General features: G+C 44.3%; 4 protein-coding genes across 13 annotated transcripts; all 4 read right to left on the bottom strand.

Annotated features, from left to right (window-relative positions):
• Positions 1-2,838: 2,838 nt before the first annotated feature.
• LOC125709645 (interleukin-1 receptor-like 1) lies at positions 2,839-12,445 on the bottom strand. 2 transcript variants are annotated; one of them, XM_048978305.1, is made up of 12 exons: positions 12,208-12,445; positions 11,967-12,057; positions 11,576-11,621; positions 10,564-10,759; positions 9,267-9,447; positions 8,768-8,918; positions 8,110-8,181; positions 7,806-7,950; positions 7,472-7,617; positions 6,679-6,816; positions 4,291-4,455; positions 2,839-3,990 (listed from the first exon to the last, which is right to left on the bottom strand). In XM_048978305.1, the coding sequence occupies exons 3-12, from the start codon at positions 11,616-11,618 to the stop codon at positions 3,596-3,598; spliced, it is 1,632 nt and encodes a 543-aa protein (XP_048834262.1). In that variant the 5' UTR covers positions 11,619-11,621; positions 11,967-12,057; positions 12,208-12,445; the 3' UTR covers positions 2,839-3,595. The 2 variants fall into 2 exon arrangements, with proteins under 2 accessions (XP_048834262.1, XP_048834263.1); XM_048978306.1 differs by having other exon boundaries at positions 10,612-10,759.
• Positions 12,446-19,362: 6,917 nt separating this feature from the next.
• On the bottom strand, positions 19,363-40,080 carry LOC125709771 (interleukin-1 receptor type 1-like). Of its 6 annotated transcripts, XM_048978582.1 has the most exons (14): positions 39,957-40,080; positions 38,059-38,105; positions 36,109-36,281; positions 35,467-35,556; positions 32,873-33,003; positions 31,610-31,847; positions 31,205-31,382; positions 29,764-29,932; positions 28,545-28,607; positions 25,791-25,920; positions 23,183-23,328; positions 22,741-22,884; positions 22,236-22,418; positions 19,363-21,655 (listed from the first exon to the last, which is right to left on the bottom strand). In XM_048978582.1, the coding sequence occupies exons 5-14, from the start codon at positions 32,952-32,954 to the stop codon at positions 21,279-21,281; spliced, it is 1,710 nt and encodes a 569-aa protein (XP_048834539.1). In that variant the 5' UTR covers positions 32,955-33,003; positions 35,467-35,556; positions 36,109-36,281; positions 38,059-38,105; positions 39,957-40,080; the 3' UTR covers positions 19,363-21,278. The 6 variants fall into 6 exon arrangements, with proteins under 6 accessions (XP_048834539.1, XP_048834542.1, XP_048834540.1 ...); XM_048978585.1 differs by lacking the exon at positions 35,467-35,556; XM_048978583.1 differs by lacking the exon at positions 39,957-40,080 and having other exon boundaries at positions 38,059-38,539.
• A 2,357-nt stretch (positions 40,081-42,437) lies between these two features.
• LOC125709773 (interleukin-1 receptor type 2) lies at positions 42,438-48,759 on the bottom strand. The gene is made up of 10 exons (XM_048978588.1): positions 48,657-48,759; positions 47,791-47,875; positions 46,509-46,764; positions 45,531-45,702; positions 44,998-45,175; positions 44,518-44,574; positions 44,287-44,349; positions 43,346-43,478; positions 43,090-43,223; positions 42,438-42,788 (listed from the first exon to the last, which is right to left on the bottom strand). The coding sequence occupies exons 1-10, from the start codon at positions 48,672-48,674 to the stop codon at positions 42,655-42,657; spliced, it is 1,230 nt and encodes a 409-aa protein (XP_048834545.1). The 5' UTR covers positions 48,675-48,759; the 3' UTR covers positions 42,438-42,654.
• Positions 48,760-53,358: 4,599 nt separating this feature from the next.
• Positions 53,359-118,868, bottom strand: LOC125709775 (mitogen-activated protein kinase kinase kinase kinase 4). Of its 4 annotated transcripts, XM_048978594.1 has the most exons (31): positions 118,255-118,853; positions 117,835-117,900; positions 87,595-87,651; positions 83,042-83,167; positions 82,617-82,727; positions 82,317-82,407; positions 81,989-82,119; positions 81,828-81,882; positions 81,374-81,452; positions 79,953-80,128; positions 79,251-79,323; positions 78,284-78,494; positions 77,402-77,563; positions 77,139-77,225; positions 75,596-75,835; positions 73,097-73,231; positions 70,356-70,462; positions 70,094-70,233; positions 69,543-69,640; positions 67,480-67,655; positions 66,411-66,528; positions 64,480-64,671; positions 62,802-62,919; positions 62,226-62,378; positions 61,696-61,839; positions 60,491-60,625; positions 59,896-59,996; positions 59,512-59,661; positions 58,449-58,608; positions 57,027-57,166; positions 53,359-56,588 (listed from the first exon to the last, which is right to left on the bottom strand). In XM_048978594.1, exons 1-31 carry the CDS (start codon positions 118,309-118,311, stop codon positions 56,505-56,507), a joined length of 3,873 nt encoding a protein of 1,290 aa, XP_048834551.1. In that variant the 5' UTR covers positions 118,312-118,853; the 3' UTR covers positions 53,359-56,504. The 4 variants fall into 4 exon arrangements, with proteins under 4 accessions (XP_048834551.1, XP_048834552.1, XP_048834554.1 ...); XM_048978595.1 differs by lacking the exon at positions 64,480-64,671 and having other exon boundaries at positions 118,255-118,854; XM_048978597.1 differs by lacking the exon at positions 75,596-75,835 and having other exon boundaries at positions 118,255-118,848.
• Positions 118,869-134,669: the final 15,801 nt, after the last annotated feature.

The raw sequence follows: 134,669 nt of genomic DNA, 5'->3' as shown, positions 1-134,669 counted from the left end.
CATTATATCTTGATATGTAAAAGCATAGCACTGCAAACGTTTCAGCATTATGATTACGATATCAAGATTATGAATAATAACAATGATGTGGTGGTTATGGGTGATTTTAATTTACCTGGGATTCAGTGGGACATGGCCTTTGGCTCTTCTGTAAATGAACTTGAGATGGTGGAATTTGTATGGGATTGTTTTTTACTCAGTTTGTTAATACCCCTACCAGGGGAGAAGCCCTTCTTGAACGTGTTTTCTCTAATAACCAGGATAGGATTAGAAAATTAGAGGTTTTAGAACCATTGGACGGTAGTGATCATAACATGGTTAAATATGATGTTAATATTAGTGACTGAAGAGCAAAGTCTAAAACAAAAGTATACAATGTTAGGAAGGCGAACTTTAATGGTATGAGACTGAAACTAGAAACTGTAAACTGGATGGAGTTAAACAGCAAAACGGTTAAAGAGGCATGGGAGTTTTTTAAAAGTACATTGTTGCAAGTGCAAGAGGAAACTGTGGCGAAGGTGGGTTACTACGGAGATTAAGAATAAAGTCGGGAGGAAAAGGGCTCTCTTCCACAAATGGAAATTAACTAATTATTTCAAAATAAACCAGGTGTATCTAAGTCTACAGGTTGAGTTAAAAAATAACTCTCCAAGAGAAATGTAGAAAGGAAGATTGCATTGGAGGCTAAGGATGACATTAAAAGGTTCTTCCAATATTTTAACTCCAAAAGAGCTCTAAAAGCTGAAATCACTAATTTGCAGGATAGTAAGGGCCATATAACTAAAAATGAAATTGATATAGTAAATGAGTTTAATGATTATTTTACACGCGTGTTCACAGTAGAGAACACGAGTAACTTACCACCATTTAGTATGAATACAGCGTCGTCTATGACCAATATATGTATAACTGAGACTGATGTGGTACTAAGCCTAGCTAAGCTCAAAATAAATAAATCACAGGGCCCTGATGGCATCTTACCTGTAGTTTTAAAAGAGATGAGTGATATTATTAGCCAACCTTTAACTTTAATATTCTAGAAATCGTTACCTTAAGGTGTGGTACCTTCTGATTGGAAGCATGCTAATATGACGCCCATATTCAAGAAAGGGGATAGAAGTAATACAGGAAACTATAGGCCAATCAGTTTAACTAGCATTACTGGAAAAAATAATGGAAGCTATAATCCAAGTGAAAATGGTAGATTACCTGGATTCAAATAACATTCTGAGGGATAGCCGACACGGATTTAAAAAGAAAGGTCTACGATGTGATCTACTTAGCTTTCCAGAAGGCCTTTGTTGTCCCCCACAAACGGCTCTTGCTTAAGCTCAAAGCTGCAGGGATTTTAGGAACTGTAGCAGCTTGGATCAAAAACTGGTTAACAGACAGGAAGCAGCGGGTAGTTATTAGAATCACAATGTCACAGTGGGCCTGCGTTCATAGTGGGGTACAGCACTAGGACCACTATTAGACCTAATTTACATTAACGATATTGACACTAAAATATACAGTAAACTGGTTAAATTTACAGATGACACCAAGGTGGGTGGTGTAGCAGATACTGAACTAGCAGCGGTGAGGCTACAATGGGATCTTGATTTAATTAGTGACTGGGCTGATACTGGCGGCATGGTGGTGCAGTGGTTAGCACTGTCGCCTCACACCTCTGGGACCCGGGTTCGAGTCTCCGCCTGGGTCACATGTGTGCGGAGTTTGCATGTTCTCCCCGTGTCGTCGTGGGGTTTCCTCCGGGTACTCCGGTTTCCCCCCACAGTCCAAAAACATGCTGAGGCTAATTGGAGTTGCTGAATTGCCCGTAGGTGTGCATGTGTGAGTGAATGGTGTGTGAGTGTGCCCTGCGATGGGCTGGCCCCCCATCCTGGGTTGTTCCCTGCCTCGTGCCCATTGATTCCGGGATAGGCTCCGGACCCCCCGCGACCCAATAGGATAAGCGGTTTGGAAAATGGATGGATGGATGGATGGGCTGATACTTGGCAGTTGAAATTTAACATAGATAAATGTAAGGTAATCCATGCACGGAGCAGAAAAATAAAGTACAGATATTTTATGGGTTCCACTGAAATAAAGGTAGCTGATTACGCGAAAGACCTCAGTGTGTATGTTGATGCTTCCATGTCCCATTCTCGCCAGTGTGGGGACGCAATAAAAAAGGCTAATAGGATAGGATTTTGGGTTACATCTCTAGGTGTGTGGAGTTTAAGTCAAGGGAGGTGATGCTACAATTATATAATTCCTTGGTAAGAATATTGTGTGCAGGTTTGGTCACCATACCTTAAGAAGGACATTGCTGCCTTGGAAAAGGTGCAATGTAGGGCTATGAGAATGATTGCTGGTCTTATGAGGAGAGGTTAGCTGAGCTGAATCTGTTTTGCCCATTACAAGACACTAAGGGGGGACATGATCCAGGTATATAAGATTCTAACAGGTCTGGATGCTGTTCAGCCAAATAGCTATTTCAATATTAGTTTAAACTAATTATATACTACTGGCCATAAGTGGAACATTTTAAAATGAATTTAAGAAAGCACTTCTTTACACAGTGTGTAGTTAGAGTATGGAATAGTCTTCCTGTTAGTGTAGCGCAAGCTAAAACCCTGGGTTCCTTTAAATCAGAGCTAGATAAGATGTTAACAACTCTGAGCTATTTTAACAACTCTGAGCTATTAGTTTAGTTCTCCCCAAACGAGCTTGATGGATCGAATGGCCTCTTCTCGTTTGTAAATTTCTTATGTTCTTACTCCTTTTTTTGCACATGACTGTAAGCGTGCAACTGCATTTAGCCACGCCAATTTAAGACAATGATGTTCAACTGCATTCTGGACAATAGGAATTTAATGTGAAATGATGAATAATTCTGACAACTGAAACATGCTACAGTGAAAGCACATACAGGGATAACTGATCCATAGCATACAGTATATACAGCGTTACGAGCTCCAGTCTAGGTTTGGAGTGTAACAGCATTAAAGGGAAAGGGGAATTGGATAAAAGGACAAACAGGGTAAGGGGAACAAGGGATTTTTTGTATTTTTATATTTTATTCACACACACAAAACTGATATTGAACAAATAACCTGGTGCAAAGGGGAATGACCATGGTTAAATTAACAAACAAAAATCCTCAACTGCCAAGCAACCCACAGCCAATCTCCGCTCAGTGAAAAAGAAAAGGAAATCAAAAGACAAACCCTACAATTGACTCCCTAACCAAATAAACACAATCAAACACACACTCGCAAAACAAAATGGCCGTCACTCCCTACGCACCAATACCATCACACACGCAGAACAGGCACACAAGTCGAAGCGAGTGTCCGAGGGGGGCGAGCGAAGACATAAACCAAAGAAAATGGAGCGGGGAGATTGAACATCAACCACAGCGAAGGTACAAAAAGAGCGAGACGGGAATCAAAAACCAGAAAACAAGGCGGAGCTGAAGCGAAAACACGAGCACAGCCATGGGAAACTTACGGCCCGTAACAACAGGTGTGTGTGTGTGTGTGTGTGTGTGTATCTATATATATGAATTTGCTGTGGCCTGAAGAGAGCTCATCATCACACCCTTAAACATTCAGTGGTAAATGTTCAGTGGTGTTTGAATCTCTGGCTGTAGTTTCCTCATGCAGGAATCATATGACAGGTGGATGGGTGCTGGAGGCATCTGGTACCTCACACGCTTCCAGAACATTCCGGAGCTGCAGCCAGTTTCCTCCCAACGCAGAGGTGTGGTTTTGCGGGCGAGGTGCTGCAGGGCTTGGGGCAAGTGGCAGTATCCGTCCATCCTCTCCAACTCGATCAGGATGATCTTCAGCTCCTCCTGGACTAGTGCCTGATGCAGAGCTAACTGGAAGGTAGCATCTTCGGCCACTGGTGCAGATGTGCCATCTGGACCAGTGCAGGCTGGGGTTAGGACCACCACCAGCCTCCGGCTCAGCTTCACACGGCTCTGCACCATCTCCACACAATCTGGTGGATCAAAAAACTGGAAGTTTTATTGTTAAGGTACCAGGCTTTAAATAAATAAGCCTATGATATTTGCTGATATTTTTCACCCCAGCAGCACAAAGAGGCTACAAATTTAAATAATTAGTACACTGAATATTTGCTGAGGCAATTTCAACCATTTCTCAAGGATAAAACTCAAATTCTTGTACTTGGATCAAAAGCTCCTTGGCCCCTTGGTACCTCGTACATATGGTCAATAAAGACAGATGTCCAACAAATACATTTAAACTCTGTGTCTACAGAAGCTTGTTTTGTCTGTACCTTCTCCTGGCAGGTCGTCCCTTCCACAGATGAATAGGCTGTAACCGTACTTTCGCTCAAGTACATCAGGCAGAACATTGGAAACAAAATGAGCGATTCTCTCCTCAGTTCTCCTTTCCATGTTGTGTGTCTGATACATGACAAAGGCGTCATACACCTTTCCGTCTGAAAGCAACATTCAGGCAAGTCAAGACAGTAACAGGTTAGACTTTGCTAATTATATCTTGAATGAATGAATGAATGAATGAGGGAGTTTTCATGCTCTCCCCGTGTTTGTGTGGGTTTCCGCCTGCCCATGGTTGGTTCCTGCAATGCGTCCATTGTTCCTGGGATAGGCTCCCCTGAGACCCCGGTTGGGATTAAGCAGTTACTGTGATGGATGGATGGATGGATGAATGAGTGAATGAAAGCATCCATACCACCTGCAGTTCAGACTAGGTCGGGGTGGGCAGTGTTATCCGCAAAGGGTTGGTGTATATGTAGCTTTTTGGGAAAATCTTTAGGTTAGCTGTTCGAACCCATGTGTGAGGCCCCTGTAGCCAATCAGTCCTTTAAATAGTAATCTAATTTGGGAGTTGCAGCAAAACCCACACACACAACACCCTTTTTGGATAAGATTGCCCACCCCTGGGCTAGGTAATCCGCCTGAAGCTAAGCAGGTTTGGGTCTGGTCAGTACTTGGATGGGAGATCAATTAGGAAAGCTGGGTTGCTGCTGGATGAGGTGTTGGTGTGGCTAACAGGTTATGTCATCCTGTGATCTGTGTGGATCCCAATGCCCCTGTGCAGTGACAGGGAAGCCCATCCTGTGGTCTGTGTGGATCCCAATGCCCCAGTGCAGTGACAGGGAAGCCCATCCTGTGGTCTGTGTGGATTCCAATGCTCCAATGCAGTGACAGGGTAGCCCATCCTGTGGTCTGTGTGGATGCCAATGCCCCAGTGCAGTGACAGGGAAGCCCATCCTGTGGTCTGTGTGGATCCCAATGCCCCAGTGCAGTGACAGAGTAGTCCATCCTGTGGTCTGTGTGGATCCCAATGCTCCAGTGCAGTGACAGGGAAGCCATGCTTCTTCACCACCTTAGGTACTGCGTGGGAGGCATACTCGTGCAGAATGGCTGCCGTTGCATCATCCAGGTGGGTGCTACACAGTGGTCGTGGCTCCCCATTGATTCAGCAAAGGGCTTTGGGTGTCTTGAAAAGTGCTATATAAGTGTAATGTTCATTCATTCATATCTTCAGGTTCAACAATCACTCATATGCTTTTACTTTAAAAGATTATAGATATGTTTTTATTTTGATGATGGTACAATTTGTTTGATAAACTTCTTAATTTTGCTTGGTAAATTTTGTATATTTAAAAATAAATTCTGTGGGTCTCTGCCTACTTTCCAACCTCCTCATTTGGAAAAATTGATTTTTAAATCTTTACATTGTCTAAAAAGCCAAAAAAATTATCTGCTGTTGTTTCACATCTCTGAGATTACTGAGGAAGTTTACAAACATTTCTGAAAGAATAGTCTGCTCTGAAGTGCTCTGAATTCAAGCATAGGATGCCACCTTTTCATTAAGTCAGTTTCTGAAATTTCTTTCCTGGTAGATATTCCACATGCAATTGTAAGTGGTATTATTGCAAAGTTTAGGGACAACAGAAATTCAGCCATGAAGTGCCAGACCATGTAAAGTAGCAGAGCAGGGGTGTCAAGTGCTGGGGCTGACCAATGACTCTCAGATGCAGTGGTGTAAAGCACGCCGCTACTGCACTCTGGAGCAGCGGAACTGTGTTCTGTGGCTGGATGAATCACACTTCTCTGTCTGGCAGTCTGAGTCTGGGTTTGGCGGTTGGCTTGGGTTTGGGCTAGGCCCCTTAGTTCCAGTGAAAGGAACTCTTAATGCTTCAGCATACTAAGACATTTTGGACAATTCTATGCTTCCAACTTTGTAGAAACAGTTTGGGGAAGGTCCTTTTCTCTTCCAGCATGACTGTGCACAAAGCAAAGTCTGTAAAGACATGGTTTGGCGAGTTTGGTGTGGAAGAACCTGACTTAGCTTGGAAGTCTTCCATGGTCACTTTACAGACGGTCAAAACCGCCTTGTAAATATTCATGTTGTTTTCTCTTTCCCTTAAAGCAAATAACACAGAATGGAATACAGAGCCCTGACCTCAACCCCATCCTTTGGAATGAACTAAAACAGAGGTTGTGAACCAGGCCTTCACATCCAACATCAGTGCCTGACCTCACAAATGCTCTTTTGGATAAATGGGCAAATGTTCCCACAGAGGCACTCCAAAATCTTGCAGCAAGCCATCCCAGAAGAGTGGCAGGTGTTATAGCTGCAAAGGGGGCACTGTCTGTTATACTTGAATGTTTGAATGTCATTTCATACTGACCTTTTATACTGCTATGCATCTTAAAAACATCTCGAAAAATAAGAGCCAAATCTATCATGAAGACCCTGAAAGCTGCAGTAGTCAGGACCAGGACCGCCATAACACTCAGGTGTACTATCAGGTCTTTATACGCTGTCTCTGTAAGACAAAACACAGGCGTATGCTGTAATGCCAGTCAGAACCATTGGCTAACAAAGTGCCATATATGAGCACTGAAGGATACAGCATTTGCTAGATTCTACCATCAGTGCCTCGGATATTCAGGATGTATCTGAGTATAATTAGGGCAGAGACGGTTGTGTATATGTATATTACAAGGTTAGCTGGGTATGACTATGTGAGAAAAATGGAGCGACAGAGCATGTACTGATTCATGTTTCTTTGTCTTTCCCCAGGCCAGTAAATAAACCACATGTTCAGTTAACAGTTGTCAGTTGCAGTGATTGTAATGTCCCAACTCTTATGGGGACATATAAAATTCTCCACATGACAACTAAGCCAGCAATTATGGAGCAAATTAGTTAGTAATGTAGCTTGGCACCACTCATCACAAGACCTATAAAGACTGAAATGAGAACTGAAAACCACTGTTCACTGCAGCAGCTACTTAAAATCAATTTTGCTAGTTCAGCTTTATGAGGAGAAATAACATTTACAGGCTTGTCATTAGGCCTGTATTGAGTGCATTCTAGTCCCAAAACTCTCATTCCTGTTCTTGCTCTCCCCACTGATGTCAGATACAGTAGGCAGTTACAGTAGGTATGAGAATGCTGGTGTGTAGCTATCATCTCACCGCTTCTTGTCAAGGAGACCGTCACAAAGTCCCATCGGTTAAGTGTCATCGCGACACACCTAAACTTGGAAGCTTGGAAGTCTTCCATGGTCACTTTACAGATGGTCAAAACCGCCTTGTAAATATTCATGTTGTTTTCTTTCTCCCTTAAAGCAAATAACACAGAATGAAAAACAGAGCCCTGACCTCAACCCCATCCTAATAATCTCTCTGGTCTTCAGCGATGGAAGATGATGTAAAACCGGCACACAAGAACAAAAATACTCTCTTCTTCATACCCATTCTACCTGCTAGTCACATTTATGTTTTGAATGTACACATTAATTTGACCTACCTGCTTGTTTCCATAAAGAACCTGCTGTTCGTACAGTTGGCAGTTTTGTCCTTCTGAGGATCAGTCCCACGTATCTCCCACCAAACCTCACAGTGTTCCTGGCAGTACCCAAAGGAAACTTTACAGACCATCTCCTTTAGAGAACCTGGATAGTGAACAGACATTAGATTCATAGTTTCACAATTTAGAAGTAAAATGCCATTTCAGCTCAGTTAATCCCTGAATTGTTACTGAATTGATCCACTAGGCAAGACTCTGTTTAACCCGATTGCTAACATGGATGGATTACTGTAACCACACTTACCTAACTCTCCAGTCTCGACTGTGCCATTGGCGGGAAATCTGAAAGATGGAGGATAGGTGACAGGACTTGGGCCTGGGTAAACCCAAGTGCAAAACAAGAGATGGTTACAGGTAAAATAGGGAGTATTTATGGACTGGCCATTATCAGATACATTGGATTTTTGAAATTGGCTTTATTTCAATGACAGTTCAACTTGTCTCTCTCTTGTGTCGGGAAATGTGCTTGCAGTTAAATGTTTCCTCATTTTTATTTGTTTTTCAATTACAAGTGCACTTGTAATTGAAAGATTGTGGGTTCAAATCCCCGACCAGCAAGGCACCACTGAGGTACCCTGAGCAAAGTTCCGCCCCCAAACACTGCTCCCCAGGTGCTGAATTAGCTGCTATGTCACGAAAGTCACATATGGGTTAAATGCAGAGGACACATTTCGTTGTTGTGCACTGTGTGCTGTGGTGTGTCAACAATGACCACTGATCACTGAATAATTTAATTATTATTAATTACTTGGCATGGGATTGTCAACCAAAAGCTGACACTCCCAGCTCCCTGCTGCTGAACCTCTGAGAAATACAAATTAATAAAACACATGCTTGCTGGCTACTGTAGCCTCTCTGAATAAATATGTAATTTGGGAAAATCGGCGAGAACAAAACCACACCTATAATTTTGAATTCCCTGGATGCGGATGTAATGAATGTCTTATTCATGTGCATCCATGTGCACCTGCAGGTATAAATCCCTTCGTGCTCTTTAGATGCGTTAAAAATCCGAAAATAATCCTCTGACATCTTGGGTTTGTGTATAAAATCCTGAAAAGGCAAAAGATGTGTGAAGGTGTCTGTGATGGAGCTGGACTGGAGCAGCTCTTTACAGTTAATGAAGGCGGAGAAGATGTCATGTGCAAGCTTAACTTTGGAGACAATGAACTTTCAGGGGACATTACTGATTATGTAGTGAAATTAAATAGTCAAAGATTTGGACTTGTGACCCAAAGGTTACCAATATGAAGTAGAATCTCACAACTCTACCCTTGTACAATTAAGAATTTAAAAATGTATGATTGTCAAAATTATTTTCCAAAAGGTGAATAAGTTACCCTAAATTAATGTTTTCTAAAAAGATAAGCACTGCCGAATATGATTGATCTTTGCACATACCTTATACCATGTGACACTTCCTCTTACATCCTGACATAACATCCATACTCCATGAGGGCACGAGACCCTGGGATTAGTGGCAGGTGACCCAAGTACACAATTATACAGGAGGGTTCGATTGAAAGGTTCCGCATCGTAGACCTGGACTGCTAGGTCTGATTGACCTTGCTTGGTTGTTAGCCTCAAATAGCAAAAACAGGCTTATTTTAGCAATCTGATATCATTTAATGTCAATGTTTTCTATAGAAATAACACAGTAATAAAAGTGAATTGCACTCACATACACCCATCAAACAAGTTGTCCTGTTTTATTTCAAATGCATTTTTATGAAGAGAAATACTAAACCATAATATTTACACTGGTGAAGTGAGCCTACTGGCCTGTAACCATTACGTTCCATGGGGTGTTTTTCTATGGTTTCCTTTGCTGTCACCTGTCATTTTTTTGGCAACCACTAGGGTGACTGGATTATCTGTGGGAGGACAGGTCCCAGGTGGAGGGGTGGAATTTATTTTGGAGGGAAAAGAAAACAAGAATTTTTTTGGCTGTGTTTGGTGAGGAGGTAGGGCGGTGGTGTAAATGGAGCTGGGAAGGGGCTGCTTACAGGCCCAGTTCATTTTTGTGCACCGACTGAGGAAACAAGCCCAAAGGGATTTGGGAAATTGAATAACTGGAACTGCAATGTGATTCTGGATATGGACAGGAACTTATCTCTAGGGTTGCTAACAGGGATCCTGCATATCTTGTATTTTTTGGCCTTTTTGGGACTGGATTATGTTTCTCTGGACACAAGTTTTTCCCTTTTTGTATTGGATTTCATTCGATTTGGCATCAAATGGGCCTTGAGGGACAAAGGCTATAATTAGACACCTTACCCTCTGTATCAGTGATATTCTACATATGTTTGATAATGATTTTGAGTTCCAGTATCACTATTCTTGTGTTTAATGAAACCCACTAAAGCAACTATCTGAAGAAAAAACCTTTGTTTACCCTTTGTTGGTATAATAGACCCGCGAAATTGGAGAAAAGTAATGTTATAAGCCTTACAAAAGATTTTATTACTGTCACTAATGCCTCAGTTCGCAGTAGGAGCAGAAATCCACAGCAATGTCACTGCTAGTGGGAAATAAATTTACATTTGGAATAACTTGGTGCAGAAAACCAGCAGTGAAGCTGTAACTGTATAAATCCAGCCATCCGTTTCAAGCTGCCTCTCCTGGATTTAGCTAAATTATGTCATGAGAAGCTTCGCTAAGATGTACAAGGCTAAATGATGCGGCAGCGTCACATTACCGGTATACTCCAGAGTCATTATGAAGAACTGGCAGGAAGAAGAGATACCCTGCTTGGCAGAACACTCGCTGCTCTGCGTCGGAGCCGATCAGTGTTCCATTTCTGTGCCAGAAGCACTCTGTGTTTGTTAGAGGGTAAAGAGGCAGACGGACAGCCTCCCCCTTGATGACATTGTTGACTTCAAGAAATTCTGCAACTGAAAAAAACTGAGGGTCACGAAACAATACACTTAATCTGCAAATTCAGTGACTGCATTTAGGTATCATCAAACCATCATCCCACTGTACAGTAAGCATTGGTTGGCTGGCAGCAAAAGAATTGAGGCGGTAATACATTTTAGAATATCACAATAGGGAATTGTTCCATTCAAGTGAGAAAATGTGTTTTTAAAAGACAAGACAATTTTCCTGAGTTTCTTGTTTCATAATTTGATCTCAAAAAGAGAGGAGGGACTGACTACCATCTCTACGTCCGTGGACCAGTCACCTCGGTCCCTAACCCTAACATACTCCTACCATCATGGATGAGGCCTTTTGTTAATTACAATTCTTAACAAATTTAAGATTTAACATTTTTGGGCGACTTTTTACATTAACTGCACCTTTATAATGCATTCATTCTGCATTCATAGAACAGTAATAATGATAATAACAAACATTATAATCGTATAATTGTATAATGTTTAATGTTTATGTACATTAAAGCTGTTACGGTATGTTAAGGTATACTTATGTACATGCTGCTTATGAATGCATTATAAAGGCATTATGAAGGTGCAGTTAATTGTTAAAATGTTATCCATTTTTGCTGATTGCTAATGTAGCCACCTTGTCAATAGGACCTGATTTTCACCAATTCTCCAGTCAAATATTTTGCCCACACAATTATAAACCAGAAAAAGTTTAATGTGGACTGGGAATGTCATAAAAAATTAAAAAGTATTGACATATAAAGTACAGAAATTAAATGAAGCCTGTAACTGAATATAAAGTATTAAACTTCTCAAGATTACCCAGCGTAAAACTGAACAGAAGCATCAACTGTAACAGCTTCATCCTCTGAAAGGGGAAGGGAAAGCCGACACAAAACGTTACATGTTACAGTAAATACATTTTTAACAAAACTTTTGCCAAATACTGCATGTAATCTCCTGTTAGCCTTTTATCAGTCTTTTACTTGTTGTTAGTGCATTCATGAACATCATGATGAACAAAATTATCTGTTAGTGCATTCATTAAGAAATATATCATGAACAAATATAGGAATTGCATGAATTCTCTGTAATTAGCATTAGAAATACCGCAAGTACAATTAGCATTAGAAAAACTGACTGATAAAGATGTATTTTGAACTACCTGCAAACACACAATTCAGATCTAGTTCAGGAAAAAAGAAATACTTACATTAATGTTCTGTTGGGGATGAGAATATGTTTTATTATGCTGTAACCTATTTCTTGTGAAGTGATGTCTGGTAGGAGTAAGTAGACACCCACTGAAATGATGATAAACAGGAAAGAAGGCCAATCAATTTCAATCTACTGTGTGCTCCAGTCAGATACAGTCTTTGCACTAATACTCTCTCATAAGTACCACAGAGCTTTAACTCCTGTTTCACTGCCTCGTTTATTTGGTAGAATCTCACCTTTGACTGCTGGTCAATTCCCAGTATGATAGCACTGAAAGTCAGCTCACATTCTCTGAGCTGTGTGCTGTTTGGGCCATACTTTATTTCACATCACGTCCTGCCGGAGAGAGACGAGTTACTCAAATCCACCTGCAGCCTGGCAGACATCCAGCTGACGGTACCGCATTACTGAGCTGAGAGTGAGCTGGACAAATCTGTCTAGTCGACGTCATGCAGACTGAGCCTGATAGCTCTGAATTGCTCTGATTAGTGTGTGTCATAAAAGAAAAGGAGCAAGGACTGAGTCAGTCTGCTGCTTTATAGCAAGAGATTTAGGTGCAGAATTCATGTATGGTAGCACTTTATTTGAAGGGGCACGAGGAACTTAGTAAGTCAATTACTACTCAAGTATAAATCATGAACAAATATAGTAACTGCATGAAATACATGAACCATTATAACTGATTAACGATGAATGAACATTGGGTCAGCATGTAACTAACACTTAGTTTCTGGTTAATTAATGCATTAAGTGAGAGTGTACTGCTACATTATTTGTGCCCCCACAAGTAAAATATTACCATGCTGTACTGTGCAAAATGGGGAAGGCATGGATATTTCAGGGCAGAGGCAAGGTCCAGGAACCAACCTCTCTACTCACCTGCAATGAGGTGCAGTGTTTGTTGGAAGCGAAGCCGGAAGCAATGGGGTTTTGTAAGTTGCTTGCTTTGCCTTCCTAATAATTCACAGGATTAACAATGCTAAGTGGGGATGCTGTGTGGCTCAGTGGGTTAGGGTGAGTGACTTCCTGTATTAAGAGGGTCACTGCTTCAAGTGCCAGGGTTGGCAGAGTGACTTCACTGTTGGGCCGCTGAGCGTGACTCTTAACCCAGGATTATCAGACCCTGCTTTGTGAAACGTGTGGCACTTTGGATAAAACTGTCTGCTAAATCAACAGAAAGTAACACTGACATGTACATGTTTCTGTGTATCTGATGATGTAGCTGGATTATCTGTTGTTTTTTTCTTAACTGGATCCTGCTGTGATCAGATAAGCAAAGCTAAACCATCAGCCTACTCATCAGCAGCCCTGCAACTATGAAGTCAAGGCTGGGTCAAGCCACATGTTTGCAGAACCGACGGATCCACTTCACACCAGTGTAGAAGCAGAACATGCAGAAACACTGTACAGCTTCCTAGCTGGGCTGAGAAAAGAGCAGTTGACAGAATCTGCAAAGAATCTGAGATTGTATTGTCAGTAAGATATGCAAAGTGTTTTGTTTGCGTACTAAGCACCCCCCTGAGAATGAATACTGTGTTAGTATTTTTCTGCCTGAAACCACAGAAGAAGAACAATTTTGAATTATGGTGAATGGTTCCACTTGCTAGCTGCTATGTAAGTTGCATACTGCTTCTTTGCTAACAAGATCAAAGTTGATTGTCCAAGAGATTATGTTAGTGCTTTCATGTACTAGTGAAAGTGCTTTCATGTACTTTCATGTGCACAGTGAAAAAAAGGAATTCAGCTTTTATGTATATTGTACAGCCATTAGAAGCTGGGTACACTGTAGGCATGAATAGATGGACATGATCAGCAACAATACTCAAGTAGGCTGTGGCATTTAAACGATATTCGACACTTTGTCACCCAAAGTGTGCCAAGAAAACATCCCCCACACCCTTACACCACCAAAGAAATTTGAATCCTCACATAAAACAGTTATCAACAAGGTTTATCAATTGTGCACTTTTATTAGAAATCGGTGTATGCAACACGTGTTTTATGTTACCAGCCCATCCTGTTGAGTAACTTTCCACCATCCTGCTGGCCATACCCAGATTATCAGACAGCCATCTCAATTAGTTTACAGATAAGATTAGGCCAATAAAGGTCTAATAATACACAAAATTCACAGTTCAGTACAAACTTCAGCTTTGGGATCACAGTTCAGTGCAATTTTGGTACAGCAAGGAGAATAGGATTTAAAATTAATTATTATTAAAACTGCAAAAACAATTAGGAACAGTTGTAAAACGCAATGCGTCAGTCTCAATAACAAAACCCAAGAGACACTCATTTGCACACTATAAAAATAAATACGTAAAATACATAAAAATGTCAAAAATCACAACAATCCTAATGAACTAAAACTCGTGTTCTGTACAGCTAAGTATATTTGCATGTCTGTAGTTATAAACACCTCTACAGACGTTGTATTTTTCTTTCCTGGTATAGAAAAGGATAGACACAGGGAGACTAACTTGCATTATCTGCTTTGCTGCAGTTGTACACACTCGGATGTCATCAAAGTTAGAATGTCGGATGTGTTTCCAGCAACATATCCCAGTTCGGTATATCAGAACCAACAGAACCAACAGGTCTTTCTCTCTAGTGCTGGTGTCCTTTATTGAGAAACCGAATGTTACAAAACCACCGACTATTGCTGGCTGCAACCTGCATTAGCCATAACCACAGCTACAATGGGCATGTTTATCGTGAATATCCCTTTGTGAATTTAGTAGATTCCACTACTGTCAATAAATGTATTCATTTCTTTTCATTTTCGTTTATCACTAGCCAGCCCCCAGCAGTCATTGAAAATAGTAGGCGGCCTCTGACCATGTTAAACGTGGGACATACTGGGATTTTCATGCACAACCATCTCTAGGCTTTACAGAGAATGTGCTGAAAAAGAAAGAAAACATCCAGTAGCTTTAATGGTACCTGGTCAGATGAGTCCTGATTTCTGCTGCAACATTCATATGGTACAGTCAGGATTTGGCATAACCAACATTAAAATATGAATCCATCCTGCCTTGTATCAACAATTTAGGCTGGTGATGGTGGTGTAAGGGTGTGGGGGATATTTTCTTGGCACACTTTGGGTGCCAAAGTGTCGAGTATCGTTTAAATGCCACAGCCTACTTGAGTATTGTTGCTGATCATGTGCATCTCTTCATGAACACAGTGTACCCAGCTTCTAATGGCTACTTCCTGCAGGATAACATATCATATCACAAGGTTCATATCATCTCAGATGGGTATCTTGAACATTACAAGGAGGTCACTGTATTCAAAAAGCCTCCACAGTCACTAGATCTCAATCGAGTACAGCTGCGGGATGTGGTGGAACGGGAGACTTGCATCATGAAGATGCAACCGACAAATCTGCAGCAACTGCATGATGCTATCATATTAACATGGACCAAAGTCTCTGATGAATGTTTCAGGTTGGTTGAATCTATGCCACAAATAAATAAGGCAGTTCTGAAATCAAAAGGGAGCCAAAACCCAGTACCAACGAGGGGTACCTAACAGTGGCCAGTGGGCGGCTGCCATAGGAGCTCGTCCAAAATACTTTACCACAGAAAATTAAGCTGTTTTCATTTTAGACAGGAAGGGTAATCGGTGCCTCCTATGACCCCTAACTAACAAAGGTGGCTCATCCTCTTTCTGAACCTCGACTGGCACGTTGAGCGCCAAAGAAGAATGAATCAGAAGCAAGTGAATGGGAGCAGAGATGAAACTGATCTGCAGTGTCGGGCCCTACTGGCGGAGCCTCGGGAGCGAATAAACCCACAGTGAATATAACCGATCAAAGAAAGAAGAGGACGACAGCTGACTTTGTCATAAGCTGTGTTTCCATTACATTTCTGTGCAAATTGTAAGCAAATTTTCTATAAGCCGACAAAATGAAATTACAAATAGGATGTTTCCATTAAAGGATGTCGTGAGAAAAATGGCTGCCATCCATCACCCCATGAGATAAATTCATGTTCATACTTTAACACACAGGGGGCTTATTTGGCTAAACTACTTAAACTCAAAGCGACTGGTATTTTAGGTACCGTAGCGACCTGGATTGATAACTGGTTAACAGATAGGAAACAGCGAGTAGTTATAAGAGGCACAATGTCACAGTGGGCCTGCGTTCATAGTGGGGTACCGCAGGGTTCGATTTTAGGACCACTATTGTTCCTAATTTACATAAATGATATGGATACCAATATATACAGTAAACTGGTGAAATTTGCAGATGACACCAAGGTGGGTGGTGTAGCAGATACTGAATTAGTGGCTCAGCAGCTACAGCGGGATCTTGATTTAATTAGTGACTGGGCCGATACCTGGCAGATGAAATTTAACGTCGATAAATGTAAGGTACTCCATCTAGGGAGCAGAAATATAAAGTACAGGTATTTCATGGGTGTCACTGAAATAAAGGTAGCTGATCATGAGAAAGACCTTGGTGTGTATGTTGATGCTTCCATGTCCCATTCTCGCCAGTGTGGGGAAGCAATAAAAAAGGCCAATAGGATGTTGGGGTATATCTCCAGGTGTGTGGAGTTTAAGTCAAGGGAGGTAATGCTAAGATTATACAATTCCTTGGTGAGACCTCACCTAGAATATTGTGTGCAGGTTTGGTCACCATATCTTAAAAAGGACATTGTGGCCTTAGAAAAGGTGCAGCGTAGGGCCACAAAAATGATTTCTGGTCTTAGAGGAATGTCATACGAGGAACGGTTACTTGAGCTAAATCTGTTCAGTCTCAAGCAAAGGAGATTGAGGGGGGACATGATCCAGGTATATAAGATTCTAACAGGTTTGGATGCTGTTCAACCAAATAGTTACTTCAGCATTAGTTTAAATACACGAACTCGTGGCCATAGGTGGAAATTAGCGGGAGAACATTTCAAGCTGGATTTAAGGAAGCACTTCTTTACGCAGCGTGTAGTCAGAGTATGGAATAGCCTTCCTGATAATGTAGTGCAAGCTGAATCCTTGGGTTCCTTTAAATCAGAGCTAGATAAGATTTTAACGACTCTGAGCTATTAGTTTAGTTCTCCCCAAGCGAGCTTGATGGGCCGAATGGCCTCCTCTCGTTTGTATAGTTCTTATGTTCTTAAAGCATGTCCCATTGTTGTGTCCCAAGTTATAGGATATGATATGAGAGGTGGGGTTGCTTCAGTGTGCATTGGTGCTAAATGAATGGAACTCTTGTGAATAAAGAGCCATTTACTCAGCTCAGAAGGTAACAGCTGTAGGCCTATGCATAGTAAACACATCATATTTGTATGCCAATAAATAATGTCCCATGAATAATGTAAATTGTTGTCACTGTTTTACTATAGCATACTGCACACAATTTAACTCTCTACTAATATGTGAAATTCTGTTTCCATTGCAGTTTGTGAATTACTTCTTTCAACCTCCCACAGAACTCACCTCAAGTAAACATGAAAACTTTTTTCCCAGTCTTTGAGGATTTTCCATTAACGGTTTTTCAGTTTGCATGATCAAGTGGGGGCGGCTAAAAAGCGCTCCAGAGGGTACTGTGACTGTGACTGCATAACCCGTGTATTTCCACTCATTGAATCACAGCCTCCTTAAACGGCCACCCCCAGATAAACATGTTCTCGATATGAACCATCAAGAGAACAGCAAGCTGTCCAGGTTCAGAAGCAATGATATGGTGACTGATAGAGAGATCTTAGAAATCTCTTTTTGATAAATACCTCAACAGGAAAAACAGTTCAATCAGCTGATACCATATCAAAGTTCACCTCAAAATGTGTCAACTGATATAATAAACAAACAAAGCTACCGGGACAACTGGCAAATATACCTACAAGAACTTTTATGACATTCCATTCTAAATCCATAGATTGTCCCCCTTGTGCAGCTGTAACAGCTGCCAATCTTCTGGGAAGGTTTTCTACAAGATTTTGGAGTGTATCTGTGGGATTTTTTCCCCATTCATCCAGAAGACCATTTATGAGGTCAGGCACTGATGTTGGATGTGACGGTCTGGCTTGCAGTCTCTGATCTGTTCATCCCAAAGGTATTTGATGGAGTTGAGGTCAGGACTCAGTCAAGTTCTAACACAAAACTCATCCAACCACGACTTTATGTATCATGCCCTGTGCACTGGGGCACAGTCAGGCTGGAACAAAAAAGAACCTTCAACAAACTTTTCCCATGAAGTTGGAAGCATAGAATTGTCCAAAATGCCTTGGTTTGCTGAAGCATTAAGAGTTCCCTTCACTGGAGCTAAGGGCCCTAGACCAACTCCTGAAAAACAGGCCCATACCATTATCCCTCCTCCACTAAACAACAAACAAATACATTTTTGTATAGCGCATTATCACACCATTACATCGTCTCAAAGCGCTTTACAGCATCCCACCCAAAGCCCCCAGTGAGTAAGCCATAGGCGACAGTGGCAAGGAAAAACTCCCTAGAAGGAAGAAACCTTGGGAGGGACCAGACTCAAAGGGGGAGCCCATCCTCCAGGGGTCGGCCACCAAACATTTCAGTTGGCACAATGAAGTCAGGCAGGTAACGTTCTCCTGGCATCCACCAAACCCAGAGTTATCTATCAGATTGACGGAGAAGCATGATTCATCAGTTCACGCCACCACTCCATCCAACGCTTGGCATTGTACTTGATGTGAGGCTTACGTGCAGCTGCTCAGCCATGGAAGCCCATTCCATGAAGCTCCCAGTGCAGTTTTTATGTTGGGCTCAATGCCAGAGGAAGTATGGTCTCTGCAGTTACTGAGTCAACAGAGCGCTGGCAGCTTTTGCACCATGCGCCTCAGCAATCGGCAAACTAGTGAACCTGATTGCATGGCTAGATGCTTGATTTTATACACCGGTGGCAATGAGTCTGAACAAAACACCTGATTATGAGATGTGTCCCAATACTTTCCATATGGTGTATGTCCAGTTTTTTGTGTTTTTACTGTAAAAGCAATTACTTAAATCACTTCCTTCCTTTCAAAAACCGCCATTAGTAATAAAAAAATTATAATAAAAATAATACAAAAGCAACCAATATGGGCTGTGGTGCAGTGGTTAGCATTGTTGACTCACACCTATGGGAACAAGGTTTGAGTCCCTGCCCTGACCCTGTGCGTGTGTGTGTGTGTGCGCATATCTCATCAGGGGATTTCCTCAGGGTGCTCTGCAATCCACCTCAACTTTCAAAAATATGTTGATGTTAACTGGAGTTCCCAAGCTGCCAGTAGGTTTGAGTGAATGGTGTGTGTGTGCCCCACCTGTGTTGGTCCCTGCCTAGCACCTGTGGCCTCCAGGATAGGCTCAGGACCCCCCCCCCCCCCACCTGGAATAGGACAGGCAGTTACAGAAGATGGATAGTGGCAAAAGCATATGGCAATACTGTTTATTCTGAACAATGAGAGTAATATTTCAGGAAATAGCGATCTTAAGCACAAAAGACTTAAGCATATTTGCTTTTCACAGAAAATGCTTCTATTTCATAGATATTTTCTTATTTAAACCAGTGCATGCAGTGTTGGTACAGAAAACTTACTGTGAATTTGCAAGTACATTTGGTATAAACTGTAAATAACACTGTAGCCATGTAATACCCAGCCACAGCACCACAGGTTCAGGAATAGGCAGGCAATCGCAGTACGCTCTGTGAAGCTGCTATATGGATCAGTGCAGAAGCAGAAAGATCATACAAGGAAATGCTCATTCCCATGAACTCTCAAGATGTTAATCAGTTCATAATCTTTACTTTGCAGCAGTAAAACATTAATGTGTTCCTGTGTCTTACGGAAGCAAATCTGAAGTAGGTTAAAACTGTCACATTTAAATCAAAATAATTAGTTGTATTAGGACTTTATAAGATTGGAACAAACACCATGAACACTTGGTCCAACCTGAACAAAAGTTGAATAGCCCTGAACGACAGTATATGTATTAGGAATTTTTTTAATTAATGATTGATACACCTTTAATGAAAGTTATGACAGCTCTACTGGGATAGACATCTCCGTCTTATGTGGATTTTCTTAGAGTACTGTAATGCCATCCCATAATTAAAAAGCCCTGCAGTTTGGCACAGTGGCATCTTGAAACTACCCATTATGTACAGTTCTGGTCACAGTTATTGGCACCCCTGAATTTTCCATTTGTCATGTACAATATCTCCTGAAAGAAATGAGTAGTGGAACAGCTTAGGTGTAAATACACTCATATGTTTGATACAGAACAGTACAGGATTAAACTATAACAATAAAAACATCCCTGTTTCAGCAGGTTGCAATGCTACTTAGAAGCTTGCTGCATGAACCTGTCAGGAATCTCCAAGGACACGGTGGGCAGAGGAAAATTAATCAGCAAAGTCTTCAAACGTAAAAAGAAAATAAGCACGTAGGCTGACCCGGGGCAACCTGGAGTGATGGTTTCGACCCGTACCATTTGCCACTCACTAAACCAGGAAAGGTTTTAAGGGTAAAGCGCAAGATGAAGACCACTAGGCTACCTAGAGACCTAAAACCTACCTAGCGAAACCACAATCCCTCAGGCAGAATGTTCAATGGACAATGCAGACCAGCGATTTGTTTTAGTCTGACGAAATGAAGCTTAAAAGGAAAATAACAGCCTGCCTACACTTATATATATATATATATATATATATATGGTGGAGGATCCGTAATGCTGTGGGGCTGCTTTGCTGCCTCTGGTACTGCAGGCCTTGAAGGTATTAAAGGGATCATGAAATCAGAGGATTACTGAGGCACTTTAGAGGGAAATGTGCTACCCAGTGTCATAAAACTAGGTTTGGGCCAAAGATCAACATTGGGCCAATGGCACAACAATCCAAAGAAAACATAAGTGACTTGACATCCAGAAGAACAACTGAAAAAAAGTGCTCTGCCTTAAGCTTGCCAGCAAACAATCCTGATCTTAATCTGACTGAAAATCTGCCTTGGCAAAAGGAATCCTGTAACCACTCAAGAGTTGGATTCAAACTACAATTTCGATTACTGTACACCAACTTTTCTATGCTGTTTGGCATGAAAATACAATTCACGACTACAATATGTGTTGAAAAGACCACCCATCACTCCAAGCAAACAATGTAATATGAGTGTGAATTGATGCAAGTAATCGGCTAGTGTAACTAAACAATGGCTTAAAAGCACACACTCTGCTGACAGCTTCACGAAGGACGTCTGGCACATAAGCATGATCAGATTTCTAGAAAACAATCCAGCTCTGCTTTCAGTCATTTTGTTACACATTTGGTTCCTCATCCACTGCACACCTAGACCTAAATGTTCAGTAAGAAGTGTTTCTCCAGGGGGCGTGTCTGGCTGATCCTAGGTGGCATGTGGTACCGCAGATGTTTCCAGAACCTGTCAGAGGCCCGACCTCTATCCATGGCCCCTTCCTCAATGGTCCTTCCCCACCGCACTGCACCTTGTTGGCTCCGAAGGTACTGCATGGCTTTGGGGAGGACCGTGCTGTCAACTATCTCCCCTAGTTCCACTAGGATGGCTGGGACCGTACTCTCCACGAGAGCAGCATGGACGGCCAGCTGCTGCTCCAAACTCTCAGCGGCATCCGGGTGGGAAAGGGAGAAGGCAGAATACAGCAGGAGGAGGCGCCGGCTTTTCCCGATGTTTTGTTGGACGACATCTGCCACCGCTGAGAGGAGAGAGGCCCGTGAGGGATGTGGTCAGTGACAGACATGCAGTTACGCCCACATATAAAGCTTAACGATGGCACAAGACAGAGACTTGGATGTTTATCGGTACAGACACTATCACAAAGACACTTAATAACATCCTTTGCTGATAATTATATGGGAACCCCCTACTAGTGCTTTGTTAGCAAAAAAAGCAAGCCAATATAGATTTTCTTTTGATCACCAAGCTTACAAAATCCATGGAACTCTTTGAAATTCAAGGGTGACAACACCAAAATCGAGAACATTTCACAGCATCAAGGCAGTGATATAAATTTTAAAATAATAAAGCTGATCCTTATGAATAAGTCATGTCATGTTCTACTAAATTTAAGCTTGTTGTCTTTAGTGGCATATTTTTATTAATTATTCACAGGCCACAGTACTGCATCATTAAAACTAGTCATCACCTTTGCTTCAGAGCTGCATCTTCTATCAATGTACATATCAAGCTGTGTTTTTTTTTGTCATAAAACCTCATACACAAAATCTGGTTAATTGGTCTATTTGACAGGCCTCATAAGACTGCAGGAGGCTCACCTTCGCCCGGCAGGCTTTCCCGGCCCATGATAAAAAGCCTGTAGCCCAACTCTCCTTCCAGGACCTCGGGCAGGATGCGGAGGGCAAATTCCTCAACAGCTCTACAGGTCTCGCCCCTGCAGACAGCACCCCCACACGACCTCGGGTAAGCTACGTAGGCATCATACACCTTCCCATCGCATCCTGGTGGAGAGCAGTGAAAACCAAACGAAAACTCTCATTGACAATGGCTGGTATAGTAAGAGAGGAACAGTTTTATTATAAATTGCTGGGCTCTCTGTTTTTCCTCAGTATCTGTAATCTGTAGTGTTGTTGGCAGCAAAACACAGGTCAATTTGTGTATTTTTGTGTGATGGGCCAGGCATAATCTTCTTTATAAATGTTTAATTAAATGACTATGGTTAACCAATGACATTTACCCACACATGTGTGTGTTATGTCGCCATGAGGTATGGGACAGATCCCAAAACCTGGAATTCAGATATTCAACACATTGGTGGCCAACCTGGGTCTGGGTAGAGACACGGGAAGGAGCTTCTGAACAACAAGGCCACCTCGATTTTAATGATCCGCCACACGGCGACGGCAATGATGAAGATCAGAGCTGGACTGGCAAAGAACAGGCCCACAGAGAGGAGGTGGTTTGGTTCTGCTCAAAAGCACAGATAAGGGGAGAGCTCTTACACACTGCAACACCATTTTCAAAAGAGGGGAACTGACAACCATCTAGAGGGATGAGTCATGCCAAAAAAGTACTCAGCTTCAGAGCGCATGGTTTAAAACTGATGGCCTACATTACAAATCACTGATGAAGCTGATATTTATCCTTCCATGGTGAAGCTTCTTTCACAGGACTCTGAGCTGAATGGTAACATAAAGGACAGCCTTCCTGTTTAGAAAGAAAATGGCCGTCCTGTGGTCTGAGCTCTGGAGACATGGTCACCCACCTGAAGGCAGTAAGGTGAAGTTAGCGACAACAAGTCCCTTGTCATTGAAGACCATACACCTGTATGTGTTGTAGAAGTCTTCTTTCTCCACTTCAGAAAAGTTCAGTAGGACTTCTAGCCACTCCCCATTCTCCACTCTGCTTTTTCTGTAAAGATAAAGAATTACAGACCCCCCCCTTCAGATTTCAAAATTTGCTATTTGACATAAATAAAATGACATCACATAAAATCATATACAAATATCAGTGTGTCATGACCTGGCTCGTCGGCTCCCTGATCGTCTCCATCTTTGTCCACTTACTTTGATTAGTCCTGTCTTATTTAAGTCCTGGTCTTACCTGTTTCCCTTGTCTGTCATTGATGTTAGTCAGTCTCTGATGTTTCCTGTCCTGCGTCCTGCTATTAAACCCAGTTTCCCGTACTTTGCCTGCTTGCCTGTTCCTGCTCGCTCGCCTACCTGCACGCTCACCCAGCGATCGCGAGCGTATCGTGACAGAATGACAGACCCAAGCAAAGAGGCGCGGCAGACCGAGAACGAACATCTCGGTCTGCTGCAAGAGGCCTATTACTGGCTTAACCAGCCCGACGTCCATGAGGATCCCGTCGCGCTAGGTTTCGCCAGTCAGAGCTGCGACCTTCTGCTGTCAATGTCCTCACATGGGGACAGGAGCCAGCTGAGGGAGGTACGCTCCAACCTCCACCAGCTGATGTAGCACCTGACAGCAAGGAGGCTGGGGTTTGACGTGGCGTATAGCGCGGAGGCAGTGTCCCAGCCATCCGTCCCGTCGGATGCCGAACAGCCTCCCACAACCGTGTCCCCCAAACGGCGAAAGAGGAGAAAGAAGCCGGCGAGCGTCCAGACGCTCATCTTGGGAGCATGCACGCTCATCCCTGCTTTCCTCCCAGCGGGTGAGCTGGAAGACTCCCCGGCTTTCCCGAACGTCACCCCCATCGCTGCCAAGCTGCCCACGCAGGCAGCTTTCCCCGCAAGGGGAGAGCACCCAGCCGCTGCCGAGCTACCACCGTCCTTGGAACGGTATTGCTTCCGGCCTGAGCGGCTGGCCAATAAGGGGGCCAGCGCGGTACAGGATGCAATCCCGCGCGTGCCCCGGACACTTAAAGGGGCCACGTCGGTCTTCCCCACACGGGACCTACCGGTCCCGCTGCCGGCGGCTCCAGCACCCGGGCAGCCGCCGCTAGCTACGCAGCCGCCACCGCCACCTGCGCAGACTCCTCAGCCTACGGTGCCAGCGGCTCCCGGGCAGGCGCCCCCTCTGCAGCAGCCTGCAGCTCCCGGGCAGGCGCCCCCTCAGCCTGCGGATCCGGCTTCCGAGCAGGCGCTCCCTTTGCCTGCGGCCGCCTGCAGCCCCTCCGGCTGCCACCCGTCTCCCACTGGGGCTCCCTCGGACGCCCCTTTACTCCCCCTCCTTCTCGCCCTGTGTCCCTGCCTTTGTCCCTCCTGTCCTCGCCCCGCTTGCTTTTGTTCCTCGCCCGTCTGTTCCGCCCTTTCATGCTCCTTGTTTCCCGATGTTCCCTCCTTGCACTCCCGCTCCTAGTGTCCCGCCTGTCCCTCCTGTTTCTCCCTTCCTGGTCTGTCTCTCCGCTTTTCCTGTCTTGTGTCACGTCTTGTCCTGGTTCCTTTCCCTGTGCCAGTTCTGTCTGTCCGTCCTGTTCCCTGTCCCTCGTTGATGGGTTTTGTTCTTATTTTCTAGGTCCCGGTTCCTGTGTCCCGTTCGTCGCCTCCTCCCTGGCGCACCCGGTGTAGCGCGCCTTTGGGGGGGGGATTCTGTCATGACCCGGCTCGTCCGCTCCTCGTGTGTGCCACGCCCCCTGATTACCCACGTGTGCTTCCCTGATCGTCTCCAGCTTTGTCCACTTGCTTTGATTAGTCCTGTCTTATTTAAGTCCTGGTCTTACCTGTTTCCCTTGTCTGTCATTGATGTTAGTCAGTCTCTGATGTTTCCTGTCCTGCGTCCTGCTATTAAACCCAGTTTCCCGTACTTTGCCTGCTTGCCTGTTCCTGCTCGCTCGCCTACCTGCATGCTCACCCAGCGATCGCGAGCGTATCGTGACACAGTGTTATTTAATATTTGTTAGTGTATGTGCACACTATATCTTTAGTATTATAAAAAACTTGTGGGATCTACACATCATGGCGCCAGGCATTTTTGTCTTGGCCGTCTGCCGCCCATGTCAGCTGTCCCTGTGAGCGTGGAGTCCTATGTTTCTCACAGTAACTTTTACATTTTTCAATCATTTTGCATTTTATAGGGGACGTAAGTTTTATTCATGAATTGTTACATTCAGGGGGATCTTCTGCCCCCCAAGCGTCACAAATGTGAGAGGTGATTATTAGTAGAATGACCTGCTCGCTGCCCTAGCATGTAAATGTTGTGTGTTTGCTCCTTCGAATCATACAGAAATGGCTCAAAGGCAGTACTATTAGCAAACACCTGCAGCCTTGAAGCACTGCCGAATCTCTGCAGTGCAGGGTCCCCAAGAACCACCTGCACTACAACCCAGAAACCAACTGGCCACAATACAGGCTTATTAACTTTGTTAATTAAAGCTAAAAGTCGTGTGAATTTGAAGCGGCACATCAACTCACCCCAGGGGAATCTGGTTGACACGGTCTGAAAGGTTCAAAGAGATCAAGTGATCTAAAGCCCAGACTACATCCACCATGTGATCGCCGTGTCCAGGCACAAACACCCGGCATGTCTTACTGAAAGAGGTGCCTGCAAGACAGTGCCTGCACATGCATCAAGGCTTCCCTTCATGTTGTCAGTGTTACACACAAGGTTCGCTAACTGAACATATATTATTTGCCATGTGCAGAGGAACACAGGAACTCCTTGGTTTCACAGCCCCTTGTTGCTTTCAACACAGCCCCTTGTTGCTTTCAACACAGCCCCTTGTTGCTTTTCTATAATAAGTATAGAAAAAAGGTCTGAGCTGAAATAAATTTTTTTAAAGCTTTTGAAACTTTATGAATGTAAAGTACACATAATAAAATTTGAGTAGATCAGTTGGTGTTTACACCAAGGAACATGTGAAATCATTTGTGACCCGTGCTGGCAAAATGAGTCGGAATGAGGAAATTTCCAAAACGGAGTTATTATTATTATTATTAGATTCTCCTTTTTAAAACCTTCAAAATGATGTATGGTTTGTTGGAATCAGACAAAAAATGAGTTACATCCATTAGAAGTTGTTTACATCAACAGGGCTTTATAAAATCGAGTTCTATTGGTACAGAGTGACGTCATTGGAAATTCTATGCAAATTCTTAGAAAGTAGCCGAGCCTCACTTCACGGTGATACCAAACAATCGGTGGGGGGATTCCCAGTCATGCCGCGAGTGAGTGGAGAAAAACACGGATTTTCTAAGAAAATTAAAGATAAAGGACTAATTTCTGAAGACAAAGCCCATACAAAACATTCCGATTATGATGGTTCAAGGTATTTTGATTATTGGGATCGATAGATGATGACTTAATGGACTCATTTTTGGGAAAATCTCAATTTCACCAAAAATTAACTTTCTTTGACATTTCAAGCTCATAATTAGCCTGTGCACATTCCGACTCATTTTGCCAGCATGGGTCACAATTGTCATTTGTGTTGCAAAACAACTACACAGTGTAACGTGTTAATGCTTCCTTTGTTTTACATTTATTAGTGAAATCTTAACACCAATAAATAAATATCACTGCAGTGTTTGGAACCCGTGCTACTATAGAGGAAAATGACTTTTTACAAAAAAAAAAGTTGAGATGGTCGTTTCACATCTCTGACATGACTGCAACAGAGAAGCCTGACAGACGCACAGAGAAGAAAGACTCCATCAAGAACATTGTGTATAATTTTGGTCACTAATTTTCAATAAAGATATGTATCCTTAAGTGAACTGAAGATAACGATAAGATCACTCCATTACTCTGCTGTTAATGCTGAAAACAGCAAAAAAGTAAAACAATGTTTAGAGCAGAAAAATACTAATCAGATCTTTAAAATAATCTCCCTAGTACGATATACAGTGTACAGTGCTCATAGAATGTCTTGGCATGCTTGCTTAATTCAGTACAAATGTTACTGATTTATTGGTTTTTATAACAAAAGTCCATTGATAAGCAATGTTTAACACATCTGCATGTTATCTTTGCATAGACTTAAAATTTCTTTTTATTAAGCTTCATAATCATTGAAGTTCTATTCTTGCCATTTAGCTATTGTTTGGCTCCCAAAGGATACTAAACACAAATGTTTGGTGTTTTATGTTACTGCAAAGCTGTTAATTAAAAAGCACCCAATGATGAAACTGCTTCTTAATGAACTTTTTAATTCCAAACAGCTGTTTTAGAACTATAATTCCGGTTTCAATTTATTACTACTTGAATTGAACATTTTACTTGAAAATATTGGTCGTTTCTAATGTTACTTTTAAAAATAGACATTTTTCAATCTTGGTTTAATCCTGGCTTTGCTGGCAGAAGGCTACGCTGACAGCAGGTTACTTCCAGGCTCAAAAATTATAAGACAGCAGTACACAAGAACAAGCTGAAGCAGGAGACACTGGGAATGACCAACAAGCAGCCAGGTAAAGGGCTGAAGTGACTCTCTAATGCCAGAGATGACCATTAACTTATCTGACGACTTATAAACTTTTCTCATGAATTGGAGGATGACATCCTAGTCTTAGTAGCAGGACTGAAGTCCCATAAAGTAAGGAAGAAGCCCTTCATTAAAGAGGAGCAGAGAAGAAGTAGGGTGGAGTATGAAAGAAAATTACATTTTTTCCAGAGCTGTGTTTGGGTGTATACAGACGCTCCTCTACTTACAAACGTTCAACTTATGAACTTTCAGACATACGAACGAAGAGGACTGTAAGTCCAAATTGTGTTCCTTGGGCTCCCATTTCCTATCCGCAACATCAATTTATTTTTTCTGTGCACCAGTTCCGCCTTGTATGACTTTTGGCCGCCACTCCCGCCGCGCAGCAGCGTAGCGTCCGTACTCCCAGCATCCTAGTTCTTTCTACTTGCATATACCCTTAAAATGATGTTGAATGACGACTTATGAACATTTCAAGATACGATCAGCAATTTGGAACACATTTCATTCGTAAGTAGAGGAACATCTGTATAAATGAATACATAATATATATATCGTGAACAAATGAATGAAGTAACAATTTTCATTACAAAACCAGTAATAGCAAGACTTTCTACGAGCACTGTATGTGAGTCAGTCGTTTGATTATGTCAGAACCAGATAAAACAATACCAGACACGTTCCAATAAGCACTGAGCAAAATGAAATGCAAAATTTCTTATTTTCAAGCTGCTGGCATAATACCCACCAGGATTTGCTTTGATTGTATCATTAATCGGTTCAGAAACCATTGGCCGCAGGTTCCATTGATCTGCAGAGATCCAACATGAAAGCATAACTTAATGACAGTTAGTTAAAAAGAATGAGGATTCGGGACATATTTTTAAAATAATTGTTGTTTACTGTGAATTCAGTATTAAATCCCATAAAAATATTCCACATTTTAAGCACTGACCTACTTTTTTTTCTCCCTGATTAAAAGAAGACTTTGCAGTTACATTCCTTACCAGCAGGGGGCAAAAAAATTGAATGAGCAGCTCTTTACAAACGATTGCATGTTTTGCTTTTTTTAGGGATGAATCTGCTTAAATAAAATATTAATGGGAATATTCTTCAGTGGCCATAAAAAACTACAGAAAACAATACAGCAGACCGAGAGGTAAACTTAGATGGTTTGATTGAATAAAGGGACAAAATGCAACTTATGAGTCGAAGTGTACACTACCACAAGTTTTGCTTTGGTATAGCATGACACAATACCCTGGTGAAAATAGATTAATGGAACCAATCTGGTTCCTCATCCTACCCACTATCACCATAAAAAATGAGCATAACAGACAGTGGGCAGGCAGGCCCCAGCAAGGCACCAGCAGTGCCGCAGTGAGATAACAGCAGTGCCCCAGCAAGGCACCAGCAGTGCTGCAGTGAGATAACAGCAGTGCCCCAGCGAGGTACCAGCCAGGCCCCAGTGGTGCCGCAGTGAGATAATAGCAGTGCCCCAGCAAGGTACCAGCTAGGCACCAGTGGTGCCGTAGTGAGATAATAGCAGTGCCCCAGCAAGGTACTAGCCAGGCACCAGCAGTGCCTCAGTGAGATAACACCAGTTCCTCAGCGAGGCACCAGCTAGGCACCAGCGGTGCCGCAGTGAGATAACAGCAGTGCCCCAGCAAGGCACCAGCAATGCCGCAGTGAGATAACAGCAGTGCCCCAGCAAGGCACCAGTAGTGCTGCAGTGAGATAACAGCAGTGCCCCAGCGAGGCACCAGCCAGGCCCCAGCGGTGCTGCAGTGAGATAACAGCAGTGCCTCAGCGAGACACCAGCCAGGCACCAGCAGTGCCTCAGTGAGATTACAGCAGTGCCCCAGCGAAGCACCAGCCAGGCCCCAGCGGTGCCGCAGTGAGATAACAGCAGTGCCCCAGTGAGGCACCAGCAACACCCTTGAGTCACAAGCCATGGTGAGACTCACCTTTCACCTCACACGAAATCGTCTCGGAGATGTAGCCTGCATACCCAGCCAGGGTAAATGCCATTCTGCAGGTGTAGTTTCCGGCATCGCTGAGAGCCACATTCTTTATCACAAGCATGTCATTGTTCACATTGGAATATTTGTCCCCATTCAGGAGGGGTTCGCAGCCCTGCCCAAAACAGGAGATACTCTTGTTGGTTAAATCACTGCTTAGGCCATGGTACAGTACAAGGGATGCCACCACTGCACACTGAATGGCTAAGGCCTGCTTAGTCATTTACTAAAAATATTTAGCTGATGTTTATTAGACATTAAGATGTTATTTAACTGCTGTGACATTATATGAATAGGGGAAACATCTTTTTAAAACATCTTGTAATAGGTAGGACCTGCCAAACTGGTCAGAGTCCACATAAAAGCACAAGCATCAGGCAGAATAGTAAAAAAGCTATACATACACACCGGGTGCATTTGGTCTCAGAAGCACAAGATCAAGGAACTAGGTTCTTTCCCCAAGTTTCATAAGTTGAGGTCAGCACTGTAAGCTCAATGCACCGTGTACAATACAGAAGCTGACAATGCAAACTCTGCGATTATTTCTGGAACATGATGGGTCATTTAGTCCAAACCAAGCAGAAGATGGAGCCACAGCAGGGATCAACTAACCAAGCGCATAGCCAAGAACAGAGCTGCGCAACTGATCAAATTTTTATTTTAATTATGATTTTGGCCTCCAACGATCATCAAAACAAAAAAATTAAGATAAAAAGATTATTACATTGCTTTTTGTTTTGCAATAATGCTCCCGTTTTGTCTGATGTTATAAACCCAGAGCACCCCATTCAGCTCCATTTTATTTGTCTCTCAGTTGAATTATATTTCAGTTCAAGGAAATCCTATGTTAAAAAGAAATTTAGAAACTTCAATAAACGCATGAGGGGGCGGCATGGTGGTGCAGTGGTTAGCAATGTTGCCTCACACCTCTGGAACCCAGGTTCGAGTCTCCGCCTGGGTCACATGTGTGCGGAGTTTGCATGTTCTCCCCATGTCGTCGTGGGGTTTCCTCCGGGTTCTCCGGTTTCCCCCCCATAGTCCAAAAACATGCTGAGGCTAATTGGAGTTGCAGAATTGCCCGTAGGTGTGCATGTGTGAGTGAATGGTGTGTGAGTGTGCCCTGCGATGGGCTGGCCCCCCATTCTGGGTTGTTCCCTGCCTCGTGCCCATTGCTTCCGGGATAGGCTCCGAACCCCCACGACCCAGTAGGATAAGAAAATGGATGGAAGGATAAATGCATGATAAATCCAAAGCCAATGAGAAATCATGTTAAATAAACATGATCTCAATATTGACCAAAATAATCTTATTATTTAAAACCTTTAAATAATACTTATAAAAATCATTAAAAATAATTATGATTTTTGCTGTAATCGAGCAGCCTTACCTTATACCACTTGAAGGAATACGTAGCCAGGTGAGTCATGTAGGAATACAATGGGCAAAACAGCAGACCATTGGCAACTGTGGTTAGTGGTTGAGTTGGTCGGTATGGTCGACTGCAGTCTGGTCGAGTTTCATTCACCGACAACACCGTTGCTTGTTTGAAGCACTGATCAGCAGTTCTACCATGAAGTATATAAAACAACAAAGAAAATAAGAATTCAATTATGTAAATGATCAAAAGATTTTAGGTTACTGGTGTTCAGTATGAATAAATCCAGGGAATAAACATCTTATTTCCAGCCTGAAGTTTACCCTAAACCGTGTGAAAATCAAAACATCTTCTGAGCCAAACGTCACACTTCTCCCAATCTACACTTCAGCAGTAATCTCCATCCAGGGGACGTACCTCAGGATACACATGTAGGTGCCGCTGTCCTGCAACGTGCTTCTCAGAATCCAAATTATATTTTTCTTAACCTGGATCCACCGGTTGTCCACACTCAGCTGCCCATCTGGGTTACTCTTATGCCAGGAGATGATGTCGGAATCTGTGACATACTTGTCCATGTGACAGGTGAGCATGGCAGCCTCCCCTGGAATGGTGAACACTGACTCCACCTTAACACCAGGGTCCACACAGTCCTCTGCAAAAGCCCACATGGATATTAAGTTATGCAAGAGAGAGGCAGATGAAGGACACCAAAGATATGGAGGACAGGAACAGCACAAAACCTTTATTCAAAGTCTTGAATGGAAAGGCCTGGTTGCTCTACAACTGAGATGCTCAAGGGAGTGTTTCCCTACACTGTCCTCTCGATAGTCCATATTTTGATCTCTGGTTGTCTGATTGGTGTGTCACCAGTTTTACCCATTTCATTGTCATTATTATTGCTAAGCCATTAACTGGTACTCCACTGCCAGTATCCAAAGTACCCAAAAATAATCACTCATCTTCAGCAAATTTTTAGTTCACGTATCTTAGACCAGTCTTTCCCACACTGGTCCTCAGGGACCCCCAGTTTAGTCCATGTTTTAGGGAAAATGTGAATTGTCTGGCAGGGAGCAACTGTATAAGGTCAGACTCTTCCCATTTTGTTTCTTCTCATTTTACGACAGCTAATTGACTGTTGATTTCACTATATGAAGAAAAGCATTGGGACACCTGGCCATTACACATAAAGGAACTTTTATGGCGTCCCGATCTAAATCCTCTGCAGCCATAGCAGCTGTCCTTGCTACATTCCCCATGATGTTCCCATACTACACAGTTTAACTGTTCGACTGTTACTCTGACAAAACACAGCTCTGGGCTCAGAAGACGACAGAATTATTCCGGAAGAGTTCTGGGGGGTCATGTGAAAATGTCCTTGGTTCACGGCTCTTCATCCATGAAGTTCGTAGTTATCTCACAATCGCTTGGAAATTTCTGACCTTATCTGACAAGGAACTGAACTCTCTGCCACTCATATGCCAGCAGTAAATCCTTCCTAAATCTTTTCTAAATTTCACATTTAAGAAAAATCGGAATAGGCTTGACATTAAACAAATGTTTCATGACATTATATAGCACAGTGCTGTGATTATGTATTTTGTACCCTTCCACTGACCACACATCAAGGCTAAAGCCTAAAGCACTCAGACAGGAGCATTAAGGAGAGAGGGTACTGACCATCTATGGCCATGCAGACATTCCTGAGGCAGGATACGGCCATCAAAAGCATTGGGAAGCTTAGGCCCATCGCTGTGTGCATGTCCCAGGGACCCCACGCATTTCACACTGGATAAACTGCCAGCCTGGGGCTGGAGAAAAAGACAGGGTAAACAAAGATAAGGCACTGTGACACAAACACAAAGTCTGCTAGTACGACAGCAGGCAGAATGGTGCCCAAAGACCCTATTCAGTAACATATTCAGAAGCTGTATGCATGTATAAATGTAAATACAGTAATAAAGTGCTGTTACAAATGACATGCGTCACTGTAAGTTGAATCATAAGAATGTGTAAGAATATAAAGTCATTTTATTTTTGCATTAGAAGCACGAGAGAGACCACAAGTTATGTTCAGCCGTTGTATTTCTTTTGCTGGTTTGTTTTTTAGAGCCAGAACCTCAGTTCTGGATGTTTGAGCTACTGGTCCAGTCTCTATTGTTCCATGATTGCTAATAAGCTCCCGGTTCCATTCTCCAGTTCCTGTGTCACGTGGATGCCTTTGTCACGCCATGATACAAATTATACAATGGCAAACTAGGAAACAGCTTTGGGTCAGAGTTCCTGTTCAGCAAACTTCAGTGCAAGGAAAAACAAATCCTACACCGGACGTTGAGAAACAGATCGGTAACTATATAGTTAAATGGTTAAACTGTCAACAAAAAGCAGCTACTAGACTAGAATTAAAGCACCGTAAACAGTGGTCGAATTGAGAACGATCATCTGTCCATTTCTGGCAACAATTTATCCAGCTCTGATTAAACGTTTCCTATGTTGTCTGAAAATAATTGTGATTGACTGGCCGGCCTCTGCCGCATACAGAGCATCCAGAATCATTAATTACGCAATTCTGAGTCATAAAATAATCAGCAATTTATTGGACTGTCCCACAGGACAAGGTACTTCCAGATCTATTCTCATCTAATACTGTCACACTGTACCATAAAGAGATTAATAAAGAACAGATCTCCCTGGAGTAAAACATAGGTTTCTCATTTGAGCGAGTGTTTTTAAAATTACTTGATTTTTTTTTCAGATCCAGTATGCATCAAAACAGAGAAAATTAGAGTTAATTAACCTTAAAACAATTTAAAAACAGCTGCACCTTCAAAACACTACAAATATTACTACTTTCACCCATCCCTCTTCCATTCCAGGGCCACAGTGAACCATATCCCAGGAAGAACAAGCCTGGGGAAATCCTGAACAGAATTCCAGTCCATTATAGAGCACACCCTCACAGATGCACAATGACACGTTAAGGGCAACTTAGAGACATTAATGCACCTAACCTGCATCTTTTTCAATATCAGGATAAAGAAAACCCCCATTGAGAGAGCAGGCAAACCACCATGGAGAGAGCATGCAAACCCCCATGCACGCAGAGCTAGGAACAGGAATGAAGCCCCCAAACCTGGACAGGTCAGGCTACAGTGATGACCACTAGATCAATGTGCTACTCTTGTATTACAGTCAGTAGGATGGCAATGAATCACTGAAGTGGTTGAATGAGAATTTTGAACGGAGGTTCAAATCAAAGAAAAATGAATATCAAAAACTCTAGCGGTAAAAGGCAAGGAACACAAGCAGATGGAGAAAACAACACAGCCGCCAGAACAGAACACAACACAGCCGCCAGAACAGAACACAACACAGCCGCCAGAACAGAACACAACACAGCCACCAGAACAGAATACAACACAGCCACCAGAACAGAATACAACACAGCCGCCAGAACAGAACACAACACAGCCGCCAGAACACAACTCAACACAGCCGCCAGAACAGAACACAACACAGCCGCCAGAACACAACACAACACAGCCGCTAGAACAGAACACAACACAGCCGCCAGAATACAACACAACACAGCCACCAGAACAGAATACAACACAGCCACCAGAACAGAATACAACACAGCCACCAGAACAGAACACAACACAGCCGCCAGAACAGACTGAATTCTCTTCCTACTTACACTGTCACAGTATTCACAACTGCAAGAGCTGAACAGCAGGGAGACTAAACTGAACCAAAACCAAACCACGGCACCAAACATGTGACAAAAGTGGGGCAAAATCCTACAAGCAAATCTCACCAATTCCTAACTTTTAAACAGAAGAACACAGGTGGGTTTAGCTGGTCCACCCATCCATTATTTAACCCAAGAATCCACATGTCACCCAGGGTGAATTTTATATACATCCAGACCAGCTCAGACCAGCTGTTAGCAGCTGCTTCCTCACCTATGCAGACCTGGTTGAGCCCGTATAATGTTGGATGGTTTTTACATTTGAGGTTAAACTATAAATGTGCAGCAGGAAACCCTTTGACTAAAGTAAAAAAAAAGTTTTTAAAAAAGTGAAAAGTAAATACAAGTGAGGTAAATAGCATATTACAAACAGACAATTGTCACAAAGTCAAGGCAAAATGCCAGCTAGGATAAAACTCAAAGGGATGCCCTGTTGTATTTGTAAGTACTCGGGAGCAAAAGCTATAAAAAACTTTCAAACAAAGCAAGAACCTCATAAGATTTTCCAATCAACAGACAATACCTCATGCAGAAGAAGTCCATCAGCAGATGATATAGGTAAACAGAGGTAGTCGAACTATGTATTACTGGAATACCTGTTATTCTGAGAAAGCTGAAAAACATTTTAAGGCATTATTATTATTATTATTATTATTAGAAGACGAAACAGCTTAACTCTTATCTCCAGTTCCAGTTGTAATAAACCTATGTGTCCATCCCAGACTGAAATACATGTACAACTCTTCAAAGGAGGAGTGCCAGATGCTCCAAGAATAAAGCTAACTCCCCAAAGGGGTTACAGGAGTGTCTTTATGCAGGCCGACAAAAAGCATTTTCATCCACAGATAGTAGGAATGAGAAAGCGCTTCCCATGATTAGCAAACATTTCTGATTCCTGGTGAGTTTTATAACCCTATCAGACTACTGTGAAACTATATGCTCCTCAGACCTTTGTCATGAAAAAAACTATTTACACAGACGTGTTTACACAAGGGGTCCAGGCACCGAGACCAATCTGTACTGAGAGGAAAAATTCTGCATCATGAGAAAATGCAACACTTAACTTGCCAGGGCTATTTTAAAACACTCTGCCAGGGCACATATCCATTCCAAATCCTCATAAACCTAACAGTCTATACAGAGATACACTAGTAAAAGGCAATACCGGACAGACAGGAGGAAACATGGATCCATCACAAGCTTCTGCTTCAAGAATGATGTCCTTTTAAACCAGCTGAAATCCACCCTATGCTGGGAAGAGTGGGTGAGTCATGGCTTGAGAGCAGTCAGACCGACAGGTGGGAGATCAACTTCATATCCGATTCCTATTCCAATTTCCTGTTAGAAAAACTAGTGTTTGCAGTGAAATGACAGACGGAGGCATCCAAAAGCACATTGATGCAACATAAATATAAAAGAAGCCACATATAAATAACCTTATAATATAAATTTAAAACAAGTAAATAATATTAACTGTCAGAAATATTTAGGAAATTTAAAGAACATTTTCCCTTATGCTTAACAAATGTTTCTTAAAAATGTTCACACACAAAAAAAATTAATCAAATCAATATTTAAGTTTGACTTGATCACCAATAACTCTTCAGCCAAAGTTACTCATAATCATGGGATGAAAGTGGTAATTTATAATGCAGGAAGCATAGTTTCCCCAATCTTTCTCCAGTGAGAGAGGTTCCTTTTATCATCGGAAATGTTTATAGAGGAACTATCAGTGGGTTTTCCCTTGATGTACTTCATAACGAGTGGAACCTTAATATTCCAACCAATATATCGGTGTAGCTCAAGGCAGAACATACATCAAACATCAAAGGAGGTATGTGCTTCTCTTCATTGTGGGGAATAGCTATGATGAGATGATTCCAGACCAGAAAAGAACAGATGGGAATAAACTGCATTCCATGTACATGAGGGAGAGCTATTCATTGCACATATTTGCACATCATTTTTATTTGCATTGTCACTGACTTTTTTGTTCAACTAGGGATGCAGGAATCTGCATTTTCTGAGAAGCCCAAGCAGTATAGTATAATCCCGAAAGGACAGCGACGCAGTACGCTCGCATGCACATTTATGTGCACTAAGGGGAGTTTCGTCACCGAGGGAACCGGAGTGTCTTCTTCCAAGCAAACACGGAGAACACAGGCAATGTTTGCACAAAGCAGAAGGAGAGACAGAGCTAGATTAGAGCCTGTGAGGTTTCAGCACTTATGTAAAATGACTGTGCCGTCCATACATATTTGAAAAAATTTGAACGGTTACAGAAAAGTATTGCTGTGTTATACTCTTGAAGGTCATTTTATGAATTCCATAATGAACTAATTGCTGTTTTTAAATACAATACTACTCCATCCAATAGATGAAAGCTATGTATGTTTTTTTTAGCATGTAAACATTTACATATATACATTTAAGCAAACATAACAATAGCATAAGAATTCCTAGAAAACGAACACGAGCACATACATGTGCCCACACACACACACACACACACACACACACACACACACAGACCGTCCATTCATTTCTATGGGTAAAACCTTAATCCCAATCACGACACCCTTAACCCCTACCCAGCCCTAACCTACCATACCATACCATACCTAACCTACCTACCATAAGTAACCAACCAAAATACCAGATTTTTGGCACTTTTACTTTTTTGACTGCATTCACAGATTTTTATAAAATTGAGGTTATCCAAATGGGGACCTGAAGAAGTGTCCCCAAGAGTAAGGAAGTTTCAGGTTTTACCACATTTTGGGGACATTTTGGTCCTCAAATGTGATCTATGCAAACCCACACACACACACACACACACACACACACACACACACACTCAGAGGTGCTCATTTTCTTCTTATAATTTCAGATTTAAGAAATATTATAATCCTTCACGATCCTTGACACAGGAGCAGAAGTTGATGTTACAAATATAAAACTTGATGTTAAAACTAAACTAAACTCAATAACACTTAGAATCATTTTTGTTCAGATTACTTTTTCAGATTCTCATCTTTTACAATATTAGCACAAAATGCAAATATAGTATAACTACAAATTTGAGATAAAGAAAAAAAAAGTGTGATTTGCCTACCTTGCAGACTGCAAGCATTCATTTGGCAAAGGAGCCTTGAGGCATGTCTTCATAAAAAGGAACCAAATGTGTTGCAATTTCCCCAGAAAGAGACAGAAAGAATGTACTTTATAAACTTCAGTAGTTTCAGCCTTTTCTCCAGGGGTGGATACAATAAGAGCTTGGGAAGAACTTGCTGAGTACATCAACAAATGGTGCAGGAACTTTACTTTTGTGACTTAATGCCTCGTGATTAGCCAGCCTCAACACTTGCTTTCAGTCTGTCCACTATAAGTGGCATCTTAATCAGAAATGTGCTTAACATTGTCAGTTTTGTCTCAACTGTCTCAAGGGGAATGGGAAGTGGGGGGGGGGGGCATGTACCCCCGCTCCCCAACATTTAATTTGGCGTCATAAATTCGGCAAAAAAATAGACATTTGTACTTAAATTATTAATTGTGCTCTCTCCCCCCCACCACCACAATATCAAACTGTTGCATACGATAACGTCAATAACGTATTTATGTACTAGTATATAATATATTTATATATAGCCGCAGAATGTCTGATTTTATACATAACGTTTATTTACAACTAAATAAAGGTTATTTAAATGTAATTTGGCTCGTTTCCAGTATTTTAGCGGCTCACATCATACAGGGCTTTCTTTTCATTGTTGGTGTGATAAGTTTCAAATCAGTGAAGTCAGAAATATAAAGCGGACCTTGGCAGCCCGCGAGGCACGCTTCCTGTTTTTCCTTCGATATTTTTGCACGATCAGCCTCAAGTGCAACTCGTGTCAGGCACATGCGCGAGGCGACAAACGGCCACTTTCTTGGAGGGAAAGTTGTTATGAGTGTTTCCCTTCACGGGCCTCCCAGATTTTCGAGAGCTGTTAATGGGGAGGAAATGTCATAATGCTGAAAATGCGCTTTTGAAGAATAGTACTGCTATGATGTGAGTGACAGTCATTATATACACAGTTTAAACCTGATCTAATGTAGTGTAGCGGCTGGAGGACTATGCTTATTATAAACATTATAATGTTTATTATAGGACAGTCCGGATAGCGGAAATGCTGGGTACCTGCGGAGTGGGCAAAAGGAGAAGCGGCGGGCTCCGCTCAACCCTATTTATACTGAGGAACATTAATTGTCGCTCTCTTGATTCTGTTTGCATCGTGTTCCTTTTTGTGAGTTTGGCGTGGGCTCCGGCCCTACAGGGTCCATTAAAGTGCTCTTTTGTGATACACCGGTTGCGTGGTCATTACAGTATATTTGTGTTTTTTTATAGATAAACCTAATTTTAGTTGTAGGGCGAAATAGTCGAATTCCACAATGGATGACTGAAGAGATTATACAATTACAGACAAAATGACAACCAAGTCTCTGCGATGGGCTGGCCCCCTATCCTGGGTTGTTCCCTGCCTCGTGCCCATTGCTTCCGGGATAGGCTCCGGACCCCTCGCGAGCCAGTAGGATAAGCGGTTTGGAAAATAGATGGTTGGATGACAACCAAGTCTATCGAAAAAGTCTCATTTAAAAAGGCCTTTCTTCTAGAGTGCGTCTGGGCAATTTAGCCTGAGAAGTTGGACTTTGAATGAGTAGATTATGAGTAGCTGTGACCCGGCGACCAAAACCGTAGAACATATGACATGGGGTTAGCCTGGAAGAAGCTAGGTTCGCCAAGTTTACCGTCAGATGACCACAGCTATCATGCCGTATTAGCCTGTCATAAAATCCCGAAACCTAAAACATGTCAGAAAAATATCCCTCAATCACAGCCAGTAATTCTTAGTTACGGAATCTAAGTAAAAAAGTTAGAATTGAAACGTTAGAATAACTTATTGATATACAAGAATGGAAGGTATAGGTATATGGTTTTGAAGAAATGCATATGGTTTAAAAATTAGTACTTACAGAATGATGATTATAAGGACACTACTCAAAACTAAAGTAGACCACACATTTACAGCCATAAATGTTGGAAAGCTAAAAAGCGCATGCGTTACACATGCGCAACCAGCGAAATAATGTTACTTTTGATGTTGTAATAGCAGGAAAACAGATTTCCAAAGCACTCGCGTAAATCTGCAACTTCTGGGAACGTTCCCTCTTTCGTAACTTACATAAATTTGTGGATGAGTGACACCTGCTGGTTAGCAATGGTAAGTTTATCTCACGATTAGACCTGAACTCGGAGACAGTTCAATGTACGCTGAACAAAAAAATACAAACGCAACACTTATTTCAATGATTTTATCGAAAAGAAATTAAGAAATGCATCTAACAGCTGAAATAGATTCATTAGTCTCTCTTGGTCAAGATACCTAAAAGGTAATTTATTGTGACCTGTGGAAACATCTGTGTGAGGTTTCAGGTTTGATATTGGGAGCTGGAACATGCTGTCGTGTACAGATATATGTGCAGATCCAGAGCATCCTAGAAATGCCCAGTGGGTGACTATGGTCCCTATGCAAGTCACATGGTCTGTGATTATGAAGCCAGTTGGTCGTACTGCTCAAAGCTGTAAAATGGTATTAGAGATGGCTTATGGTAGTGGGCATCCCTGTAACCAGCATGACAAACTCGAGGCTCTGGGCTGTGTCGCTCCACAAAACCTGCACATTTCACGGTGTCCTTTATTATCTCCATAATGAGGAACACCTCCTTAGTGATCATGCTGCTGAATCAATGTGCTGATATGCCATACTGGTGCAGTTGATTACCAAGGATTATCAGTAGATTAAAAATAAAGTTTGACAAAAAAATAACTTTTTCATTTGGCAAAATTTGAAAGACATATACTTTTGTTCCAGGATATTTTTTTCTAAACCGCTGCACAATGGGAATAAAACAAAGGTGGTGCGTTTGTATTTTTGTTCAGTATGTTTGTGTGTGTGTGTGTGTGTGTGTGTGTATATAATATACACACACACACAGAGGGAAAAAATGGCATTTTTAAATCCTTGTTTCCCAGTTTAATCCTGGTTTTGCGGGCAGAAGGCTAGCGGGTTTCTTCCAGGCTTAAATTTTCCAAGACAGCAGTACACAAGAACAAGGTGAAACAGGAGACACAGGGAATGACCAGAAATCAGCCAGGGAGAAGACCAAGCGACTTTCTAATGAGTGCAGGTGTGAAGTGCACTGCTCGGACAGTTCGTATCAGGTTCCTAGAGGCAGGACTCAAGTCCCATAAAGCAAGGAAGAAGCCCTTCATTCATGAGAAACAGAGAAGAACCAGGCCGGAGTTTGCACAAAAATGTATATTTTACACAGGTGCACAGCCATAAACTGGAAAATGAGTGAAACAAAAAAGTGTGCTGTGGTCTCAATTTTTTCAAGAGCTGTATGTATAATGTATGTAAAATATATTTAACGATGCATACGATTACATACTAGTTCAGGGTCGGCGCCTATCCGATCCCACCTTTTGTATCTCTACCCTGTTTGGCCAGCAAGTGCCACTGGCCATGCCGCCTTTTCACTCCCTCTCTAAGCCTTGTGTGTTCTCCTGCTCCTTGGACTGCCTCATGAGTCAGGGGGTTGAGTGTGTGGTACTGAGGCTGTAACCCTACAGTTATGAGTTCACAGCCAGCCTCATCTGTTTTGTTTAAGTATTGATTTTTTTGTTGTTCCTAGTGTTTGTAGTTTTTTTGCTTCTCTGTTTGGTTTGCCCTGTTTATATCCTGTGTGATGCTAGTTTTGTCTAACGTATTTAGCTCTCTGTGTTATGCCTCCTAGATTCTAGTTTTGTTTAAGGTTCCTTAGCTTCAGGCTTGTGTAATTGTAATCTGCCCCACCTGTTCCTTGTTGTCCCAAGTCCTTTTTGATTTGTTAATTTGATTATACTTTGCACCTGTTCCTTGTTTGGCCTGGTGATCCTGTGTATTTAAGTGCCTGCCTGTGCTCAGATCCTTAGTGAGTCATTGCGTTTGTGTGATGATCCTGCGGTTTGGTTGCTCTGTTCCCTTGCTTACAGTGTTGCCTTGTGCCTGGACCTTGTTTTCTTGTGGTTTGTTGTAGTTAGTGTTGTCCCCGTTTGGTCTTTTTGACCCCTTGTGGTCCCTTTTGTGTTTGTCTTGGAGCTGCAAGTGGATCATTACCCTCGTTCCTGCCTTCTTTATGCCTACACCATGCCCCACCGTAACAAGATGTATTATATGTTTAAATACTGTATATAAAACTGAAATGTGCAATAGGCCATTCCTAATGGTTATTGATGCACTTGAAAAAACATCGTTTTTTGGGTGGTAAGTGCAGGGATATGGTTTCTATATGACAGAATTACTGCAAGTCAAGAAATTTTAATTGTTAGGGAAACACTGAAACATAATCCCTTCTTAGGTGACAATGCTGTCTTTTGCATGCCTTTTATAGTAAATTCTGCCAAGCAAAACATTCTCTGTCAATTTAACTTTAATGCATTGACTAGTGGACTGAAGTTTTCAGATGCAAGATCATACATTTACTGATTGATTCTATAGAGAACAACAATGTGGGTGAGAGGTTCATAGATCCGGTCTAGTCCGCTTTTCAAACTGCCTCTTCAGGTGAGGCTGACCATGCCGTCTATTTTAAGATTCAAACATACGATAACCAGTAAACAGAATGAAGCTTAAAACATGGTATTCTGCCTTGCCAAAATGTAGTCCTTCCTTTGGGCTTTAAGAAGGTGGTAGAGGAATATAAAGACCATTGTGAGGAAGGCTGTAGCCCCAGCTGTACCCACCACCAGCCATGGGGAATTGTCTGTGAGAGAGAGAGAATACAGAAGGTAGAATTTCATTCAGTGACATAAATTATAAATGAAATAAATGCACTGGAAAATACATTAAGTTTTAATTCATTTCAGCTGGTCAGCCACTGTTGCGTAAGAGATGTTTACAGTGCAGTTCAGTGTGCCACAGTAGATGGCTGAGCACAACAGACTTTAATACTGTTCCCCTTTTGTGCTGTTAAGGTACATCATATTCAAGTACGGAATGATACAACATACCCTGCGGTAAAGGGAAAAACATGAGAGAACAGAAAAAGCAAACGAGTGACCTACTTTCCAATTTGATCTGGGCTATTACTTCCTGACGTCCCCATGGATTCTGAGTAACACACTTTATCACAGCCCTAGTGTCCTCTTCATAGAGCTCCAGAAGATTGAGCTTCAGCTCAGTGTGGCTGCCCCTGGTTCTGATGATAACCATGGTAATAATGGTATACAAAGAACTGAATAGAAATAGAAAATATTTTTCTCCACACAATGTTAAAAAAAATTACTACCAGGACATTTTGAAGTTGAAATGGAAAGTTACCTCTCCCCCAGAAAAGCTCGACCCCTCAGAATGGATTCTTCAATGGCCAGGCCATCCACCAGCCACGTGACCTCAGTGGAGTCAGCTGACTGTCCCCCTATCAATACTCTGCATGGTATCTCAAGATTTGAACCTTACAAAAGAACACAGTAAAAGCACGGTCAGCACAAGTATGTGCACACAAAAAAAACTCAGGTCAGATACGCCATCATTGTCAGACTTACAATGCCTACCGTATGCATCGGGACAAGATGTTAAATTAGCTAATTATATTGACATGCTTAAGAAATTTAGATTTCAGAGATCTAGACTGATTTCAAAATATTAATTTTGATACAAAATGGTGTTTATAACTGGTACTTGTGTAATCAATTTGGAAAACATAAGCTAAGACCTCTTAAGTTATTTGAAAATATTTGTAAAGTTTGAAAACACCTTTGTTAGACTTAGTAAAAAATTCAAAAATTGTCTGTAGCCAAAATGACACTTATGATGACCTAAGGAAAGAAAATGTACACTGGAGAGGTCACCAAGTCTGGAGATTAGACACTGTCTGCAACTGAAAGCAAAAAATCCCACCCGACCTGAGTGGTAGCCGCTTATTGGAAAACATCACACTGAGATTACGCATATGTGCGATCACACTAGCTTGGCACTTGGGATGAATCCGGAGGAAGTACAAAGACCATTTCAATTCTGACTTGGTATGGTTTTATTAAGTCATGCCATAGTAAGGCATGCTTGAGCAAAGTATTTTACGTAATCTAGATGGGTAAATGCATAAGATGTTTAAGCAATAATTATTAACCTTGTCATATAAGAAATGTAATAATAATAGAAGCATATCACTTACAGGTTACAGGGATAATTATAAGTTAAGCAAACTTTCTTATAAATATAGAAATAGACATTCATAACAAGAGCATTTCAAGTTTACCCACCAATGGAGGCTTCAAAAATGTCACTACTAGAGGGGAAGATGATCTCTGGTTGCAGAAACAGTGCTGCCGAATGAAAACAGCAATACGTTTATATGTCTAGTTATGGATAATGAATGGTTGCGCTGTACTAAACAATCATAATGATCTGTCAATCACAAAGACTGTCAGAAATTGCACTATATGCACCGGACATCAGCAATATTTCACAAGTTGAACACTGAAAGTACTAACGTTCTACTGGGCTCTCACTCGGCATACTGCTGGGAGTTGTAGATTCTCCCGCAGGTGCTGGAAAAGAGAAATGAGACGAAGACTTTAGGTTCAGAGGCTAATCTCAAAGTGAAAAATTGCCACTCAGAAAACAGAAAAGTGTGTCAAAGAAATTGTAGCGATTTATACATAAGGGAGGTATAAGAAATGCAGGAGTATGACCATGAGTAGTATCCTTAAGTGCTTCAGTATATAACAGCATGAATGTGCTAGATACAAAACAATTGAAAGCCTTCCATCGTCAATGTAAAACTTACACTAAAACATTCTGAACAGAAATATCAGAAATATATTAGGGTAAAATTCAAGGTAAAACAACTCAGCTAAGGTGAACTATTCTTTAATTTGTTGAACTTTTCGAATTCGTATTTGCTAAAACACCTGATACTTTATCTGTGGACAGCAGTACCAGTGAACATTGCTTGCATTGTCAGTGAGTACCTGGTACAGAAAGTTTGATGGTCCTGGTGACTTTGTAGTGAACATCATTAATGACCACCTTTAGCTCACAGGTATAGAAACCTGCATCCCGTGGGCTCACATTCTGGATAGTGAGTGCATTGTCCATATGTCGATGGTAGCGATTGTGGTCAGCTGACAATACAATAGGAGTAGAATCCTACAAGAAGTTTTAAAATTTGACACATCTCATGTGGCCAAGCAAGGCTGGTACCAACATACACAACAAGAGACAAATATTTAACATTTTTGGAGTCTCACTTTAAGATAACTGCGTTGAAACTCATATATTTATTCTCATCCTTTTTAAATAATTTGTTGGTTGTTCAAATTTGCTTTATATTACTGTTTCTTCATGATTTCCAGCCATAGATGTTGCACATTCAAAGGTCTTTCTTCACCTCTTTCCCATTTTTGAAAGAGCACTATAGGAAATACTACTGATAATATTTATAATAGTTTGATTAAAATTAAAAACAGCCTGAGGTAAAACAGATAGTAGTTTATACACATACCTTAAACCACTGCAGATTTCCTGTTCTATTGAACTCATTTACATTTGGACACACAATCATCCCGGTGTGACCTGGAAACGCTTGGTAGGGGTATGAGATCACATCCAGGTGGGGGTCTTTGTTCTGGTATACTTGTAGAGAGATAGTCCCAGCGAGGCAGTATGACGCATTCCTATGGAGGGGGACGAGAGACAGAACAACCGTAGGTTCTTTGGAGAAATACCAAGTAACTAATACTGCCCAGTCCATCTGAGTCCATTTATTCAGAAGTGCTTCGTAACTCATTTAATAAAACGTTACACAACTGGTGCAAAAATGAATTTCCACATCAAAAATCCAGGGACAAAATTGCAGTGTTTAACTTTTTGGCAACAGTTGATATAGCGTACATTAAACACTGTTAAGAGGTAGTAAATTTGGATGTCACATCAAAATGAGTGTCTGCTTCACAGCAAAACATGGTTTATACACTAATTAATTAAAAAAGTTATGTTCTTCCAGTTCCATAATGTTTCATAATAAAAAATGGTTAGAAATACTAATGTTCTATAGCATGCTTAAATTGTTAGATCATATATTGGCAACAAGGACTACAATGGATGAAAGGGCCTTTTTTCGTAGTCAAAGGTTGTAGAGCAGTAGGCAGTGTAGGGATTAAAGGTCGCCATTTTGGGTCCTGGACAGAGCTTACACCTATAATCTGGAAGTCCACAACTCTGATGCTCCTTCCTGCTGTCCCACTGGACTTCCAATACAAAAAGCTTTGCATCTCTTCTGATTGCTTTGTACAGTTTCTATGTCACTTTTTCCAGTGTTTCCAGTTTTAGTACCCAAACATGCATGTGCTCACCCACTAAGTGGAGTTTCGAGTGTTGCTATTGGGTCATGAAAATTGATATCCAAACTGCATCTTTTTTCACATATAGGACCAACAATGTGTTATTTCTAGTGATGTTCAGACATGGGGGAATAGCACACCTAAAAATGCAAGTGTAGTTTCCAGTGTCAGTTGTCCTAGCAGGCAGAAACCAAAGGTGATGGTCCTGGGTTCTCACTCGGCCTGTGTCGTTTGGTAGCAGAGTTTCCATGTCAGCACCTATAAAGTGATAGGTGTGCCCTATGGCATGCAGTAGTCCTCGCTTAACCAGGAGACTCTCCATCTTGGGGCAGCGTAGGACCACAGCCTCTCCCTGTAGGCGAAACTCCTCAATCTCAGACACCTGAAAACAACCCCCTGTCCCCAACACAACAGCGTTATTCCTGTAACAGCTGTGAAGCGGTCACCTCAGAGTGTGATGGAAAGGCATGTAAGGTAACATCTCAGGAAACGGCTGATATAAAACATTTCTGTATGTTAACTTATCGTGAATTACTTGAGTGTCTGTCTAGCCCAGGGGTCTCCAACTCCGGTCCTGGAGGGCTACCGTCCAGTACGTTTTCTATCCTACCCGACTTCTGATGAGCCACACCTGTTCCTGATAGTTACCTGAGGACAGGTGTGGTTCATCAGAAGCCAGGTAGGATAGAAAACGTACTGGACAGTAGCCCTCCAGGACCGGCGTTGGAGACCCCTGGGCTAGCCTATATAAATTGGTAAAACTGTATATAAAATAAGAGGTTTTGGGCAAAAATTAAAAGCTTGACAATCTAGCCCTACAGCTGAAATGTGACAGCACAACTTGCGGAGCCACTATGCCATCCTCAAAGCTTAGTAGTAGGACTAACAACAACGACAATAACACCTTACAATCCTGACAGGATTAGTGGTTGATGCATGGATGCATGGATGATAACGAGAGTGAGAAGCTGTAATTGTAGTCTATCTAATTTGATAAGATTACAAAATACAGCCAGGTATAACATCATTTGGTATAAGTTGATTGTAAAATTATGTAACCCTTCATACTGTTAACTTCATTCTGATGTTAAAATTGAAAAATTGAACAATACCATAGAATGATAGATATGGCCCTAACCTGGATATGTGGTTAGAGGGTAAGAAAATAAGCAAATGCTTATTGAGGTCTTGTGAACCCCCAAAAGGTATAATAAAACACCTTCCCTCCCACAAGTGTTAAGGTGAAAATCTGAATAGTCTGGAATGCAGATTCCATTCATAAAATTCTGCAGAATATTAATAAAGCTGATATTTTAAAACAAACACAAAACAAATAGGCAAACTTATATAAGTCAGAATAATGAGAAACAGCTTAGATTTCCCTTGTACACTGAGTTCACATAAAAATAGACAAGCACAGACCTCTCATGGGCATTTGGGGCATCTTGAGAGATGTACTCCTGTCACTGAAAGCCGTGACGAATAACGTAACCAGATACCCAATGTGCTGGAAAGGAAATAAACGAGTATCCTCAGCAAACAGCATCCTTCCTATCCCTCAGTGCTCCATTTGATTTTAATTCTGTGCATTAATGTATTTGTGTGTTTACAATGTGTACACACAGATACACACACACTCACAAACAGTATATATCAACAAGAACATGAAATCTCGTTGTTAACCAGTAACAGCTTTTTAATTGAAAGACATTTTTGCAACTTGTCCATAATAAAAGCAATGCTTTCAAAACTAAAAAATGTTATGTTACCTTGTGCTAATAATATTAGTGTATTATTATTATTATTATTGTAATTATTATTATATTATTATATAAAGCCGTACAACATAGAAGACAAATCATGCTGCTGAATGTAACTAAGCATTGTCGAGAGCAAATTTCAACGCTTATTTTCAGAATATATATTTTTTTAAAAAAAGAGTCTGTCAAGATAAGTGAACAGCTGAACTTAGGATTTATTTCTCTCCTCAATTGTATTCTCCTTGTGACATAAGACTGCAATACCAAGTGCTAGTTCAAACCAAACTGCAACCACAACCTAAATCAACACAAGCTGTTCCACCTGGGTCCTGTATCATGTAGACGGATATCATGCTTAGTCAGATAACTTGTCTGATTTAAGGTAGCCCAGTTTAAATGGACTTTATCTCTGTTCACGCACATTTAGCCCAGACTACCTTAAATCCAACAAGTTATCTGGCTAAGCAAGAAATCCTACAGGCCCCCAATTATAGACTATTGGCATAATATAGATACAGCTGTACTCACCAGGTCATTGACAGTCATGGTGATGTTATGTGACAGGCAGAGCAGTATGCAGGACTGTATACTAAAGTGTGTGTGTGTGTGTATACATGTGAGTGAGAGTGTATGAAGGGACAGAGTGACCAAGGAGGAAGCATGTGCTCTTACTTATAGTTGTCTGTGTTCCTGTGTACAACTGGAAAGTCCTGACATTTCTCAATCTGATGGAAAACACACGCGCACAGAAACAAAGCCATGTATACTAACTCAGCCTTAGTTACGAGAATGAACACGTTGAATGATGAACACAAACCTACGCACATACTGTATGGACTTTTAGGTGTGAAAATCCAAATAAGAGAAAATTTTTCAAAATGAGCATTAACCATTTGATTCCAGTCTCCTACATACGTGATATTTATCTGCCCATTCAATGCAATTGTGATGTTTCTGCCACTGTCTTGATTTCATTGAGTCAAAGTTTTTTTTTTTTTTTTTTTTTATAAATCTTCCCAATTATGTTTAATGGGACAATGTCAAGGGCACTTTTCCCTGGGTTTGCTTAGCATGGCATGAATGACTACATGACGCGTTTTAGCTCTTCCTTCGCAGGTACACTGCACTCTACTGTAACAAGTCACACCGATGAACGCACATACATGCATACATGTGGACTGGGCAATGGAAACACCCCGCACACTCGCCAAGTTCATTGTCAGGACCCGGTGTGGGGGGTGAAAGTGACTCATCGGCCCACTCATCTTACACTTCTGCAAGCCTTTTGGCTCACACTGAAACCGGAGCCCTGCGTATCTAGTCAGCATGAATACTATTGGGTAATAAAAACTGCTTACATGTATGTGATATAGTTTTATCCGGAACAATTCTCCCCACAGTTCAGTCAAAGTGACAGATTACTATTACTGTTTTTCTAAGAAAATATGCGACACACATGCAAAGGAATGATGAGCAATTTTTCCACTGGGCTGCAGATCAGCATGTTTACCTCAATGAATAAAGAATTTACACCCATAACAGCTGATGAATTATCTAGACTGGATGGACTAAGCAGTAGAAGTTTTTTTTTTTTTCAGAAAACAGCTATAGTTCAACTGTAAAATTTAAAAGAAAAAAAAATTACTGTAAAAAGAAAAAATATAAAGAAAAAAATGGTTAGTGACACCACATTTATGTAGTCACACATGTGAGAAAATGTACTAGTAAATGCTAAAGACCCCAAAGGGCAAACTGCTGTTTCACTTCATACTAGCCATTGTTGACCGTCACACCTGTTATAGAAGGTTATCTAAATTGCTTGTGAAAAATTCTCTGCACAGGAATTAGTATATACACAAAGGAAACAACAAAATATTTTCAAATAGTAAAAATTAATCCTTTGTCTCCTAATTCGACCAAATAACTGTCCTGAATACTGCTGGGAAGACAGCCACATTTAATGACGTGAACAGCATACTCAGCATAGTCCTTAAACAGCAATCCCACAATGTTGCACAAGTGTGCATCTTGTATGGGGTGGGAATTCATTCAGTACTGACGTTTCATACGATCCACAACTCAATGTCACATTTTTTTCTGTGATGTTGATGGAGATTATATGGGCCAGAATGTGACAATGTCATTTTTAGGCTACAATATTTACAGAAACTGGGAACCCAAATAGAGATTAATTTATCGGTACATGTATTATCACATTTTCTTCCATACTTGACACCAACATTTTAAGTTTACATAAGCTTAAAATTTCAAATTACTACTGGAACCATTAAAATTATCTTTATCACGAGCGTAGGTTTGGTATTCAGTAACATTGCAGATCTGATTGGCTCCTGCCCTAACTTGACGGCTTTTTAATCAAGGATACCACTGAATTTAAAATCCAACCGGGTATTCTGCTTCAATTCACAGGCTTATTGTATGGTCAGTTTTTCGTTTTTGTCCCTAAAGTAGCTAAAATTCAATATTTCTTGTTTCCATTTCATGAAAAAGGAAACCATCATTTATTATAGAACTGCAAATTTAAGACGTTTCCTGGTTACAACAAACTTTCCTAATAAGTAAACATAACCAAACAATATTAAACTAATATAAACAATGGAATGAGGATCCAATGGTTCAGCCTGAAGGACACAAATACACTGCTGGGGGCTGAATTAACATCACTGATGAAAGGCTTATTGGACATGGCAAACAGGAGTATGTGATGTGAAGGGCAGATGGAATAGATCAAGATGCATACTAGTGACTAGCTGAATTACAAACCCCAATGAACAGATTCAAAGTTCACAAGTTTCCCTTACGTTACATAATGATGAAATTAAGGGTGTTTAATTTAATTCTGAAGTAGCTACAGTCAGGTCCATAAATATTGGGATATCGACACAATTCTAATCTTTTTGGCTCTAAACACCACCACAATGGATTTGAAGTGAAACGAACAAGATGTGCTTTAACTGCAGACTTTCAGCTTTAATTTGAGGGTACTTACATACAAATCAGGTGAACGGTGTAGGAATTACAGCAGTTTGTATATCTGCCACCCACTTTTTAAGGGACCAAAAGTAATGGGACAATTGGCTGCTCAGCTGTTCCATGGCCAAGTGTGTGTCATTCCCTCATTATCTAATTTACAAGGAGCAGATAAAAGGTCTAGAGTTCATTTCAAGTGTGCTATTTGCATTCAGAATCCGTTGCTGTCAACTCTCAATATGAGATGCAAAGACCTATCACTATCAGTGAAGCAAGTCGTCATTAGGCTGAAAAATAAAAACAAACCCATCAGAGAGATAGCAAATACATTAGGTGTAGCCAAATCAACTGTTTGGAACATTCTTAAAAAGAAAGATCGCACCGGTGGGCTCAGCAACACCAAAAGAGTTGCAAGACCACGGAAAACAACTTCTTTGGTGGATGACCGAAGAAATCTTTCCCTGGTGAAGAAAAACCCCTTCAGAACAGTTGGCCAGATCAAGAGCACTCTCCAGGAAGTAGGTGTATGTGTGTCAAGGTCAACAATCAAGAGAAGACTTCACCAGAGTGAATACAGAGGGTTCAACTAAAGATGTAAACCATTGGTGAGCCTCAAAAACAGGAAGGCCAGATTAGAGTTTGCCAAACAACATCTAAAAAAGCCTTTACAGTTCTGGAACAACATCCTATGGACAGATGAGACAAAGATCAACTTGTACCAGAGTGATGGGAAGAGAATAGTATGGAGAAGGAAAGGAACTTCTCACGATCCAAAACATACCACCTTATCAGTGAAGTATGGCTGCCACTGGAACTGGTTCCCTTGTATTTATTGATGATGTGCCTGCTGACAAAAGCAGCAGGATGAATTCTGAAGTGTTTCGGGAAATATTATCTGCTCATATTCAGCCAAATGCTTCAGAACTCATTGGACGGTGCTTCATAGTGCAGATGGACAATGACCTGAAGCATACTGCGAAAGCAACCAAAGAGTTTTTTAAGGCAAAGAAGTAGAATGTTATGCAATGGCCAAGTCAATCACCTGACCTGAATCCGATTGAGCGTGCATTTCACTTGCTAAAGACAAAACTGAAGGGGAAATGCCCCAAGAACAAGCAGGAACTGAAGTTGCAGTAGAGGCCTGGCAGAGCATCACTAGGGACGTAACCCAGCGTTTGAGGATGTCTGTGCATTCCGGACTTCAGGCTGTAATTGACTGCAAAGGATTTGCAACCAAGTATTAAAAAGTGGAAGTTTGATTTATGATTGTTAATTTGTCCCATTACTTTTGGTCCCTTAAAAAGTGGGTGGCAGATATACAAACTGCTGTAATTCCTACACCGTTCACCTGATTTGTATGTAAATACCCTCAAATTAAAGCTGAAAGTCTGCAGTTAAAGCACATCTTGTTCATTCCATTTCAAATCCATTGTGGTGGTGTATAGAGCCAAAAAGATTAGAATTGTGTCGATGTCCCAATATTTATGGACCTGACTGTATTTCTATAACTTCCCATTTCTCATCTAGCCCCGATTTCTCCACCAACTCACCCACTCATGTGCCCCTTCGTCTGAAATGTCAGACATATCATCATAGCGCTTAAATGTGTTGAAAGACTCAGTGTTGCATCAATGCTATGAAAAAACACAGGGTCTTTTCCATGTTTGTGATTGGATAGAGATTTACTGGACGGAGAGCATCTTTCTGACCATAAGAAAAGATATCTGGTTTAGCAGGCTACGAGTAGACAGCCTTAGACCCCTGTCAACACTTCTAATCCAAAATTTAGACATAATATGCTATAAATAAATGAAAATCATATAGATACATTTCGCAAAATTGCAAGCATGGGATTCCAATTTTTCCCCACAGAAAAGTAAAATGTGTACAAGGAAAGTTTAAGTCTTATTCCCAATATGAACTCCAACACCATTTTATACATACATATGACCCATAACAAAAGTGAGCATTTTTGGCATACGGGCACATCCTTAAATACCGATTTCACAAATGTGAAAACCAGGGAACGTTTAAAATTTATATATACACTGTTCCTTCGTCATGCTTTTTACAAGCTGCTCACAGAAAAGTAGCTGCAACTAAGACTAATTACAGACAAAATTCGCCTGTCCCAAAAAATATTCTTATAGCATAAACACAAGTCACCAGGAAGCTATAACAACATGACTGAGATTTCTTCAGTGGGGGGGGGGGGGGCAGATGACACGGAAAACAGTCCTGTATATCACTTTGAGTTTATTCAAAGAAAGAAATAAAAGACCTTCAGGAAAAATACAATAATTGCCATAATACACAGAGAAGACATAAGTTAGCATGTCAGAAACACGGTAAAACTGGTCACTTGTGCCTGATCCGCGATGTGCAGTCAGGGACTGACTGTTGCTGCTGTCACCACAACAACAAAAGGATGCTGGGCGTCGGGGCAGACAAATTCTCAATCCATCATTTGTATGATTATTACAGCTGTATCTGTAAAATCAGCTGTTATGGGTTATTGACGGAAATACAAAAAAGAGAAAACAAACATTAAAAAGCTTTCAAATGAACCATAAATATGATGCACATTAGTGTAACAAAAAACATTTGTCTGTAAACATTTTCTCAACAAAAGGTGAGCATTATAATATTAAACCACTACAGTGGTAATTAGGATTACATAAAATTACTGAAACCAAAAGAAAAAAACTACAATTCAGTTCTTAACTAAATCTAGAAGTTAAAAATATCCAATGCTTAAGAGATCTTGAAAACGCATTTTATTCTTAAATGTAGTGGTTTGGTAATACTGCTCATTATTTTAATAGAGGCGTCTAGGCCCATGAAGAGAAACAGGGGTAGCCCCTTCCGCCTCCAGGGAGGAAATGTGAAAACAACGGATTTCTGTTCACGGAAGCTAAGAGTCACTCACGGGAGGCCCGGATGTATCTTAGCAACAAGCACAAGACAACATTGTCCAATGAGAGAGACTTGTCAGAGGGGACCATCTACGAAGAAGGCCTCGTACACAAATGCCATTGGTTTTTCCACTTAGAAAGTGTTCAACATGCAAGAAAAGACATGGACTGAGGATCACTTGGCAACCAGGCAGGTCCGGTACCTCCCACACCCAAACAACTGAGCAAGGTCAACGGAACGAATGCGCAAAACAGTAGGTAAGAAACGTCTTTGAAAAGCAGATCAGCCCCTTCACCCTCTCCTTTTGGTAAGGGACAGCATGGAAATTCCGGATGGATTTGGGAATCTTGAGAAAACGGGTCCTGCTCTTCTTATGTGATAACAGGATGCAGCACAGCAAGCCAAAGAAGAAATGGGAGAATACGGTCAGCTGGGATAATTACCCACTTCATATCACATTATCTGTCCACTTCCTGTTCCACAAGGCTTCACACAAACAGAGTGGATTGATTTGGACCATTTCCAGGAGTGAATGGGGATGGAACAAAGTAAGGTTAATTACGAATTGCTACTGAGACAGCTGAAAGGTAGTATACTACTCAGACAATGGTCAGAGTCCCATGACCCAGCAACCTTATACATATGAAGACTCAGGCCTTCAAGATGTACTTGTATATGTGGTCCAACGCAAGAGCAGTATTAAGGCAATTGTAAAACAGTATGAAAAAGGTGACTTAGGCAAAGATGGGGAAAAGTAGTAGGGGCATTCTGGGGAATTTCTTAGTTTCTGGGAAAAAGAAGAGGTAAGGAGAGAAAAAAAAAACCTTACTGGGAACCACTCTTCAAAAGTCATAAATTGTTGGTCAACCAACGTCATGGATCATTTTCCTCCTTCCCTCATGCATGTGTACGCGTGCAATGCTTTCAGAAACTTGTGCAATGCTGCCAGATCACACTACAAACTGTGTCTTTGCCTTTGTCGAAGCGGTAATATTCTGCGTAAGCGCATTGTAATCTGAAAAATGGCAAAAAACTACCCATGGAAATTATAGTAGTAATTCTCCATGCACAGGATGAGCCTTCGAGAAATTAAAACCTACAATGTTGTTTGTGGAATCGCATCATTGACCTTCATTATTGACCATAAAACCCCAAAACAGGAAAATGGACCACAGTATGAATCGCGCCATAATCCCCATAGCGCCGTTTGGCCTCACACATTCAAGCTTGTAACCTGGCCTGCCATCAAGAAGAGTCATGCATAGTGCAGAATATACGACAGATCTCATAACCAGCACAAAGGACCCAAGTGCTCCCCTGGTGGCCCCCCTCTCCCTCCCTGACAGCAGGGAGTATCATTAAAATGCTTTGGGTTTTATTTTTTATTTAAAGATCACACATAGGTGGAATGTGAGCGACGACAGGAGGGTGGATCACTGGTGAACTATCAAATATGACCATTAGAATAAAAACCATCAAATATCAACTTCCCCCACTGGAGTATAGGAAACATGGCCCTAATCCACCTATTGATACTCATACCTATTGCCATATAAAAAGGAACAACGTCTGGATAAACCTCATGACAGACTCAAAAGGGTAGAGGATGTGGTCCACACAGTTAGCCAGTGTAACAACTAGAAGAAGTTTGTCCTCCCCACACCTATATGACTGAAAAGTCAGTCAAAATCCCCTTTCTTGGAATCTTATAACCATCTTAGCAATGAAGTAGGCCAAAATAAAATTAAGAAAACGTGGGATTTATTAATTGAGAAGGAAAAAAAAAACAAAATACAGTTGCACTTTTTTCCTAGAACATGCCCTAAACCCCTGTAGAGGACCACCTTATGGAAATGTCAAAAATGCAACACAGAGATGCCTGCCCTAACCCAAAAGCACACGTGACGAGGACAAAACGCCCTCAAACCCCACCCACTCCTTTTGCCACGAAAACACCAAGGCCAACCCTCCCACCCATGATCCGAGTGAAGTGTGGACAGCCACCGATTGATTATCCTGCCCATTTGTAAACCCCCCACTCCTTCCCTCAAGCAGGATACATAAACATAGATTTCTCAACTGTGGGAGCGCTACCCCAAACCTTAAATATAGGACAATTCAAGGGGGTCTTGATATCTCTGGAAAGACCAAATGCAGGTCTACATCAGAACTTAGATATCTTGATAGTGATGGGAAGCTATTGGGGTTTAGGCTGTCATTAAGGTAACAATCTGATGACATAACCAATATCTGCAAACTCATTGGCTATGAGAAGATCCTCTTCCTGCTCCTCCCATGCATCTTCATTTCTCTTGTTAAAAGCCCCCATTCACTTCTGGGGTGGCTTGGTACGGCAATTGAAGTTTCAGTTCAAGGTCGTCGTGTTTGTTTCTTGGTTGTCGTCTTAAATATTGAGGGGAAAAATAAAACTTATTCCAATGTGGGGGGGCGGGGAGGGGAGCATATCTTCTACCAGCTAAGCAGGGAACTTCGCCCCAAGGTCATGAAGTACACCTGGCTGGATCCCCCAGAGCGCACTGAGGCAAAGAACACCTATGGAGAGAGAGAGACATGCATGAAGCGCAGGACACCCTTGGGTACGTCACACATTAAAACGTACATTAATGTGTCAACACGTTCATTTGTGTGTGCATTTGCGGGAGGCAAGGTTGTGCTCCACTACATATCCATCCAGCCAACTGACTGCATAAAGGACAAACATTAGCTGAACTGCATGGATTACTTTTCTTTTTTGGTTACAAAAAAATGCACCAGCATCTCTCTATACGCTGACCAAATACTCATAAGCATGTGCTGCAGTAGGCAGGAAACACCATGTTTTGCATCCTTTTGAAACTGGAAATCACTCATTCAGTATTTTACAATAAGAAGAAGTGAGAAGCATCTACATGCTTTTACAAGAAATGAAATTTGAGACACCCTCGACACAACTTGAAATCAGTTCTACCTCTCACACACACACACACACACCTTATCATTCCTCTCGCACAGGAACTTCAGCCTCTGGGCCCTCTTGTGCATGAAAACTCCATCCAGGTGTCCTGTCTCGACGGAACGGATCTCTATGGCCTTCTCTCCCCAGCCCATGATCTGGTTGGACCTGATGTAGGCTGTGGGGAGATAGTGTTTGCTGAAAACCAACATATCTGTACTGTTGCTTTTATCAGAATTGATGATATCTGTGATAATAAAAGCCTAGTTAGAACACAATTAGAAAATACTTTTTCCCCCACTTCACTCACTTGTATACCCAGATTATCCATCTGAAATATATTACAGTCAGTCCTGCTACAATGTGACTATGCATTCCTGGAAAATCACATGTTCAGTAAAATCAGATGCTAAATTACACATATTCAATGGGAAAAAAATATGGTTTTTATGAATCCAGAACTTCGTCATTTACGCCAAATGAAATGAATTATGCACAAATAACAGTGGTACCAGTGGCCGATAATGTGATTAAATGCACTTTAAATTTAACTAAATAATACATTAATAAATTATATCAAAAACATCTCCTTCTGGGTTTTATGAGTGTCAAGGGGATGGCCTAGTAACCACTTCAACTGAATGTGCCGAACTTGTCAACTGCCGAGAGTCAGGAGTAGCGATGGCCAAAATGACCCATTTGCTGTAGTTTCTGACCCACTAGACGGTGCATGTGGTTTATTTTGGGGCATGCTCTGAGCCTATTTATGAACAGAGAGCTCCATCTAGTGGGGTCAGAAAATATAGCAAATGGCTCATGAAGCGTTGTTTTATGGGAGTGGGAGTAGTAAGCTGCAGCTGCTGGGCATGCACATGACTACAGAGTCCATGAAAAGCACATGCAATGAATTAAAAAATAAATAAATAAAACGGTGTGTTTTTATATAATTTGTCAGATATTTTTAGATTTTGAGAATCTAATACTGTAACTTGTGCAATGTGTTTGATCATGTTAGGAAACCCGTTTAACCAATTCACTGAAAAGAACCGGATGAAAAGAATGATTCATGGATCGGACATCACTATTGTTCACTCAGATAACCGTTTTGTGTGTTAGTAGTGTTCTCTAAGACTATATGGTGTTGTAGTTCACAAAGTGCTTTCTTCTCCAATTGAATATCTCACAAATAAAATGCAATTCTGTATTGTACTGGGTACTAATATAGCAACTGCGATAGAACAAATGTATGGTGTAATATCATCCATTGTAGCAGGATTGAAAATTACTTTGCAAAGAAGCTCAGAGTGTTATTTGTTTAATTTAATAGATGGATATTTATATAAAAAAAAATATCAACTTCCCCCTCAAGGTCAAGGCTTTTTCAAGATCAAGTATGGATGCTTGGTCACTGCCTAAGACTTTGAAATCTGTTACAAGGCCATTGTTAGCGCCTTACGTACCTACGGAGGTGGGCATCTCACCCCACTGTAGCACCACATCCTTGGTGATGCGGCCATATGTGTTAACGTAAACACCCTCATCCTCGTAGCACACAAGCAATTCAATGCCATCTGTATTGGGCAGGATGATGATGGCATGTGACTGGATGCTGGTCTGGATCTGAAGAGTTACACAGGATAAAGAAATTTGTCATATTAGGACAGAAACTAACAAAATAGTTTGTCAAGCAGGGGCGCCTAATTCTGGTCATCAGTGGATGTCCTGCTGGTTTGAAAACACTTACACTGGAAACACCACAAAACCAGAATATATTTAAGCCCCTGAAGCCTAGGAGAGGACACCCCTGATGCAGCGTCCCAGTTTATAATTACTAATGTTAAATGTTTATTATAGCTAGAGATGTACCGATTGTATCCAGAGTCTGTTTTCTTGCCAAAAAATAATTTAATGAATTTATTGTTAAATTTAACTTATTTAAGCAGAACTTCCCAAACAATCGGTACAAGTATCACTGTCAATTTCGAAATACAGCGATCCCCCGCTATATCGCAGTTCAGCTGTCGCACCCTGCTATACCGTGGATTTTTTCCCCGGCGCATCACAGTTCTCTGCATATCGTGTACCATACTTGCAGTCCAATTTTTGTGAGCAAACTTTTTGTGAACTTTTCATTTTGTTTTAAGCCCTACGAGTTAAGGCTTAAACTATCAAAAAATGTTTGTTTATATGGTCTTTCTATATCGCGGATTTTCACCTATCGCTGATGAGTCTGTAACGTAACTTCCGCGGTAGGCGGGGGAATCACCGTAATTGGCTATTGGTATTGACCAGAAATTTCCTTATCAGTGCATCACTATAATGCTTGCAAATTCTTCTTCTTGAATGCTCTTTATCAAAACTCAAAAACTCAGAGTGGTATTCTTACCCAATTAAATTCATTAATTTAGCGTAAAACAAAATTCTCCAAACACATCTTTTGTCATTACACTGACTACTGACTGCTTTCTGACAAAATGCTTCGCAAGTAGCTTTTGGTGGGTATCTCTGGTCAGACTTCCTTACGTGTGTCGGCAGGTAGATGTCATACACCGCGCCAGAGTCTACATCCACAGCATGGAAGCCAGAGCATGAGCCGTAGATGACCTTCAATCTCTGACCCTCCTCCACCGTCAGGTCAACCAACAGGGGCTTGTGAACAAGCTCTCCAAATGACTGCAAGAGAGATATTAAAATGAGGCTGGCTGTGACAATTCTGTAATATGACGGTAAATTCTAGTGATAATTCTGTAATATGTAAATGTACTGGTTAAGCATTGGAAGATTGATGGATAGATGGATGGATGGATGGATGGTGAATGTGTGCACCTTAGAAGCGAACATTGAATTTGGTACCAGATGGGGGGACAAGAATTACATTAATGGAAATCCAACCTTTCATACTCTCACCTTAAAGGCCATAAATTTGTGATATGGCTTGGGCGCCCATGCATAAACTTCGACTGAATTCTTCAGAGCAAGAACCAAGAACTTGATTCGCTCATATTTCACTGGAAACAGAAACCAGAGTCAGATTATAGGACATACCACAGACCTCTGCAAAAAAACAAGGAGCTGTGATGAGCGAACTGGAAGAAAGGATTCCAAGACATCCATTTCTCATGACACCTCAGATGTTACCCTCATTGCTGTAGATGTTTTACACTGCAAATACGGTTCAGTGCGGCACCCAGTTAAATCATGGTGTTCAGCCATCAAATGCTGATTATTTCTGCCTTTGATAATAGGAAACGGGCACTGTGGAAGGGATGACAGTCCATCACAGAGCTCATACACTGTATATGAAAAGGGCAATTTAGAGACATCAGCCAACCAAATTGAAGGAGAAATCCTGAAAAACCCAGAGAAAACCCACTCAATGAGACGGCAAGGGAGACACGCGGAAATCAAATCCATAATACGGGAGGCTTGATAGTACAGTGCCCAGACTCATATAACCGCACAAGGACAAGAAGGTAACAAAGAACCTATATGAGATACATACCAACTTTGTAGTGTACACATCCCTCCAGGTCCCCCACAGTGGTCCAGCCTTGTTTCTTCTCCACTTCAGGGTCATTATGCAGAATCTTGTTCCTCAGCCAGGACAGGTAGTAAACACGCAGCTTGTTTTTCTTACCTGGGATGTTTATATAAAAAATAATAATAATAATAATAAAAAATGAAGTTGTGGTCTCACTGGACTTCGAGTATCACAGACACAGCCAAGACAAAAAACTCATTACCACCCCCTGCTTGTTTGACTAGGCCTGGTGTCAGTTATAGTAATATAAGTGAGTTACAGTAGTTATACTAATACAGTATAGTGAAAGCTTACATGCATTACATCTGGTATGTTACAGATCCACTGATATGTCACAGCTCAAACTGTAGCAGTACAGCACCAAACAGCAGCTTCTGCTCTTTAAACAGAAGGGCTTCTGCAAATACTCTCTTCCTTTCTGAAGTGGCATCACAAAATAATTATTTCAATTAAGACAAACAAAAAAAAGAATTCATAGACCATTTGTTAAATAACCTAAGTGCGTGCGTGCTTGTCATGTTTTGACTTTAATACGCATGTTTCTTGCTAAACTTCCTCCTTGGATGTCTAAAGTTCTGATTATGACATAGCAATACTTCCTGTAGTGGATACATTCAAGTGTCCATTACAGCTTGTCCACAAGATGAAACGACGTTCACATTAAATGCAAGTACCTCAGAACAGTTTGGCACGCAGACAAGTCATTTTCATAATTTTTAAACTTCAAATTCAATTACTTTTTACGCAATTCAAACACAAAGATGGTATTTTCAAGTAACTATATTTCGAGTTCCATGAAAAGGAACTTGTGGATAAGACAACAGCAACAAAAATAAACCATAAACCAAAAACAGTCCGGAAAAAAGGTGTTGTGGAGTCAACTGCCTGCAGCAAAGATTTTATGGTAATGTAAACAAAAAAGAACAAAATGTGTTGTTGATAATTACATTTCTATGACAGAGTTTCAAACCAAGGAGATACGAGTTTGAGACCCTTTATAAATGTTTCTAACTATTCCTTTATGGAATAGCGGCACTACATTTTAAGTAGAAAATCAGGTCAATTAGTTGTGGTTGGGAGGGGGGGTAACAGAACTGCAGCAGTCATCCAAGCTGGGACAGTGTGAAATGAGCAGACAGACATTCTGTGGAGAGAACAGGAACTACCTGATATTGTGACCAAGACGTTGAGACCCTCCAGGACATCCATCTGCTGGAAGCGGCGTCGGTTAATGAGGGGGTAAACTTTACCCTGTCCACTCCGGTCCAGCAGCATCAGTCCACTCTCTGTGCCCACCAGCAGGTTCACACCTGGGAGAGAGTGCATGTGGATAAACTCAGGTGTTCCCCTGAGAGTAGACACTGAGACTAGGCCCAGAAAAAGCTCTCAAACAGGTTGCTAAAATACTAAAAGTACATAAAAGCTACAACATTAGAGAGAAGCAGATTCTGCAGTACTATAAAAACAGGAGTAAAATGACAGCTGGGCCTGTGCCAACATGAAGCATACAGCAGTATATTCCAACAATGCTTGCATTGTAATGCTAAGTATAGATTTTGTGCAGTACACTGACTTCATGCATACATTGCCCTTACTGCCATCTAATGGCAACATGGAAAACTGCAGCTCTGCCAGGCTAAATGGGACCATCACTCAAGAGAAATACGACTGCTAGGAAAGCGGAAGGCATCTTTACCCCAAAGTGCTGCACAGAGAATCTCAGAGTTGAACCTCTTCTTGTACTTGCGGATCTCTGGGGTGTCACTCTGTGGCCGGGTGTTGACCGGATTCACATTCACTACTGAGCCCTTCCGAGAGGGATCATTCAGACGGGTTTCATTTCCAAAAGCTACAGGAAGAAAACACAACAACTGGCTTCAAAAGGTCATCAACCCCAAACTCCTAAAGTTGACAGCACACTTTGGCTGCACATTCTTCCTGAAAGGAGCCAAAAATGTGGTGACATGAAGAGATTCTGTGTCAGCTGAAGGTTGTATATGTAGATTATAACCATTCAGTCCTCCATTGACTCAGCTTAGAAGTAGCAGTCAGGAGAGACCAAGAGCCAACCTGCCAAATGCTACTTTTCCTATGACACTACTTTTTGAAACTAGTCGATTTTATACAAGCTTACTTTAGCGACATGAATTATACAATGATTTTTAGAAACATCAATGTGGAGCCACTGCCTGAACTTTATAATCAACACTATTTTTAGTGTGGAAAGGCACATCTAGTAAGATCATGCTGGTTTGGAAAGCAGGACGCATACCTGCAGACGAGAGTGAGCTCCCACTAGAGGGGGAGATCTGCAGGAGCCGGGGGTCGATGAAAGGGGTGAAGGAGGAGGACGACTTGTGTTTCTGCATGGTGTTGCTGGCAGACTGGGTCTAGAAGGGAGAGAATGGAACGATTTCAACAGGCTGTTCACAGACACTTTCAGTTACAGGAATATTCCTATACAGACTTGAATTGCAGTTTTTCCAGCCTGTAACAGCTACATTTTCACCTGTGCATTTCACGTAAAGTGCTTTGCTCAAGCGTACAATATCGGGTTCCGTACCACCTCAGTCCTTCTCAGCTACATTAACGCTACAGTTGACATTGTTGGTGTGAATAATCCTGTCAGGTAGTGCCCAAGGCTCATCGCAGGACTAAAAGATGCCTTCTCTACCACATATACTTAGCTGGTTATGAGTTTGAAAAGACTAAATAATTGCGGGATTCTACAAACCCACATACAAAGCGTCAGAATTCCATAACCATTCTGTGAAGCGCAACTAAAAATACTGATCAAAATCATTGATAAACTAATAGACACAACAGGGAGAGTGCAGACATGGAAGAGAAAAAAGGAACGTTCAAGAAGGGTGGCAGCACTGTGACCAGAAAAAAACATTAGGAAAGTAAATGTTTGCGATAACATCTCGGGGGAAAGAAATATGCCAGCAAACCATGAATGATGGAAAAACAACACAACCCCAAGTAAATACAACTATATTGGAGAGGAGATATTCAGTTTCTGCAGCTAATAAATGTAAAACTCTACACGCTAAAATGATACCGGCAATGCACACCTGGATGGTTCAACAGGGAGGAACCAACACACACAGATGTGTACTTCAAGTAACAAACCCATTTCAGTGAAACACGGTAAATGGCCCGGCAGACTGACAGTCCACAGCCCGCTCCGAAAGCTCCCGTTCCCCGCATGTCCATGAACGCCAGCGTCCGTCACAGCCACGAGGATCCAGTCCATGTATCTCTTACTCGGATGAAATGCCGCACAACTGTCCTTGTTTATTTTTAGATCTCGATTTGATGATTTACTAATATGGCAATAGAGGGAAAAATGATTTTAAATAATTCTGTCCAGGGAAGAAACTTCTGAAACTCGAGAGTCTGTTTAAAAAGGAAGCCTGTTTAGTGCAGTTGATTTTAAATTATGAAACATAATGCTGTCAGGAAGAAATGGCTAAATCTAATTTTGATGCCTGAATGCAAGGGACAGATCCATACAGGGAGGGAAACTGATGCATGAGCATTGTGTTGGGAGGGTTTCATTGGTGATGGGCAGGCACAAAACATCGACTCAGACAAATCCCTTTTGGCAATGTTTATAGCAGCCCTAACTGCTTCTTTGCAGTAACAAATTACATCAGCAGATCATGTAATGATGCAACTGGCTGAAAACCAACCTTAAAAAAAAAAAAAAAAAAAAAAAAAAAACCACCTTGTCGTGACAGCTCTAGACTACATTTCCCAGTAGCACCTGGGCAGCGCATTCCATGATGCTCCCGACGATCTGTTTAGGGCCCCAAATTCTGGTCCTTCACTATAGTCCGCCAGTCCCGAAAGGAAAGGTCTGAGCCCACGAGCGGAGGAGAGTGCAGCGGCCGGAGAGACAGCCGGACCGGGGCGGGGGGCAGCGGCGCAGATGCGGGACATACCTCGCTGGCGCTCAGCTTGTCCATGGGGGTCTGGGGGGACATGGAGGGGCTGGCCTGGCTGGACGAGGGGGAGTTGGAGATGGAGGAGGAGGAGGAGGAATGGCTTTGCTGGATGAGGTCTGGCAAGAGATGGATGCGGCCGGCAAAGCCATTGCTCTCCGTGTAGCTGGGGCGCTTTTTTTCCCCTGTGCTCTGTAACCAAGAACAGGTAGACTTGGGTCTGGGCTTAGCTGAGGAGCAGTAGGATGATGAAGAGGAGTACTTCTGCTGGGGAGAAAAACCACTAGCCTACTCTTGTTGGGCTGCAGAGGAGGCCTTAAGGATCTGGCCACCCTTCCACGAGCTGGTAGGACCCTCCCCCTGATGCTCCACAAGACTGAAATTTTCCTCGGGCATTTCACAAAAAAAGTAGGAAGGTTTAGTTTTGCGCGAACAGGTGTCCGTTTGTAACTTCTCAGTTACAGAGTTGAACAGCCAGTACATTCACTCAGATGAACGATGATCCATTTATAGAGCTCTTCTAAACCTCAGAGCAGAAACATGCCATTTTAATGGCTGTTCTACTTGCTAAGTGTAGACAAAACTGTTTGGAAAGTCAATAAAACCCTAGCAGGCATTAAGTTTGTTTCTGAAACTACTGCACCTTGCCTGCTGCTCCAATAACAAATGGCAGTCATATTTTGTGTGTAATGTATATCAGCACGGGCGCGTTTGTGGGGACACCTTAAAATGGAAGGGTCATCTCCGCAGATGACAGCTTACAAATGTTTCAGGGTGACCTTTCGAAATGGCCGCTTCATCTACAATAACCAAGCCATGTAAAAGGGTCCAACTCCGAGAGCACACATGCACAGGCAGGCAGACAGACAGGCAGGCAGACAGACAGACAGACAGGCAGACAGACAGACAGGCAGACAGACAGACAGGCAGACAGGCAGACAGAGACACCTTTTTTAGTATCTGTTCCTTTCCATGGGCAAAACCCTACACACACCTATAATAAACTTAACCACAAGTAACCAAATAAAATACAAAACTTTAGGCATTTTTAGTTTTTTGATTGCAGTCAAATAAAATAAATAAATAAATATTTTCTTAAATAAAATTGACTTTAAAAATGGTCCCCACAAGACCAAAATAACAGGTTATTGTACTGTGAGGACCAAAGGCAATGCATACATCCTCTCTCTCTCTCTCTCTCTCTCTCTCTCTCTCACACACACACACACACACACACACACACACACACACTTGCTGAAATCTTTAAATCCGACTCTCCTCCACTCCCTTGCTTATGCGGCTTATTTTCCGCTCCTACACACCAACTCTGCTATTGGCCATTTTCCACTGAAGCAGGACACCTTAACAGCTCAAAGGTATAACACCAGAAATCCCAGTGGAACCAACAATTGAATTTTGCCTGGTTTCTCTACAGCGCCCCCTTGCCAAATGTTGGAGACGAATCCGTGTTCGGCTCACTACGAGATTCAGGATACCGCACAGATGTTCCGGAAAGGAGGTTCCCTCAAAACAGAGTAACAAGGAGAGAGGCCAGAGAGCGAGTGAAATTTTGGAGATGCACTGCTCATTCTCCCGCATGGGTGAGGAGCCACTGATGTCAGACATTGACGCCTGTTCCTTCGCTTAGTTGTAGTCCAGTCCTCAATGACCGAAGCATGGCAGCCTCCGAACCAAAAGACTAGAGTAGCAAACTGGCATTGAGATTTCTTCCATACCTTCTGCCACCTTCACACCCACCCAAAGACAGCCCTTTGAAAGTAGGTCTGCTCAATCAACATAAAAAAATGACCAAATTAACCATAAATCTCAAAAATTATACATAAAAATGGAAGGGGTGATGTTCACAATTAAAGAAAATGAAAAAAGGAGAAATGTTAAGTCGTTCCTCAGAAGTGTCCCCCCTCCCCTACCTGTTTGACGATCAAGGTACCATCTTTCGTGGGTGTGGTCGCAGGGTCACTCTCGGACTCGTCATGAACAATCATGGTCTTGACTGATTCAGTCTCTCCATTACTGAGGTTGGAGGAGCTGGAGACAAGGTCGAGTGTGTGACAGAGCAAAGGCGTTTGTTAGTGTTAATCCTAACTCAATTCATGTTCTCTCATCTAACCCCTGAAAACAGAACTCAAAGTCTGCCATTGTTTCAGCTATTCCAATTTCAGTACAACAGCAGCTCTTGCCATCTAAAGAAGTTCTCTGATGACTCCTCCATTGTAGGATACATCAGCAATGAAGAGGACCAGTAGAGGACTTTTTGTCATGTGGTGCAAGGAGAACAACCTGCAGCTCAACATCAGCAGAATTAAGGAGCTGATGGTGGACTTCTGGCATAGGAGGGAGCTCCTGAGACCAGTCACCCTCCAGGGGGAGAAAGTGGAAGTGATTCAGGGACACAAGTACCAGGGGGCACTATCCTGGAGCACATTCAGCCACCTGCTCATTCCACCACAGTGTGCTAAAAATGCTGCTAACGATCATTCCTGCCTTCTCCTCCTGACAGGCCACTCCCACCCACAGATATCACACACCAGGAGCATCCGGTGTTATCTGTTCATTAACTTTGCTAATTTATTATTCTATTCTTAAACATTTCTGCAGTATCACAATATTCTGTTTTTCCAGGATATTTAATTTGTATACGGTGTAAAAGTCTGTCTGCAATACATTTACATGGTTGACATTATCTGCACTGTCTATGCAGGTTGTGTTTGGAGATAAATGTATGCTCTTCTGCGCATGATGTTCTTGCTGCTGCATGCACCAGAATTTCCCCCTGGGATCAATAAAGTGCATCATAATTTTAATATGCTAAGTGGCCTTTTGGCTATATAACGGGGCACTTCCATTGCTGGTGACCTGATTTGAAAGCTTGTGTACTTCATTAAATAAATAGATATGTTCAATAAGCAGAACTCTGTTGGAAAGACATCACATGAACATGTATGGAATCCACAAGGTTTTGAGGCAGGGTCAACATACACGGCACGTGAGTCTTCAGGGCCTGAGGTGGACTCGTCAGCACCTTCCTGTTCGACATCTTCATCTTCCTCATCAGTGGTGCCAGACTCCTCACTGGAGGAGGAGTAGTCGGTGACCTTGTTGTGGGGCCGCACCTCCTCCACTGCCCTCAGTTCTTTGGCTAGGGCGGTGAGATCCTGCCAGAGGGAAGGAGGGCTTAAAAGTCAATCGCTGGCTGATGGGTGTGCTACAGCATGTATGTGCACCCAGCAACCAAAGCTACAGTCAGCGTGCAGGTCCCCAAGTTTGCTATACCACAAGGATCTTCCAAGAGAGTTTACCACAGTAGTACGTTCAGTTAACAGTTCTTCTTTGAATGGTAGCTCAGCCTCATTTCCTTGTCTTAACTTCTTGACTAAAAACTATGATGTATTCACAGGCGTGGGACAGTAAGCAGGATGCTGTTTAGGAGGAAGTTACGTTGCATGGACCAATCAAGAGCAGGCTGGTGACAAGTCAGCCAATGATGCATGTGCTGGTGAAAGGTAAGCCAATGGAGAATGGGCTGGTGAAGTGCCAGCCAATGAATGGTGAGATGAACACAAACAAGGCAGGTCTGGCTTTACTTTCAAGAACAGAAAGAAACCTGTCTATTCCAGAGAAGGTGCATTTGAGAGTAGTGAAATTAATGGTGACTGTCACAAACAGGTGAATAAGACAACTTAGTCTTTCCCCACCATGAGTGCTGGTAAAGCCCTGCCTTAAGTAACACTAACATTCTCATAGGTCTTATCAGCAACGGTTTGTTCGGAGGGAAGGTTACATGAAGAGCATTGGGCAGACAGGATCTCCTGTAAACAGCGCAACACTTTGTCAATCAGGACAATATATGAAATTCAGCTTGTGACCTCAAGCAGTACTGCACTATGTTCATATTCTAAGAACCAAGCAAATTAAAACTTAAAAACCTTCATTCTACACCAAATGAATTATGGGTAGTCTGGCTTCACAAAACTTAAGTATGAACTGAAGGCAATTAAAATATAGTGTGTTACAGACATGGGTTCTGACCCGACACTAAGTAATATGCAGTCATCTAGTAGTTGTATTATAAGAACATAAGAAATTTACAAATGAGAGGAGGCCATTCGGCCCATCAAGCTCGTTTGGGGAGAACTTAAATAATAGCTCAGAGTTGTAAAAATCTTATCTAGCTCTGATTTAAAGGAACCCAGGGTTTTAGCTTACGCTACACTAATTCAGTTTACAATAATGTTCTCTCGCTAATTTCCATTTATGGCCACAAGCTCTAGTATTTAAACTAATATTGAAGTAGCCATTTAGCTGAACAGCATGCAGACCTGATAGAATCTTATATACCTAGATCATGTCCCCCCTTAGTCTCCTTTGCTCGAGGCTAAACAGATTCAGCTCAGCTAACCTCTCCTTGTAAGACATTCCTCTAAGATCAGGAATCATTATTGTAACTAACCCTACATTAGATTTTTCTAAATTGTGAAACAAGTATGGCAGAAATGTGCTGTAGGAGGGGGTGGGGGATGAGGACAGTGTCCATTGAGCTGCTGATGTCTCTCTCAAGCGGCAACATGCATCAGACAAACAGATGGACCCCACTGGCCAGCAGCAAGAGGGATTGGAGAGATGACTAGACCGTTTACACAGGCTTACCACGTCACCCTACAGAATTCACACATTCATTGGTCATGTGATTAGGTTACACGACACCACGAAGGCATCAAGTCGGAAGAGCAGTCGGTGAAAGATAAAAATGGAGAGGGGGAGAGAGAAAAAAAAAATCCATGAAACACCAGAAATGTCAGAACACCAACAGACCCATGACAAGCAGACAGCTCATCTCTTACACATTCCGAATGTCATACATTATCCATACATCTGTAGACCTTTTCCAAGTATGACCAGATTTTCCCATATTTGCAAACTAGTTTTTCTTGTCCATTTGAAGAACTTAAAGCAAAACCACTCTGACAGCAAAAACAAGTTAAATTCAAATGAATAAGAGGATTTATTCATAGAGTCCTTCGTACTATGGAGACGAAACTTACCGCCGGTCGGCTCGGCCGGACAAAATCCTTCTTCTCCTCTGGCTTCTTCGCAGCATTTTCAGGCCGCTGTAACGGGGAGCCCTCTGACTTTGAAGACGCTGAGGGACCAGAAGACAGGAAACTAGATTCAGCGCATGGGACTTCCCCAGGATCACACACATTTAGTCCATGAAGGACAAAATGTCTCAAATAATTGTTTAAATCAAATTCTTTCACAGAGGCTTTTAACTACGTCAACAGACTTGGATAACAGAACTTGCTAATCAGCCAAGAAGCATCGACGTCATTATCACCATCATCATCATCAACACATTTACATTTGTTATTTAGCATACACCTCTATCCAAAGCAACATACATATTTATTTGTTTGTTTGTTTGGAAAGCAGGTCAGCAAGTCCCTGGAACAAATTGGGGTTGGCATCACTCTTCAATCACAGACACACCATCCTAACCCACTGAGCCACATGCATCATCACCACCACCACCAAGTTTTAGCTAACACTTAAATAATGAGTGTGACTGTGGGAGTCTGTCAGGCTGCTGACTCACATCGGACCCGGAACCGCTCCCCTGAGCCGCTCTGGGAGCCGGCCTGGGAACTGGAGTTACTGGAGCCAGAGGAGCTGCCACTGCCGGGTCTGGAGGCCAGCTTCTCGACACGATCCCACAGGAGGCGTGGCTCAGGGTTACTGCGAGTGGGAGAGAGAGAGAGAGAGCGGCCGTAGAAGGAAAAATAAAAACACACACACTCCACATTGACTTGTTTCCGAAGGATCTTGCTGCAGTGGGGCAGAGAGTGTGGGAGCCGTACTTTGCTGCGCTCCTCTGGGCCGCCTGACCACTGGGCTGCACACCCCCTTGCAGTGGAGAGTCTCGCCGGGACAGCACTGGGGATCGGGAAGTCGTCCTCACCGGAACCTACCAGAAAGACAGGCACTCAACGTCTGCGAGCACAAGGGCAAACCTCACAGGCCAAAAATCCCCAGTGTCTCTCTCACATTCAGTGAAGCACCACCGATTAAATTATGTCCTAAAACACAGCAACCCTTCAACAAAACACAGATCTTGGTCACTAGACATAACAATATCATTCACATTTCTGTTACAAAGGGAAAAAGACAAACAATGAATAATGAGCTTCGGGGCTATAAAATGACACCAGTCCTGTTGGCTAGAGTGCCCAGATGGGTGGGGCAGCCTGTAACTATGTGCATTTCCTCTGTTCTCCACCTTTATTCCCACACTCATATTTTACCGCCATATAATGTGAAGTCTTATGGAAATCTATGATGCTCTTCTACATGTTAAATCTCTGTCCAGCGCATACAGGCAACCGTCTTAAGATGGACACCATACAGAAACCAAGAGAAGTGAATCATGGAGCAAACCCCTGCTACACAATATATTTCATGGGCAAAGTACCACAGTCAAGAGTCTTAAGATATGCAGCCATAGATACTGTGCAGTCAAAGGCCTGGACCCAGCAGCCAGACGTAGTACGCGGCGGGAGTTTAACCGACACACAACCATAACTTGGGCGAATCCACTTAGATAAAAGCATCTTTTATCTAAGGACCTAAACAACACTAAATCTACAGAGAGATGACCGTCATGATCCTTTTCTGAAACCCAGAAAAAAAAAAAAGACGGACATAGCAGTGAATGTCTGCACGGACAGAAACAGGAAGTGGATCGGAGCATGTGGAACATTCCTCACACACAGCGGGGGGAGTCAGAGAGGGCTGGTGGTGCAGGAGAGGGTGGCGATGATGGCAAATGGTTATAAAAATAGGGGAAAGGATGGGTTTTAGGAAACATGCAGGGTTTTCAGAGACCAGAAGGACCGATAGGCCCACTACCTCATTAGTAAGTTCATAAGCTACACTGCTGGATAACTGGGCATTCCGTATTCATCAGATTTACACTGGCAGTGCCCATTTCTAGAATCCACAACTGTTTGGTCATAACACAAACTGGCACCGCCTTGGCCGGATTGCCATTGCAAAAACGACATCATTCATCTTAAAGACTGACGGCAGCAATGACTTGGCAAGTCATTTCTGCAAGATGATGAAAGGAAGAATAACATAAAACTGCTTATTAAGGCAGCGGTAATTATACTGTATAACCTGTTAACACCATGACAAGAACAAGCAACACAGTGATGGCGGCCACTGCCAACAGAGATCCTCTGGTCTTTTGATCATCACAGACCAGGACAAACAATATGCTGGCCAGTGCAGACAGATGATCATAAATCTCTCCAATGTGGGGAAGCATCACAGGAAAGCCATCAAAGCAGCTGTGGCCAGCCCCCCCTGTTAGGACAGTGAGTAAAGAGTGGGGAGGGAAGGAGAGGAGCATTGAGGAGGAGGGGGATGGATGTGGGAGCCTGTCCTTACCCTGGGAGGGACCTCCTCACTGTCGGCCCGAGCCCAGGCTGGCTGCTTGTGCTTGGGGGCGGGCTCGGGGGGCGGGGCTCTAGGCTCTGGGGGGGGCGGGGGTTCACTGCGTGCAGGTGCGGCCTGGCGCGGCTCCTGCGGTCGGAGGTGGAGGTGTGCAAAGCTAGGAGCAGGGTCACTGAAGGAGTGGGAACGGGACACGGGGGGGGGCGGCCGGGTGAGACCACTGGAGAGGACAGACAGAGGATGGGGGGGGGGGTGGGGCAGTGAGAGGAGAACAGAACACAGCCAGGGGTATGGGGGAGGGGGATGGATTGTTATGATGAACATGGGTCACATGTGGACATTCAGACTGAACACATTCACACATGCCAGCCCCGGGGAGCTGGGCATGTTACACGGCAATCCCAGCGGCAATCCCAGCGGCAATCCCAGCGGCAGCGTGCACCACCTTCCTGGCCTCCGCTCATCACGCTATTTATACACCTTCACTGTCAAGGCCTATAATCTCATTCCACACTTGAAGGAAAATGATTCTGGCCACCCACCAAGTTCAGGTTTACTGTCCCACACATTAGGAAATTAGCCCACCTTAGTAATGTGTCTCAACAGTGAAGCAGTGCATGAGGCCAGGCCTCTGCAGAAGCCTCTCTGCAGTTCATTTCACACTCTACTCTTGTTAATGATAAATACTGCATCAGCAGAAGCTTTGGCACAAAGTTACACCCAAATAGGGAATGGAAATATCCTCTTAAGTGACCACAGGCATTTCTCCAGATCATGATGAGTTAGGATTAATGTACATGAGAGCTATACACTTGCTAACACATGCCAGTCCAGTTGAAAATGCAGAACACAGATACATCATGTGTGGTATGAATGGCTCGTGATCATTTCCTGTCACGTGACATCTGGCAGCCAATGACACAGACACTATCACTGCCAAATCAGAGTGGGGGACAGCAGCAAGGCCAGGGGAAGCCTGGGGCTCAAGCATCACTGCGACAGGTGCAGAGACCACCAGACACTTATGGTTAAGGCTGGGCGGGGGGAGGGGCTACTGAGCAAGAGGAGAAGGGCCGTCCCAGATATAGGCAAGATCTGATGCCACCAGCTGGTGGAGGAACGAGAGAACAGAGACAGTGGTTACCTGTGGTTCCATAGGCCTGTGGGGCGCCGACGCAACAACCTCCGCGGAGCTTCCGTTGTGGAAGGGTGCCGGGGGCTGCTTGGACTGGGCGGCCTGGGGGGAGCCCTGGATGTTCTTTCGAAACCTTTCATCCGCCTAGGGGGTTGGGAGGGACAATCAGAGAAGAGGGGAAGGGAGTGCAAGGGGGCCTGAATCACAGATTCACACAAGAAGCTGCAGGATCCCTGGTGATCTGGGTCGAGAAAACACAAACTGACACACAGTTTTCATGGGAATTTTTCTTCCCCAAGCTTGAGAGGATTCATTTTAGATAAATGCATGCTTACAATGGGATCTGCGATCTGCGATTACGTTTTTCCATCAAGAGCAGAAAATGAGAGAGAATTTCATCCAAGAATTATGATGATCCGTAAACTTCTTAAATGAATTTCCACAGGTGGAATAGGGACTTTGCTCAGATCCAGCACGCGTCTCTCAAGCTGTCAAAAAAATTTCCCAAGAAACCTACTGTTGCTTCAAACACCAACACCATAACAGGAAAAGAACATGTCCACGGAGTTACAAAGACTCTTTAGATGAAACATCACCTCTTACCGAAAAAAGTCAGGTTAAAAACAATCAGGGTTATACCAACAATCATGCAAGTCAGGAGCCCGAAAGGCTGACAAAGAAATAACCCAGTTGCAGTCAATGCAGTCAGTGTTGCCATTTCACACCTACAACCCAGCAGAGAAGCTGTGATATCCACAGAAAGCTGGATGACAGTTAGTTCTGGGACAGGACCAGACTATAAACACTCTCCCACAGTCTTGGGGGAAGCTCTCTCACCTGTATGTGCATGTCTCTTGGAGAGCAAGATGAGATACGTGAAAACTAAAAAAAATTCCTATGGACCTGTACTTGTACAATGGAGGATAATGCATCAGTATCATTGTAAAATTCAGCTTTGGCATCCAAAACTGCGATCGCTTCAGTCACATACAGATATGGGGAATGTAGAGACCTTCCTTCCTTTCTGAAAAAACATCTGCTCTATGCAACAATGCACCAGTGCGCACATCTCAAGCAGGAAACTGCCTGCAGACGGGTCACTCATCTGCCATTCTTGGCACACGTATGGCGAAAAAGGGGCAGGAATGAGAAATGCCCGGCGCCTGGGCTCTCAGACACTGCCAGCCACCCTCCCCAGGGCGCCGCAAAAAGCCACAACACAACGCTTAAATCAAACCCCGCAGGAATTTACGATGAAACACCCCGTAAATGCTTTAAAGGACTTGGCCAAATCCTAATGAATGGACATGAGGAAAATGAGTCAGACCAAGGTGGAGCTAAACTGGCATCTCCTCGAAAGAACCAGCCCAGAGAGCGATAGCCGTGCAAATTCATAAGTACACTAACAAAGACTCTTAAGGAGTGACCTTCGCCAGAAATGGCTACGCTACCTTTCCCATGCTGCCGAATTACAGGACGCCGCAGACTCCTGCTCCAAATGCAAACTCCTTAAGAACTAACAGCTAATCTTTCATTCCTCAGCAGAAACCTGTGGAAACGCAATGGGCTTAAGTGTCACTGTGGAGTGATTACGTGAGCCAGGCAGTATGGCGTCGGCTAGCGTGAATGTAAGCGATGGATGAGCGTTTGCGGCGATGCTGACGTACGATGAGCTTTTAGGTCAGAGCGAATTTTGGATGTGGGTAGAAACAGATGATGGGTGATAATTCATGGTCAGGAGAAGACATGAAGCCAAATCACCTTAAAGGTTCAGCCGTTTCCACGAAAAGGTCAATTTTAGGGTTGACGATACAAAAAAAAAAAAAAAACAATCATTTGAGAAAAAGGTCCAATCACATAAAGCACCCTGGTCTCCAAGAATCCCAGTACAGGCTGTGCTGACAATTACAACAAAACCCAAAAAGATGTTTCATCTTAAGAGGTTTTAGTAAAGGCTGCAGAGTGTAGGAGCAAAAGCAATTTCAGACAGCGGCACTACAGCCTTCAGAGAAGATGTAAAGAAGAGAGAAGAGAGTTTATGGTGTGCAAGCAAAGGTTTCCCTGGTGTCCTGCCTTCTCTCACACAACGGCTCTCAGTCTTGGGGGGCATCTGCTGTCATGTGCTTTCTTAGGTCATGCATGTGGGGGGCGGGTGGGGGGTTACAGGGGCCGTTAATTTTATTCAAACTGCATTAAGGAGATGGGCTGGGAGTCCATGGCTAATCCAGTCTTAAACGAGGGTTCAATGTCCAGAGCACTGGTGAGGTACAGCAGCTGCGGAGGGGGGATGCCTTGGTTCTAAACGTACATTTCCAAAATAACACACACAGAACAGTGCAAGGGGCAGGCTGGGGAAGCCCGTTACCAAAAGGCGAAGCTGAGGCCAGGCCCAGAGGTCCTTGCAACAGAGCACTGAGGAAATGCAGAGAGCAGCAGCTCAGGCAGAAGCAGCAGGAAGCCGGCGGGAGCACAGGCTGGGCACACAGGCGTGCGGGGGGGGGGGTTCACCTCTCGGGCTCGCTCAGCCACCTCAGGCTCAGGTTTGGGGGTGGGGCCTTTGGGCTCTGCGGGCGAGTGCGGGTGGGGGTGTGCGTGCGGCAGGGGCTGCTGGGGGGCTTTGGTCCTGTCTTGATGCTGCTGCTGCCTGTGGTCCTGCTGGAGCGACAGCAGGTAGGCCTGCTCCACCTGCAGCTGCCTGTGGAGGCGCTGTGCCTGCCGCTGCTCCTCCATCTCCCGCCATTTGTACTCCTGACACACAGAGAGCCCAGGCAGGCGGATGAGGCCCCCGCTGGCATAAGGGTGCAGTTTTTGGGGGGGAGGGGGGGGCAGTATTATTTCTCTGGTATATGATGAAGAGGGGGCAGAGGCGTAGAGATTACAGGAGCCTGACACTGGACAGGGTTTGATATTTTCCGGACTCCCAGACTCAGACCTAGTTAGCTCTCTTTGGAGAGTAGGAGTTAAACATTAACCATTGCTGGCAAGATGTAGAGCTGAAATTTATTAACTCATTCATTTTTCCTTGTATCCATCCATTTTCCAACCACTTACCCAGGTTTGCAGAATGTTATTTATACTTAATTTAAACCCAGGATAGATTCCAGCTCACCCCATGAGCCTGATCAGGATTAGCAATTAGAAGATGCTTTTATACTTAAATATATCCCTAGTTTTCAGCGAAACATGCTTTAAGCAGTGACATTATGAAAGCTAAGCAAAGAAGATAATTTGAAGAAATCAATAGTAATAAAAATGAAGAAATTAAGAGTGTGCTGTCAAGGAGAAACGCAAACGTGATGGGGCTGTCAGTGTTCCTGATGCCAGGCACAGCCATAAAAATACTCAGAGATGGATATGTGGTACTACAACATCAAAATGCCTACAACATGATCTGGTCAACCTAAAAGAAGCAAGAAAGCCATTTATGTATGACACGACAATGTATGAAAGAGCCGTGAAGGAAAGTCTAATGGACAAGGTGGTGGACGGGTATGGGAAGCCAAGAACTTCAGAGAAAAATCAGAGAGAACTGGAAAGTGTAGAGTCAGTGGTGGCCCTGGGATCCGTAGCTGTCAGAACAGAGTATGGCCGGGTGCAGGAAGAGGCCTTCGGAAGGTGCGGACACATCGCCTCCGAATACAGAAGACGATGTGTCTCCATACAACTGTTCCAACTTACGGATCTGCAGGGCAAAAACGTGGAATTCCACTTTCTTCCTGATTGGATGTTCCCACAAGCTCATCGCAATTCCGTAGACACTCCGACATGCACTGAACGTGCAGAAGAGGTCTAGTGCTACAGCTCACCCAACAGACACAGAGACACAGAATCCACCTACAGCTTTCAGATACCTGCGCTTGCACACTGCACATGTGCAACGGCAATGCTAACGATGTCACTAACGGCGTGTATGACGACGCAAAGAACAAAAACAAGGCAAAGGATGGCGCAAACTCCCCCGTAACTATGCTGCCGTGTGAACTGCCACGCAGCGCTTCTCTCCTGAAGGCCGCACCAGACTCCCGGGACCTGGGCGCGGGTGTTGGCTTACCAGGAGCATGGCCTGCTCGTGGAGCAGCTGCTGCTGCAAGATCTCCAGGTGCCTCTGCTCCTCCTCCAGCTGACGGCGAATAAACTCCTGCCGATGAGGGAGGGCAGACAGCAGTGAGAGCACAGCCTCCGCCTTCAGCCAAACTGCAGCTCGGCAGCCGCCGTCCTGCTTCAGACACCAAACTCTCCCTGCCGCCCAGATGTGTCCGAGGGAGCCCCTCCCACACACCTGCTTAACCCCCGATTGATTATTCCAAGCTGTACCTGCTCTCGGTCGGCCCTCCTCTTCTCCTCCTCGGCCCTCCTGCGCTCCTCCTCCTCCTTGCGACGGCGCTCCATCTCCTCGATGCGTCTCTTCTCCTCCTGCTCCCGCCGTCGCTGCTCACGCTCCTGCTGCCGTCGCATCTCACGCTCACGGCGCTGTTGCTGTTGGTGACACCAGGGAGCACAGGTCAGGGCAGCATGTCGGGGTGACGGGGGGTGGGGGGTCGGGCCGGCATGGTCTCAAAACCAACACAGAGCTCAACGATTATAAATCTAAAAGGATTTTAAATGTTTAAAAGGGCACCACACTTGATAACAATTCCAGAGATCTACATTATTCAGAGAACTATATTATTCAACGTATTATATAACCAACATGTCTTCAGAGATGATGCATGAAGACTAGACACTCCACAATTACTCAGTCACATGTCTGAACACGCAGTAACGGTGTGCCAGAAACAACACACTGTTAGTCAGGGCTGAATATAAAAAATGCATCCTTTCACTGTCAATCCATTATTCAGGCCTGGAGCATTCAGTGTCAGTAAGGTGGCAAAGCTGCAGCACTGGGTGCTATTGGAGGGCAGGCTGATCCCAAGGGGAATCTGTGCCATGACAAAAAGGGGCTTGTAGCCAACAGACCCGAAAGAGCCCCATGCTCTCCCATCCCTCGTCCCACTGGTCATCTAGACCAGTGCCTCCTAACCCAGTTGTTGGGCTCATGTACAGGGTTACCTAGACCACGCAGGCAGGGGCACAGTGTGAGGAGGCAAGCCTCCGTCGGCCCTCATCTGGCCAGCAAGGACACAGGAGGACCAGAGCGAGCCCCATGGAGGACGCTGGGCCGACGCCTTCAGCGTTACCGCTGTCCCAACCCACCTCCTCCAGCCGCCGCCGCTGTTCCTTCTGCTGCTCAATGCGCTTCTGCCTCTCTGCCAGCAGCTGCCGCTTATACTCCTCCTGTTCACGGAGCTGCTGCTCCTGCAGGAGCTGCTGCCTCCTCAGAGCCTCGGAGCGCTCCTTGTTCTCCTGCTGCAGGCGGATAAAATCCCTGCGCAGCGTCGACTCGCCGGGTACGTTGACGATGGAGCTGTGGGTGAGATAAGGACAGCGACGCTGAGTGTGTCCCCAGTGCGAAGATTACTGCCCTGCTGTCAGTCAAACAGAGGCCCCTAGGTATTATTAAAACCTAAGGCAACAACGTCAGGCTCACAATCACTTCAAGGATAAGAGTTTAAGGGTTTGGACACAGTCGCTGTCCTGATACACAGGATGTCTTCAGAAACAGCTGCTGCGGTCCTTGGTAAAGCACTTCACCAGCAATCGTTTTGCACATTAGTGCTAAAAATGTTAGGGGCTAAATGAATCTGCCCAGACCTTACGAATCCTGACCTGAACCTGCACAGTGTACAGCAGCGGCCTGCGTGTGTATGTGTCCGAACGCATGCTGGAGACACAAACAGGAGAGCGGGGCTCACAGGATGGGAGCAGGGAGCTTCTGTAAAGCGTCAGTGGGGATTAACGAGGGGCACACTGCTGCGAGAGCATATGGAGGCCGTTCCCCCCCCCCTTGTTAAAATCTGGCCATATTTCGTGGCCGTGACAGAATGGTGTCAGAACAGCTCTGGGTTGCCATGGAAACAAGGTGTAACACAGGTAAAATGGCTGCCGGTAACACAGGTGAAATGGGCGTCTCGGACAACAGCGCAAAATCACCAAGAGGAGTCTCCAGGCGACGTAGGAACGCGTTTCATGTTGCCGTGGTAACTGCTTAAAGAATTCTACATAGCGTCACTAAGAGAGATACTGTACTTCAGAAAGCCCCATATGAGGGGGGTGGGCGTACCTGGGTTCCCCTTCTTGCTCTGGAGCCTCCTCTTCCTCCTCTTCACTCCCACTGTACTCATACTCGGTCTCGTCTGCACAAGAGAGTGACAAGCCACTGAACACTTCCTGCAAGACCCCCTGGCAAATGCCACACAGGTCCTGCTGAGCACCGTGTCGGGACAGCAGGAGCGCAGAAATGACTTAACACAGAAATCCTCCATAAAATAATTCATCTAATTAAGATGATTGAGATTTTAAAACTGCAGAGGATGGAAAGTGACAAGATCTGGCTTTAAGCCTAGACTATGCCAGGTTGCCTAGCACCGCAAAAGCATGGGATGTCGAGCGTTCAGTGGCTCCAAAGCAGCACAGCGTAGCGCTTGAAGAACTGGAAACTGACCAGAAATGAAGGGCGAGGCTGCTGTAAGAGACGCAGGAAAATGGCGCGTGACAATGCGATACCTGGGCAGCCATCAGCAACCCATGGGAAAGATAAGGGTTAAAAAGGGGCCTCCACTGCAGGGACACTGGCCTAGTGACCCACAGTAGGCCCATGTTTTTGCCCCTCCCCACCCCCCTGCCAGTTCAGGGGTCAGACTGTGGACTAACTGCAGGTCCCTGAGGACCATAGAAGGAAACACTGCTCCACACTGCCTAACCAGTGCCGATTAAGATGACGCCCTTCGTCCTTAATCCCACCCCCATCCCAGACGGCTCTTACCCTTCTCGCCCCTCTTCTTGCGGGTGCGGTCGATGTGATCCTTCAGCTGGATGCGGACCTGCCTCTCGTTGGGCTGGTCCCGGATGAAGGGGTGCTTCAGCAGCTGCTCCGTCGGCGGCCTCTGCATGTAGTTCTTCACCAAGCAGCTCTCGATGAAGCTGAAGAACTTCTTAGACCTGCGGAGAAACCGACAAGCTCACTGACCTCACAGTGCGTCTCTAACGGCAGCGGCAGTCAGACCTGGCATCAGGACGGTCAGATACTGTTCTAGGTGGTTTGCAGGGCCACAGGCTTCCACCCCATCTCTGCCTTTTAATACCGTCTTCCAGCTATAAACACCTGATTACAAACCATTTCACTGCATGTTCAGGAAATCACTGATCTCATTTACAGGGCTTATATGAATATTGATCATTAGAAAACCCAGAGAAAAACAGTTCGGCAGGCAGTGAAGCCAACTTCGTGGATTCAGTCACTTGGGAACGGCACTGTGAGGGGTGTTTCTGCGATCAACATCTGCACATAAGCTTTTGAGTTGCTCGCTTGTCACCGGTATTGTTTGTGGCGTTCCCACATTACACCTCGGCCCAGTAACGCCCTGCCTTCACGGCTGCAAGCCGACTCAGCGGTTCACACGGGGAAGAAGCGGATCAGACAGCGAAAGCCGACAGGCTTCAGGGATGAGGCCAGGTACGGATTGCGGGCAAAAAAAGCAAAAATATCTGCTTTACAGGCCTGACGAGCCTTACGAGTATATAAACCTGCCTTCATATCTGGCTGCGTTAAAAAAGAAGCAGTGACTGGAATGTGAGACCAACAGCTGAATTAAGCACCTAAAATCAGATTTGCTGAGCTAAATATATCAGAGATAAGACTGTGCTGTCACTCAAGGAGTCATCGAAGGGAGCAGACCTATATAAACTAATCGCCTCTCAGACTTGACTAGGACCATTTTCTGCACCTGGCAGCCCCTGAATTCTGTCATCAGTGCTGCCGGAGAGCTACTGCAAGACAAATTGCTACCGTGGGAACTCTAACTCCCACATACAGATAGGTTATCTGGAAGAGTCGGCCCTATCAGGGCTGCAAGGCCGTGGCGGATCCAGCCAATCCAGAGCCGCAGGTCTCCCCCAGGAGCCCCACATGGAAAAATCTCTGTCATTTACATACACATTTATATTCATATCTTTGCTGGGACTGTCCATTCACTCAGGGGGGAACCATAACCCCAGCAATGACGACCTTATCCTATACCCAGCCCTAACGTTATTCATAAATAACCAAACAGAATAAAAAAGTTTAAAAGACTTTCGGTATTTGGTCCTCACAATATAATACATACAAATTTCTCTCTCTCTCACACTCACTCACTCTCTCTCACACACACACACACACACACTCCTGAGTAAATTTGAGCCCACCATTTCTTGGACTTGAGCCTCGGTGGGGGGTTCCTGGGGATGAGGAAGAGCGCCCTCATCGGATGCATGTCACACAACGCTGGGAGACAGAACAGGGCAGCCGTTAGATATTGGAAAAGCGGATCACCAGCGAGCAGAGCTGGGTGCTGCACAACAGGGCATTTACTGAGAACCACGAGGAAAAGCAGCGCCATGCATGCGACGGCTCAAAAGGGGACCAAGGCGCCCGGCAGGAAAATGCGAGAAAACGAGAGAGAGAAGGGCGGAAGGAGAGCAATAAACAAGAACAGAGAAAGGTAAAAAGACTGGTATGGATTCAAAGAGTCACTAATCACAGGTACCTACGTAATTTACTTTACACGTTTTCTGCTGTTAAAGCATTCTGGGAGCACGGGAGGAGGGAAGAGGAGAGTGTAAAGAGGAGGTGAAAGGGAGTAGCGTCGGGGGGACTCACGGGGAGCACCCTCTGCCATCTCGATAGCCGTTATCCCACAGGACCACAGGTCGCTCTGCAGACACAGACATGGTCAGGTACCGGGCCTGCAGTCTGCACTCATCTCCGTCCCCCCACACCCCACACCCCTGCTTCGACAAGGCCGTCCGGAAGCATCTCACCCTGTAGTCGTAGGTGGCATCCGGGTTTTCATCACAGGCAATGACTTCGGGAGCCATCCAGTAGGGCGTCCCGATGAAGGTGTTTCTCCGGCCCACAGTACGGTCCAGCTGGGCGCTCACACCAAAATCCACTGAGGGACACAATCAAAGGAAAACAGTTTCAAACAATTCCTGTACCTGAGAAATATAATTTCATATCTCTCTGTTCGGTGAAGTTTAAAAGGCAGCAGTAAAAGTTCATTCAGCTTTACGAAACAAGACAAAAGGACTCGGTACCGAAGCCAGCCCACGTGCACCAGGACCTGCCCAGTTTCCAGCCGTCACTCACCCAGCTTGACCTCGGCGTTCTCCGTCAGCAGGACGTTCTGGCCCTTGATGTCACGGTGGATGACGTGGTGGGCGTGCAGGTGGGCCAGACCCTGCAGAGAGAAGGCGAGGGGGGTAATGAGGAGGAGGAGTGCTGGGGTACTGCAGGAGAAGCCAAACGGCGCGTCTGGAGATCCACAGTCATCCGGACAGAGCCGCAGAACCCTGGAGGGACTTAGGATGAAACTACCCAAAGAGAAAGGGGAGGAGGGAGAGAGGAGGTGGAGGAGGACAGCAGAAGACTGGGACGGGGGCCACTCACCCGCAGGATTTCACGGGAGATGTAGGCGATCCAGTCTTCCTTGAGGCTGTTCCCCTTAGTGTTCTTCACGAGGTCAGTGATGGAGCCTGCCCCACAGAACTCCATGACCAGCTGGGGGGGCAGAGAAAGCCATGAGAATGCAGACACGCCTGTGACTGCGCAGGTACGCAGAGGCTCACTCTGTACAACACCTACAGTCAGATTACGGAGCAGAAAATCGCCATGAAGGGTCAGGTGCCAAATCAACATGACAGACACTGACACAGAGGCAACAAAGATGCTTTTAATCCTCCTTCATGCAATGTTACAGGTGTGGAGGGGCTGTTGTAACACGGCAGAGGCATGACAGGAACGCAGGAAGGAAGAGGATGTGAGTGAATGTGTGTGCTGAGGGGGGGGCGGGGGGGGGGCTGAGAGAGACTCACCCAGAGCTGGTCATCATGGCCTGGGGGGCTCTTCTTAATGAAGGCACCATAGTAGGTGGCGATGTTTCTATGGTGAGAGTATTTCTTCAGCATGTTGATCTCCAGCTTAATTTCCTCCTCCTCATCCTAAAACACACACACAGACACAGGTCATGTTCTTTGTCTTTTTTCACAGAAAAGCGGAAATAGCCTGAAAGTCTTAAAATATAAACAAACCACTTGCACATGTCTGATATCAATTATGTACCTCAGGATCTAAAAGCAAACTTTACAGGCGGCATGTTGGCCTCCCTCGTTCTGAAGGCCTCCAGGCTGACGAGCTGTTCGCTTAATGGACTACAGACCCTCCGACTCTCTAAACGATCTGTGCTCAACCTCCAGCACGTTGAGTAAGAGCAGGGTGATGGACTGGAGGAGAGCCTCGGGACAGGTCACACATCTGCCATGCAGGATAAGCAGTACCAGCATATCCTTAAACATGGGCAACTGCAGCATAGTTACTGCCGCTCTATGTGCAGCGTACATCTCGCACAGGAACTGGGGGGGGGGGGGGGGGGGGATCCCCCCTCTGCAATTTCCTCACTTCCTGCCGTAATTCACCCTTCCTGTCATCGTTCCCACGTGATTTTCCATGGGGTAATTCACATGTGGATTTTGGGCTGGGCCTGGCAAAGGAAGACCTGCTACCAGGGGGGGGCACAGCCCAGTGCCACAGCCCAGTGCCACAGCCCAGTGCCACAGCCCAGTGTCACAGCCCAGTGCCACAGCCCAGTGCCACAGCCCAGTGTCACAGCCCAGTGTCACAGCCCAGTGTCACAGCCGGCAGAAGCGCAGCCTAAACGTAGACGCAGGAGAAGCCTATGTGTGAGCAGCTTTGGTGAACATGTAGGCTGCCACCTTCTGGAGATGTCAGAGGACAGAGCAAAGCCTGTGGAATATGTAAGAAGGTCATATGATGACTGGCTGGCTCTTAAAACAACACTGACGGGGGTGGGGGGCTGCACTAGGGGAGGTGACCGAGGCCGAGAGAGTAGGAGGGAGACGAGTTTTAATCACGCTCCAAGATAAATCTTCCTTCATTTACATTTTCCTACAGTACCTGCCCTCAAAGGCCCACTTACTGCACAAACACAAAGCATTCGGGGCCTCATCGCTACAGTGAGGCCAAGATGTATTTTCTCTTTTAAAACCATTTCCCCCACATGATTTTCCATAAACACACATTGCTAGTAAACAGTTACTTTTTTCTGTCTGCCCATAACCGCAAGTCATCATACCATTAGGGCATTATACACTATTTTGACACAGGAAGTACAGCCAGCTAGGGAACAGAACTTCCTGTGCAGACGGTCTGTGGAAACTCTGCTGTTTCATACAGACTCTGTTCCTTTCTTCCCCCCCCACTAACCTCCCCCTGACACCAGCACCTCCCTCTCCTCTTTCTGCCACACAGCTGTTTAGTTACGGCCGTCCACAGCCCTAAGGCCCCCGGGGGGGAGGGGCAAACACCCCTGGTGTCATGTGGATGGCCCACACGTGTCAGGTGGTGCAAATAGGCCGAAGGGTGTCAAAAGCAGGAGTGGGGTGGGGGGGCTGCTCAGGGCTGCCTGGCAGACACACGGTGGCCATCTCTCACACCCCCCCCCCCCGCCAGTTCCTGAGGGTCTGGGACAGGGACATGGGCTCCTCTCATCAGCCCACTGGTAAGTGGCGCCTCCTGTCTGTCAACTAACAAAGGGGGGGCACTGAGCTGACTAGGGCGGCCATAAGGAGAAGCAGCCCCATACCTGGAGGAGTTTGCTGTGACCAGCACAGCTTTTACAGCCTGCTGCTAATTCCAGGCAGGTTCTCCACTGAACCTTTACAAGTTCCTGTGAGGCTATGCTGCGGCACACCACAACGATACAGCAGGAGGTGCTCTCCTCAGACTGCAAGCTGGAAGGGAAGTCATTCTGACAAAGCACTGGAAACACAGGCACAGGCATGTGGCTTCCTGCTCCTCGTACAGCAGTGTGCTGCGGATATGACAATGTGGAGCAGGAAAGGGAATCTGGGTCAGAGCGCACATGCTGAAGAGCGCCCATGGAAGCTCTCCACAGCCCCTCCTCCAGCCCCCACTGCTCTTGAGACACACAGCGTTCCACCAGCACACTGTGGCCTGTCAGGCACACACGGGCAGCCTCTTCAGCTCAGCCAATGACTGACCTGCCTCAGATATCCCATTTCAATTCAAGTCCCAAGAATTATGCTTGTAAACCAAGAATTCTGGGAAATGTAGTCAATGTACTGCTCTCTCAAACTATCAAAAAAAGACAGAGCTACAGGAATGCTAGTCAACCGCCCTAGCACAGCAAATACTATACGAATACAAAAATCAACAAGTAGCAAAACGGTGAAAAAAAATGTACAAGTATCTAATAAAACTTGCTGTATGTATTGTTATAAAAGTATAAATTCAAAATGTAAAGATGGGGATTTGGCAATACTGCATGGTCTACCCAGTAAGTTTACCCAATGATAAGACCCTGTTGGTGATTGTATTACAAGCAGAAAGCGGAGACATCGCCATTGATACCAGTGTCTTTCATGCATCGCCATGGTGTCCAGCTGACCACTTATGCTCAGAATTCGTTACTGCTCCGTATGCAATTATTGTGACATTCTTGTCAGGGATGCATCAGGGTCCATTAGCGTTTACACTACAAAAAGTTGTGGTGAAATGCATCCCAGACCACCTCAGCAAGTGGTTTGAGTGATCGGATCACAATGTGTCTTAGTGGTCGTTTACACTTGCATTTGGCGCTGTCCAAGATGCATTTTAAAACCAAGTGTAAACAGGGTTTATAACGCAAATAAATCTGGATATAAAGGGAGGAAAAGTTCGAAGTACGAAATGCAGAAAGCAGGCCTGGGGGGGCTGAGATCCTAAACAAGTAACAAAACGAATGAGCACAAACAGTACAGTAGCCCAGTGGGTATCCAGTGGACAGGCCCCCGTGCTATTTAAGGGGACACTACCCCTCCTTCAGGGAAGCTGCTGTTTAGCAGACCCCCGCATCCATGGCAACCTCACCCTTTCCCACACAGCAGAAAATGCATTTAAGTGCACATGGCGAGAACAGCTGCGGCGCACAGGCAGAAGGTGCTGGTCTTGCTGTATCCCCTCTCGCCTATATTTGGGGAACAGGAGTTTTCTTTGGGGACCTGGTGGGGGACGATGACTTGATTTGGGTCCCACCGCTGCCCCGTTTAGCATCACAGGGCCAGAGCGAGTTCGGTACCACAAACACATTGCGGGTAGGCATTACAACCATGTGGGACTCACCCTACATGAAACTGGGGGGGGGGTCTATATTTAAACATGACTGCATGTTCCTCTCTGTGCCGCTTCTCATCCTGACCGGCTAGTCATGGTGTGATTGAATACGAGTGAAAAACAGTCATAACTAAACCATAACTAAACCAAATAATCCAGAGGGTTAAGGACACCGCATCCTACACTGAGAGGGTACTGAGGGGCTCCGAAAGCCTGCACCTAGAGCCGCCACTGTACAGAGCCAGGAGGAAATATCCAAGTTCCGCTATTCTCTACTTCTGTGACTGTATTTTACGCAAAGTGTTCGTGCTAGAGTACGTTTCGGTTCATCGCAGGACACACAGTCAATGGACAATTTGGAGATGCGCATTTACGTAATCTTTATGTATTTTGGTGCAATTACAAGAACTTTCAGTAAATATCATGCACGCGTACAGAGTACACATCTCCAACTATAGCTCTCTCTTAGTTAGAGTCCTATTTTACACTCCTACAGCTAAACGAGCTACACAATTTCATGGATAACTCTTTCTAGGTGACGCAGGGAGACAGTCCCTTTAAGACCTCCAGATATAGCAAGTTTTTATCTGAAGGTATTTAAAGTTATGAACATGTGAGAATGTAACCAAGCATTTTAGGCTTAAATGAAACGAATGCATCCGCAAAACTTAACGCTAAAGTTAGCTTAGGTATGGTTAGCTTTGCTTGAAGTTTAAGCAAAACCCTATACCAGATTTTTGTAGTTATCATCATTAGTGTTCCAATATGCTAATATGATAAGGCTATTGACATTGATGGGCAAAAAAGGCCATATTAGCTATATAGCTACTACATGGACATGCAGACATTCACATTCTGCTAAAGCACTGATTACACCTCAGTGTTCTGCTTATTTACTTTCCATAAATTTAACCCCGCAGGCGAACCTACTTCTACTTTTTATTTTGGGAATAAAAAGCTAATCTTCAGACTGACAAAAACTGGTTACTGGTGAAATATGTAGAAATATACATTAATGAAGCTTTAAAAAAGAATGTAATAAACCAAAACAAGCGTATACACAACGAGGATATCACTGTAATATTTAGGCCACAAAAAGCCACAGCTGAATGTTGTAGAAGTAAAAGGATGGGAAATTGATGCTGATCATGAAGCAGGTGTATTGGAATGTGGCCCGGCCCAGCCTGGTCCCCGGCAACAGCAATGGCGGTGGTGGGGCCCATGGAGACACACTTACCTCCGTAACATCCATGACCTTGATGGCGGCCAGCTGTCCAGTTTTGACATGTCGCCCCTGTGGGGAGGAGAGGAGAGGCTGGATTAATCATTTCATTCTGGTGCGTGTAATCAATTCGTCTGATGCGTGGGACATTAGAGTATCGACCGAGCGTGACTGTATCTTTCGGCTTGGAGCTGGGAGCCCGTGCTTGATAGCTGAGGACGGCGCCTCTGAGGGCCCGAACTGACAGAGGACATTACCCGTGAATAACGACTCTTATCATAACCAATGAGCAAGACACTTTCTTCCTCGTTTCTCAAAAAATAAACTTTTCTTGAATTGGACAGAGGAGTGTATTATTCAACAGTCTACCATGAATCTCCAGACAGCTAATCATCATGGCTGGGGCTCCACATGTCGAAGGAGGGACTGGGGCTCACCACGAAAGCAGAGAGAAAGTCCTAAAGGTGGGAAGAGGGGAAGGGTCCACAATGCCGACGGCGGCCAGAACCCTGGTGTGATGAGACCCAACCCGGGACCCCCGCACCACTGCTCCTCACGCTTCCATGCACACGTCTCCTCTGCACACATGTGCACCACACCAGGTCCCCTGCCATTTCCCCATAAGTCAACTACTGTCCGACACGCCACTGAACACGAACAATGAGGCACAGTGGTACATCTCCATTTCCCAGCAAGTTCTTCTCAAAAGTGACACTCAGGCAGGGACACCCACCGGACCTTCTCTGTTCCAGCCCTGACACTCAGCGATTTAAAGTTCTTAGCCAGGTTGAGCGGTATTACGGCAATGCCCCCGCCTGGCGAATTTCATTGCCAAGATTTCAAAATGGCAGAATAGCGTTGCTTTTGAAAATACCATCAAAATACCTTATACCATTGTATGAAGTGCAACTGTTAGTATGCGAAATACCTCGTTTCACACTAACTAGAGACTGTACATTGTGTAAAGTATTTATTGGAACTGTGACTTAAATTCCATGATCGGTTAGTTGGTTACCTGATCACAATTAACTGATTATTGGAATAATTTTTAGATGCACTGACTGCAATTTTCTTGGCCGATTCTGCTTTCCAATTTTTTTTCAAGTGTGACCAGCTGATACTGATTTTTGCCGTTTACTATTTTCTAAGAACTACTAATTAACAGCATATAAACAAAAATCAGTTAGTCTTCGATGCAAAACTTTATTTTCATAATAAGAGAAATTGTTAAAATTTCTTTTCCCCCAAACTGCAGGATCTTCTCTCACTTAAAAAAACTCAAAATAAAGTGCTCTGTGAATGGAATGAGGTACAAATAATTAACTGAAAACAAGTTGTTGTACACGCAACTTTATCTGACATATTTAACTTTACCAAAGATGCAATTCTAATACTGCTAGTGAGCTAGATTAAGATCAGGTTTTTTCATACCTTCATAATATACCAGTGGTTCTCAAACTCGGTCCTCGGGCCCCACTGCCCTGTTTGTTTTCCAGCTATCCCTGCCCCGGTACAATGGACGGGATCGCTATCGGAAACACGTGAGACTGATCAGCCAATTCCGGTCCCTGGTCATTCAGTCAGTGCATCTCCAACGCATATATTTTGTTGCTATGCTAACCCGTATTACCTCCAAAATCACCTCACATTTCATAAATAGGCTCTAAAGTAAGTAAAGTGAGAATTTGCGATGTTTTCCTCTACACTGAAAAATAAAAGCTAATAAGCTAGGAGATATGATTACTGTAGTGAAAAGCAGTCGGGTCATTTTATGGCTGCCACTAACGACTATTTTTATATGGATTAATCAACTATTTTATCGATTTGTCAAATATAAATGGTTCATTTTCCTCAATACCTCCAGACAGACACCGACAGGATTCATCGTGTTCATGTGTTTCTTTTAATGACAGCAGTCAATATAACGACTGAACTAAACATCAGAAATTTTTTACGACAATTATCCACAAAGTGTGCAGCGTCTGTCACTGCAGTGTATCTTTCTGGGCTTTAAAAAAAAAAAAAAAAGATATTTTTGTCCGCTTTACAGGTGTTTCACGCGACATATTTTGTGACGCGCGCGCTCTCTGCCCGCCGAGTGGGCTCACGTCTGTACGTGCGCACGTCTTTGTGCGCGTGTATCGGGGGCGGAACTCTGCCATGTGCGATACAGAGAGCAGAGGACAATTGTAAACGCGCGACCGTGTAGAGACAAAAATGACAAGCTGTTATGTAAATAAGACAAATAACATAAAGCTATTTAATTTGTTTATTAAAAGGACAATGTATAGACATGTTCCATAGGAAATGTTCGGGGGCGAATGCCGTTCGGGGGGTGGGGAAACATAATAACGGTAGGGGAAACACTGACAAGGCAAAAGATGTGGAGCTGCTTTTTGCAGATTAAAGTCTGACACGGTTTTTTGTAAATATATTTCTCATTTTTATTTCCATCCATCCATCACCATAACCACTTAATCTCAACTGGGGTTGCGAAGGGGGGGACCAGAGCCTATCCCGGGAACAATGGGCACAGGCAGGAACCAGCCCTGGGCAGTCACCTACACACCACAGGGCACCCACACTCACACAACTAGGGGGCCAACTTAGAGTAGCCAATCAACCCACCCTGCACACTTTTTGGACTGTGGGAAGGAACCAGAGCCCCCGGTGGAACCCCACGTGAACACAGGGAGAGCATGCAGGCTCCACACAGAAAGGTCCTATGCCCGACCCAGGGACCAGACCCAGGGACCAGACCCAGGGACCAGACCCAGGGACCAGACCCAGGGACCAGACCCAGGGACCAGACCAGGACCTTCTAGCTGTGAGGCAGCACACTGCGCCACCATGCCGCCCCCATTTTTATTTCAGTTCACAAATTATTTTCTTTTATTTAGTGTCTGTTTTTGTTTTCATGTACAACAACACTGGTCCCAACAAGCCCAATGCGCGCAAACACACATTGTCAGCCACAGTGCTATAGAGGTGGTGCGAATGTGAAGCAGTGAAAAAGGCTGTGGTGTTGCAGGGCATATGCTGTGGTCGAGCACACACATAACTTCACACTAAACTACACCGCAACCGAAAAATAAATGGAGAATGAACACCTTATGGTGGAGGGGTTCGCGTGTTCCAGTGATCTATGTTGTCGGGGCTTTATGCCCCTGGTAGGGTCACCCAAGGCAAACAGGTCCAGGGTGAGGAACCAGACGAAGTGCGGCTCATTAGACCCCTTATAATGAGTAAAAACATGGATTCACGCTTCCCCTCGCCTGGACGCGGGTCATCGGGGCCCTCCCCTGGAGCCAGGAGTGGGGCTTGATGGCGAGGAGGGGCTAAAGGGGTTGTGTGCTGTGTGAGTTGGGCAACGGCTGAAGGCGGGGACCTTGGCGGTCCGATCCTCGGCTGCAGAAGCTAGCTCTAGACACATGGAATGTCACCTCTCTGGGGGGGAAGGAGCCTGAGCTGGTGCGTGAGGCTCAGACTAGATATAGTCAGACTCACCTCGACGCACAGCTTGTGCTCTGGAACCAGTCTGCTTGAGGAGAGTTGGACCCTTTTCCACTCTGGAGTTGCTCGAGGGGAGAGGCACCGAGCAGGGGTGGGTATACTTATTGCACCCCCCTTATTGCCTGTGCATTGGGGTTTACCGCAGTGGACGAGAGGGTAGCCTCCCTTCGCTTTCGGGTGGGGGGACGGGTCCTGACTGTTGCTTGAGCTTATGTGGCAAGCGGCAGTTCAGAATACCCACCCTTTCTGGAGTTCATGGAAAGGGTGTTGGAGAGCACTCCTCCTGGGGACACTCTTGTTCTATTTAGTTAGTCTCATCAGAAAACAAATAGTACCGGCCTGCATATTGGAATACTTCTTCCACATTATCAAACTGGTTTTGTTAAATCCCACTGTATAACCGATAATGTACAGCGTGTTTTGAATAACACAGGCCACCTTGAAAAAAGATGAGATGAAGCCTTAATAGCTTCTCTAGATGCCGAGAAGGTATTTTTCATACTGGTGCCTAATTTGACCTTTTCCAATCTCATCAAATCACAGACGTCTGCATTTAAGCCCAACGGCAGCCGTCAGCACTGATACTGATGAATATGCGACAGGAGCTCAGAAGTCAGCACTGATACTCACTGCAACTGCAGAATATCTGGCATGAAAATCTCTGCTGTGATTTTAGAGAAAATGAATGTTGCATTTCTCTCTATGGTCATGAGATACTCCTGAGCTTAAAAGATCCAGAGCTCTCTACCCCTGCTATACTGAACTGGATTTCTCAATGCAGCAAACTTTCTGCATACAACATTAGCTTCAACAAATCAATGGCAAGGAAAATTAAGATTCCTGGTAACACTAAAGTGTCCGTTTCTACTGGCCAATGGATATCTGGGGGGATGTACCATTCCTGACTGGAGACTGCTGTAGACGACAAATTGCTCCAGTTTTGCTTTTGTAATCTAGGAGACTGGCCTTCAATACCTGCTTGTATTGTGGGGATTATGATACGCATTCTGCATTAACACTGGCTGCTTTCCTTACTTCTGTCTTCCCCGCTATTTGGCAGCAAAATTCTTCCAGAAGCTTTATAGGTTACTCTCTATTTATATTTGGAACAATAAAGGAAAGCAAATAAAAACGAAGTTTTTGAAGGCTAAAAAATTTAGGGGCAGCCTCTCTGCCAAATAAGCAACAACCTGCCCAATAATTCAAAGTTGTAGATGGTTTTTGATAAGACGTAATTCACTAGGGGTCGGCACAATGACAACAGCGAATGTCTTGAGTTTTCTCATTTCTATGACTAAAAACTGTTCCGTGGTCATGATCTAAGCGAGAAGTCACTTCTATTAATATGTGGCTAGTGAAAAGGAGTCACACGACATGAAAAATCAGAGTCGCTCTTACAGTCCCCAGATCACGGATGAAATCCATCCAAGTCTGTCTGAGTGGAATGTGTAGGCATGTCAGAACAATAATAATATTAATAAAGTAACTACATAAAGTGCTGTAGTGTACATTGAGCCAACGAACCTCTGAAGCCATGCAAAGTTCATGAGTGTCACAAAGTAGAGCCATTGTATTTAACCAAAATTAATAATAGGCTTAATGGCAATTCATCCATATGCACGTAGTGTCCGCAAGTCAGACATTCTTAATCCTAGTACTGCCAATAGACCTATTAAATATGTTGCATAATTCTGCATCTTACATTTCACTCAGTTATAGTTGTTGCTTATTAACTTTCTTCTCCCTTTATGTAGCATATCCGGAATGTCCTGTGCCTATATGTGTGTTTGCCAGTGAAGCTGGAAATATCCTCCTAGTGCTTTTTTCCTTTCTACACTGTTGCAATTGTAAAATTAAAAATAAATATGAAGATTTTTAAAAGCGACTGGTACCACCTACAGTGGTTGTTTTAATACACGAAATGTTTCCCGTTTTGCGGTTCATTTGAGATAATGGACTTCCCGCTTCTGCTCTCACTGTCAGCTGCAGTTCCCCATAGAGCTGGAATTGAAACTTTCAGGCTACATATCAGGGACACGGAAGAGGGGCAGTTGACCCGCATGCTGATCGGCACCATCGTTAGGACAGTCCTCTGCATTCACACTCTTTCATCTCCGCATAAAGTCTCTCCTCCTCTGAAGGAAAACGTTTGTGCTTCAGTGTTTTTGGTGAAAATGGACATAAGCCATATGGGGAACAGCCAACTAAGTCGGTTTTGACAGGACAAACATCCACACACTACCCTGCATTATAAACTAGAAATGCACAAATACCGAGGGGTAACGGGTCCGAAACTGTGCTTATATCCTTGTCTTGATGACAAGGTACCCATGCCTATGACCAAACACCATTAATGACGTATCAGTGATATCATTAATAAGCAAAAAGCATCTGTGGTATGGAAACCTATTCGTTATTAAAAATCCAGAAGTATAGCACTCCGTAAATTATGCTCTACCGAACTACAAAACTAGGTACGAAATCAGGATCACACAACACTAGTAATCTAATTAAACATCTAAAATCCATACATGAAAAGTATGATGCAATTGCAGCTTTAGATTAGGGTTTCACTAATCCGCTAACCACGAGGCTAACTTTTTTGTTAGCAGATTAGCGTTTACGCTAATTTTGAAAACCAGACTAATTCCGCTTATCTGGCATGCTGTTGACTGACTAAGTGTAAACAAAAGACGTGATTGGTTGATTACATGGGCAGGTTAACTGGGGTACCCGGAACCAACTGGAGATCAGGGGCCTGTATCACAAAGCTGGACTTCTTGCTTAGCCGGGTAACTTTACGGTACCCTAGTTTACATGGCTGAGCGATATTATGTCAATATTATATGGCACATCTGCAATAAACACCAGGGCTTCAGATCAGAGGCAAAGCATTTGGCCAGATGCTAGCTTTTCGGTACTATACAGACATTTACACCTAATATTTGGTAAGCAGATTAGTAGTACAGCTAAAATATGAATGAGATGCGTTTTGTGACACCCAAAACTAAGTAATCTTGTGTTAAATTTGGTTAGCGGAGCACAACATATCAAGCTGTTTTTATATATATTTTAGTGCGATTTGCACTGAAGTGTCAGTGAAGAAAGGAACAGCTCAGCAGCCACGATGTCTTGAGAGAAGATCTTGCGGATAAACAAGGTAATCCGGTGGTGTGCCGGTACTTTTTGCAGCTTACAGTCTGATCCGTTTAAATAAACATATGGATATGCCGAATGTACTAACTTTTGGGCTTCATAAAACTCTTCATTAATATTTCAGTCATACTATTAATCTGCTTAATTTGTAGGCGTAAACGTCTGTATAGTACCGAAAAACTGCCACTGGGCAAATGTTTTATTGCCTATGCTCGATATAATAACGATATATTATGGCCTGGCCCTACTTGCATTTAGCGCAAACCATCTCAAGTCTGACAAGTTATTCGGCTAAGCAGGAAATGCTGTTTCGTCACACAGGTCCACAGTTGTATTTACTGGGTTCTGACTGACAGAGCAATAGACCAATAAAGATCTGAGGCCCTTCCTAGTTATGGGTAAACAGCGGCATGTTTGTAGCGCCTTCACCGAAAGCAAAATGGCAGAATGGGCCAGTCGCAAAATAGGGCTTCACAGACAAACGTGCTTCTCTCTCGCGCAAATACCGTATCAGAAAGAAAACCGATGTGGATTTATTCCGGAGACTCTGTACAATCTAATGCTACACAACTGGGTGAGTTCTAAATATTCCTTGGTAAATCACTCTAGTCCAACAAAAGGAACTTCAGTCTTAAACAGGTTACCGTTTTAGCTCTCTAGCCTTTTGAAGGGTTTTAGAGCCAAAAGTGGCTATCAAGGCTAACTTTTTGAATAGCTGTGCCCACCACTGCAAAATTGTCACAAGCAGCAACACTCTGCAACAACCAAACTGTAGCAAACACTTGCATGTACAGAGAAAATATCAAAACGACAAACCTTATGCAGTGAAAGTAACAGATGCTATCTACCTATTATGCTATCAATCAGGCTTAAGGTCATAACGGAAATATGCGGAGAGCAAAATATTTTCCTAGGTGACGCCAAGTATACAAACTGTGAACCGCTGCTTGAGGTTTTACAAGTTAAAAAATGCATATTACTTTTTAAACATCATAGACCCCTAATTGGAATTGGTATCAGTGAGCCCCAGAAAGTGAGCATAGGTACTTTTACTCGGTCTGAAAAAAACTGGAGCCGGGTATCTTTATCGGAAACGATTGACGGCACGCTTCAGCTCAGCTTCGCTCCTGAGATTTTACTCGTTTGTTTGCCAATGAAAAACAGACAGCTCTATAATCCTGCTGCAAAGGAGGAGGACAACACAAGATGCACTGCTATACTGGAGGATAGCATCATACTTCCATTTAGGAATCCCACACACATTCAGGTACAAACACACCATGTCGGCATAAAGCCAAGCAGACAGACATTCACTTGCGCCAAACGGTGAGTTGTGTGCACACGCCCAGTTTCAGCATTTACCAACGTTTCCATGAGTAGGCACCCCCCAGGCTGACCACAGGCCACATCCTGTAGCTTTCCCTTCAACAAAGCACCAAAACACCTGCCCCAACATTACTCTTATTCAAGTACGTCTGTTCAATTACTGTGTCTGTAGAGTTGCAAGCACCACTGTAGATAAGGACACAGGCTTACATTTGTGTAAATGAGATCTGTCGAGTGACGGCATGCCATTAAGGATGTTAATCTGAAGATTGCTAGTTCAAGTCCCAAGACATTCACCTCGGGATAAACATTAACCAGAATGTACTGCATGTAACACTTGCTCAGGAAGGATAATTCCCAAAATAGGGACACCCACAGCAGAGCAGACTCTGAACGACAACAGTTGAGAGTTTAAAACTGCCCAACTTACTGCAGAGCCCAGGAATGGAATCCCGGGGCTCATTCCCCAAACTTAAGTTGGCTGAAAATGCCATAGTTTCATCAAGTCCCAGTGACTCAAACCCAGATGCAAGACTATTCCACCAAAAAGCCTGCAGCTGAATCACACCTGAGTGAGCAATTACTTGCAGAGCTTGAAGCTTTCCTGTGGCCTGTGGTCCCACACAGCTCCAGAATGCCTGATCGCACAGCAGGCCACTGCTGCCCCCTGAGCATGCGGATCCATGGCTGGCATGGCCCAGATGCCCTATAGGCTTCCGGAAAGTGGGGGCAGCACCAGAGGAGTCTACAGGAAATGCCCCCCACTAGCAGTGAGGTGACCCAGAAAAACAAATGCCAGAACTTAAAGGGCAGGTCCAACAAATGCTACCACACAATGGGAAGAGAAGCGGAAAAACTGCTGTAGAAAAGCTGAACATAAAACAAGCAGTTTCTTCTGGCAATGCAGACCTTAAAAAGCTCTGCAGTGATACCACAGCTTTAGAAGTTTAGAAGCATTGGAACAAAAACCAAGTAACACCAGCAAACAGAAGCCAGAAAAATGCACACCACTACCACCATGAAACTCACAGACAGTGCAGTACATCATACCAATATCAAGGCAGAAGCAATAATCTAATTATTGTAAATGGGAGCTCCATTATTTGTTTACACTATATCGAATACTGTGCCCTTTAATTAAGTTTTGCCCTTTTAAAGGGGGCTGTGATGCTGTTTTTTTTTTCCAGAAAGTAATATTGACATTTATCGACTCCTTCATCCAAGTCATTTCAACTCAACTGCTCAGTGTGAAAGTAAGTATATTTTGTTGCAGGTGCACAAGCCTTGGCATCAGCTGTTACTTCACTGAATTAATGCATTTTGAAGGACAGAAGGCTATTGTGTTGTGGGAAAGGCAGTGACAGACTCACAGTGTGTAAAAATCCTGCTAGCTAGCTAAAGTAAGACCACGAGAATTTTGGATTTGTTCTTATTCATTAGGCTAAGCAAACAGCACAATACCAAAGCAGCATAGTAATAACGGATTAAATTAACCAGTCGGGCTTGAATGTGCATCGTCGCTGAAAACAGGAAACCAACGGTAAGCACGTGTCAACATCAATACATGCAAGGTGTGGTCAGGAGTATCTGCACGCCATAAAACATGCTGCTAAGGTATGGAAAAGTATGTGTGAAGGTGGAGGAGATGTTTGCAAGGATCCTAGTACAGGGTGAACCAGTCAACGAAAAATTACTTTCATTCAGTTAAACAGGTACTGACTGTTCCAAAACCTAGAACAGGGGTGGGCAGTCTTATCCAGAAAGGGTTGCTGTGTATGTGGGGTTTCCCTAATTAGATGATTAATTAGTGGACTGATTGGCTGAAGACTGGGATTGAACAGCTGACCTAAAGATTAACCCAAAAACCCACACACGCCTTAAGGACACCGGTCCTTAGCGGATAAGATTGACCACGGCTACTCTAGGCAGCAGAACTGAAACCAAAGAGACACCGGCTAAAACGTATAACATAAAATGACATCAGTCATCTTAACTCTTGCCATGCGTGAATTTCCTTAGGCAAGACTAGTGTTCTGGGAAACTGATTATGAAATATGAATTGTCATCATGAAATGAATTTTGACAAATTTAATAATCATTTAAACAAAAACAAACCTTGTCAGAACAGTACAAGATCAGTTGTCCTCTAATTCCATGTTTTTAGCGTTCATGATGAGTAACATTCACATTGCCTTGTTAGCATAAGCAGTTACGACTACTGTAACACATTCATGAATATTAGTCTGGAACAAACTCTTCCCTTGCAAGACTAACCACTATTATTAACAATGGCTCGCTTTTACTGCTATTATTGAAGATAACAAGGCTTTTAGCCATGAGTAACACTACAAACCTCCAGTGAGGTAACACAAAATGTTAACAAATCACTCATTTTTAATAGTTTGATCCTGTTGAATCCATGCGTAGTTACAGATGTTTACTGGGGTTTTTAAACGTTTTGCAGACAGAAGGTAAACATCTGAAATTAATGAACTTTCAGGTTATAGCATGTAATTTGCATTAAAAAACCCCACAGTTACTGCTGCATGGGAGTCAAACATCGAGACAGAGTGACCAGGATGAGGTTTAAGGTCGTCGCCAATGGCGGCCCAGAGACTGAGCATCAGGTTCATTTGTGCCGGCCTGCAAAATGGCAATTCCAGGGATGGGTGACATGACGATTATATGTCGTGCTTGATCTTCAAGACACCGTCTACTTTCCATGCAGATCACAGCGGTCGCCATTTTTCATGTGCCCCTACTAATACTTCGAAACTTCAGATAAAACTTTGATGGCCAGTTAACATGTCACTACCTGATCTGTACGACTCTTCCAAGACTGGGTATTCTTGACCAGTACATTTCACGACTGGGAACAAAGATCGCAATTCGGATTGTGGATTGCAGTCGTCTGTCATGATAGTCCCTTTTTATTTGCCATTTGCACAAGTAGGAGTACAGGTACATAGGAATTCCCGTGGCCCGCGGCCGTTAGACTGGTCAGCCGAGGCCTTCGCTCGAACCCGTGATCTTCTGATCATGGATACAGAGACTTAGCCTACTGACTCACCAAGATCACAACAACCTGAAATGTATAATTAAAAATGACCAGGTCTCAGATATACTTTGAGATTCCTTTCTAACAGTCACGTATTTATTGTCAACTTTTATTATTAACTTTTGTCAGCTATGCAATGTGACCGTAGCTAAAACAAGACCATGTAAATCTGAACTGGACGTGAGACTTCATATCATGGACATATTCTAGGTCAGGGAGGAAGAACGGTGGTAGTGTTTGGCTGTTTGGCTCAAATAAGTTTTAAAGCACTATTGATCTTCACATTGTACATTCAAAACACCCCGTTTTCCATAATCTACCACCTATCTAATGGACATTCCCATGTTCAGCCTAGACTGAATGCCGGGAACACAGATGATTAGAACAGGGTGGTCAGTCTTATCCAGAAAGGGCCATTGTGTATGAAGGTTTTCACTGCCACTCCCTAATTATTCATATTCAATTTATCTTTGTATAGCGTCTTTCATAACAGAGTCACCCCAAGGCACTTTACACAGGTGTGCTGTAATACATTACATCATCATTGAGAGAGACCAATACAAAAACAGGGAAAAGGAAAGACAAAGACAATCACACCGTTAAATTAGAGACTGACTGAAGAGTCCTCACACCTGGGGTGGAACAGCTGACCTTATCCCAAAAGCCTGCACACACACTTGCCCTTTATGGATAAGACTGCCCATCCGTAGTGTAGAGACACCAGAGGTAGCAAGCTGCAAGTTAACCCTGAGGCCTCGTTCAGAGCCAGCTTCAAAGTGTTTAATATAAATTAATCTCTTAAAAATGTCCCTATTCCACCATGAGACAAACTCAGCCAGAAGAGAGACATCAAAACAGCTCCTAATTTTTGTTTCCATGTCAGATTAATGGGCACCGGAAATCATACTAACACCACGCATTCCAATTGTTCTTTGGCATCTAATTTAGCGTCGCTTATTTAACAAATCCACTTGAAAATCTGCACACCAAACCAGAAGATGGTACCCCAAACAGCCACGTGTGCGATTCTGTGTGTCTCTACACATACAAACATGTGCATGCTTGTGCGCCTGTTACGTGTCCATACACACACACACACACACACACACACACACACACACACACACGCATACGCCCTGCCCTACATGGCCACTGCACGTCCCCATTTGAAAAACCACACGAAAAACCTGAAGTACAGCTGACTGCATCATTTCTCCAAGTAAAGCTGCTGGAAGCAGCACTTCACCACAGGGAACTCTTAATGCGGTGCAGTGAAGGAGAGTGAAGGCAAGCCAGTGCATCAGGCAGGGGAGCATTTATACACACCTAACAGCCCCTGAACACATTACTGCATAAAAAGCCATCTTAAAATCTACATTCATTCAGAAAAAGCGCATATCAAGTGTTGCCAGTTAGGGAAGAATAGTGACATTACCTAAAGTGGGCCCTCCCCAGCTTAAATACACTAAATCTTAAACTGTACTGAGCAGGTGTAGCTTACGCATTTTATAAAACTTTAATAAGACTGGGATGAGCAAACAGAAGGTCCAGGTATTTGGAAACATCCGTACGCATAAGCCTGCCTGCGTCCGCACCCAATAAACTGCTGTTGTGAGCTTTAGGAGGACTCTGAGTAACACACACTGAGTAATTCAGGCTCTGATGCCTGCAGTGTGAAAACTGAGCCTTTACCAAAGAGCTGGAGGAGGTGAGAGAGGACAACCCCGACGAGGAAGAGGCGGCGGGTGGTGAAAAAGAATCTCTGGAGACAAAGACAGGGTGCGGGCAAAACCACGCCATGCATGTGGCTGGGTGAGGGCTGGCGGAGACGGAGCAGGGAGGGCGAAGCTCTGCCGCTCACACCATCCATCTCTACTTTTAAGCGAGCAATGTGGTTTTTGCTGAATGACTGAATGAACAGGTTCTACAATCCAGCTGATGGTTACTCATCAATTAACGGCAAGGATTATTTAGGGGGAACTCAAATGACGACAATATTTGGTCTTTTTAATTTATTTCTATTTAGTGGGTCATCCAAGCTGAATTTTTCCACTGGTGCGATTCAGACTTTTCAGACGATTCAGACATGCCTTGTGGTTCTACAGAGAAACCTGAAACTGGGCAAACGTCGAATTCTAAGGGCCGTCGCTGTCGATGCTCAAAGACGTATAGAAATCTACCAGTTCGATGATTAATCAATTGATGGTTAGTGCTACACACTGCTCCGCCGTGTCACCCACAATACCAGGCCTGTCTGATATGCAGAGCTAATATCCACATCATGTAATACACATACAACTATCACATCGGAAAAACCACAATCGGCAGCTTGATCAAGACTCTGTCAAAGGAAACGACTGCAATTTAAATGAGTTTCTTTTCAAGATTATCTACTGTATGTTTTAAATAAAGAAGGGATACGCCGATACCAAATCCGGGTCAATACTATGCTCATACTCGTAAAAACTGTTCAGCACCAAGAACTGATACCACTTAATTGCAGCGCTATGTTGACACTCAAAGTCGCTGCATTTTCTGTGCTGCCCAATCAGATCTTTGCATCTAGCAAGAGATTTGTCAACCAGAAACATTTGGGAAAGATAAACGCACAAAACACCGGCATTGGCAAATTGGCGAGTAAACAGGGAGGATATCAGCAGTTTGGGCACATTTCAAGATAAGGGATGATGACAAAAGTAAAGCAAAAACCGTAAGCTCTGTTCTGCTAAAGTGTCGAGAGGAGGAAGGGACAGAATGTCATTTAACACAAGCAATTTGATCAAATATCATAAACGCATCATAGTGCAAAGTATACCGAGTTTGCTAATGTTAGCGGAGAAAGACCACAACAGCAAATTTTAGTGCAAATTTGGAGACACGAGGGAAAATGAAATTGAAGCGTTATGTACATCTAGCAGTAAGTTAGTTATATTTTTAGAACCCTTGCGGTCTGCATCACCACAACGATATGCAATAATACATGATGATGCCTGTGTATGTGTGGGTGCATATATATGCATGTGTTACATTTAGTTTTACAATGGAAAGTTTTGTTTAAGGCTTAAGTTAAGCCTGATGTTGACTTACACATAAAAGAATGATCACAGTCTCTTCCACACAGTGAGGCAAAAGCCTACAGCTTATTAAATACTGGTATCGGCTCGGTATTCTGTATCTGCCAATACCCAAAGCCCAGGCATAGGGACAGAAAAAAACTGTCTGCAGAGTCAATAGCTACAGACCTCCAAACTTAAGCTAAATTAATTCAAAGAGATGACAAAGAACAGCTAGGCTAATCCTAGAGCTTAGGAAAAAAAACACAAAAAAAAAATCTATGCTTTTTATAATCAAGTAATAGAGTTTCATCATATAATTTTGACAGTTGTGAAGACAGTCTTATCCACTGCATAATCTGCTTCAGGAAAGCTTCCTTAATATGTAGACATAACACTTATTTATAAATAACTCTGGATAATTTGCTAGCTCTTAATGCACTTCGTGCACTAATCCACCAGCATGGATTTCATGTGGATGTAAAACAAAGCTAAGGCCAGTTAGCACGGAAATTAAATCCGTCAAGATCAACTTTCAGTGGCGGCCATATTGACGTACCATTGGTCAAGGTGGTTAGAGTAAGACACTTCAGGCCACATGTATGAATAATAATAATGATGATAATAATAAAAAAAATTTTGGAAGCGCCTGAATGATTTAGCTGCAAAGTAATGTAACAGAATAAAGTGCACTTTTAATCTTGTTAGAGGAAAAATGTAGCTGAGAAACTAATTCCTCAGCTAAGGAGCAGGTAGGACGAGTCAGCAAGCATTTAGAAAAAAATCACATTACAAACACATGTCGCCGCAATAATGGCACCGCAGAAGGGAAATGCATGAAGTACAGGGAAGTACAAAGGCCTTCACACACATCACAGCTAAGCGATGCTGCCTGTCCCTGCCCACAGGAAGCAGGCGCCACGTGAGGTGGCACCTCACAAACGCAAGACTACTAAGAAAATGCAAAAACACTTATGCGAATGGAAAACATAAAATGCAAAGCAAAAAGGGTATAAATCCAACCTGCAGGGGGCCACAGAACTACAGGGTGGTGGAACCAATCGGGGACGTCCCAGAGAGCAAAGGCAACGACAAATGGCGTACAGGAGACAGGAGAGGGGGGGTGGGGCAGGGAGGGACACTGCACAGCGGTGCGGCAACGAGCACCAAGGCAGCCGCCAATGAGCCACCTGAGTCTTCCAGCAGCCAGAAAGAGGCACATTCGAACATTTAAAGCAGAATAAGAGCTGGCTGGGGGCGTCATGCAGTATACAAGAGGCCTTCATGTGACTCCATGCACTTTTTAAGCAAGACACAAGCTTTGTTCCACAGGTTTGGGCTCTGGTAGAGGAGCCGTTTTATAGCTCCTTTATTGGATGACCCAATAACCCTAGAGGTGATACATATCTGTCAGATGGATCCTGTAACATCAGAAGCCGTGCACTTCAAAGGGAACTAGATCATGCAGTTCTGAAGCTCTACTGGGCCTGGGGGGTGGAGGGAATGGGAGGCAGAGATGCAGAGCAATGGGACATGTATGCAAACAGCCACCCCATTCAAAGAGGAGACCAAAGGATAACAAATACTGAATTATAAAGTAAAATGTAAACAAAATGTACAGAAAGGCTTCACACACCACACGTGTCCATATTCAGTTAATATGTACCTAGCGAGTGCCCACCCACCCCCAGACACTCACAAACACACATATATAGTTACCATAGTCACATGTCATACAGTTAATTATAGCCTGGAAAGGAAAACAGTCGCCAGAATATCAGCACGAGGTGACAATTCTTCTCTCACTACTGCTGTTTTACACTTAAGAAAATGTCATGGTTTGAGAGTTCCAAAAAGTCAGAGAAGGGCAGACATACACTGTTATCGGCATTACACTCCCCAGAGCTGATCCTACAGCACCCGCAGCCAGCCGACAGTCAAACACCAACACAGCTGGGTCAGAACACGAGTGACCCGAATTGAACTCTCTCAAAACTGACGCGTTAATGCGCTCGGTTGATGTTCAGGCAGAGCGTCTTTCACTCACCCATTCACAAATCTAGGCGTTTTACCGCAGCGATTCAACTTAGAATGTCATGGTCAAGAATGACAGCAGCACCGCTCTCAAGACACGAGCAGACGAAGTTCAGGTTACCATCATCACACCCCCTTGAGAGCAACCTGACAACAATCAAAGTCTGTTCTAAGCACTGGTGCTGAGCAAGTGGACGTGTGAGAACAACTGCATGGGGAAACTGCTGGGCAGGGCCCAGAGGGGCGAGCAGAGCTCATCTCCACCCTGCAGTCTTGCTATACAGATGCTGCAGACCCCCCTGCCCGCCTCCCCCCCAGCAGAGCCCCACTATTATTAGCATCTCCCAGCCGAACACAGCGACTCAAGCAGTAACATATTAGAGCGGGACAATGATTCCACAGCAGGGATGGGAAGTAATCCAAGCAACTCCAGCTTTTATTGAGAACCCAGGCAAGGTAGTGTGTGTGTGTGTGTGTGTGTGTGTGTGTGTGTGTGTGTGTGTGTTTTCCCTGCACAGATTTGAGCTTCAAAGCAGGCTGAGTGAGCACAAAGCAACCCCCCCACCCCACCACCAAACTGCCTCAGCTCACATTCACGTTGCACTGAGGAGCGCAAGTATTGCATCACAGCGGAAAGAGTGCTGGGCCACTACCACCGCGCCCCCTCGCCCCCGGCAGCCAGCTCCTGCTCCCCACCCACCTTGCCCCTCCAGAGTCCACAGCCTTCCCAGCATGCTACTTGATAAGCACCCACCATGACATCCTGCTGCCGTTTTACAATAGTGATTTTAAAAATATATAAAACTGAGACAATAAGCGTGATTCTCAGTTAATGGAAAAGATCATCAGCAAAAAAGCTTTAGTGGTTTCTGGGAGGCATATCACTCATACTGGCCACCTCCAGACAGCCCTGTCTGCTGTCTTCATGGACATGCACAAACGACAAGCGAGCCTCTTAACTATAAAAGGAATGAGTATGAAATCGAGTCGTGGTCCTGGGAGGGGGATATGATGCACACCCTCCTGTCAAAACAAAAGGCCATCAGCTCCAAAATAATTCATCATCAACACAGGGCAGAATGTGGGTGAGGGCGCATGCGCTGTAATGCACTGGGGAGCTGCGGGTGAGGGCGCATGCGCTGTGATGTACTGGGGAGCTGCAGGTGAGGGCGCATGCGCTGTGATGTACTGGGGAGCTGCGGGTGAGGGCGCATGCGCTGTGATGTACTGGGGAGCTGCGGGTGAGGGCGCATGCGCTGTGATGCACTGGGGAGCTGCGGGTGAGGGCGCATGCACTGAGATGCACTGGGGAGCTGCGGGTGAGGGCGCATGCACTGAGATGCACTGGGGAGCTGCGGGTGAGGGAGCATGCACTGAGATGCACTGGGGAGCTGCGGGTGAGGGCGCATGCGCTGTGATGTGATGTACTGGGGAGCTGCGGGTGAGGGCGCATGCGCTGTGATGCACTGGGGAGCTGCGGGTGAGGGCGCATGCACTGAGATGCACTGGGGAGCTGCGGGTGAGGGAGCATGCACTGAGATGCACTGGGGAGCTGCGGGTGAGGGCGCATGCGCTGTGATGTGATGTACTGGGGAGCTGCGGGTGAGGGCGCATGCGCTGTGATGCACTGGGGAGCTGCGGGTGAGGGTGCATGCGCCGTGTTGTACTGGGGAGCTGCAAGTGAAGGCGCATGCGCTGAGATGTACTGGGGAGCTGCGGGTGAGGGTACATGCACTGTGAGCCTTCTAACAATGGGGAATGAGGTTTTGTGTATTTAGATAAATAAGACGATGCTGCACTGCAGTATTTTCTTCTAAAGGACACAGAGGAAGTGACACAACCACATCCTGCTCCAGTAAGGTAGCTTCACCCCCTCCAGCCTCCTGAGGAGGTAGACAATTGCCAGTTACTCAGGAGAAGTTTAGTCATAGTATAGCCCTGCCTTCTAAAGCCCTGTCCCGTGACCTCCACTGGGAGCATAGCACAACGCCTTGTGCGGGACAACCCAATCAGGGTGCTTCAGTCACAGCCTGAGCCAATCAGAGTGCCCCCCTGGGAAAAAAATCACCGCCCTCGCCCTCATTCTTCTCAAGAATGAGAAGAAGCAAAATACATAAAAAATGTATGGCATGCTTTAGTGGAACTCTGTCACTGCAGCAATCTAGATGAGAACAAATACAGAGGTAGGTTAGCAGACTCAGACTTAGATTCATAGCACATATGTGACAAAAGGATTACAGCATTATTCTACTTGAGGGAATCCAAGACAAAGCATTCCTTACGGACTTCACAATCACTACGGGCCGTGATAAATCTAGCCCTTTGCTATGAGGAGGTCTTATATTCAGTAGCACTGGTGATAAAGACAGCCAACAGTCCTGGGAGCATGAGGTATAATCGGCAAAACAGATTGCAGTTAACTAGCAAAACAAAGCAGTGAGGAGACCAGCGACTTTAAAGAGAATCACTCATTTCAGACGCAGAAGAACGGGGAAGCCCAGCCAGGCTTCAGCCTTAAAGAGCAACTCGGGCGCCACTCACCCCCGTGCTGCCGATGAAGTGGTTCAGTCCATGGCTCCTCCCACACAAGGCAGTGCTGTGCAGAGCGCCAGGGGCAACCAAGGGTCTTGTGACCCCCATTAGAGAAGGGAGGGGCTATGTCTGTGTGTGTGTGTGTGTGTGTGTGTGTGTGTGGGGGGGGGGGGGGGTTGCACACAGAGACGAGAGTCAGAGAGAAACACAAAGGCAACCAGCTGTGCATGCCCCAGTGAGGGGGAGACCAACAAGGAGGGGAAGCCCTATCTTTTACGCACACGGCACAGAATGCTCTGCCTTCGACTCACACACAGTGAACATTTTTCCACAGGAACTGATAACACTCATTGGGAAGAAAAGGGGAAGCGGCTTCTTATGCCAGATTGATACGTTTCATAAAGACCACCTGGCCAGTCAAGACCCCAGAGCCAGAGACCACATGACGGCACATATGATCCCTACACCACACCGACAGTCTCAGCCACCCTGCCACTGATGCTCCAGCTTGGGAACACGATTGGAGACTCTCGGCAGGGTGGAAGACACCATCGACCATCAAAGCAGAATCGGCATTGCCAAAATCGGCCCCATGCCCCCCCCCCCCCCGAGACTGGCACTGTTAGCAGCTTCAGAACCATCCTAGGTTGGTTTTAAAGCTGTGCGTGTTGTGTTTGTGGAACATGCATCTTGTAGAAAGCAGCAGTACGTGTAGCAGAGCTCTGTGCGAGAGAGCAGTCCCACTCGCAAAGGACGGCTCACAGGCAAGGCCCGGGTCCCACACCGATGGGCCGCTCCCATTACCCAGCTACATCGCGGCTCAGCTCCGCATTGTGCCGTCATCGCCTACCAGAGTTCCCCCCTGTGCCGGGAACACCGAGCCGGGCCGGCTGGCGGCCAAAGCCCCGAGACAGTGGTCACCTCCGAGGCTGGACTGCGGTGAGATGCCACCAGTATCACCACTACATGCTGTTGTCTCTGTGGGCCACGTGGGGCCACGTCCGCCTGCCAGGCAGCCCCACACCGGGATTTCCCATTTTCCAGGCGGGATGGGTTATTTTTGGGCCGGGAAGACCCAGGATAACCGGGAAGCTGCCCAAAAAGCCAAGGCTACCATTAAGTCTTAAATTTAACCTAAATCCTGGCGCCTATTTGAAATAGCCAATTACTCTGTTTCCTTGGGAATCCACCCCCCACCCCCAACACACTCTCATCCAACAAACACCCCCTCAGTTGTGTGTCCTGTCACCCGCCTAATGAGTGTCACCCTACATTCCACAGGCTTTTCTAGTGACACAATGCCACATGGAGAACGGAGCCCTTCGCTGTCCAGTGGGCACCTAGCCGACAGCTGCCTCTGTAGGACAATAGTGGGGGGGGCACAGGGGCCTTTCCCTACTCTGGGCCTCCTGTCTCTGCAGGCAGAAGATGAACATGCAGCGTGGCAAAATCCACCCCTCTTTGATCAGCATAAGTACCATAAACTCCACCAGATCATAAACTCTTGATGCTTTGTGCCCAGGTGAGCGTTACGCATCCACTTTCTTTGTCTGAACGATCACGAGAAGAATTTCCCCCAATGAGAACACTGTTAAAATAGCACCATGTGCAACCACCTCCTCTGACTCACTGGCTGGATGACGAGATGACAATTAACCAATCAGAGAGCGCGACGCCAAAAACGGCCCCGTTGACCTCGGCCTCAGAAGCGTTTCCAAGCCGCGGGGAGCTCCGTAAACCTCGAAGTTCTCTCTAGCTCAGAGCGCATACCAATGACGACATGAAAACAGCGGGAGCCGCTGGAGAGCCAGCCTGGCATGCCGGTGGGGAACCCGTGACAGAGTCGGTGCGGAACAGACAGGCTGACGCCCGCTCATGCAGGGCTGCTGCCTGGGCTTGTCGGACGGGCCGCCTGAGCCATCTGACAGCTACACACAACCAGAGGGGCAGGCAGGATTCCCTGCTGGAGCAAGGCATTTGTGACCAGCACAGCACTGTGGCCCAGGGGAGTTTGCCTCCATCTTGCATCATCTCACTGCCTGCTGCCTTTTATAACCCTCTGTGATGATGTCACCACATTCCCTTCCTTCAGTGGACTAGGAGGCAGTGCGCTTAACCTAAAAGTGATACCAGTTACATGAGCTATAAATAGTGGAGAGAGGACACTCGTTACTCGGAAAGGCAAAAGCAGAAAGTACATTATGCAAGTGAACTGTCCACAAGTCAGTCAGCTGTGTGGTGCCTACTCTTCCACGTCGTGACACAGTACAGTTTGTATGGAGATGGGGGACAAAAAGCAAAGTATGACCTCAACAAGGATCAGGGTCAGAGGTCAGGACACAGACAAACACCAGTGAAGGCCTCTGGCTTCTCAGAGCTTGGAAGCATCGCTGGTGAACCTCAAACAAGCTTCAAGTGGCTAAAGCCTCACAGGCCTCATGTCCGTCGCCTTAGCGACGAGATTAAGCCCCGCAATGATGCGGAGGGATGCACCCCTCAAACCTGTTGAGCGCGCTACCACGACCATGAAGGAGTACCAAATGCCAGCCTCCTCACTGCAGCCAGGTCAGAGATGTGACCAAAAGAGCTGTCCAGAAAGCCACAGCCATCTACTGGCCAGTTAAGACTTAGTCGTTCAGTGTCTTATTGATTATCACCCCCCAAAACCACTGCAGCACTGCATCACTGCATTCTGCCCACCGCACTGGCAGCTGCCAGCTGGGACCAAGCCAGTGGACGGAGCCAGTTGCCTCCCTGGACAGCGCAGTGCTCCCCAGGTGTTGCCCGCAAGCACCGCAGCTCTCAAACTAACTATCATTAATTATAAGTGGCCCCGTTCCTTAAAGCTCCCTGGCTGAATCCAACACGGCGACACGATTCAACTTTCACCTCCAACCGCGTCATAGGAAACAAACCAAGCCTCCAGGTCGCAGGCAGCTGGTCGCCTCACCTGCCCAGACATGCTGCGGGGCTTGGACAGGCGCATCACATGCCTCGCTTCCGGCACTCTCTCTCTAACGGGGGATGCAGGGCGACGGCCCAATCCACCACAAACAGGTGCCGATTCAGGCTACCCATTCAGTCCCGACGCAGACAGCTGGCAGTCTGCGAGCGGCTGCGGGACGGAGATGCGCAGACGGCCACAAGGCAGCTACCGCTGACCTCTTGCTGCCACTGAAGGTGTACGGTTAGACAGAACAAAAGGGGATGAATCAGAGGCAAAACCGCACACACTGTGTAAAAGCCTAGTGCCTGGAAAACAGAAGTAAGCACCAAAAAGGAACCCAAGACTAGAGGCATATCTGTGCTATACAGGCACACATAAGCACACACGCGCTTTCTTTTCGGTGGCCAATCACACGAGAGCCAACAGTCTGCCCAGCTACAAGCACGGCGCCTGGCAACCCTAATCAAATCAGAGCCTGTGATTCCGCTCACATGACCTGCCACACCAGAGCAGTCGACAGTTCTCTCGTTAAAGATATGGATGCGTCTCAAATTTGCACAAGAGGGGCAAACGCCCCAGAGCAAACATCCACGAGCCGCGTGGACATACAGGGTTACTTCATGCCCACAGGAGGCTCCATCTTTGAGCCAAATTTTCCAAAACAACTCTGCAAAAGTTAGCGGTTAGACGGTGCAGGAAGCGCTACGGCAAACCGCCGGCGTCGTGCTGACTTATCCGCGTGCCCTTATCGGGCCGGCTGACCGGCAGGACGAGGACCAGCACGGTGGCGAGGGGGCAATCCACGGCACAAGCAAGCCGGCAAGGCCACAGGTTGCCAGGGCCCACTCTGTCATGGCAGCATAAGCAGTCATAGGCACCGCGTCTGCCTGCCTGAGAGAACACAGCCAGTCCTATTAGGCCTTTTTTTATTTGACCATCTTGAAAGACTTAAAGCCCATATGGGTCTAAATCGTAACATACAATAAGTGGATTTTAACCTATTTTGTTTATGCATCCAAAGTGGGGGGGGGGGTTTAAAATGTTCAAGTAACTTCAAAACCCAATTTTCTTGTGACTGACAGAATTACCCCCCAAAAGAAACAAAAGGCTGCAGCAGTTTGCCCCCCCCCCACCCCCTGTCTTCCAGTGACCTGGTCCAGATGGTGCCTTGTACAGTAACTCTTTCTAAGCATCTTTTCAAAGCCAGTCTTGGCTCAGACAGACTATAAGAGTCTTTAATGAAGTAAAAGGAGCTTGTTTTGTGTGTGCGTGCATGTGTGCGTGCATGTGTGCGTGCATGTGTGCGTGCATGTGTGCGTGCATGTGTGCGTGCATGTGTGCGTGCACAGACAGACAGACACACACACAAAACAAACAAACATAAGCTCCCGCATGGTGTAGATGGCACATGCCCGGCGCCCATAGGAGGCCTCTGTCTGCTACACTTCTGCCAATCCCTTGCCGGTCTACGCCCACAATGCTAGCCGCCCCACCCCACTCAACCCAACCCCCACGCACCACAAAGCCAGGCCTTCCCTATCCTTCGAAAGACTTCCCTACCCAAACTAGCCGCTATCATTATGGCCAACTGGTTGCACGCGGCCCCTGGCAACCTGCGGGAAGCAGACAGGTCTGCGGGATGTGCTGAAGTGGCGAGAGGTCGGACGTGCGGCTGAGAGAAGAACCACGGCCATGCCATGTGTGTCAGTGTGACTCCCGGGTACAGTGGGCAGATGGCACAGCTCAGACCAGCAGTTACTGGAGGATGTACCAGCCTATACCAGGCAGACAATGGGGTGCCTCTGAAAACAGGCCTGGGGGCCATCCATCCCAACCTGGATCCGCAGGTCCAGGTCTCCCCGGCCATGGTCTCTTCCGTCTGTACTTCATTGATGAAACCCCAAGCACCAGAAAGGACATCTGTATATATCATAACCAAGGGCAATTTTCCACTGCACCAAGTACTATACTTTTGGTAGGTTTGCCTTTTCCAGTGACTTCCGGTTAAGTACCAGCACCATCTGTGACCTATGAGTTCGAAACTGTTTACAAGACACACCAGTTGTATTGTGTTTCCTAGGCAGGCTATTTGGATAACCAATTTGAAAATAAACATGTGTCCCACCCTAAAGTACGTAAAGTATCAAACCAGCTGGGGTACTTTTTTGGTACTTCAGTACTTTAGCGTGGGACTTGCAAACGTGTTCATTTTCAATTGCTTATGTAAATAGCCTGACTTGGAAACACAATACAGATGGTCCCCAAGTTACGATGGTCCAACTTACGATGTTTCCGACACGTAAAAAATTGCTGAACATTTTTTGTAATATGTAAAAATATATATATATATATATTTTATGATTCACGGGCAGGCATTGCTGGCAGGCACCCATAGCAGCATACGAGGTACGACATGCCCAGGCACGTCTCCTGCGGGTCGTGACAAAGAGAGACGGGAAGCCCTCACTTCGGAGGAGAAATTAAAAATCATTAATGTGCATGAAGCAGTGAGGGTGATCGCAGATGTCGACTCTGATAGGTGGTGATCAATCTCCACAATTCTTAAGGACAAGAAGCGAATACAGGAAGTGATAACGGCACCTGCTTCGGTGCATTCTATGATCATCACAAGGAAGAGGATAAGATCTTTGGAAGAAATGGAGCAGTTACTGCTCATGTGGATGGAGGATCAGATACAAAAGTGTATATATTCCACAATATTTCCCACTTACGATATGGGTTATGTTCCGATGCACCAATCGTAAGCCGAGGAGCGACTGGACGACCATTTTGAAAAGTTACAAACTCAGAAAACAGTAAATCAAGTAATACTAACATAGTAGGGGAGCACGATATTGGAAAAACTACAAATATTGCAGTGTGATTTTGTTATAATAAATATTGGGGTAAGTCCACTTCTCACAAACCCAACTAGGAGTGATTTAAACATTAAAGATGTAAATGATTATAACCGTCTCGGAGAGCAAATGCAGCGCTCATGAAAAAGCGGTAAAACTTTAAACTGATTTTTAAACATATACTACATACATGAAAATGAACGACCAATAAAATTGCAGTGCTTGCCAAGTTTTGTTTCCTATGACACCGTTAAAAATGTTTTTGTGCAACTTAAACCCCCCCACACTATAACGTCAAGAAAGAATGAAGGTATGAAAAAGCCTGATCTCTTGTGGTCCTTGCCATGCAAGACCTGTATATGCATGACATGCGATGTTGACATTAATATCGCACTTTGCCCAGTCCATATAATATACTACAGTCGTTTTTTTTATTCTGTACAAAATACCCCGTCTCACACTGTGAAGTCATTCGGCAGCCATACCAAGTTTTTACATCAGTGGAAAACCAACACCTTGAAGTACCGAAAGTACGGTACCTGGTGCAGTGGAAAAGGGCCCCAAGCAATAAATGCAAGAGCACACAGATGGTTTAAACGAAAATCCTGCTAAATGAAAGAGGACTGTCATTAAAGAGCACGTTAAGCCTTATGATTCTCTCACAACAAAGTGCAGGTTTCTCTCATACTCTGCGGTGAACTGTACCAACTTCCTACCTTACAGCACCTCCTACTAAGACACGCAGGCAACAGGAAGAACGCTGAAGAAAATGACCAAGTAAAGAACAGGAAACAGCAGAAAGGTCTGTACAGAAGGCCAGCAGAGGGTTTGCATCCGCACACGATGAGCAGACAGTGGAAAAGGCCTTATGCTCTGCACAGAAAGTGAAAGTCATCGATAAGACCGACCAAACAGCTAGTAAGAACGCACAGGAATCAGGGGGCAGATCTGCAGTTCACAGGAAGCATTAACGAAGGACAGAGTAAACACACACAAAGCTGCTTCTCAGTACAACCCAAGACCAGCTTGCTGAAGATGAGCCCCAGCAACAAACCATTCAAGAAACCGGACTTAGCAGCAGTAGGTCCCACAACTACACTTTTGAGCAAACATTCGACTCAAATTACTTGGTTAAATATCCACCCATCTACAATAAGGAAAAGTACCATCTATAAAAGACGTAATAACAGTGAAAGCCATAAATAACACAAACATGGGCCATGTGGTGTGAAGCTTCTCCTGTGGCCTTTATCTGCCATCTCAGACTAGTTGATATGCAGGAGGCCGCAAGTGGCTCACAGGAAAACACCCAGCAGATGGTCTAAGAGCAATGGGGGGGGGGTGGCAATGACTAGAGGGGCCGCCGTAAATTAGGGCCAATCATAATGCCATCTTGTCAGTAATCTAGTTATTATAGTTAAGGGTCTGATGACCATTTAAGCCTTCTCTGAGCATCTCTTCATGCTTCAGTCACTCGGGGCGAGGTCCCACCCACAGAACCCCCTGCCCCCCATCACGCATGCCAGGCCGACGGAAACCTCGCTCCATTAACCCAGAAGCGTCCACTGGGATGCGGGGGGAGGAGAGAGAAAAAAGAATCCAGGAGTTGTGGCTTGAGTCTATCAAGGATCCTCTGCTCTGTGTAAAGAGGAAGACTTCTGGTCTCCCGTACCAGAACAGCCCTGAAAATTGTGGGACCTCTACTCACTCGCCTTAAAGTAAGAATGAAAATGTACCTCAAGAGGTCCCACTAAAGGCCTTTCGTGGTCAAGCATCGATACGAAGCTGCCTCAAGCCAGGAATCTGGCCAATGGGGAAGCGGCCCAAACCCAAACAAATCAACCCATCTTATTGTGTGTGTGTGGGGGTGGGGGGGTGGGCAGGTGATAATATCACTCTGGCTTGAAGCCACCAGTCCCCTTCTCCACCCCCACCCACATATAGACAGACAGACGGGAAGACACCTCACCGCTTGCTTAATGTAAGGGCCCAGCCGGCAGCGTAGATCAGACACAGATGGAGAAGCGGAGAATGGAGGCCGTCACTGAGCAAGAGCGAGCAGAGAGAACCAGCAGGGCCACCACAGCCCAGGACGCCCCCACCAACGGCAGCCCGACCCGGCGGATACGCGACCCAAACCAGTGTATCAGTGACCGATTAACAGTATCAGTTTCACTAACTGTGTCTAAGAACTACCTTCTCCCATGATTAACATAAATTAAAAATCAACCTTTAATTTCATACAACTCCTGTGAGGGTGGGTAGAATAGTGAGAATCTCCTGTACATCAACCGCACAATCATTAGTGAAGACATTGAACAGTGAGGCAGGCAGAGTGCTGGCATACGACCAGATCTCTGGACACTGAAACATACACTAGCCGACTGTGAAAGAAGCAGCCAGCAATCGCTAAGCAAGCCAACCCCCAAAACCCCTACGAAGAAACACAGTCCGGCGGGAGGGTCCCTGTTTACTGCTCAGCAGAAAGAAAAAAATATATATATAACTGCGCTTGAGGCAGCCAATGAGGACGTGGCCAGAGCACGCCATGGGAGATGGAATTAACATCACATCCTGCCGAGTGTGACTGAGCCTTTTGAGCCAGGCAGGCCTGTCCGGAGTCAAACAAACACACTTCTGTCATGTGCCATTCCGACGTGGCTGGACAGCTGCGGCCCCAGCAACCACGGGGTCGGGAGAGACCCCATCTGCCAGGGCACTGACGCACGGACCAATCACAGAGGGGCTCTTGTCACTGCACAATGGCGCCTCACCACCGGCAGCCAAGGCTCACGCGTCCAGGCTCAGCCAGACAGCTCATAGATGAACTGCTTCCTTTACTCCTTGGCGGAGGAGTCACCCTAATTGTATAATGTTAGTGTGCCCAAGGGGTTAGCCATCGACAGCCCCCCTGCTCCACCCCATCTACAGGGCTTCAGTCGTCTCCTCCATCACCCATGAACCTTTTCACAATCACTCCCTTTCAAATTATACATCTTAAATGGCTTTTGTGCTTGGTTTTAATTTCTTACTACATTTCCCATTCAGGGCTGCAGGGCATGTATGTTGGGTGCTGTGGGCACTGAGTATTAAGAGACTCGATTTCAGTTCGGTCATTGAGGCTATCGGTCGCAAATGTGGCATGCAGCTGCTGGTGACGTTCACCCTTGCAAGGAGATTTTTTCAGAAACCGAGTCCAGACGGTGCCTTACGGTCCAAAGGGAGGGAAGAGGCCGCTGGGGTCTGCTTATAATGTGGCTTTACGGGACATGACAGTCCGGACACCGGCTTACTCATCCCAAAGACATCAAACAGCCGCCCAAAACATAGACACTCGAGCACTGCCAACTTCCATCTGAGCTTTGAAGCACCAGCAAATCATACCCAAAAAAAAATCTGCTGCTACAGGCCCTCGTACACCAGCTGAAGCGGCTATTCTGCATGCGGAGGGTGGACAGGCTGCAACAATAACCGAACCCAAAAACCACAGCTTCAAACACGCTTCGGCACACTTAAGAGGTGGATGATGCATCACGCCATCCCAAAGGCCACACCGACGTGGAGAACGAAATGGCAGGTGACTTACGAGACTGGATTGTCAGCACGTCCGTTACCAAAAACCCAACCGGTTCAGTCAGGCTGCGAAACAGGTTTCACGGACATTCAATAATTTGTGGCCAAAAGCACTTTTTCATAACTGCAACTTCATGCTCAAAAACACCAACCTTTCCATAGCATGACATCATCAAATTTTTCTTCCCCAGTGTCAAAGCAACTTAACACTACCTTGTAAACACAGGATAATCGACTTATACAGTTAATTATTACATATAAATTCACAGCTTTTCGTGAAGTATTCTTTTTATATTCTAACCTGAACATAAAGATGAAAAGCGCTATCATACACAATTAAAAAGCACCAGAACCACACCAGCTTCTCCCCTCACCAGAACCGGAACGTTTGTCTGTGACTCGAGCGTAAATGGAAGCCTATAAACCTTCTGTCAACCTTCAGAACCACTGCAATAATAGGCGGGATTTGAGGGCAGGGTGTCACTGGGACAACATTTTTAAAAGAATCTATCTACTCTTTTTTTGTTTTACCACAATCAAGCTGAGTCATCCTTTGAGGATAAAGACTGACAGCACACTGTGCTGTAAAGGCAGTTATGTTTGACAGGCCGCCATCATACTTATGCAATTTCTAGGACACTCCAAACGGTGTTCCTATGACTCTACGACACCATTGTCTAAACCACTGACACTACTATTAATACCTTCCATAGTTTACCTGGGCAGTACACTACTGAAGAATCAGTTGAATAGAAGCAATTACATAAAACAACAAAAGACTGCAGGTAGGCAGGCAGACATTACCTGCCTGGTATCCATATACTTAAAAATATATTTTAATTTTAATGAGCTACTTTTAGCAGATTTCTCACTAAGCATACAGATTAAGACTGTTGGGCTTGCAGATTGATGGTAATGGATAATTCCACAAACGAACTGGCATTATAGCACAGGATGCAAGGATGGGGTTAAAATACGACCGTCCAAAAATCCGGCACAGCAAGGACAGCTGAATCGTGACTCATTAATTTCCTTCAGATTCTGACTCGGCTTTGGTTCAGGCAACCATGTCTGGTGAAAGACCATAGCGGTTCAACAGTAAGTCAGCTACCACAGCAGCGAAACTTGGGCAAATCAACAGGAAGGTTTGCCTGGTGTGCTTATTTTACTTCTTTTTCCGTTGTTTTTGCATAGTCAGTCAATACTGAAGTTCACCCACAGGAACAGCTTGGTGTCTGTGCTCAGAGATTTTAAGCTGAAGCCGAGTACGACTTTACATCTTCCCATCTTCATCCATCACTCTACCCTTCCAGGATACACCTGAGAACAGCTCTAGTTAGTCTGACCACAGTGTTGCTGCTCACAGATTTCGCACATATAGACCTTCATCCAACTTAAAAGCCCCACAACAGCAATGTTTTACATTACTGTTTCACAGTATTCAGAAGGCGAGAATATCAGATTTAATAGACACCGCTGATGTCTGCACAGACTCTGAGCTTAGTTTTTTTTTTTTTTACAAAACTAATATAAATCAAAGACTTATGGGAAATAAAGTCAAATGCATTTTCAAGCTCCGGTTCAGCCTGCGTGGGACGCGCTATAGCAGCCCGTCTCCCCACATCCCCCTTCTCCATCTGCCAAGCAACAGCTTCTCCACAACAGGATGTGATGTAGGGCTTCGGCACATTATCTGTACAGCGCTAGGGCAGGGAGTTTGAGAGCAGAACACACTTTTCAATCGGGCGATTATTCCCGTGCTTTGTCGCGACACGATAATAGGTGAACAGAGGAACGGCTGCAGAAGACGGTCCGGGGCGGACGAGTGCAGTTCACGCCTTTTCACACTAGGGGAAACCTGAGGTCTGATGGTGGACGTTCAAATGCAAAAAGCCAAGCAATTAACGGCGATGTACCGTCTCTCTTGTCTGTGGGTATCGTGTCAATCCGATCCGAATCGGGGAAAATCACCGATGCATCCGTGCCAAGCAATCGGTAAAACGAGGAGTCACGCCTGCTAATCCGCCGCATTGTCTACATACTCTTTTCTTGGTCACACCGGATCTCGGCGTCGCGCATCATTTACAGCATTAGTGTACCACCAGAGAAAAATGTCAGCCCCAACCAAGCACTGTACCAAGCCCATATATCTCCGATATAAACAGCGTAGCGAACAGTCAAAAACAATACATTTTCTTAACCAACCTTGTATACTTGTCCATAGGTGCCATTGCCGACTACTTCCACCAATTCAAAAATCCCAGCCGGATCCTGAAAATAATAATAAAAAGTAGTTCAATAGATTGTAAGGAGAATTACTGGCAAATGTGTTTAAGTTGTGCTAAGGGTGGGTAGCTGGCACGTACGGCTTCAGCGTCCTATATTTCCCTTGCACATGCCAATGCATTGCAAACAAAGGAAAGATAGGAACTCCGCTGACTGCACCCTCCCAGCCCCGATAATAAACAGGCACAGGGCTTGTTTGCCCCAACAAAGGAAATCTGCCCGTTATGGATGAACCTCGGCGTCGAAGAAGCGAATCCGAAACGAGTTATAAAGTCGTGAAAATCCTCGATCGCCGCACTAAATGACGGGATAACAACGCCGCCCTTGTCTAACACTCACCCGCAAAGACGAGAGGTCTATGTCCACCAGACTCTTAGCCGGAGAGTCGTTCGCCATCTTTTAAATAATAAATAAAAAGCGCGGCGTCTAATCCGCGGTGGCTTCACGCTGATCGTGTCTCCGCACTGCCGGAATGGCTCATGTGGCGCGGCGCTTGCCGATCGCTCTCGGTCGCTTGCAGCCGGTCGCAGCCTCGCAGGGACGCGCTACTCCATGTTGAGGTGGCAGGGCTGGCGGCAGCTCGCTCTCCGCGCACAGGAAGCCGGCGAGGGGAATGGCAGCGGGGGAAGGCAGGGCCTGGCTGCAGACTGGGAAGGGAGGGAGCGAGAGAGGGAGAGAGAGAGAGAGAGAGAAATAACGCTTCTCCGGGAAACCAGAGATTATAGGATGAAAAAAAGTTTTTAAAAAGAGCTCCCCCTCTTCCACCTCCGACTGGGTAAAAAAAATGAACGGAAACACGTTATTTATGCACCAAAAAAGGTGCCGAATATATTTTGTTGCCGAAAGGAAGAACCGACTTGATCTTTTTTTTTAATCTTCATCCGAGATCGGCTGCCTGGCCCATCAATATTCATAACGACATGGGTGTGGCGAGGCGACGAAAGGTCACGCCTTTCCAAACGCTGACACGTTATTCCCCCCAAAGGCGGAAAATCTCAGCCTCTTGGATTATATTTGGGATGGAAATCGAAGTAGATATGTACGTACAGGGATAAAAAAAAAAAAACGAAGTGTGTTTTTTTCTGGGGAGGTAGGGCGGGGTTCGTTTTATGTTGTATGACAATAGATGTTTATATTGACGACTATATGTCTTACATTAGGCAGCTGTCGTGAAACGAGTCTACGGAAAAAGTACCGACATTTTTGTATGCAGATGATAAATCAGATGAGAAACAGACTGCCGCAGTTACAGTCCTGTATATATTCTCGATTTGCATGAAACGTGAACCGACCGTAATAAAATTAATGAATTAAATTCTGTTTAACAGTTTAAATTCTTTATATATGGGGAGTATTTTAATGATGCAATGTTATATAAAAATACGTAAAAATATATAATAATATTTGAGGCGGATGGAGCAGCCATGCTCCCCGGGCCTAGAACCCATGGCCTTGCAGTGACGTAAAGGGACTGGAGCTGTTTAGCCGCTGCCTTCTTGCAGATTAGCGGTACTGTCATATGGTTGCGACTTGTGTTACACTGACAGCCCGCTGTAAAATGTGTATCTACGGGCTTTTAGCAACATATGGCAAAAGCCATTTGAAATCAGTCGGCATGCTCACCTACTGTGCTGTAAGGGTTTCGAACCTACCAATGCCAGAGGAGCAAGAGTTTGTATGAGCTGCTTTGATGCTGCATTACAGACTAAAGCCCAAGGCTGCTGCAGACTGGGGGGGGGGGAGGTAGTGTAACCAGACCCGCTTGGCACCAGAAACGTGTTAATGGTGATGTCACCCTTTGGATCCTATTGGCTGGCCTGTTGGATCAACTTTTCTCTGCAGTGCTGTGTGCCCTGTGCCTTCTCTCCTTTTTAGTGCGTTACATCCTGTATTTCCTTCTTTACTGTTTTTCTTTTTTTCCCCCTTGCTATGGTCTTTAAGAATAAGGGAATACGCGACATGGTTTGCCTAGCACGTTAGCACTGTTGCCTGTTTCTGCAACTTGCTATTTACTGAAGCGATTTGTGTTGAGCGACTTACTGAATGGTGACACATACCATAGTGATTAAGAACATGGACTTGTAATCTGAAGATTGTTCCCAAGCCTTAGTTACAGTTTGTGGTATAGACGCTATTGTTAGGATGAGAGCTCAGTGTATTTGGTGCTTCAGATGTAACTTGGTCACTAAATGGTAACTCAAAACAGTGAAGACGCAGTAGCCCTCTGTGGCGGAGTTCACCACCTTTTTTTTACATCGTGCCACTTGAAAAGTAGGAAATCGGGGTTACGCTTCAATATAAACTAAAGAAACACTAAGCATGCAGCCTCATTGTGACGCATTAATAAACTTTTTGTCTGCAAAAACAATCACACGTATTTCTGCCACAAACATTTCATCTGCTCGATCAGATTAGAGGTTAATTAGAGCCTGTCAGGAGGGAAACGGGGCTCAGGAATTTCCCGAGATATTTCGCCATTGTTGTTAGTACTATTGTCCCCCTTCCCCCAATCCTTCCCCTCAGTTCTGATAGTGATGTTTCAGGTCCCTACTGGGTAAATTGCAAGCTCTGGATTTTTTTCATTGATCCAGCAGGGGGCACTGTCTTTGTTAACCCTTACTAGCTATGATGTGTTACTGGTTTTTGTAGCAGTTTGACTGAATGAGATGTAATTATTGCAGTTGATTTGAACTGTTTCACATAAAGCTGTGCAAATAAGAAAATCTAATCTGAATTTGCTTTTTATCTATAATGAATGAAAAGAGAGTGTTTGAGTTTTAAACAGCACTTTGTCCTCAGTAGGGTTTGGTTACTGTTTTGTTTCAAACAAATTGGTCACTGTACAGGGATCTTTCCACTAAAGTAAATGACTTTGTCACTCTTCCATTCTCCAAAGCAAAAAATTGCCCTAGTATGTGACACACCTTAAGGTTGTGTGACTTGCTGTTGGCTGGAGTCTGTGTCCTGGACTGACCGTATCTGCAGATCTTTCACCTGGTCTGTGTGTTAATTTGACATTCAGTGCAGTTGGTTAGACATAACTTTACTATACATGAATAAATTTGGTTATTTAAATAAAGAATGCTTTTTTAGTCTTTCTAACTTATGTGGGATTTAAACCAACAAACCTGGCTTGGAGTACAGGCACCGGTTTATGAAACCAGAGGTTCTCTGGTATTCAGTCATCTCTAGAGAGATCCCCATGAAATCCTCCCAAATCAAGGCTCCGAAAATTCCCGTAGTGGTAAAGTGAGATTATTAACTAACAGCGACGCGACAGCTCGTGACAGTTTGTCCGATTTTTAGGGAAATGTCAAAGGAACGTAGGGACTTCCTCTTAGTGGAAAGACTATTATATTAAGATCCAGTGAAATAATACCTACCGTTTTTATGTGCAGATAGTGTGGACCTGTAGTCCATGTGATGAGGAAGTGCCACAGTAAAAAGATAACAGTTCTAAACTGCCTGCTTTTCACCTTACTAGACAGGCATTGTACTTGGCCTGTATAAACAGGGTTAAGGGTGGTGGTTCCTTTTTCTCAGGGACATGCTGAGCAAGTTCTGTTCAGTAATATTCCCCATGAACAGGGGCTGTAATAACCAGCCAGCTGTGTGACTCCTCTGTGCATATCACTCAACAAAGTACCCTGGGGGGGGCTTTGCATCTGCGTTTCTTGCCTTTTTTTTTTCCTCTAGAAGAAGCTGAGCCTTTTTCTAAATCAAATGCACCATATGTGTCTCTACAGCCGTTGATCAGGTCAGACCGGTCTTGCCGTTGCCGCAGAAGGGAAAAAAAACAAGAGATTTGTAACTCCATGAAATTATTGAGGGTGGGGGGGAGAGTTCAGTAACAGAAGTAGGACACAAAAAGTGAGGATTGTTGTTTTTTTACATGTATTATTGTTATTATTATAGTTTTTTTCTTAGCAAATGCACAGACCAACACTCCTCTGCCCTGCTACACTTTCCATATAGTGTCATTTGATCACTGAGCACCTATACTGAACACAGTGTGAGTTCTATAACCCTTAGTATTATTGTTTGAAAGATACTAGTATTTGTTAACGGAGTGATTTTGACGCCCAACAGCAGCACTTCTATTTGGATTTTTGTTAGGGGCGGTTAGGTGCTGTTATCTTTCAGTTGGTCATTTTTATCTTAAATCTGTCAACCTGTTGTATTTGACGTAGGTACCATTCACACCCAAATGCATTGTGACGTCTGGTTCCTAAGCATTTCTGTAAACCCAGTGAGTTATGTGCACGTTTTCAAAAATAATTGTGAGCTCTCCGATGGAGACTTCACCTTTGTCAGTGATATTCATTAACAGAACTTCCGCAGCAAAGCAGGTGGCAGTGACGTGTTTTTATAAGTCTGTTATCATATTTGTTTCGCAATCATCCCACGTGTGGTACTTCCTGTTGCCCTGGATGGGGAACAAGAGCAGGGGGTGGTTGGCAGACATGAGGATAAAGGCCAAACAGACAGAGGTGGTTCCAGGCACTTGTCACCTCAACGGTCTCCCATGTCCCTGTACAGTCTTCAGCAATTTCTGCATCTGTTTTACCTGTTTAGTCTGCTGAAGTGGAACCAGCTCAGGCGAACGATCATTACATTTCAAATCCTGTTTTCTATGGCCAGTCTTGACAAGGAGCTGATATCGAGGTCGTTGTATTGAAGGTGGTGTATAAACAAGAATTCTTCACAATCAGTACTTCCTGTAATGCACCATGAACAGCCCTGTGGTGCCGCAGAACCAGCCCTGGATCGGTCACAGCTTTTTGATCAAGCATCAAAGTTACAGAGTAGGTGTTCCCCTGCATGCGCCCTAGCCATACTTCATTTCCATTTCTCCGTCCGTGCCACCGCTCCTCATTGCCAACTCTCTCTCCGTCCATCATCCTATTGAGAGTGAATATATAAACAAATCGGTTTAATTTTTATAACACACCACCCCTCCCCCAATATGATCCCCGCAGCCAAGAGCAATATCTGCTCTAAAATATGCCTCCTCCCTAGCTACCAATCAAATGTGCATAAATATTAAATACCATACTACCCTACCACACACACAAATTCACTCAAACTGGCTTAGATACCAGCAAGCCTGAAACAGCTATAGGTTATAACAATTGGAGTTCCAGATCCTATTTTAATTGAACTGAAGCTCATGGTGAAGTGGACCTCCTTACAGTACATTCCAGGTATCGCCAGCTAGAACACACTACCCCATCCACCCAGCCATTGCTATGCCCTGCCTACATCACCAGGAAAACGTTTTCAGGACCACACACTGGGTAAATGTGCAAGCCCGGAGAGTGCTCACTCTTGTACATGCAAGAAATGGTTCTTTGACCATGGTCTTGAAAAAACCCTGGTAGATAATCTTCCCTTGGTTTAGCTGTACACACTCCATAGAGTCTGGATTCAGGGTGTTGCTCAATGATGCTCCTTTATGTACTGTGTGCGGCAATGCAGGTATCTGAGTGCTCATCCACTCCCTTATAGGTGACAGTGAGTAATAATCAGCATTTGTCATTACTTGTAATCTGGTCGTCATGATGTGCAAGGATGAGACTGTTCTCAGCTTGCAAAACACCTGACCATGTGGTTACTGATTATAGGTAACTGAGCTGGAGGAATGACTGGGCCATTAGTGCCTCGTACCTTCACACACCTTACTAGTCAGGCATTGTAGTCACACTAGCTGAGAAAACACTTCCTGTTGGTTTTGTCTTGTTTTCCCCGTTCTGCCTGAGGTCACTCGATACACTAGCCCTCTGGTTTCGCCCAGTCAGAGGCCCAGCCATGAGAACCAAGGAGCGTTAAATTCATATGAGTGCGTATGCATGTGTCTTCAGACATGTGACTCTGTGTGTTTACAATGGTGGGCGCGGCTGCACTGAACCCATCTGTATGTAAATGCGTATGAACTTGTCAGAGATGACACACTAAATGCAATATGTGGGAATTTTGTAGCTTATCTGTGAACTGTTTGCATTGACATCACATTTGTCCTTCAAAGAGATGTTCTGACTTCCCAGTTATTCATCTTGAATAAGGGAATAGGGGTGTAACTAGATCTCGTGTCACGAGATCTCGCGATATTACAACATGACGAGATTTCTCGTCGGAGTGAAAAGCGGTCTCGGGAAGGCGCTGCAAATCAGCTGCTGTAAGCATGTCGGCGTCTGATGAAGTTACCGTAGCACAGTGTTTCTCAAACTATGGGTCGCGGACCGGTGCCGGTCCGTGAGAGGGTTTCCGCTGGTCCTTTAAGCAGCACCTTTAAGAAGATGAGGGACTTCACAGTTAACAGAGGTTTTTGTCTAAAGCAACATGGAAGTTAGGACCAAAGAGAAGGACTAGAGAGCATCCTTGGGAAAAGTTGGGTTAAGGACCTTGCTCAAGGGTCCAACATTGATGTGATTATTCGACCAATCACAAGACGTAAATTGAGAAGCTTCTGGGAACAGGCACCTATGCACCAAAGATAGTTTTGTTTATTATCTGTTTTAGACCAGAAGGTTCTAGTTCATGGTCCAGAATGTAGTGTGGAGCACTCAATGTGCAAAGAGTGAAAAGTATTGGAAATATGTGAGAGCACCTATAGAGCCGATTGTTCTTTCTAATAACCATGAAAACCTTCTTATGTCACGTTATTCTACCATGTAAAAACTGTAAATAAATTAATAACTACTACATTCCCATCTGCAAACCATTCAGCGATTTCCCCCACTCCGTCTTCTCAGGCCTATGTAATAAGGACACATCGAACTCCTAAGAGCGAAATCCAATCCATTTATCAGTTGCTTCAACAGTCATGGATATTGTGTATGATTCACTCCTCAGCTGCGGTGAGAGCTGACTTTAGCTTCAATGTTTCCTCGCCGTGTGGATGTGACATTCACCTTTGCATGAACCTTTATCCAGATGAAAGGCAGCAGTCTGATTATAGTCTGACTCTACAGCAGTTACCTAAATCCCTGATCGCCTCTCAGTGGCCAATCCTTGGCTAATTAACAGTGGGGCGAAATGTACTATTCCAGTGATGGTAATTATCCATGCAGTGTTTCTTATTAACTGTGGTAATGGAAAGAATATGTAACCCACGTGACTGTGAGTAGCATGCGTTTGATCTGTATGTATCACACATTATGGATCATATTGAAACATACCTTGTACACCATCGAATAAGACGTCTTATTGGTCAATCGCTTTATCCATAAACACCCTGGTTGTCTAATGATAACCACATTTGAACAATAGGCATCTACCAACTTACTAAACTGTCACACTCAGTGATCTCTCTGACTTGATGCAGTTATTTTCACAGTGTAGTTCATCCTACCTAAACCAAATTCTGCTCTGCTACCCCAAACACACAGGAATATATCTACATGGTAAGATTCAGAATATATCTTGGTGTCTGAGTAAGTTTGTGACTGGCAGTATCTGTTATCTTTGGTTGCTTGTTCTTTGTGTATTTGACTATGACTATAGCCTGTTCTATTTTTCATTTATTATCACAAGTACTCTTGGTGGCAATGTGGGAATCCAGGCCAAAACAACCACTGAACATCACAGAACAGAAGAATAAGCTGACAGTAGAGTTTCCCACAATGCATCAGGGAGGGCACATTCTTGCTGGATTGTGTCTGGTTCCCCCTCAGCAGAGGGGCCCTTTTATAATGTTCTCACAACAGTCCAGTAATGGCCGTCTAGTGGTTACCAAGTTATACATGATGTTGCTTCATTCTGGCACATTATCAAGACAAATGAAAGTTGAAATGTAAATGTCACTTTTACCACTTCGGATTTTGTCAACATTATAGTACCGCTCAGGTACAAGGGAGAACATAGAGGCAAGGTTTTTTAAATAAGGGTTTTTTTTTCCTTTAAAAAAAATATTATAAAATGAATATCTCAAATAAGTAATGAGGGGCGGCATGGTGGTGCAGTGGTTAGCACTGTCGCCTCACACCTCTGGGACCCGGGTTCGAGTCTCCACCTGGGTCACATGTGTGCGGAGTTTGCATGTTCTCCCCGTGTCGTCGTGGGGTTTCCTCCGGGTACTCTGGTTTCCCCCCACAGTCCAAAAACATGCTGAGGCTAATTGGAGTTGCTGAATTGCCCGTAGGTGTGCATGTGTGAGTGAATGGTGTGTGAGTGTGCCCTGCGATGGGCTGGCCCCCCATCCTGGGTTGTTCCCTGCCTCGTGCCCATTGATTCCGGGATAGGCTCCGGACCCCCCGCGACCCAATAGGATAAGCGGTTTGGAAAATGGATGGATGAAATAAGTAATGGACAAAATATTGCCTCATGAACCATTTGCTGTACTTTCTAACCCCACTAGATGGTGCTCTTGGTTTGTATTGGGACATGCTTTGTGCCCTTTTTTGAACAGAGAGCACCATCTAGTGGAGTCAAAAAATACAGCAAATGATTTATGAAGTGTCATTTTAGCCACCATTACTTCAAATGATGCTTTAGTTTCTAAATTCTTCAATTTCTGTACATCCTATCTTATATCCTGTTAAACTTACGCAAAGTCAAGAATAAAGCTTAGGGTATGAATACAGGGTCTGGCTATTCTCTGGCTAACTCAGGGGCCCAACAAACACATGACTATACTGCCAAGGACAGGATTCCAGCCAATGGCTTTCAGATCACAGTCATGGGGGCCTAAATTGCTGAGCCACACATGCAAAATCACAGCTAGTTGTGTTATTTCACCAGATGATGTTGTGCCACTGTCAGCCCTATGAATGCCAGTAACTTATATAACTAAGACCAGGGCAAACGCTATGGCAAAGTGTGATGGACATTTTGATCAAAATGTGTTTTTTTAAATTATGGATATGGTATTTATAAACGTACCCTACATAGCTGTTTTTCCTCAGCTAAAGAATTTTGTTATCGACACAGACTAGTCCTGCCACGGACATGTTTGTCCATGTACAGACAGGTTGACGATCCCTGAATAAGACATGTTGGGCTTTGACCTCGAAAGCTCATTTCTGTGTAGGGCTATTAGCCACACAAGCAGAGGCCTGTGACTTAGCAGGACTGATATAACTCGGGCCTGTGCACTGCTAGTGCTGTGAGGGCACTGTAGCCCTGTGCTGTACTGTCACCGCTAATGCTAAGAGTGGCAAACAGGGACTGTGGTAGCAGTATTAGAACATAAGCACCTTTCAGCCAGGGTGCCCCAGCTTTTGGCAATGTCAATTCCTTCTAGGCACTTTTGGGAACCTAGTCAGCAATCAGAGGCGGGGCTTACTGCCCACACTGGGTACCAGCATCTGCTAGATAAATAGTAACAAACGATCTGGGAGGTATCGCTTTCTGAGTCACTGAGATAGTGATGGAACCCCTCCCTTAGTACCCCCCACCCAGCATGTTCAGTCAGTCATCCCCCAGGGGTAGGGGCGTGGGGATGTTTGGGGAGGCAGGAAATGGGAGATACAGTGATTACCAGACAACTTGGTCAGCTAAATTTGTTTAATGTATACCACACATTTAAAGGTATCAAGCCAAAGTGGCTTTACCACAAACGTGTGGGTAAGATGAGACACAGAGATTTGGATTACAGTTTTTCTCGATTGCTAAGACACATTCCTGGAAAGCTGCTCTCCTTTTCTGTGAACACAAAACCCAATTTTCAAGCTACATTCACAAAACCTCTGACTCTTCTTGCAAAACCAAACTTTCACCCCAAAACTGAACTATGCTGTCAAACATGCCTCAAGTCAATCCAAATTAAATACTCCACTGAGTAGTCATTAAACACTACATAGAAAAAAGGAAAACACAATGCTCAGGACATGAAGCGGTAGAAATAAATGTTTATTTAGGCTAAATGCATGTTGCAAAACAAAATACCTGGGCGTTTGTAACACTTGTACGTAGAAAAAAGAAATCCTGTGCATTTACATGTAGCACTTATACGTAACAATAAAGCACAAAAATATACAATTGAAGTACAAAGAAAAGAAGTGCATTACTCCGCCACAGCATCATATCTCCGTACTGGGTCAGGCCACAGGACTTCATCTACATCACAGGCCACATTTTCTCTAGCCAGGCAACGGGGGAAAACCCCCTGGCATGCCGTATCCAGGCTTGACATGCCTCCACACCCATGTCACCACAAGCCAGTTCCATGGCTTGCAGGAGATTTACCCTGGTGTAAGGTTGGCGTTCATATACCTTCCACCGCCATGAGGAGAAGAATTCTTCAATGGGGTTCAGGAAAGGGGAGTACGGTGGAAGGCAAAGACTGATAAAACCTTGGTTCATATTGAACCACTCTCTAACCTGGAGGCCTCTGTGAAAACTCACATTGTCCCAAAGAACAACATAGATGGGCTGCTCATCCTGCTGCCCTAACAGAGCATCTCGCATGTGATTGAGGAAAATGAGGAGCTGGTGAGTGTTGTAGGCCAACTGCAGTAAATCACTACTTACAGTAACCAACATTTATGTGTCTGGATATATACCAACCTATACATACTTGGATCTTTGCTCTTTGACTCTATCAGAGTTGCGTTCAAAGGGCACTCTGTACAGCTGTTTGAGGACACGGTCAACAGTAGAGAGGCTGACACTGTCGATACCCTCAAAATGCACATGGTCAACAATGATCCACAGCTAAATTTCACGCAGTTTAATGGTGTTGTTCTCACAGACCATGTCGACAATTAGGGTCTCTTGGTGTGGGGAGAACATAGATGTCCTACCACCCCCATGTGGCAGTCGTTCAATTCTACAAAAAGAGAACATGCACTTACAAAAATACATACATGGAATAGGCCTACAAACAGTCAGACTAACTCTCCATTACAATACTATAGTACACTGGCACAGTGATGTACCGAAACATGTTTACTGTGGGACAGTATATAGTACAGTCATTGTACATTTGTAATTGTTGTCAACATTTACATACTATAATGTCAAAAAAGTAACTACCTGTTCTCTTCTCTAAATCTTCGGATTATGGTGAATCTACTGATGTTTGGTTGTACCCTTAGTCCGGCCTCCTTCATTGTCATACCATGGACAAGAACATGGTCAATCACAGTAGCTCTGATTCTATCAGATATTACTGTTCTTTGTCCTCGCTGACCACCTCGACCACCTTGATCTGTTCGACCTCCTCCCACATGAACTCCTCTTCTTAGATTTCTATCCATTGTAGTGCCTCACAAACCAGTGCTCTGGCTTATATGTACCCTCACACCATTAGCCACAAGTGTGATATATTTTGAGTTGTTGTGTTCAACCGGTGACACCTGAGCTTTAATTGTGTTTGACTTTTGCCACCTGTGCTCACCATTATGCAACACAGGTGCATCACAATGACAATGTGTTGACAAGATGTGTCTAAACAGGTGACGAGTGCTTATGGTTTTGCCAAAAGATTGACTGATTCAATAAGTGGGTTCAGGCAACTGAAAATTTGGTTCAGACAATAGGGTTTAGTGTTTTAGCAATCAAGAAAAACTGTAAAACCAGAGCAGGAATAGGCAGCGTCATTAATCATAAAAGGGATTTGAACTTCTTTAAGTTCTTACTTACTGTACAACGAGATTTAATACAATCTGAAGGCAATATGCATGTATTTGTTAACTGTAGCCAGAAGGTTACGTTGACATTTCTCAAACCATCTCTAAATGTACTGGCACTGCCTACCCCACTTGGAGGCAAGGAGGCATTTGCTCTCTTCTTCTGTCACAGATGGACACTGGGCCATCAGAGAGTTAAGCAGTTTGTTGTTAGGGAGGGGGTGTGGAATGGAAGCCAAAGCAGCCAATGGTACAGTGCCTGTGTGTTCCATTGGGTTTCGCAGTCTCCCGGGCGACAGGAGCAGAAAGGTGCGTCTCATTCACGCTCCTCCACAAAGCATTGCATGGCTTTCTTCTTGTTCATTTTGTTTCCTTTTAAAGCCAGACTACTGCACACTGAAGGACAGAAGATGGGGGGTGGGGGGGGGCTCAGGCTTCTTTGGCTGCCTGCCACGTGGCATAGATATTTACTGAAATACACCATAAGCATGATTCTCACAGCACTTCTCAGGACTTAAACCAGCAACTTTATGGTTAAAAATCTGTGTCCTTAATCATGTTTGCCACCTGTTAGCCTTACCATCACAGAATTATTCCAAAATGTGCATGCATTAATAAATAAATTTATATATATATATATATATATATATATATATATATATATTCCTACCAATGGCCAAGAGAGGTAGTTTATATATATATATATATATATATATATATATATATATATATATATATATATATATATATATAAACACCCGACAGTTAATCTATCAAGATCCCCTACCTTAGGCTTGAAAAACAGGACACAGCAGAGAGCCAAGACACAGAGGGAGGGGCAGGAGAACTCCCAAGTGCTCAATCTTGCAGATTAATTTCTAAAAGAAAGCCTATTGATTTCTGAGAGTAAAACACGCTGGACTAAGGACTTGAAGAAAAAAAAATACAAATATAGGATTGCAGGAAAAAAAGCCTTTTTAAGTAGTGCCATAAAAATCATACCCAAAAAATCATCCAAAAAATACTTTGGATTGACTTCAGAAGCATGATAGGCTATTAATCACTATATTGTTCTTCATGAATAATATGCCGTTAATGTAAGCATGAAAAGAGAGTTAACATATTTCTTACACATTAAGTTGGTATTATAATAGCAGCATTTTAATGTGTACAGTTAAAAGCCAGTTATAAGTGGAAGAGCAGGATGAAGAGGAATAGGACAGTGTGCAGATCCACAGTCCCAAACTGTCACCTGTACATGACTGGGGAAAGCCACAGGATGGGACAGGATGACGTCATCATTTCCTGTTGGATGACGTCATCGGTTTCTGTTTTACAGGTCCATCATCAACTCCCCCTCCAGCATGGATCAGGACTGGGCACAGGCAGAGAAGGGAGAAGACTGGAGGGAGGGAGGGACGGAGGGAGGGAGAGAGAGAGAGCGCAATTGGTGAAAGAGAGAGAGGGGGGAGAAAGAAAGAAAGAATAAGGATAAGGTCAGAAAGAAGGAAGAAAGGAGATAAACAAAAGAAGCAGGAGAGTAAGTACGGGGAGAGAAAATGGGGGGAGAGGAGAAGAGCTGGATTTACGATAGCGAAATGTAGGCCTTCCCATGTTGCCGGGCTGCCAGGGGTAACTCATGCTGGTGGTACAAAGGCAATCAGTCACCAGGACAAGCTATGCATGACTGACCCTCACTGCCAACATCTATCATCATCAGGAACAAACAAACACAGGGGCCAGGCTGTAACTCAGTTGGCCTTTGCCCTTTCAGAATGACCTCCTCAAACAGGGTGAGTCGCTAATTACATGACCGGTCAGCACCTGATAATGTCCATAGTTTGAATACTCATGCCTGAAACTTTACAGCCTTTCTGAAACCATAATCTTTCTTTCTAAATCTGTGCAGGCTAGCAAATAGTGCTTATTGTTCAGGTGCTGGTCTTATTTCTGCTGCATTTATAAGACTTATAGACCCTTGAACCACAACTGGGCGTGGCCCGTTGTTGATTTTTGTGGTTCAGTGGAGATGAGCTTCTGTATAAGAGGTAAGAGACATTTGCCCAAATTTCTGATGTCTGATTTGTTTTCATTAGCCCCACCTTGTGGACAAATGGTGTCTGTGCATTGCCTTCATAATAACTTCACCCAGCAACAGCAACACTTCCCAGGCTAAATAAGCCTTTGCCTATGACATAATCTTAAAGAAGAAGACTGAAATCCTGTGTTATTCCCCACGCAACCTGACTCATCTATCATCCAGAACATTATCTTTGGACCACAAAACACTGTGAAGTCTTCAGCAGCAATTACACAACCTACCTTCACCCTCACCCGGGGTCTATAAAGAAAAACATTATAAATGTTTGTGTCACAGTTAAAAATCTTTGTCACCAAATCCCATAGAAGCTATACACCAAAGGGTGCCCTGATTCAGTCTGTTTAACCAGAGGCATGGTAATACTTACATGCATAGACTGACAGAGAGCAAATCATCCATCAACTATAATCAGGGAGCACACACTGTCTACAACAGAATCACACTTATTAGTCAGTGATGGTCTGAACTGGCATCTTGTCCAGGAGGTTCTTATGCCTTGTGCTACCTGGGATTGGGTCCAGAGCCCCAGCAACGTTTATCAGATGGGATGGATGAGTGGATGGATGGATGCATAACGGTCTGATTTATTCAATCTGAATAAAGTTACTTAGCACTGCTATACACTTTACCCATCTATATGCACCTCAATTTGAGCATTTTTGTGATTGCTAGCAAGCAGGGAAACACTTTCTGAATGTGGAAGATGTGTGTTTGGCCGGTCATGCGGTATAACACTGTTAAGCAGGGATGTGGATGTGTATTTGGGAGGTCGTGCACTATAGCCCTGTTAAGCAGGGATGTGGATGTGTGTTTGGCAGGTCATGCACTATAGCACTGTTAAGCAGGGATGTGGATTTGTGTTTGGCAGGTCATGCGATATAGCACTGTTAAGCAGGGATGTGCATGTGTGTTTGGCAGGTCATGCAGAATAGCACTGTTAAACAGGGATGTGGAAGTGTATTTGTCAGGTCATGCACTATAGCACTGTTAAACAGGGATATAGATGTCTATTTGGCAGGTCATGCACTATAGCACTGTTAAACAGGGATGTGTATGTCTGTTTGGCAGATCATGCGATATAGCACTGTTAAGCAGGGTTGTGAATATGTGTTTGGCAGGTCATGCATTATAGCACTGTTAAGCAGGGTTGTGGATGTGCGTTTGGCAGGTCATGCATTATAGCACTGTTAAGCAGGGATGTGGATGTGTCTTTGGCAGGTCATGCACTATAGCACTGTTAAACAGGGAGATGTATGTGTGTTTGGCAGATCATGCGATATAGCACTGTTAAGCAGGGATATGAATGTGTTTTTGGCAGGTCATGCACTATAGCACTGTTAAGCAGGGATGTGGATGTGTCTTTGGCAGGTCATGCGATATAGCACTATTAAGCAGGGTTGTGAATGTGTGTTTGGCAGGTCATGCATTATAGCACTGTTAAGCAGGGTTCTGAATGTGCGTTTGGCAGGTCATGCATTATAGCACTGTTAAGCAAGGATGTGGATGTGTCTTTGGCAAGTCATGCGATATAGCACTGTTAAACAGGGATGTGTATGTGTGTTTGGCAGATCATGCGATATAGCACTGTTAAGCAGGGATATGAATGTGTGTTTGGCAGGTCATGCACTATAGCACTGTTAAGCAGGGATGTGGATGTGTCTTTGGCAGGTCATGCACTATAACACTGTTAAGCAGGGATGTGGATGTGTGTTTGGCAGGTCATGCACTATAGCACTGTTAAGCAGGGATATGGATGTATGTTTGGCAGGTCATGCACTATAGCACTGTTAAGCAGGGATGTGGATGTGTGTTTGGCAGATCATGCGATATAGCACTATTAAGCAGGGTTGTGAATGTGTGTTTGGCAGGTCATGCATTATAGCACTGTTAAGCAGGGATGTGAATGTGCATTTGGCAGGTCATGCACTATAGCACTGTTAAATAGGGATGTGTATGTGTGTTTGGCAGGTCATGCACTATAGCACTGTTAAGCAGGGATGTGGATGTGTGTTTGGCAGGTCATGCACTATAGCACTGTTAAGCAGGGATGTGGATGTCTTTGGCAGGTCATGCACTATAGCACTGTTAAGCATGGATGTAGATGTGTGTTTGGCCGGTCATGTGGTAATGCACTGTTAAACCCCCCACTTGGAAAGCAAACTTCTCTGTTGTTATTCTGTTGTGTCTTCACTGTTGTTATTATTATATTGTTATATTATGATATTACATTATAGAATCCATCCACGGGGGGTCCGGAGCCTATCCCAAAAGCAATGGGCACGAGGCAGGGAACAACCCAGGATGGGGGGCCAGCCCATCGCAGGGCACACTCACACACCATTCACTCACGCATGCACTCCTACGGGCAATTTAGCAAGTCCAATTAGCCTCAGCATGTTTTTGGACTGTGGGGGGAAACCGGAGTACCCGGAGGAAACATGCAAACCCCACATACATGTAACCAAGGCGGAGACTCGAACCTGGGTCCCAGAGGTGTGATAGAATTGTAACATTATATTATTATGTCATTAGATGGTATATTCATGGCGTGTCTTTCGATGGAGGGAGGGAAATGGAATACACCCAAACACAAGCAGAACATGCAGGGTCCAGAATGATTCATAATGATGCTTATTAATCTAAATGACTGAGATTCTCACACTCTGCCTCACACTCAATAGCAAAGACTTATGTATGTGTAACTTATGGATGAAGAACACATGAAGTAGCTTTTTAAATGTATAAAGTGATGGTAAGTATGAGCACAAGATTTGAAGAATTGTAGCTTGAGGGTGGGGCATGAAATCGGTACAAAAATATGAGACAAATTGCACCCCCATAACAGGACACAAATTTTTATTTTTCAGTACAGGAAGATCTCATATCCGGAGGTGGGTTGTTCAGGTGCAGAGAGTCAAAGTCCAGACCACGATTTTGCTTCAACCAACTAGTTAGGGACTATGACTCTCAACTGATTAGTTGAAACAAAATATTGTTCTGAACTCTCTGGACCAGAATTACCCACCCCTGCCCATATCCTATGGGACAGGCAGCAGCTCTATCAGCATGATGGGGAAAAGTAA

This window comes from Brienomyrus brachyistius, chromosome 16 (assembly GCF_023856365.1).
Source record: "Brienomyrus brachyistius isolate T26 chromosome 16, BBRACH_0.4, whole genome shotgun sequence".
NCBI lineage: Eukaryota > Metazoa > Chordata > Actinopteri > Osteoglossiformes > Mormyridae > Brienomyrus > Brienomyrus brachyistius.
This window is presented reverse-complemented; position numbering and strand designations above follow the sequence as displayed.

What these genes read in the sequence shown, in the direction of transcription:
- LOC125709645 (XM_048978305.1), bottom strand. Translation starts at nt 11,618, where the DNA reads ATGAAGCTGTTACAGTTGATGCTTCTGTTCAGTTTTACGCTGG. An exon ending in GAAGTGTCACATGGTATAAG is followed by an intron (nt 8,919 to 9,266) that starts GTATGTGCAAAG and finishes TTGCCTTTTCAG; the next exon opens with GATTTTATACACAAACCCAA. An exon ending in GGTCTCCTTGACAAGAAGCG is followed by an intron (nt 6,817 to 7,471) that starts GTGAGATGATAG and finishes TTTGTCTTACAG; the next exon opens with AGACAGCGTATAAAGACCTG.
- LOC125709771 (XM_048978582.1), bottom strand. Translation starts at nt 32,954, where the DNA reads ATGCACACAGCGATGGGCCTAAGCTTCCCAATGCTTTTGATGGCCGTA. An exon ending in TGTCTGCATGGCCATAGATG is followed by an intron (nt 31,848 to 32,872) that starts GTCAGTACCCTC and finishes GGGCTTTTGCAG; the next exon opens with AGGACTGTGTGGACCCTGGT. An exon ending in GTGTCTCTACCCAGACCCAG is followed by an intron (nt 22,419 to 22,740) that starts GTTGGCCACCAA and finishes GCTCTCCACCAG; the next exon opens with GATGCGATGGGAAGGTGTAT.
- LOC125709773 (XM_048978588.1), bottom strand. An exon ending in GCCCCAAATGCCCATGAGAG is followed by an intron (nt 46,765 to 47,790) that starts GTCTGTGCTTGT and finishes TGTTGGGGACAG; the next exon opens with GGGGTTGTTTTCAGGTGTCT. An exon ending in GAGTGAGAGCCCAGTAGAAC is followed by an intron (nt 44,350 to 44,517) that starts GTTAGTACTTTC and finishes TTCATTCGGCAG; the next exon opens with CACTGTTTCTGCAACCAGAG.
- LOC125709775 (XM_048978594.1), bottom strand. Translation starts at nt 118,311, where the DNA reads ATGGCGAACGACTCTCCGGCTAAGAGTCTGGTGGACATAGACCTCTCG. An exon ending in GATGGCAGAGGGTGCTCCCC is followed by an intron (nt 81,453 to 81,827) that starts GTGAGTCCCCCC and finishes TCTGTCTCCCAG; the next exon opens with CGTTGTGTGACATGCATCCG. An exon ending in TGTGCGAGAGGAATGATAAG is followed by an intron (nt 56,589 to 57,026) that starts GTGTGTGTGTGT and finishes CTCTCTCCATAG; the next exon opens with GTGTTCTTTGCCTCAGTGCG.